Here is a 132,648-nt window from a genome sequence, read left to right as displayed (position 1 = left end):
GCGGCATCGCGTCGTTGGCCGCGACATCGTTGGCCATGGCATTGGCATCGCTTCCCCGCTGCGTCGGCATCGGCATTGCTTCACCCGGCATTGCTTCCCTCGGCACCAGCGTCCCTTCCACGGCACCGGCATCGCTCCCGGCACCGGCATCATTTCCCACGGCACCGGCATCGCTCCCGGCACCGATGTTCCTTTGGCATCGCCTCTCCCGACACCGGCACCGCTCCGGGCACCGGAACCGCTCCCGGCCGCTCCCGCCGTGGGGCAGCCAGGGGGTGCAGGATCCCCAGGGCTGGCTGGGATGGGGGTCCCAGCAGTGCCGGGCCAGCCGGTGACCCCGTGGCAGTGCCAGGCCCTTGGGGGGCCCGGGGATGGATCTGGGTGGCCAAGGGTGGGGGGAGCAATGGGGGGGCTGGGATCCTCTTGTGGGGGGAGAGCGCAGCCCCGTGTGTGTCCTCCAGCCCCACCGGGGACCCCGGACCCACCGCCGGGACCTCCACCGGGGAGGGCTGTGGGGGGCGAGAAACCACGGGAACGGGGTGTCCCGCCGGGCCTGGGGTCCCGCGGGATTTCGCTGCTCCGGCCCCCCGCCCCGGTCCCGCAGCCCGCCGGCCCCGCACCCCCCCGCCGTTTCTCCGGGCTGCAGCCGCTGCCGCACACCGGTCCCGGCCATCGCACGGTTGCCAGGGCTCCACCGGCGGTACCGGAGGGATGATCGGCACCGGGGTGGCACCGGGAGGGGCTCCGGCAGCGGCGGGGACCAGGGAAGGGGCCGCCCCGGTGCCGTTCCCGGTGCCGGTGCCGTTCCCGGTGCCGTACCTGGCCGGCTCCCGGTGCGGCGGCGCTCCCCGGCATCCACCTGCCTTTGTTTACGGCGGCGGCGCGGGGCGGGAGGCGGCCCCGGTACCGGCCCCGGTACCGCCGAGAGCGCCCGGTGACAGCGGCGGCGCCGACGGAAACGCGGCGGGAGGGGCGCCACCCCCCCCGCCCCACGCGTGTCCCCCCGGCACCGGGTGTATGTGTGTGCGGCATCCCCCGTTCCCCCAGTGCCCGCCCCCCCCCGGCACCGGGGACCCCCCAGTGCCCCCCCCGGTACCTCCATGCATCCCACCCGTGTCCTGGTGTCCCCCTGTGCCACTGTGGCCTGTGTCCCCAAGGCGCCGTGTGCCCCCGTTTCCCTCTGTCCCCGTGTCCCTGTGCCACCGTGTCCCTGTGTCCCCAGGGTGCCACATCCCTCCATGTCCCCGTGTCCCTGTGCCACCGTGTCCCCAAGGCACCACGTCCCTCCATGTCCCCGTGTCCATGTGTCCCCATGTCCCTGTGTCCCCACATCCCTCTGTCCCTGTGTCCCTGAGCACCCTGTGTCCCTGTGCCACCGTGTCCCCGTGTCCCCAAGGTGCCACATCCTTCCATGTCCCCGTGTCCATGTGTCCCCATGTCCCTGTGTCCCCACGTCCCTCTGTCCCTGTGTCCCTGAGCACCCCGTGTCCCTGTGCCACCGTGTCCCTGTGTCCCCAAGGTGCCACATCCCTCCATGTCCCTGTGTCCCCGTGTCCCCCTGCCACCATGTCCCCGTGTCCCCATGTCCCTGTGGCCCCATGTCCCTCTGTCCCCAAGGTGCCACATCCCTCCATGTCCCTGTGTCCCTGTGCCCCAAGGTGCCACGTCCCTCCATGGCTCTGTGCCCCATGTCCCTGTCCCCATGGCCCCCAGAGGTGCAGCGCCTGCCTGCTGGCGGGTCCCTGCCCACCCTCCCTGCCCACAGGAGCCGGGCAGACCCTGCCTAACGATGGAGGGGGAGCGCCCCGGTCCCCCCAGGCCTTGGGGCGTCGAGCGAGGGGCCCTGCCTTCACCCCCCCTTTTTTCCGTCGTGTGTGTCTCTTTAAAATCCGCGCCATCTTTGTGCCGGGCGAGGCGGCCGCTCTGGTGCGTCCCCCGCGCGCCCTGCGCATGCGCGGAGGGATGTGGGCGCGACCGGAAGTGCGCATCGACGGCGCGTCCGGAAGTGAGACCTTCGCGGGCGGAAGTAGGCGGGGCGGGCGCTGGAGGGTTCCAGAAGCGGCCGGAGGCGGCGGGCCCCGGGGGCGGCCGCGCCATGGTGGACTACAGCGTGTGGGACCACATCGAGGTCTCGGACGATGAGGACGAGACTCACCCCAACATCGACACGGCCAGCCTCTTCCGATGGCGGCACCAGGTGCGGCCCGGGCGGCCCGCGCCCGCGCTCCCCCCGCCGGGCCCAGCTCCTCCGGGAGGCCCGTTCCCATGGCGACCGGCCGCGAGACCCCGTAGAGAGGGAGAAGGGTGTTGCCATAGCAACCAACTCCAAGGACACCCCCCCCCCCATGGGAGGGGGGAATCCCTCATCCCTATAGTGGCCTGTGACACCCCCCTTCCCCTGGGCCCCCCATTTCCATGGCAGCAGCCCCCCCGCCTGCGTTCCTGCTCCTCATCCCCCCCCCTCCCCGCCCCCCAGTCCTTGCCATGTCTGGGACTCCTCGTTCCCCTGGGGAGTGGGCGTGGGGCTCCCCGGGGGGGGGGCACAGCCCCTCTCTGCCGCCCCAGGTGGTCTCCTTGGGGGCTGCTCTCAGATGTTAGGGGGCTCCTGGGCCCTTTGGGGGGCTGGGGCAGCCGAGGGCCTGGCCCCACACACCCCCTGGGACCCTCTCGGGGTCCCCCATGGGAGGTGACACTTTCAGGGGCTTGATCACCCTGGGGCTGGAAGGAGGGGGCCGGGCTCCGATAACCCCCCCAGCTTCTCGGAGGGTGGGGGGTAAACTGGGGAGGGGGGTGCTGCGCGGCCCCACACCCTCCAGGAGCCAGAGCCGAGCAAATCCTTGGGGAGGCAGAAGTGGCGGTGTTCCGGAGTTGGCCCCGGTTTGGCAGGGGGAAGAAATGAAGCTGCTCCCTGAGCTGTTCCCTCCCAATTCCAACAAAATGCTCCGGAGCTCCATGGAGTAACTTCATTTTTCTTCTAAATTTGAGTGTTTTGGGAGCGTTGGACTCCCCTCATAGCAGCTCCGTGTGCTTCACCCTATTCCACAGGGATAACAGATCTGGGAGAGCGTGTCTGGCTTCCCGGAGCGCGGCTAACGAGGCCAGGAAGGGCCGTGGGAGAGAGTTAACGGTGCGCCCAGCATCTCTCCCGACGTGATTTCCATCCTGTCACCTTCAGGCTCGAGTGGAGAGAATGGAGCAGTTCCAGAAGGAAAAAGAAGAGCTGGATAAAGGATGCAGGGAATGCAAACGGAAACTCGCTGAATGCCAGAAGAAAATGAAGGAGCTGGAGGTGACGGATCCGGAGAGCGGGAAGGGCGAGCTAGAGAAGCTCCAGGCCGAAGCCCAGCAGCTGAGGAACGAAGAGAAGAGCTGGGAAAATAAATTGGAAGAGCTGAAGAAGAAGGAGAAGAACATGCCCTGGAACGTGGACACCCTCAGCAAAGACGGCTTCAGCAAGGTGGGTGTGGGGGAGCGGGGAGCCCCCCGTGTCTGTGTGTCCCCCGTCACTGGGCTGGCGGCTCACGTCCTTCCGCTCCCCAGAGCGTCTTCAACGTCAAACCGGAGGAGAAGGAGGAAACGGAGGAACAGAAAGAGAAGAAACACAAAACCTTTGTGGAGAGATACGAGAAGCAGATCAAACACTTTGGTGAGTGCTGGGGAGGGCTTGGGGGGGCTGAGACCCCCTTTCTGGCAGGGCTCCCTGCGGCCATTGAGGCGGGGAACCCCACCCTGCTGCCAGGAGCAGCGGGGAAGTCGCTCGCTCCACTGAACCATCAACAATTTGATATATTTTTCACAAGATTTTTTGCATGCTTGCCCAGCCGAGGCGAAGCTTCGTGTGCTGCCGTCGTTAATCGCAATTTGGGGGGGGTTAATTTAACCTTGGGATGAGTCATCTCTCCCTCTGCTCCCCCCACCCCTTTTTTTGTTTTGCTGGCGAGGTTTAGAGACTGTTCTTTTTTTAACGAGTGGAAAAACCTAACTGGGGCTGCCCTGATTTGAAGGGATGCTGCGGCGCTGGGACGACAGCCAGAAATATCTCTCCGATAACCCTCACCTCGTTTGCGAGGAGACGGCTAATTACTTAGTCATCTGGTGCATCGATCTGGAGGTGGAAGAGGTGAGAAACCGGGATGAAACCCGCTCCTCCTGCCAGCTTTGTGCCGGGGTCGCGTTGTTCTCGCTTCGCTGGCCTTTCTGCCGTGGGTTGATTTGCTTTTCCTGCCAGGAATCGGGGAATCGTTGGGGTTGGAAAAGACCTTTACGATCGCCGAGTCCAACCCTAAACCTGACTCTGCCAGGCCTGCCAGGGGTCTCGCCGCTGCCATGGGGCAGAATCCCCTCCCTCTTCCCCACACCCACAGCGTTGTTGTGACCCCAGTGCAGGATCCGGAACCGAACCTTGTTGAATCTTATCCCCTTGGCCTCAACCCATCGATCCAGCCTGTCCAGATCGCTCTGTAGGGATCTACTCTCGAGCAGATCCAGGCTCCCACCCAGCTCAGTGTCTTCTACCGCCTTAGGGTGCTCTCCATCCCCTCATCCAGATCGGCCGCCCGCATCTTCTTTTACCCACCAAAAGGGGTGGGGGATGTGCCCCCTGACCTCCCTGACGCGGGGAACACGGAGATGGGTGGATTTGAGGGGTCCTCATGTCCCTTTTTTCCACCCCCCGCCAGAAACACGCCCTGATGGAGCAGGTAGCCCACCAGACCATCGTCATGCAGTTCATCCTGGAGCTGGCCAAGAGCCTGAAGGTTGATCCCCGGGCTTGTTTCAGGCAGTTTTTCACCAAAATTAAGGTGAGAACCGGGCTGGACCCCCACTGCGTGCCCCTGAGTTAGGTGGTTTTCCCTCTCCCTGGCACTGCAGCGTTTCGGCAGCTTGGGGGTGAAGAGATGGAGCCGGGTGGGACCCCAGGATGGGTTTGGGGGGGAAGTGGGGGTCCAGGAGGCCCCGAACGCCCCCTCCTCAGCCCACTCTCCTCGCAGACGGCTGACCAGCAGTACATGGAGGGCTTCAATGACGAGCTGGAAGCCTTCAAAGAACGAGTGCGAGGTCGAGCCAAGGTTCGCATCGAGAAGGCGATGAAGGAATACGAGGAAGAGGAGCGGCAGAAACGGCTGGGCCCCGGCGGGCTTGACCCCGTGGAGGTGTACGAGTCCCTCCCGCCTGTGAGTGGTGCTTTTTTTGGGGTGGGGGGATAAACTGGCAAAGTTTGGTCACATTTGAATGTTGTTTCGTGCCTGGGGGTTTCCTCACGTGTTTGCATTTTTGGCCTCGCAGGAGCTGCAGAAATGCTTTGATGTAAAAGATGTTCAGATGTTGCAGGACACGATCAGCAAAATGGATCCCACCGTGAGTAGCTATTTCCCCGCACCGGGGGCTTGTAGGGGTGCACAGCGGGGGGCCCCCAGTCTGGCAGGGCAGGCAGAAACAGGCAGCAGGGGATTACCCCTGCCTGTGAGCCTTCCCTCCCTGCCTCTGTCTTCCAGGAGGCCAAATACCACATGCAGCGCTGCATCGACTCGGGGCTCTGGGTCCCCAACGCCAAGACGGGCGAGGGAGCCGAGAAACCAGGCAGCGAAGCTCTTTACGAAGAAATTAAGAAGGAAAACGGCGATGAGGAGAAAGGAAAGCTGTGAGCTGGAGGGGAGGGGGGTTAAAAAAAAAAAAAAGAGCATAAAGGCTCCAAAAAAAAGCGTAAAGGCTAAAAAAAGAAGGCGTAAAGCCAAAAAAACCAAGTGTAACGGGGTCTCTCCCTCCCTCGTGCCCCGGTCCCGCTCCCTCTCGCTGCCCCCCTGCGCTTGGCACGCCGTAGAGACTTTGGGTGAGCGTGAGCGAGCTGCCTGCGCGCCCCTCCCGCCCCCCCAGCCCGGCCCTGGGGTGGGGGGAGAGGCGAAATGGCGGCGGTTAGCGCCGGGCCGGCGGCGGCGTGTGCCGGCACGGCTGTGGTGTTGAATAAAGAGATTGAAGAAGCTGGGTGTGGAGTGGGGGGACACACACGGGGGTGGGTGGGGATGGTTTGGGGCGGAGCAGATGCACCAGAGCCCTGGGGGGGGGGTCCTGCCTGTTTTTGGGGGGTTGGAGCATTCAGAGCCCCCTTGGGGGATTCAGGGGTGACACCCCCCGAGTTGGCAGGGCCAGCTGTGCCCAACGTCTCTATCCAGATGTGGCCTCTGCCCTTAGCTGGCTGTGCGCCCTGGTTTGGGGTCAGCTGTACCCCCCCCGTTTGGCTCCAGCTGTGTGCCTGGTTCAAATCCAGCCGTGCTGCCCTCGATCCAGCTGTGCCTCCAGTTTGGGTCTAGCTGTGCCTCTCGATCCAGCCGTGCCCCCCGTTTGGCTCCAGCTGTGCCCCCAACTCTGTCCAGCTGTGCACCCTTACAGCTGTGCCTCCTTACAGCTGTGCCTCCAGTTTGGATCCAGCTGTGCCCACCTCTAATGAGATACACCCTGCCCTCCTCCAGCTGTGCCCCCCTTTAGCTCCAGCTGTGCCTGGGACTGTCCAGCTGTGCCCACATTGGGTGGTGCCCCAATCCAGCCCCGCCTCCCGTTGAGATCCAGCTGTGCCCTCTGGCCCCGCCCCTTGGTTTGGCGCCAGCTGTGACCGCTGGCGCCGCCCCCTGTTTTGCATCCAACTGTAGACCCGCCTACTCGCCCCTCCGCTGAAGCTCCGCCCTCTACCCGCTCCGCCGCCAATAGCCGCTGCCGCAGGCCCTTCCCGGGGCGAGGCTGCGCTCAGCGTCCCGCCCATGGGGTGAAGGCGTGTGGGCGTGGCAGCGTGGAGGCGGCGGACCAATGGCAGCGCGCGTCTCTCGGGGCCAATGGGAGGCGGCGGCTCTGCGGGGCGGAGGGAGCCGGAGCGGCGGCCGGGCTGGTGGGGAGCGGGGCCCGGTACGAACCGGGGGAGCCGGGCCGGGGGGGGGGCTCGTGTGTGTGGGGCTGGGGGACCCGGGAGGGGCAGAGGGACGGGGGTGGCGATGGGGGAGTCGGTGCCTGCGGGGCGGGGGCCTGTGGGGAATGTCAGGGCCTGTGGGGCGAGGGGTGGGGGTGTCAGGGCCTGTGAGGTCAGGGGCGTGGGAGGTGGGCCGGGGGGCCAGGGCGCTCGGGGTTAAGAGGCTCTGGGGTGGGGGGTGTCAGGATCTGTGGGGCTGGGGTTGTCAGAGTGTGTGGGACTAGGAGCTCAGGGTTGGGGGTCAGGGTGTGTGGGGTTAAGAGGCTCTGGGTTGGGGGCCTCGGGGTGTGTGGGGCTGGGAGGCTCAGGGGTGGGGGTCGGGTTTGTGAGCTGGGGGGGCATGTCAGGGCTTGGGCTGGGAGACGTGGGGGCTCAGGGCATGTGGGGCTGGGGGCCGTGGGGGTATGGGGCATGTGGGTGTCAGCGCACACATGGCTGTGAGATGAGGGGGCTCTGGGTGTGTGTGGCTGGAGGGCTTTGGGGTTGGGAGGTGTGGAGCGTGAGGGGTCAGGATATGTGGGGCTGGGGGATGTGGAGGGTCAGGATATGTGGGGCTGCCTGCAGGAAGAGGCATCCTCCCCTCCTGCTGCCCCACGCTGCCGTGGGGCAGGTGGTCCCCGGTGCTTCCACCTTTCCCTTCGCCCTTTCCCAGCTAGTGCTGGACTTTGCCCCTCACTTACACTGCCCCACGACCAAAGCCCGCCGGTCGCTTTTAGCTCTCGGGGCCTCCTCGAGCCACCCGTGCTGGGTGGCGCCGGTGGCCGGGTGGTTTTCTGACCCTGCTGCCCCAGCAACACACCAAAAACACGTGTGTACACCGCTCCCCACTCCGAAATGCGAGGTCAGGGAGAAAACGGGCCAGCGGGCACCGTTAACAGCATGGGCACGTGACCGGCGGCTTGAGGGGCTGCAGCTTGATTGTGTGTGTGTGGAAAAAACCCCTCTGAGAGCCTGAAATGGGGGAAAATCCATCCTAGGTGATGACCCAAGTCCCCAGTGTAGCCGAGCGCTTGTGGATCTGGAGTGGAGTTGGGCAAAATCCTCACTGGCCGCATCTTTCAGGAGCGTAGCCGCGACGAGGTTGCAAAACACGGCTCGTAATCGCTTCCCTCTTCCCCCCGCCAGGCCTGTGCTTGGAGCCCCTGACGCCCGGGTGGAAGAAACCACGACTGCGGAGGCCAAAATTGGGGTGAAATCGGGAAGGTTTGTGCCCTGCGGCGTCAGCGTTTGCCCCTGTTATGAATAACAGCGGGGGGAAGGTTGGATCCTGCTGTGTGAGGATCCCTCCGGGCTTCTCCAAGCAGGAGGGGATGGGGGGGTCTGGTGGGGGTTTATTTTGTTTGCCAACCTGTTGCTTGGGGAAATCCAAATTGGTTTGGATCCTGTTTTTCAATCCCAACCCGAATTTCTGCCCTCTCACTCTATCTACACTGAGCTCGGGTGCCAAAAAAAAAAAAAAAAAAGCCTTTTAAAGGTTATTTCTAACTTTTTTGGGGGTGCTGAGTTCCTGCCGACCCACTTCAGGGTGTTGCGACCAGTTCCGCTGGCTTCCCCTGGTTTTTAGAAATGAGGAAGCCGACGGAGCAGCCGCCTCTTTCAGATTCTGCTCTCCTCCCGAGGAGGGAATTGGGGGAAATCTGCCAAGGTTTGGTTTCGGGATCTTTCCGCGCCTGCGGGCGGAAGCTGAAGTAATGCCGTCACGTGCTTTGCCTTGAGAGGATCTGGAGAGGCGCTTTCCTGAAGGGGGAAGACCCCTACCCCAGCACTAAATTCCTGGAAAAAGGGGCTTCTTTTGGTACTTCTCATTTTTTTGTACCCCAGCCAAACGCCGCCCTGCACCCAAAGCAGCGGCTTTTTGGGGCGAGACCTGCATGTTTCACCTCTCCACTTGCTCCCCTGGGCGTAGTGGGGAGGCAGCTCTCGTGACGAGGCCGTGGGGAGTGGAGCGCGATGCTTGAAAAGGCTTTTGATGCTTCCAAAGTCTTGGGGTTTACTCCGCAGGTTGGTTTCCTTCGCCGTATCGCGGCGTGACGGCTGATCCCACCCCTCGGTGGGAAATAAAGCCGCTGGGTCCTTCTCCCCACGCCATGTTTGGTGTCGATACAGCATGGCAAATCTGTTTGGGGGCGGGGAGCGGCTCAACTTCGGCATGGCTCTCTTGCAGCCGTGGGTTTGTTTCAAAGGCGAAAAGCCTGGCGCGGCGAGCTTGCTGCAAGTTCGCTAAGCCGAGGGAGCGAGGGCACGGGAGAGTCCTGGCCCTGAGCGAGAGCTCTCTGCGGTGTTTATCTCTGCCGGAGGAAGTCGAGCTGCGGCAGTGAGATCTCCTTGACCTTTGTCAAAAAAAAAAGAAGAGAAGACGGGGAATAAGTGCCGGATTTTGCCAGGAGAGACCGGGGAAAAGAGCTTGGGGGGGTGTGAGTGATGCTGGCGCTGCAGAGTGGGGAGACACGCAGGGCTGCGGCTTTCCCGGTCTCACCGATGGATTGCTTCCCTCCTGCTCCAGGTGATAACAGCCCCCCGTGCTGCGTTCGGAGATTGGCACCGAGTTATGCTTCATTTGACGGCGAGGTGCGTAGCCCCAGCGTCGGGGCGGAGGGTGCCCAGTTACCCAACTGGGGGAGACTGGTGGCAGGGCGCTCCGCGCGTTGCTGAACGCTTGTTTTTATTTATTCCTCCATTTCCTCCCAGTCGGGGCGTCGTCGGGGGCCGTCGCCATGTCTCTGTGCCAATGCGCGGTGAAGCACAGCGAGTCGGATGCCGAAGGCTGCTGCTTCTCGGCGAGCAGCGGCTTGAAGGTTTGCCTGCACTGGAGCGGCGAGGAGGAGCGGGAGCGGTGCCAGACCTACGCCCAGGGCACGCTCAGCGCCGAGGAGATCTGCATCGACCTCGCGCGGAGGATCGGTGAGCGCTGGGGAACTCCGTCTGTCTTCTGAGATTGGGATACCCAGCCGGGTTATGTCCCAGGGCTGAGAAATTTCCAGTTTCCCAATCTCTGGGACCATCTAAGCTGCTTTATCCGATAAATCTGAGCTCTTGTGTTGTTTTTAAGAAGCAGCTTCCCAGTAACTGGCTGTGAGCAATCCTTCTGTCAGAATTTGGGCATCCCCGCTTGCTCCGGAGTTCCTGAGAAGCGAGGTGGGATGGCTCTACCCCGAGGCTCAGGCCAACGGGTCTGTGAATTATTGGAGCGTGATGAGTCGAAAAGCAATTACTTCATCTCTGACTCATCAGCATCCCTGTTTAACGAGCGCTCTGCCTTCCCTCGCCGTGGATTTCTCCTGGTGGAGCCGCAAAAATTGTGCCAGGCACCTGCGCCTGGGCTCTTGCTGGTCTGAGGGGCCATTTCACAGCTGTGTTGGTTTGAATTAAGGGCAGCTGATGGTTCTTGTAGCCCTGAGGAGAAGGTTTTAGCTCTTGCCTGGGGTTTAACCAGCAAATCACTCTCGATTCACGTTTCCCCTGCGTTTTGTTAACTTCCCTTCCCTTTGCTGCAGTCTAAGTAGCTCTGCACGGCAGTTTATTTGGAATAAAAACTGCTGAGGCTTCCCCGGCCAGCTGGCTTTCCCCGAGCGCACCAGAAGGATGGTAGACGTGCGGCCTTCTTTTAAATGGCGCTTTTAAAGGCTATCCTGCCTCTGACATTTGAGAGCGGGGATGAGGAGAACGTCTCGCTCCCTGGAGGTGGGGTGTCGGTAGCGTGGATGGGTTTGTGCTGCCAGTAAAATCAAGTGGTTGGGAGAAATGGGGTGAAAAAAGGGGTTTTTCTTTTTCTACTGACTGTGAATTTTTGCGGGCTCGGCAGCGCCTCACAGGAATCGTGTTTTCTTCGCAGGCATCACGCCGCTGTGCTACAGCCTCTTTGCTCTCTATGACACCCAGAGCCGAGTCTGGCTCCCACCCAACCACCTCTTCAAAATCGGCAAAGACACCAACCTCAACCTGCTTTTCCGCATGAGGTGAGGCCAGTTCCCTCCGCTCCATCCCCTGCTGCCGTGTTTTTTGGAGCCGAGCCCTGTGGAGCAGCTGAGCTCCTTTTGCTTGCAGAGCAGAGTCGCTCCAGGCTTTAATAGGGCTGTGCTGGAAATTACGCTGCTTGCTTTCCCCCCTGCCCCGCCGGGTTACCTGTTTCCAGATTTGCCTGGAAAATGCGTGCGGAGGTTGGTGTGGGGTCGGAGGGCTGAGCAAACTCGGCAGTGCTGCTCTAAATCGGACTTGGAAGGATTAAACGAGGAACAGGGTGTGTTTAGAGCCTCTGCCTCTCCTTCAGCATGGAAAAATTCATTTCCCTGTTCCCAATATTCCTCTGCCTTTTGCCCTGCGTCTCCCTGGCCGATCCAGCCCATGCTCCCTGCTCTCAGCTCCGTCCCCGAGCAGGAAGGTGTCCCCTCTGAAGCGTTTTGAACACCCAAGGGTGTCTCTGGGTGAGCCCAGGGCTGTGGCATCGCTGGCTGGATCCCCGGGAGGGCGACGGCTGGTTTTGTAGACGTCTTTGCGAGATACTTGTGTTCCCTGGGGATGATGGGGACGGCGATCTTATTGTTTCCGCTTAAAACATTGCTGCTGGCAATTTTATTAGGAGACCTCTTTCAGGCTGGTTTTGTTGAGGTTTGGTTTGGGTTTTTTTTTTCATGGTGAGTCACAGTGAAGGTAAAAGCGAGGGAGAAACAGAAAACCTGGCTTGGAGATTTATTAACCTGGTTTATATGACTTGCAATACCTCCTCCTTCCTGGGGAACCATGGCGTATAGAGCCGAGGCCTCCCTCTGCAGCCGGCCGTTGCACCGAACACACCCTGTGCAGCAGAAAACGGTCTCCGAGGCGCCGCGCCGGCTCCCGTGCCTCGCCGGGACGTTGTCCCACGCACGGCTCTGCCACGTTGTCCCAGGAAGAGTTGAAACGGTGGCCATGGGAGCCACGCTTCCCGGTGTGCGAGGAGGAAGGCTTCGGGTCCTCGTGACCAGCACCTCCTCAGCCTTGCAGGAGCAGAGCGCTGTGATCCGTAGCTCTCCGACTGTGGATGAGTCACAGAGCTCTGACTTTCTGGGCCAGAAAGTTTTGACTCTGGTTTCGATGCGGGTGCCTCATCTGGCACGGGTGCCTGCAGCACAAGCACCGAAATAACCCCGGCGCGTTAACCGCAGGTGGAGATGCGGCTTTGGGGGTTGAGCGGTGGGAACGGAAACTCGCTCTGCCTGCAGAGCTCCCTTTGTGCTGATGTTTTTTTAGATGTGGCATTTGGGGGAACGCTCCTCGCTCCAGCTGCGCTCTGTTTGGGGTTTTTTTTTGGTGGTGGGGGGAGTACCCGGAGGGGCTGCGAGCCCCCGAGCAGCAGGAAAGCTCGGCTGTGAAACGGCGTTGTGGGGAGCACCGCTGCTAAAGAGGCAGGTCGGGCTTAGTTGCAGCCAGAGTTAATTAGAGTCCCTTTAATGAAGCTCTGCTGATGGGGATGTGTTGTGTGTGCTGTACTGCACAGCTGGTCATAAAATGTAGTGGAAAAAGCCTAAAGGAACCAGTTTTGGTGGCAGAAGGAGGTTGCTTCCCCTTTGCCTCCCGGTGTCAGAATCGTTGCCTTGTGCTCGGGTCACGCTATTTGAGGACGTGGCTGATTCTTGTGTCAGCAATAGGGTTTCAAGAAGTTTGGCTCTTCAAAAAAAAAAAACCAAAACACAGCCCCAAAACCCTCCACTCTGAACCCAGAGTGTGACCCTGGCTGCGCTGGGGTGGGACGGACCTCTCTGCGGGTCCTCTCCCGTCCCCTTGAGACAGCTGGTGACAAAACCTCTGCAAAAACCTCTTTGGGAGCTGACTGCAGTCCCCCAGCAGCCCCGGGGAAGGAGAGGCAGCTGCACCAGGTGGAAGGAGCAGATTTACGGGTGAAATGACCCTCGTGCTTGAGCCTCCGGGGCAGCCTCTGGACCCGGGTTTGGCCTTAGAGGTCCTTTTCGGCTGCTGTCCGGTGCGAGAGAGCGCAGGGACAGACCGCAGCCCTCCCGTGCCCACGGGCGAGCGCCGTGCTCCTCTCCTCCTCCAGGTACTACTTTCGGAATTGGCACGGGATGAACGACAAGGAGCCGGCGGTTTATCGCAACGTGCCTCGGCAGAGCGACTCCCCCGACGAGAAGCTGCAGGGGGGAGCCTTGCTCGACAAATCGTCCTTCGAATATCTCTTTGAGCAGGTAACAAACCGGGCTGACGGGCTGGAGGCTCAGTCGCACCTGGAGTTGTGGAAACATGGGTGATTTTCTCGATCCAGCCGGATTCGGCTCAGCCCTGTTGTCGGCATTTGTTTTGCCATCTGCGAGGCCTTTGTTTAGAGGACTAAACGCAGCTGTAGTTTTGCCCTTGCAAAGCTTTTTGTCCTGCTTGAAGCCTCCGTGGGAGGCGGGGAGCCGCACTGAGGGGGATCCCATTACACCTTTAAAATACAATAAATTAAAAAAAAAAAGCACTCTGGAAGTCAGTGCAGGGGTTCCCCCCACCCCCCGCTTTTATTTAACTTTTTTCCTTTAATAGGGAAAATTTGAATTCATCAATGACGTCGCATCTTTGAAAGACCTCCAGACCGAACAGGAGATCCAGAGGTTCAAGAACGAAAGCTTGGGCATGGCTGTGCTTCACCTCTCTCACATCGCCATCAAAAAAGGCATCTCCCTGGAGGAAGTGGCCAGAAAATACAGGTGTCTGCTTGGCTTCACAGCCTCGGGGCTGGGGACTTTCCTCTCTGCGCTTGTCTGAAGGGTTTCTTCTGGTTTCTCACCCTCTTTCCTCTCCGGGAGTGAGTCTGGGGGTGTTTTAGGCGATGCAGAGATTGTCTGTGGCTCCTCTGGCTGTGCTGTAGGCACCTGCAAGGCCTTGCTGACCGGTTGTTCCTTCCCTCCACAGCTTCAAGGACTGCATCCCGCGTTCCTTCTACCGCCAAATCCAGCAGAACAACTACCTGACCAAATTCCGCATGAAAAACATCTTCAAGAAGTTTGTGCAGCATTTCCAGCGGCACACGGTCAGCACCGGCAAGCTGACGGTGCAGGACATCATGTACAAATACCTGGCTACCTTGGAGCACCTCGCGCCTCGCTTTGGGAGCGAGCTCTTCCCCGTGCTCTCCTTGGAGACCTCTTCCGAGGGCGAGAAGGTGCAGCTGTACGTCAACGGGGGACATTCGCAGCCGGAGCACGGGCACGCGCTGCTCCCCAAGGACCGACCTGTCACCCACGAAGTCCTCATCACCGGCACGAGCGGGATCCAGTGGCGGCCCGTGCCCGTAGAGGTAGATCTGTGCTTGTACTCCCCGCTGCCGGGTGGGAAGAGCCATACCCATCCAAATCCCATCCCACGCTGGCTCCTTTTCCTTAGCTTGTGCTCCTGGGCTTTTGCTCAGGCTCTCTGGGCACCCCAAGTTTCTTTCCAGCTTATCCCAGTTTGGCCAGTAGCCACCGCAAGCAAGTGGTGCCATTTCCCAGCGGCAGGAAGGGCTGGAACTGATGCCTTTGCATCTCCGCCTCTGCAGAGCGTCGAGAACTTCTCCCATCGTGGATATTTTGGGAGAAAGAGCAGAAACAAAGAGCTGGAGCCCAAGGGGCCGGCTCAGCCGGTGGAGCGGAGCGAGCCGAAATGGGCCCATTTCTGCGATTTCCGGGAGATCACGCACATTGTCATCAAGGACTGTAGGGTCAGCATCAACCGGCAAGACAACAAGTGCCTGGTGAGTGGGACCGGTTCTCTCCCAGCTGCCCCGCTGGCCGTCTCGATGCCCGTGGGAGCCCGTAGTTGCGCTTCAGAGACTGGGAGGAGGCAGCGCCAGGAAGAACAAGGATCTTTTCCAGGGTTAATGCCAGCAAGCAAGAGTTTTTTACGCTCTTCTCCTCGGGCTGGCAGAGGGCCAGGTGGAATTTGGGCTGCTCGCCCTCTAGCTCGATGGCTTCTCACGCTGGTTCCCTCTTTCCAGGAGGTGGTTCTCCCATCCTCCGAGAGCGCGCTCTCCTTGGTCTCGCTGGTGGATGGTTATTTCCGACTCACGGCTGACTCCAGCCACTACCTGTGTCACGAAGTGGCACCGCCGCGACTCGTGATGAGCATCCTGAACGGCATCCACGGGCCCATGCAGTAAGTGGCTTCTTCCTGATGGAGGACCTGGGGGTGTTGAGGAGGACGTGCCGTGTCCTCAGGGCTTATCCGACACCATTCCCTTTCCTCCTGCTGCCAGGGAGGAGTTTGTTTTTGCCAAGCTGCGACGGGAGGAGCAGGAGGAAGGGCTCTACGTCATCCGCTGGAGCGTCCTCGATTTCAACAGGATGATTCTCTCCGTGGTGAAAAGGGGCCACCAGCAGGTAAGATGCAGTTCCCGGTGCAGCATTCCCAGGAACAGTGAGCTCCAGGAGGTGCTCGTCTCGTTAGGAACGCACTGGGCTGCGCCTGATCTGAGCTGCCGGCTTTCTGGGTGACGGGGAGCTGCGACGCCTGCCCTGACACTGTCTTTCCCAGGCTCCTGGGGTGCAGGGAGCCCTCAAGTACAGGCAATTCCGAATCCAGAAAAAAGGAAGCTCTTTTGTGCTGGAAGGGTGGGACCGGGAATTTTCCACTTTACGGGAGCTCTTGGATGTGCTCAAGGGCTGCACGCTCAAGTCTGGTGATGAAAGCTTCACGGTGAAGAGGTGCTGTCCGCCCAAACCAGGAGGTATGAGGATGGACGATCTTCCCTCCGTCGGACTCCGGGAGCAAGGGCCTGTGTTAGTTTCTGGGGCTTTAGCGTACATCTGTCCTCTCCTCTTGCAGAGATCTCGGACCTGCTGATCACACGGAAGGTGAAGGATAGCACGAAGCAGATCCTTAACCTGACCCAGCTCAGCTTCCACCAGATCCGCAAGAACGAGATCACTCAGGTTGTGTGCTCTGCCTTCCCGGGCAGCGGGCTTTACGGCAGGCTGCGGGTAAATGTGTTGGCTGGAGGAAGCTGCTCTCCTGATCAGGGGGATGCTACCCCTGGGGCAAAGAGGAGAGAGACGTGGGGCAGTTAGTGGGTTGGGTTTGGCGCTTTATTGCTTCCCCCTTCAAGAAAAGGGGGAAAAGAGCTGAGCAGAGGCAGCGCGGTCCGGGCAGGAGGCAGTTTCTTCCCTGTCATGCGCAGCAGCGAGCGGAGGTGACGCGGAGGGAAGGGGAGAGAATCATCTCGTGTGTGCAAGGCTGAAGATTCCCCCCCACGCCCGCTGCCTGGGGGTCTGACACCCATGTGCCTTCTCCGTCTGCCTGCAGCGAGCCCATCTGGGGCAGGGCACCCGCACAAACATCTACGACGGGGTGCTGAACGTCTGCGGGACTGCTGGGGCCGACGACGAAGCCGAGTATTTCTCCACCGAGCAGAACAACAACAGCCGGGAGATGCACGTGGTCCTCAAAGTCCTGGACCCCAGCCACAGAGACATCGCCCTGGTGAGCCCACCCTGGGCTGGGGAAGGGGAGGTGGGATGGGGGGAGACGATTCCGAGCCGTTCTCTCGGTGCTCTGAGAGACCGGCCGCCTTCGTGACACCCTCTCTCCTCTCCCCGCAGGCGTTTTTCGAGACTGCCAGCTTGATGAGCCAAGTGTCACACGTCCACTTGGCTTTCGTGCACGGAGTCTGTGTGCGAGGCTCCGAGAGTAAGTATGGTGCTCTCCCCCACCCTTTGCCGCAGCCGGCCTCGCCTTCGGTCGGTGCCTCTTCCCTGGCCGCTGCCAGCTCCGTGGCCGGGCCAAATGGCTCCTGTGCTGTGCCGAGTGCCAGGCTGAGGAAAATACCTCCATCTTTCCCAGATATCATGGTGGAGGAGTTTGTGGAACACGGACCTTTGGACGTGCTGCTGAGGAAGGAGAAAGGCCGGGTCACTGTCGGCTGGAAAATCACCGTGGCCAAGCAGTTGGCCAGTGCCTTGAGCTACCTGGTAAAGGGGCTGGGGCTTTCCCAGCAGGGAACGGTGCCGAAGATCACCTCCGAGCACCTTTAGCTCCAGCTGCGCCCCTGGGTCTTGCCAGCAGCGTGGCAGGGCGGATCTGCCACGTTTTCCTCTGCCCTCCAAGCAGACAGATTTTTTAGCATAAAGACCCATCCTGGCTCCCTCTTCCCTGGAGGTGAGCGGCTGGGGTGGCACGTGTGAACTTCAAACGCCGCATCCCGGCTCCGTAGCTTCACTTGGGGGCTGCGCGAGCTGGGAGGAGCCGCTGCCGAGGACGCTGCCTTCCCCGCTCGCTGGGCTTCTGGCCAGCAGCTTGGGAAAGCTCGCTGGCTGCTTGTGAGGGCACGCGCCCCGGCGCTGGGTAATCCTCGTCCTTTTATTCCCCCCGGGTTCGGCTTTGTGCAAAGGGATAATGAGGCAGGGAGGTGACGCAGGTAATTAGAGCCAGGAGTCCTGCGCTTTTATTATCTGGTGTAGGCCGTAGACTTGACCTTGTTCTGAGGCATCTGTGGGAGCTTCTCCAAGATTTCCTCTCCCCTCATTTTCACAGGAGGACAAAAACCTGGTGCACGGCAACGTGTGCGCGAAAAACATCCTGCTGGCCAGGAAGGGGCTGGAAGATGGATCTGTGCCTTTCGTGAAGCTCAGCGACCCCGGAGTCAGCTTTACGGTGCTTTCTCGAGAAGGTATTCGCTCATCCTGCGCTGGAACTGAGCAGGGCTGGAGCTGGGCTTGTTCTGAGCTGAAAATGGAGTGCTTTTTTTTTCCCCTCCTGCAGCCCAGGTAGCTAATAAATAGCGTGAGTTGTGCCTGAGCTGTTTTGGCAAGGTCTTGCCTGCCTTTCAGACCTTAATTTTTGCAATATTTGGCATTTTGAAACGTGTGGGCCCGCAAATTCTGTGGCAGTGGCCGTTCTTGACTTTAAAGCTGCTGTGGGAGACAGTCCCACGGTGGCTCCCCAGTGGCTGGGATCCCGTGGGGAGCTTTTCCTCTCTCCGTTTTCGTGGGCTGTTTGCAGCTGTATCCTCAGCAGCACCTCACTTTGCCTTCCCTCTCCCAAAGAGCGCGTGGACCGGATCCCCTGGATCGCCCCGGAATGCGTCCGGGATGTGGGGAACCTCAGCACGGCAGCTGACAAATGGAGCTTTGGCACCACGTTACTGGAAATCTGCTTCGACGCCGACGTCCCGCTCAAGGAGCGCACTCCTTCGGAGGTGACTTACCTTCCCCTCTCCCTCCATCCCCATCTCCTCCGCTCCGGGATGGATCCAGCCCCGTTTGAGACCCGCTTTTCTGTTTTCTCGCAGAAAGAACGTTTCTATGAGAAAAGGCATCGCCTGCCCGAGCCGTCCTGCAAGGAGCTGGCCACCCTCATCTGCCAGTGCCTGAACTACACCCCCGTGGAGCGGCCGTCCTTCCGGACCATCCTGCGGGATCTCACCCAGCTCCAGCCGCACAGTGAGGCTCCACGGCCGGGGCACCCTGGTTTCTTGGGGCAGGGGGGTTTTACGGTCCCGCTGTTCACCCCCGACCCAAATCGGTCGGGGCCTCGGCAGCGATGGGGTGAGGGTGGCTGTGGAGACCCTTTTGTTCTGGATGGGGAGGGCAGGGAAGGGGAAAAAAAGGTTAAAAAAGGGCAAAAAGGTTAAAAAAAAAAAACTAAAAAGGGGGAAAAGTAAAAAAGGCAAAAATGGGAAAAGAAGAAAAATGGTCAAAAGCAGGGGAAGGAAAGGCCAAAAAAAAGGGAAAGGCCAAAAAAGGGGGAAAAATGTAAAAAGGGGAAATGAAAAGGCACTCCTTGGGGCACAGGGGTTGGGAGCGAATGTGTGAAGCGTCTCTGTGGCGGGGCGACCTCCGCTCTCCCCGCAACCCCCTTCGTTTCCAGACCTCGTAGACGTCACCTCGGTGAACCCCGACTTCCCGGTGTCGGACCCTACCGTCTTTCAGAAGCGTTACCTGAAAAAGATTCGGGAACTGGGGGAGGTGAGTGATGTCTTGAGACCCTGCCTGGAATTCTGCGTCCAGCTCCGGGGTCCTCGGCATGGGAAAGGCCCGGAGCGGCGGGAGCGGGGCCGGAGGCAGCCACGGGGAGGGTCCGAGGGCTGGAACCCCTCTGGGCAGCCTGGTCTGGGGGGAGATGTCCCTGCTGGGGATGAGATGAGCCGCGGAGGCCCCTTCCCGCCGGGGCCCTGCGATCTCGAAGGGCTGCGTGTCCGGAGAAGAGCAGCCAAGCTGGGGAAGGGTCTGGAGAACAAGAGAAGGGGCCGAGGGAACCGGGGGGGTTTAGTCTGGAGAAACTGAGGCCGAGGGGAGACCTTCTCGCTCTCTACAACTGCCTGATGGGAGGCTGTGAGGAGGTGGGGGCCAGGACCCTTCCCCAAGCGAAAGGGCGAGGGGAAACGGCCTCGAGTTGCGCCCAGGGAGGTTTAGATTGGCCGTTGGGGGAGAATTCCATCACCCAAAGGGTTCTCTGGCATCGGATTGGGCTGCGTGGGGAAGGGCTCAAGTCACCATCCCTGGAGGTATTTAAAAGGCGCGTAAACGTGGCGCTCAGGGCCGCGGTTTCGTGGTGGGCTTGGCAACCTCAATGATTCCCCGATTCTAAATCCCCAAAGGAGCCAATACGATAAATCCCCAACGGCCCACGGAGCTGATGGAGATACCGAGGCGGCTTTGGGTGGGACGGGGAGTGCGGAGCGGCTTGGGGCTGGTTGGGAGGACGCTTCCCTTGTAGCGGGTTATCGTGGTGCGTCGCGCTGCTGCGCGATTTGTACGCTCCGGTCGCCTCTGGGTGAACCGGCCGTTTTCCGGACTGATTTCCAAAGAATCTGCGTTTGGACAAGGGTCAAAAGTCTTTATTTTTAATCTGTTTTCACTGAGGATTTCCCCTCTGTCCAAGGAGTTTATTGGCTCCTGTGGAGCGCTTCCAGGGAGGCTGCTCCTGGCGCGGGGAAGCCGGGAAGGCTTTTCCTGGCAGGATCTTAAATTCTGTGCCTGCTCCTTGCCAGGGTCACTTCGGCAAAGTGAGCCTGTATTGCTACGACCCCACGAACGACGGGACAGGGGAAATGGTGGCTGTCAAATCGCTCAAATCCGGCTGCAGCCAGCAGCTGCTGACCAGTTGGAAGAGGGAAATTGAGATCCTCAAGACGCTTTATCACGAAAACATCGTCAAGTACAAGGGTTGCTGCAGTGAGCAGGGTAAGGCGGCGCAGGGGGACACGCGCGGTGGCTTTGATGGCAGCCGTGGGGCGGTCGCTGCCTCTCCCTGTGCGAGTTTTTTCCCTCGGCGTCGTAGTTGAATGCCAGCAGCAGAGCCCAAGCTTGTGTCGTCCACCGCCCAGCACCGGGCAATCCCAATTCCCCATGTTTTTTGGCAGCTGGTAGCGGGGAAATCCCCTTCCTAGCAGAGGGCTGAGGGGGGTTGGGGTGTCCCTGGGTTGTTCCCCTCTCTCCATGAGGGTCACACGCTGCCTTCCTCCTCCTCCAGGAGAGAAGATTGTGCAGCTGATCATGGAGTACGTGCCTCTCGGCAGCCTGCGAGACTACTTGCCCAAGCACAACGTCAGCCTAGCCCACATCCTGCTCTTTGCCCAGCAGATCTGCGAGGTAAAGCGTAAACCTTCCCTGCTTCTCCTGGGGGCTCTGACCCTGCCCGAAATGGCTCCGAACCCCCCACAAATGCTCTGACCCTGCCCAAAATGGCTCCGATCCCCCCGCAAATGGCTCTGACCCTGCCTGAAATGGCTCTGATCCCCCCGCAAATGGCTCTGACCCTGCCCGAAATGGCTCCGATCCCCCCGCAAATGGCTCTGACCCTGCCCAAAATGGCTCTAACAACCCCGAAGTGGCTCTGAAGGTGCCCAAAATGGCTCCAACACCCCCAAAATGGCTCTGACCCCCATCTTTTCCCCCTTCTCCAGGGCATGGCCTATCTGCACTCCCTCCACTACATCCACAGGGACCTCGCTGCCCGCAACGTGCTGCTGGAGAATGAAAATGTGGTGAAAATCGGGGATTTCGGTTTAGCCAAAGCCATCCCCGAGGGCCATGAGTATTACCGCGTCTGCGAGGACGGAGACAGCCCCGTCTTTTGGTGAGCGCGGCTCCCTTCACCGCATGGGGTGGTTTGGGGCGAGCAAAGGATGATGCCAGGGTCGGGTACGGCGAGCAGAGGCATGTGCCGAGCTCTGCCAGCGCTCACCGCCGACCTTAACCGCGCAGGTACGCCATGGAGTGCCTCAAGGAGTGTAAGTTTTACTATGCCTCCGACGTCTGGTCCTTCGGGGTGACGCTTTACGAGCTCCTGACCCGCTGTGACTCTGGCCAGAGCCCTCCCGTGGTGAGTCCTGGGTCGGCGACACCGGCTTTACCGCGACGGTGTTTGCCAAGCCAGTGATTGTGGCTGATTTAATTTTGTCCACCCTTTTTGCCTGCAGAAATTCATCGAGATGATCGGGGCGACGCAGGGGCAGATGACAGTGTTGCGGCTGATTGAGCTGCTGGACAGGGGGAAGAGGCTGCCGAGTCCCAAGGATTGTCCTTGCGAGGTGAGGCTCCGTGTCCCGACGGCTGGCCGGCCGTCTGTCTGTCCCGACAGGCTGCGACGAGCCCTGGGGAAAGGGAAAAAGTGGGGAGGGGAAGGGGAAGAGTGGAGAAAAATGGGGAAGGGGAAAATGGGGGGAAGAGAAAGGAGAAAAATGGGGAGGCAAAATGGGAAAAAGTGGGAAGGAAAAATGGGGGAAGGAAGAAGGAAAAATGTGGGAGAGGAAGGGGAAGAGTGGGGAGGGAAGGAGAAAAGGGGGGAAGGGAAAAATGGGTAAGGAAGGGGGAAAAAGTGGGAAGGGAGGAGAAAAGGGGAGAAGGAGAAAAGTGGGAAGGGAAAAATGGGTAAGGAAGGGGGGAAAAGGTGGGAAGGGAGGAGAAAAGGTGGGAAGGACTTCGTATTGCTGCGGGGAAGAGGAAGGAAAGGTGACGTCGGGGGCCTGAACGCCGTGAGCAGAGTTCCGGGAGCGAGGAGCCCCCCATTCTCCCCGGTGAAGTCCCGGTGGCCACGCTGCCTCCGGCTGTATTTTTCCGGCTCCCATCCCTCTTTTTTTTCCTTTCCCAGATCTACCGGCTGATGAAGAACTGCTGGGAAGCGGAGGCTTCCTTCCGCCCGGCCTTCCACAACCTCGTCCCCATCCTGAAGAACTTCCACGAGAAGTACAGGGCTCAGGCTCCCTCCGTCTTCAGCCTCTGCTGAGCCAGGACGCTGCCGAGACGGCGGCGGGGGGCCGGGACGGACGCACCCACCTCCCCTCTCCGCTCCCCAAAACGAGGGAGACCGCGGTCGGTGGCCACCGCCGCCGCCTTTTGCTTCTTTTTCCGGCGGCGTTTCGGCACGGGTGAAGGAAACGTCGGGTTCTCGAGGTGAGCGTGAGGCAGAGCAGCATGGCGGGGGGGATATGGAATGGCTGCGGCCGTGTCCCCCCCTCCTCACCCGCGCCAGCTCCGCGGCCAGCCCGTGCCCATCCTCGCCACGCGGCACGCCGCAGCACGCCTCTCGCGCCCAACACTGTGAATGAGACTGCGGGCAGGGGGTGGAGGGACCACACGGATTTACGGCCTTGCACCCCCTCCCTTCCCTTCCTCGCTCCTTCCTCTTCCTCGGGGAACTGCCGAAACCCCACTGAGGGGGGTGGGGCTGCCTTATAGGGACCGTGGGCTGCTGGATCTCATCCCCGAGGGGATTTGGGGGTGTGTATGTATGTGTGTCCACCCCCCCACCCAAAATGATGGGAGTTCAGCAACAGAATTTGGCACTTTATGGGGGTTTGGGGTCTCTGTTGTGTTTCTGCCCCCACCCCCCCTCGCCTGGATTGGTTTTGGGGTGCGGGGGGGGTGGCTGGAGGAAGAGGGGGGCTGGGTGCCCCCCCAAACTGCAAGGGGAGGCCGTTTCCCTCCTTCCCCTTATTTATTGCCTTGCTGTCTGCCTCCCCGGGGCATGGGGGGGGGTTGCTGGGGGGGGCCTTACCTCCCTTGCCCCCCCCACGGGGGTCATCTCCCAATAAAGGATGTAATGGCCCCCCCTCCTCTGCGGCCTGGTGGGGGAGCAGGGCCCTGGGGACCCCCCTTGGAACGGGGGGGGGGTTGCTGTTGGGCTGGGGAGGGGCAGGGGTCCCTATAGGCTATGGGGGGAGGGAGTCTCAGGATTCCTATAGGGCCTGGGGCAGGTCATGGTTTCCATAGGGCAGGGAGGGTTGGGATCCCTAGAGGGTGAGGGGAGGGGTGCCTCAGGGTCCGGGGGGAGGGGCAGGGGTCCCTATAGGGTGCGGGGGGTGTCTCAGGTTCCCTGTAGGCTGGGGGAGTGGTGTGGTCAGGGACACCTATAGCATGATGGGGTGTCTGTCTTGGGGTGTCTACAAGGGGTGGGGGTCGGGGCGCCTATAAGGGGAGGTGTCTCCAGCTCCCTGTAGGACTTGGGGGGGTCAGGGGCCCCTATAGGGTGGGAGGGAGGGTCTTGGGGCTCCTGTAGGGCTGGGAGGGGTCAGGGCTCCCTATAGAATGGGATGTCTCAGGGTTTCTATAGGGCTGTGGGGGATCAGGGCCCCCGTACGGTGAGCGGGGGGTGGTGCCAAGGGTCCGGTCGCTCAGGGGCCTGGCTCCTGAGAAGCAGCTAATAAGAGTGCAGCAACCGCAGGGCTCGTCCGGTTCTGTCCAATCAGGCGGCCAAATGCTAATAAGGGGCGTCTCGGCCCAATAGAGAGCAGCGGTGCTGCCGGCTTGTTTTTTTCGCCCTACCCAATGAGCGCTCCGAATGCTCCCGCGTGGGCGCGGCGGTGGGCGGGCCAATGAGGCGGCGGCGTATTGTCGGCGCTCTACCCGCCGTCTGGCCTCTCGATGGTCCCAGGAGGCGGCGGGTGCCCAAGATGGCGGCGGCAGCGGCGCTCTCGTTGGCGGGCGCCGTAACGGCACCGAGCCCAGAGCTACCGGCACCGGGCGCGGGGCTGGGCCGGGCCCCCGAGGAGGAGCTCCCGGTGCTGGACCCGGCCGAGGTGCGGAGCCGCCTGGAGCGCAGCGCCCGCCAGTTCCGGAACCGCCGTAAGGTGCTGATCCGCGGGCTACCGGCTGACGTGAGCAACCAGGTGCGGGCCGGGCCGGGCCGAGAGGAGACCGGGGCCGGGGCCGGGCGTGCGGCGGGGAGGGCGGGGGGCGCTGCGGGGAGGGCTGAGGGTGGGTCTGGGGAGGGTTCTAGCCCCCCGGGGCTGGGAGCGGGGTGTAGCGGGGAAGGGGTCGAGGCTGCGGGGTGGGGACCGGTTTGGGGAGAAGTGGGGTGCGGGGAGGGCGAAGCTGGGCCCGGTACCGGCCGGGAACGGGGATAACGGGCAGCGCTGGGCAGGGGCGGCCAGGGGAGGGTCCCAAATTCCACCGTCTTCTGCCCCCCCCCCCAGCTCCTTCCTGCCCCCCAGCTCCTTATAACTTTACAGCTCCCAGGGGAGGAACGGGAGAGTCACACCTCACCCTCCCATCACCCCTCAAACCGGGCGCCGAGGTGGAGCCGGTGCCGTGTAACAAACCCTGAATCCCTGCCTCAAACGAGCCCCCGAGAGCCCCGGTCACCTCCACGCTCTCTCCACCTGCTTTTTAAATTCCTCTTGCCTTTCCCCTCCCCGTAAATTAGAGCTAATTATCGCCCGGGGGTGTCAGAGAGGCCGAAGGTCTGTAAATTATTTCGGGGAGGGCAAAGTCTTGAGCTGGCGGCAACGCCAGCGCCCTCAGCGACTGGGTTGAAGATCCTTATCTGGGAGGAGCAGCAGCAACACAAATACAGCTCCAGGGGATAAACACCCTCGGGGTGTCAAATCGGGGACAGGCGAGGTGAGGCCGTGAGGAGGGAGGGAGATACCAAGGCCGAAGGGCTAGCTTTAGCCCCTGTTAAGATGCCCAGGGGAGCATCTTCGCTTTGAATCGAGCCCTTTCACTCACTGCCTCCCTCTCTGAAACCTAGGGAGAAGGGGAAATGTTTACGGGTGCCACACGGGGTGACCCGTGGGAATTGGGGGACCCGCTGTAGCGAGGCTAGAGTTTCTCCCTGGAAGCCAACTCCTTTTTGTATTTATTTTTATTTAAAATCCCTTTGTTTATCCAGGAAGTCCACGATCTGCTGAGCGACTACGAGCTGAAATACTGCTTTGTGGACAAATACAAAGGGACTGGTGAGTAAGCTGCTCTCGCAGCGGGCGTCTCCGGCAAATGCTCTCTCTGAACGCCGAATCCATCGCCGCCGCTGGGCTCAGCCTCCCCATGCCGCGTTCGGTGGCTTTTCCGCTGCCGTGTGTTCCGTCGGGGAAAGGCAACACCTTGTTCTGCGTCGATTCTCTGCCTGCCTCTCCCTTCTGACTGCACCCTGTCCACGGTCTCTCCCTCGGCCACACTCGCCACGCCCTCTTTGTGTGGTGGCTAGCGGAAAATTAATGGCTGCAGGGTTTAGAACGCCACAAATAAAATTTGCAGCTCTTTCCCAAGCCCCCCGGGATGTCTTTCTGACCTGAGGGTGTTCAATACAGCCCCTCTTGGGGGACTGCACCCACCAGTGTTATCCTCTCCACCCCAGAAACTGTTCTCAGGGGTGGAAAAAGCTGCGGGAGGGTGTTCTCCAGCCGGGGGGCTGGGACCCAGCGGCACCGTCCCTCTCCCCGGTGTCTCCTCGGAGCTTGAGGATGGGGCCGCCTCGCACTGAGGATGGTGTGATTGTGCCGGCCGGCACTTGCCAAGACCTTCCCTCCGAGTCCTTGCCTCGTTGGGGCTTTGGGCACTAACAGCGGCCAGAGGGGCGAATTTTACCCCTGGGGTTTAACCCCATGCCTCGCCAGCCCCTCCACGGCTTCGCGTTTTGGGGTGAAACGGGCACCGCGCAGCCTCACCCTTCCCTCCCGGCTCTGCTCCCGCAGCGTTTGTCACCTTGCTCAACGGGGAACAGGCGGAATCGGCCATCAAAAAATTCCACTTGAGCAAACTCCGGGAGAAGGAAATTTCGGTGCAGCTGCAGCCCACGGACGCCCTCCTGTGTATCGCCAACCTCCCCCAGCTCTACACCCAACAACAATTCGAGGAGTTAGTCAGACCTTTTGGCAACCTGGAACGGTGTTTCCTGGTCTACAGCGAGAAAACGGGACACTCCAAAGGTTACGGATTTGTGGAATATATGAAAAAGGATTCGGCGGCCAGAGCCAAGTCGGATCTGCTGGGGAAGCAGCTGGGCACGCGGACTCTCTACGTCCACTGGACGGACGTCAACCAGTTGACGTTAGATCTCCTCCATTCCAAGTGCTTGTGCGTCGACAAGCTGCCCCACAGCTACGCCGACCTCGAGGAGCTGCGGCAGGCCTTCTCCGCCGCCTGCCCCCCTACTTTTTGCCAGGTGAGGGGGGGTGGATTTTAGGGGGGTGGCAGTGCTTTTTCCTGGGGTGCAGTCTTTCTCCAGATCCCCCACGCTCTTTGTTGAGCTCACAGGGAGGTTGACCGCCCGCAGAGAGCAGCACCCGGGGTCCCACGGCCTCGCATTGGCACGTGCGGATCTCTTGGGTCTCCGTGGTGCCGGCTCCCTCTCTTCCTGTCGTGCTAACCCTCCTTCTGGCATCCCTCTCTTCTCCTAGCTGGCCTACGGTCAGGACGGGCAGCTGAAAGGCTTTGCCGTCCTGGAATATGAGTCGGCGGAGGTGGCAGAGGTGGTTCAGCAGGCCACGGATGGTTTGCCGCTCGCCGGGAATCACGTCCGAGTCTCCTTCTGCGCTCCCGGCCCTCCAGGCCGCAGCATGTTGGCTGCCCTGATAGCCGCGCAGGCAACGGTGAGGCTTGTGTGAGGCTGCTGCCTCCTCCTCCTCGCTCCCTCTTCTCCTCGCAGCTTGCCGTCACCGTGACAGGTGCCGCTGGCATTCCCAAGGTCGAGCATCCAGCCTGGAGCAGGCTGTCGTGGAGCAGCCAGCACATTTCCCATCGGATCCCCTACGGAGCGGCCGTCTGTTGCCTCTAGCTCCTGCTTCTGGGCGTCTCTGGTGTGCTGGCGCTTCCAGGCTCCGGTCGCACGGCACAAATTCCCCCCGTTGCTCCTGCCTTCCCATGTGCCACCGCAAAATTTGGAGCACGAGCACCGGTTGTTGCCGAAATCCAGCGGCCACCCGGTGTGGAGAGCTTTGCCGGGCAGGTGCCGCACCAGCAGGATTGCGGATGGTGTAGCTGCCGATGCCGACGACAAAGTGTGCGGCTGCTGCTGCGCCTTGGCTTTTGTCGGCTGTTAGGGATGGGTCAGTTGTTTCTTCCCTGCCCTACAGTGAGATATTTGGGAACTGGGATCTTGCGAACTGGGATCTTGCTGCTTTTGGGAGCATTAAGGGCAAATTCAGGGCGGCCAGTCATGGGGGAAGCCTTGAAGCTGGCTGTCTTGCATTTAACAAGCTGCTTTTTGGTTTTTAAGGCGCTGAATCGTGGGAAAGGGCTCCTCCCTGAGCCGAATATCCTCCAAATTCTCAACAGCCTGGGAAATCCCGCTTCCCTCCAGCTACTGCTCAACCCCCTGCTCCACGGGGCCGTCGGAGGAAAACAGGGTAAGGCTGAATGCGGAGTGGAGGCCGGGGGGTTTGTCCTCGCTGCGGCAGGCGATTCCTCCGGCTTCTCTTCCCTCCAGGAATCCTCGGTGCCGCTCCCTCCATGCCGCTGGTGACCAACCCGGCCCTCTCCACGGCTCTCCTCCAGCTCGCGCTGCAGAACCAAACCCAGGCGCAGCAGGTAGGCAGGAATTTCGCTGATGCCGGCTTTCCTTTGCGCCGATGCTGCCATTGTGCCGGAGCCCTTGTGCTCCTGCCCACCTTGCTTCTGCGAGAAACAAATCTGCTCGGGGTCCTGCCGGGGCTGCCGCGGATGGGCAGGGATCTCCCAAATCTGACGGCGGGCTCGTGCCGCTGCCTTTTTACGCAGCCACGTTGCCTCTGGTCTCCGTTCCGGCTCACGCACCTCTGTGGCCTCTCCCGAAACTCTTTTTGCCGCTTGAGGAGTAAAGAGAGAGGATTAAAGCTCCCCGCCACACTTCTCGCTCTCTCCATGCCGCTCAAACCGCCCCGTGCTTGGTTTTCTCCTCTTTTTTGAGTGATTTTTCTGTCTCTTTCTGGTCTCTCGCTGTGCTTTCTGCCCCAGAAGGCATTGCTTGGGAACTCCCTGTTACTGCAGAACCAGGTCTGGACACAGCTGCTGCAGAACAAGGGGAGCCAAATCCTCCTCCATGTGAGCGGTAGGAGGCAGCCGGCGTGTGAACGTGCTGTGTGTGCGGTGGTGCCGAGCCGTAGCGCCGGGACCCCCTCAGCGCCTTCCCCGCGTCCTTAAGACCAGGCAGTGACTGCGGCGAGGGGTCTGACGGCGACACCAGTCACCCCAGTGACTCCAGTAATGCCAGAGCCGATCTCCTCGCGGGGAGAAGCGAGTCGCTGCTCCAACTCGGAGCCTGGAGGGTTCAGCCTCTGTGAGCGGCTCCTCTCCAGCGGGTCCGGAGCCTTGTCGGCTCTCTGCCTTCCCTGTGCTTGTTGAGCCAGTCCCCACGCCGAGCTCAGGCTCGCCGAGGCGGGGTGAGAAAAGGGGAGCCCCCATCCCCAGTGCGCTCCCCTTCAACTCACCGGCTCGGCAAATGATTTCTGCGCACGGCTGGGTGGCTTGGCTCCTTTGTTCCAGCGCAAACGGGCCGGTTTGAACAAAAATTGGTGCTGAACCATGGCGGGGAGTGTCTCCCCGGTGTTATTTCTGGTATGCGGTGCTTAAGGAGCTGTGAAACTGCAGCCGGGGTTGCTCTCGGTGCCTGCGGCGTGTTTCTCTCCGTACCTGTGCCGAGCTTTTCGCCGACAGCCACGACCCGGGGGCCCTCGCGCCGCCTCCGCTCCCCGCCGTCCCGTGAATGCCGGGGTTTCCGGAGCCACGCATCTGTCGCGGATGAGTCGGCTTTGCGCCGTTAACCTTCCTCTGTCCTTCGCAGAAGCCAGGGATCCTGGGCGACTCGCCGCTGAGCTCCCTGCCCCACGGCGCCCTGGGTTTGGCCAACGCGCCGGCGCAGCCCCCCAGCCAGCTCTTGGGAGAGCTCTCCTCAGGTAACAGCCGCCGGTGGAGACCCCACCGTGCTTTGAGGCATGGGGCTGGGCTGAGGGCACAGCCCCCCTGCTGTGTTGTTTTTGTGGTGGTGGTGGGGGGGAGCCACGCAGGGGACCCCCCCAGGCGGGTTGGGAGGAGCGGAGGGTGCCGGGGTTGGGTTTCCCTGGTGGGGGGCGCGGATGCCGGGGCGAGGCAGGGACCTGCCTGGGGGAAGAAGGACCGAAACTGAGCCGGGGTGGGGGCTGGACGCCGGTGCCATCCTCCTCCTTCTGCCTCCCCAGGTGACATGACACAGGGACATGTAAAATCACCGATTTTGCCTTCTGGAAACGTACCCCTGGCTTCTTTCCTGGGCCCGGTGGGAGTAGATCGGGAAAACTCGGTACTGGGGACGCAGGTGCCTCAGCTCACGCCTCCCACCGTCACCCCCCCGGCCCTGCAGGGTCTCACCACCTCCATTTTGGGATCCGTCATCAGTGGCCTCCAAAAACCAAAGCAGAGCGAGAGTGGCCCCCCCGCCTCCGGGGTAAGCTCCCCTCGCTCTGGGACGAGCCTGTCCCCCCTCAGGCGGCTCCGTGCCCTCACCAAAAACCCTCCAGCGTGCTTTTGGGGCTGGTTTCTGCACCCCAGCCCCCCGCCCAAGAAGCCATCTGAGCCCCTCGAGTGTTTCTCCCGCAGGTCTCGCTCCTGGGGGAGCCCCCCAAAGATTTCAAGATTCCTCTCAACCCCTACCTGAACCTGCACAGCCTTCTGCCGGCCAACAGCCTGGGAGGTGAGCGCCCTCGCTCCCCTTTTCTCCCCACCCCGCTTGGGGACGGAGAAGGGAAATCCCCCCGGGATGAAGCATGTGGAGAAACAGATCGTTTCGGGTGGATTTCTTCCCCCTCCAACAACTCTCTGGTTTGTTGTTTGGTTGGGTTTTTTTTTTTCAGGCGCCGCCAACAAAGGATTTAATCTGAAAGCCGGCGTTTTGGGGAGCGTCTCCAACCCCCGAATCTCCCAGCCCTCCCTGGCCGACCCGCTCCTGCCCTCGCCCGGGCTGGCCGGGGACGGCTACGCCTTCGATTACCAGCCGGTGGGTACACAGTGGGGGAGAGTAGATTTTTTTTTTTTTGGGGGGGTGTAGTGGAGCTGGGGCAGCCCCTCTAACCCCTCTCCTCTCCGGGGAAGGATTTGGGCTCCCGGATTTACCCCCAGACGCGAGACCACGCTGGACCCCTCCTGGGGGGCTTCGGGCACAGCAGACACAAGGTAAAAAGCACCCCCACCGGCATTTTGTGGGGAGGGGGGTTACAGGAAAGCGGGGGGGCCCCCACACCGTGTTTTGGGGGTCCCCGATTGTCACTTGGGCTTCCCCTTCCAGCTCTCCTCGTCGCCGGGGTTCGAGCGAGGGGGTTTGGGGCCGCCCCTGCCCCCTTTTTACTCAGGATCCCCCAGTTCCTACTTCACCAGTGGCCTTCAAGCTGGGCTCAAGCAGAGTCACCTCAACAAGGTGAGACCCCCGCCCCAGGGCTTGGGGAGACCCCCTCTCCCTCGCCCAGACCCCCCCCCAAATTTCTCCTCTCTTCCCACCACCCCAAGGCTGTCGGGATGCCTCCGTCGGGCTCCGCAGACGCCATCCTCTCCTTGGGACCCCCCAGCCACTCGCACAGCACCCACTCAAAGGTAAGAAACCCCCCCGAACCACCCCCAAACTGACACCAACCCCTCCCTTTTTATTTTTTATTCTCTTTCAGACCCCCGTGGGGGGCCAGAAACGAGCCTTCTCCCACCTCCTGCCCTCCCCGGAGCCCAGCCCCGAAGGCTGCTACGTGGGGCAGCACTCCCAGGGCCTGGGGGGCCATTACGCCGACTCCTACCTGAAGCGGAAGAGGATATTTTAGCCCCCCCCCCCCCCCCAATCCCCCCCCCCTGTAAATCTTGTACAAATGTGGGTTGTTTTGGGGTTGCTTATTTTTTTTTAAATGTTAGACCCTTTTTGCATTGTTTTTAGAGGGTTTTAAAGCGAGAAGAGAGATTTGACCTGCTTGCCCGAGGACAGAGGAGGGGGTGGGGGGTTCTTATCATAGAGGCCCCCCCTCCGGCGCCGTAAGGGGGTCCCTGAGAGCGGCCCCCCCCTCCCAGAGCAGTAACTGGGAGCCGCGTGTGTGTGTCGCTGTGTTCCGCTCCCCCCCCCCTCCCCAAAACCCCCCACGCGCTCCCTGCCTTAACCCGCTGCTTGGGGGGTGAAATGGGGAGGGGAGGATCCCCCCAGCCCCACGCTCTCCTCCTGGGGGTCTGGGCAAAGCTGGGCACCTCGGGGACCCCCTTCCTCTTCCTCGCCATTTCACGTGGGGGGGTGGGTTGTGGGGTTTGGGTTTTGTTTTTTTTTTTTTAAGACCGGAGCTGCCGCCATTTTACACTGTTTTGGGGGTAAAAGTTGCCTTTTTACTTTAAAGCTCGTTTTTATTACTTTTTTTTAAAAAAAAGAAAAAAGGTTCCTTCCCAGCTGGGGGGAGGGCTTCACCTCCCCCCCCGGTTGGGGGGGGCTGTGCCCCCCCACAGGCCCTTTTAGGGGGGCAGTCCCTGCTCTTCATTTTTCTACCCCCCCCTCTTTTTTGGGGGGGTTTCCTGGTTTTTGAGTTGTTGCCCTGTTTCTACTGTCGATGCTGTCTGGTTTGCTGTACTGGGGGGGTCTGTGTGTCGTTCCCCCCCCCGCCAAACCCTCCCCCTTCCCAAAGTAAAGCTATATTTATATCGCTTCTCCCCTCCCCTTTTTTTGTCATGTTCGCTCTGATGTGGTTGTTGCTAACGAGGTTGCCCCCAATCCCGAATTAGGGGACCCCCCCCCAAATTGTCTCTATGCTCTCCCCCCCGACTATGACCAAGCAGGGGGTGGGGGGTTTGGGTGTTGGGTCCCCTCCGTCTGGGGTGCTGTGCCCTTCTTCCATGCGTGGGGTCCTCCCTCCATGGCGGGGTGTTCCCTGTGCCCCCTCCCCTTGCAAAAAGCCCCCCACATTACAGAGGTCCCCTCAGTCTCCCCTCCTCATCCAAGTGCCCCCCCCCCCCTCCCGCCCCGCGCCGAGGTTTAACGAGGAGGTTTAATTACCAGCGCTGGGGCGGGCACTGGGACCAGCGCGGTTCCCCCTTGGCCCCGCCCGCCCGCGGCGTTGGTCACGTGGCATTGGTCACGTGCCGCCCGTCATGGCGGCCTCCATGGCGGCGGCCGGCGGCGGCTCCGTGACGTCCGTGACGCGGCGGCTGTTGCGGGGAGCGGCGCGGGGCTTGAGCGGCGCCGCCGGCGGCGGGGCCGCGGCGGAGGAGCCGGAGGCCGCCGTGTGGGTACCGGGAAGGCGGCACCGGCACCGGGACGGGCGGTTCCGGTGCTGACTCCCGGTGTCGTGTCCCGTCTTCCCCCAGGGTAAACGTCGTTTTCGTGGACCGGGCGGGGCGTCACGTCCCGGTGCGAGGCCGCGTCGGGGACAACGTGCTGCACCTGGCGCAGCGGCACGGGCTGGAGCTGGAGGGTCGGTACTGGCACCGGGGCGGGGACCGGGACACGGGGGCGGGTCCCGGTGCCGGGGGGGTCCCGGTGCTGAGCGCGCGGTCCCGCAGGCGCCTGCGAGGCCTCGCTGGCCTGTTCCACCTGCCACGTCTACGTCAGCGCTCCCCACCTCGACCGGCTCCCGGCCCCCGACGAGCGGTAACGGCCCCCCCGCCGTGACCTCGCGTGGGCCCCCCCGCGGATCCCCGCTGTCCTCCGGGCGCCCACCCCAGCCCCTCCCCACGAGACTCCTGATCCCCCCCCCCCCGGGGACCCCGACCCCCTCCCAGGACCCAGCACACCACGGGGGACCCCTAATTCCCCCCCCGGCCCCCCCAGGGAACCCTGACACCTCCCGGACCCCCCCCAGCACCCCCGCTATGAGCTCCTGACACACCCCTTGGACCCCAACAAAACCCTTTGAGGCCCGCCCCAGGGACCCCTTTGACCCCCCCCAAGACACCACAGCCCCCCTAGGGACCCCCTCACCGCACCACCCCAAGACCCCTGACCCCCCCCCGTACCCCCCAAATCCCCCCCCAGCCTCCCAACCACCCCCCCCATGACCATGACCACCCCCACAAGCCTCTTGAGCCTCCCACTCTCCTCACCACGGCCCCCCCGCACCCCTCCCCACCTCCACCACGGCCTCGGGGGGGCCCCCCACAGCCCCCCCCGTACCCCCCCCCAGGGAAGAGGACCTGCTGGACCAGGCGCCGCTGCTGCAGGAGAACTCGCGCCTGGGCTGCCAGATCCTGCTGACGCCGGCGCTGGAGGGGGCCCGATTCTACCTCCCCAGGGTCACCCGCAACTTCTACGTGGACGGGCACGTCCCCAAACCCCACTGACGGCGGGGGGGGGACACCCCCCCCCCCAGGCGTGATACACACCCCCCCCAGTGGGAAAAATGCCCCCCAAAGCAGGATGTGGCCCCTCGGGGCGGCAGGGACCTCCTCCCCGAGCAGGAAGGAGACGCCGGAGCTGGTGATGGCAGCGCCGGGGGGGCCGATCCTGGGGTGGGGGCCCGATCCCGGGGTGGGGGGGTCCGACACTGGGCTCTGCCTGCCCCCCTCCCCACCCCAGAGACTCTGGATTTGGGATAACGAGTGTTGCGGTTCGTTAATAATAAATCTCATCTGAGCGGTGCTTGGGGTCCCTCGGAGGGGGGTTCGGGGCCCCACACACCCACCCCACGTGGGGAGGGGTCAAGCTGTGGAGTTTGGGGAGGGGATTTGGGGGCACCCTTTGGGATCAGCCCCTCAGCCGGGTCCTTGGTGGGGGTGGGGCTCGGAGAGCATGTGGGGCACGACCCCCCAGTGCTGCCCCTCCTGGGAGGGTCTGTACCCCATAAACGGGCCCTGCCCCAGCCTGGGGGTCCCTTGCCCCATATGGGGTCTTGCCTCACCGTGCGGGGGGGTCCTGCCCCCGTATAGGGTCCTGCTGCACTCTGGGGGGTCCCTGCCCCGCCCTGGGGGTCCCGTCCGCGGGGTCGCTGCCCCCGCCCCCGCGCAGCTGTGGCCGGTTTAGGGCCGGGCCGGGCGGGGGCCGGGGCCGGTGATGGCGGAGCAGCTCTTCCTGGAGGGGCAGCCCCCCGACTTCTCGCTGCTCCAGCGGCTGCTCTGCCTCGAGCCCGAGCCCTGCCGGCCCCTCCTGCCGCCCCCCAGCCCCGGGGGGGGCGCGACCGGCGGCCCCCGCGCCCGCAGGTGGGAACCGGGGGCACCGGGACCCCGCTCCTGCCCGGGGGGAGCCGGGGGTGGGCCGGCCGGGGGGGCACCGGGGCCGGGATGGTCCCACCGCGGGGGGCACCGGGGCTGGGATGGTCCCACTGGCGTGGGGGCCGGGGCCGGGATGGTCCCACCGGGGGGGCACCGGGGCCGGGATGGTCCCACCGCGGGGGGTACCGGGGCCAGGGATGGCTCAGCCCGGGGGGAGCAGGGTGGCCCCGTGCAGCTCCTTTGGGGAGGAGGGGGGGGGTCCCCATCCCAACCCCCCCGTGCTCTAACGGCAGCCCCCGGGCAGGAACGGGGGCCCAGAGCCCCCCCCGGGACCCTGGAGCCCCCCGGCGCCTCCCGGGGAGGGTCTTACCTTCCTGCAGGAGACCGCGCGGCTGCTGGCCCCCCCCGAGCCCCCCCCGGCGCCTCCCGCTGCCCCCCCAGAGCACCCCGGGCCCCCCCCGGCTCCCACCAGCGGCCCGGATGCCCTCAGCCTGATCAGCCTCCAGTGCCGGCACCTGGCCGGTGGTACCGGTACCGGCACCGGGCGGCGGCGCAAGCAGGCAGCCCCCCAGCGCGGCGCCGAGCCCTGGGACCCCACTTTCCGTGGGGTGACCCTTCGCATGCGCCTGGGCCTCCCCACCGGCAGCACCGAGAGCTGCCGCCTCCTCATCACCGCCCATGGCAGCAGGTACCGGCACCGCCACGGCTGCCTCGTCCATCTGTCCGGGTGCACCCCTGGGCACCCCAGGCCGCGCTGTCCGTCTGTCTGGATGCGTCCCCCAACCACGGGCTGCACCGTCCGTCTGTCTGGATGTACATTTGGGCACCCCCAGACCTTGGCTCGCACCGTCCGTCTGTCCAGACACATCCCTGGGCTGCTCCGTCCGTCTGTCTGCACCTCCAGGCACGCCTGGAACTTGGGGAACTCGGGCTGTATTGTCCGTCTGTCCGGCTGCACTGTCTGCGCCTCCGCGCATCCCTGGACCACGAGCTGCCCCGTCCGTCTGTCCGGCAGCACCTTCCCTCCCTGCAGCCCCTTCCCCACCCGATGAGGCCCCCCTGCTTCTCCCCTCCCCGGCGGCGGCCCCTGGGGACCCGGCAGCCCCTGGGGGGGGGATCCCCATGCCGGGGGGGCCCCGGGGCTCCCCCTGACTCCCCTTTCCCGCAGGGATCCCAGCCGGGGCAGCAGCCCCCCGGCCAGGCCCCCTGGGGTGGGCAGCAGCTCGGAGGACGACGCTCCCCTCACCCAGGGTAAGACAGAGGGGGGGGGGGGGGTGTCTGGGGGTGTCATGTGTGCCCGCCCCCCCCCCCCAACACCGCTGGGGTTTGGGGTGCAGCCGCGTGTCCCTCGCAGGCAGCAAGCGCTGTGCCTCCTGCAAGACGCGCCGGACCCCGCTTTGGCGGGCGGCCGAGAACGGGACCCCCCTCTGCAACGCCTGCGGCATCAGGTAGGGGACAGGGACCCCCCCCCGGGGACACCCCGCCGGGGACCCCCCCGTCGCCCGCTTCACCCCAGGTTTTCCCCCAGGTACAAGAAATACCGGGTGCGGTGCCGGCGGTGCTGGAACATCCCCGGCAAGAGTGGGACCCCCCACCCCCGGTGTCCCCACTGTGGGGCACGGCGTCACCTGGTTGGCGGTGGCAGGCGGTGACGGCGAGGACCGCGGCAGCGGCGAGGGGACGGTGGTGGCAGCGGTGACGGTGGCGGGGGGTGGCAGGGGCCTGGCTGGTCCCTTGGGAGCGATTAAACGTCCCGGCGCTGATGGCAGGTTGGCGTGTCCCGGTGTCACCTGCGCCGGGAGGGCACGGGGTGACGGTTGTGGCGCTGGGGGGGACTCTGGGGGAGCGGGTGCTTGGCCGGGTCTTGGTGCCGACACCGGCGGCTTGGCGGCCCCGGCAGGGAGCTGTGGGGGTGAGGATGGGGTCCTGGCTGCGGGCTGGGGACGTGGGATAGGGTTTGGGGACAACGAGACCGGGCGGGGGGTCCCCCCGTCCCAGCCGTGGGTCGGGGCCGGCAGGCGCGAGCCGGCACGAGCGCGGGCAGGAAGGGCGGCCGCGCAGGCAGGAAAGCGGGCAGGAAGGCGAGGGATTCCCAGGGTGGGCGGCGGATTTTCCAGAGGGATCCAGAGCCAAGACACCAGGGACCCTTAGTGCCGGGGGGGGGACACCCCAAGGGACCCCGGGCGCCTGGGTCGTCCCCCCCCGGAGCCAGCAGCGGGGCGCTCGGCGCAGGGCTCACCGTGGGGTCCCCCTCCCGCCGCAGCCGGAGTCATCATCTTCCTCCCTCCCACTAAAATGGAATTATTTATTGGGTGTCGCTTTATCCCCTGGGAAGAGCCGGGCTGGCGGCCGCGGCCCCCCCGAGCATCCCCCCCCTGAGTTATGGCTGTGCCGCCCTCGGCACGGCACTACAATTGTTAAAAAACACCAAAAAACCCCCCAAATTCCCCCAAAGCCCCGCTGTGGCCGGGGCGGGGAGTACCCGGGGACCCCCAAACCTCCACCCCCCTCGGGACATTCCCGGTTACGGCTGGGTGAGCTGGATGCCGTAAACCTCCCCGCGGTCGCGCCGTTGCCGGTGCAGGCAGGCGGCTTCGGAGGAGCCCTCGGCGTCCCGCACGTTGTATTCCCCCTTCTTGCACGCCGTCGACTTCAGGTAATACCCGCCAGCGGCCGCCAAACCCACCGCGGTGACAGCACCCAAGGAGCCCAGCGCGGCCAGCAGCGCCAGCCAACTCTCTGCGGGGTGGGAAGGTGCCGGTGATGCCGCGGCGGTGATGAAGACCCCCCCCCTTAACCGGTGCACCCCATCTCACCGTCCACCCGGACCATCACGCTGCCAGCCTGGCGGCCGTGCCTGTTGGTTGCGGTGCAGGTATAAAGCCCTCGGTTGGCGGCGGCGGCACCGGCTACGGCTACCGAGCGGTTATCGGCGGCGAAGCGGAGGTTGGGGGCTGGCGGCAGCGCCCAGCCGTAGGTGGGGGTGGGCAGCCCCTCGGCGCGGCACTCCACGCTGAAGCTGGCGCCTCGCGAGACGTTGGCGGAGGGCAGCACGCGCAGGCTGACCGCGGCGGGGCTGTCTGCACCGGGACGGCACCGTCCGTCAGCCAAAGGGGCCACCCGGCCTTGGAAAAAAATAACCAAAACCCCCTTTTCCACCCCCAAAAGCCACTCGCCGCACTCACACTCGACGGCGACGGTGACGTTGCGGAGGGCAGAGCCGTGGGTGTTGGTGGCCCGGCACTGGTAGGTGCCGGCGTGGGCGCGGGTGACGTTGGGGCTCGCCGGAGGGGGGTCCTGGCCGTCCCCCAGCTTGGCGCAGGCGACACGGGGTGGGGGGTTCCCGCTGGCAGCACAGGCCAGCTCCGCCGGCGTCCCCTCCACCCAGAGCCGCCGCGCCGGGCAGCCCGTCTCGCCGATGCTCGGCTCGTCTGCAAGCCGGGAGGGACACGGTGAGGGGGGCTGGGTGCCCCCCGCTCCCCGCCCTGCGCCGATGGGACCGGCCCAAAGGCAGCCGGGCGGGCACGGGCACGGCATCCCCAGCACAGCCGTGGCGTCCCTGGCGTGGCTCTGGCATCCCCGGTACAGTCATGGCATCCCCAGTACGGTCATGGCATCCCTGGCACGGCTCTGCCATGCCCGGCACAGATACGGCATCACAGCCATGGCAGCCCTGGCACAGCTACAGGCTCCCCGGCGCAGCCATGGCATCCCCGGCACCGCCAGAACCCTGTCCCGTCCCTGGCACCCCCGGCACTCACACTCGACGGTGACGACGACGCTGCGGACGGCCGAGCCGTGCTTGTTGGTGGCCCGGCAGACGTAGCGGCCGGCATCAGCCCGGCTGACGGCCCGGCTCCCCCGGGCGCGGGGGGGACCCCCATCGCGGGCGCAGCGGGTGCTGGGTGGGGGGTCCCCGTCAGCGCGGCACACGAGCTCCCGCCGCTCCCCCTCCACCCAGGTGCGGTGCGCGGGGCAGCCCCTTTCCGTCAGGGTGGGCTCGTCTTGGGGGAGAAAAGAGGGGTCCTGGTTCACCTGGTTGCCACCGGCACGGCCGCGGCGGGAGGTGCCGGCACCACTCACACTCCACGCGGACGGTGACAAGCCGGTTCCGCGTCCCCAGGCTGTTGGTGGCGTTGCAGAGGTAGGTGCCGGCTCGGGAACGGGTGACCAGCTCTGGCTCCCCGGTGCTGACGGTGACGCCGTTCCTGCCGCAGACGACGGTGGGTGCGGGGTTGCCGGCGGCACGGCAGGACAGCGCTTCTTGTGTCCCCCGCAGCCACGTGCGGTTGCTGGGGCAGTCGCTCGCCGCCATTTCGGGCATATCTGGAAAAGACGGAGGGACGCAGCGGGAATGCCGGGACCAGCCCGTGCCGGCTGCCACGGGCACGGCCAGGCCCCTCCGGCGTGGCACTCACAGAGCACGGTGAGCTGGGTGTCCACGTCCTTCGCCACCGTGCCGTCACCAATGGCCAGGCTGGCCCGGCACCCGAATTGCCGCCCATCATCCTCCCGCCGGGCCACCAACCGCAGCTCCAGCCGGGCCTGCGGCCCCTCGGCCAGGACCCCCCCGTCGGCATCGCGGAGCTGCAGCCGGACGCTGGGGGGTTCGGCGACACCGGCGCGGCATGCCACCATCACCTCACTGCCCGCCGGCACCGACGCCGGGCTCAGCTCCAGGATGGGTGCCGGGAAGCCTGCGGGAAGGTGCCGTGGGTCCACTGGGATTTGGGGATGGGCTCCGGTTATCACCCTGCTGCGCCTCGTGCCTTACGGTAGACGTGGAGCTGCCTCCGTGCTGTCCGTGCCACCGTCGCTATCGCCGCGGTGCAGGTCAGCTCCTGGTGCCCCGGGCTGCTGGGTGAGAGCGCGGCGATGGCGGTCAGCACGTCCCCGGCTGCCGTCACGGTGAAGTTTAGGCTCTGCTCTGCCAGGGTGACGGCAAAGCGGACGTCCCCAGCAGGGAAGGCACCGGCGATCCGGCAGCTGGCGTTGGCGGTGTTGCCGGCTTCGAGGTGGGCAGGAGCCTGGAGCTGGGGCGGCTCGGGGAGAGCTGCAGGGATGCGGCGTCACCGGGGCTGTGCCTTGTCCCTGGCTGCGCCCCAGCGCCGGGGAGAGGACCCCAGAGGCCGGACCCTCGCCGGGCTCCGGTGAGGATGCGGAGCTGCCCCGGCTCCTTCCCTCCGGACAGGAGCATGCGCCACGCGGCGAGGACTCACCGAAAACTGACAGCTTGACGGGGACGGCGGCGCGGGCGAAGAGGGGCCCGTGGGGCCGCAGGGACAGCTCGGCATGGCAGGTGATGTCCTGCCCGTGGTCCCCGGGGCCGGCGGTCAGAAGGTGACTGACGGCCACGCTGGCGCTGCCCTCGGCGGCACCGAAACTCTCCGTCCGCAGCGTTTCGGCGCCTCGGCGCAACGTCACCGTCAGATTCCCCACCGGAGCCACCTCCACCACCCGGCACGTCAGGTTCCGGCTCTCGCCCACCGCCACGGCCGGCACCGGCTCCAGCACCACCCGCTCCGGCAACCCTGGGAAGGGGCGACCACCAAGCCGTCAACCGCGGCCCCCCGCGCCGCCCGGCCGCCCCCGACCCCCGGCACTCACGGTAGACAAGGATGCCGGCACTGGCGTTGGCTCGGGCGTCACCGCAGCGCCCGTAGCACGTGGCGGTGCCGGGGCTCCACTGAGAGACGTTGAGGAGCCGGAAGCTTTGCCAGCGGCGCCCGCCGGCCTCCGCACCCACGGCCAGGGGGGTCTCCAGCCCCAGCGCGGCGTCGCCCCCCGGGCAGGCGCTGCGGCTGCAGTTGATGGCCACCGAGCCCCCGAAAGGCACCACGGCCACGCGCGGCCAGGCCCCCACCGTGAACGCGCCGCGGGCGGCCCCTGCGAGAGCCCCCACCGCGGGCAGCCCCCGCCGGCTCAGCCCCGGCACCCCCCTGGCTGGGACCCCCGGGGCCCACCCTGGCGCGCTGAGACCCCCCGCTCCCGGGTGGGGACCCGGGCGTCCGGCTCCCGGGGGTCCCCCTGTCCTCCCCCCAGCGGTGAGGGTCCTTGGGGTCCGCACCCCCCGAAAACAAGGGCCCGGGCATCGGGGGTCCAGGGGGTGCCCCCACCCTGGCATTGAGGGTCCCTGGGGGTCGCCCCCCGTCCCGCTCCCCATAATTAAGGGTCCCTGGGGTCTGGGCTCCCCAGGGTCCGTCCGTCCCCCTAGTTAGGGGTCCCTGGCGTCTGGGGGTCCCCAGGGGCACCCCCACCCCCTGTAACTAAGGGTGTCTGGGGTCTCCCCGGAGACCACCCCCCCGCTTCCCAGCACGATGGGGCCCAGGGGCCCACCCCCCCCGCCATGCCGGAGGGACCCACCCCCCCCGCCCCCCGGGTGCCCCCCGGCCCCCCCGGCCCCCCCCACCTGCGAGCGCCAGGATGAGCGGGGGCAGCAGCCGCGCGGCCGGGCCGGGGGGTCCCATCGGGTCCCGGCTCCGCTGCCGGGGGGGGGGGACGGGGAGGAAGAGGAGGATGGCGAGGAAGAGGAGGATGGGGAGGAAGAGGAGGATGGCGAGGAAGAGGAGGATGGGGAGGAAGAGGAGGATGGCGAGGAAGAGGAGGGTGAGCAGGATGGGAAGAGGAGGAGGGAGGATGAAGAGGAGGATGGGGAGGAAGAGGAGGATGGGGAGGAAGAGGAGGATGGGGAGGAAGGCAGCTCCTCCGCTGCCGCGCACGGAGGCGAGGACGGCGCCGGTACCGCGGGGCTGCTCCTCCCCCCGCCCCCGGCCGAGCCCTCCCGAGGCTCCGTCCTCCCCCGCCCGGTGCTCGGCGCTGCACGGGAGCCCCCCCCCCGCCCCCCGTGCCCGGATCGGGCCCCCCGTGCTCCGTTGCAGCCCGGAGCCAGCAGCAGCTGTGCCGCGGGGGACGCTCCGGTCCTGCGTGGGTGCAGCGACAGACCGGCACCAGCTGTCCCCCGCCCCCCGTGTCCCCCTCCCCGCCCGCGGGGGCGGCCCACGCACCCACGGGGGGACAGGGCAGGGGACGGTCACGGCCCCGGCTGCAGCGGGGCTGGGGGGGGGGGCCGTGGGGGCAAGCTGTAGCCACGCGTGGGGGGCGCGGCGTGTGCGCGGCGTGTGCTGCGTGTGCGCGCAGGCATGCGTTGCGTGTGCGTTGCGTGTGCGTTGCGTGTGCGTTGCGTGTGCGCGCAGGTGCGTCTATCGTGCGCGCAGGCGTGGGGCGCGCACGCGTGCACCACGTGCACGCAGGCGTGCATCGCATGTGCGGGTAGTTACATGTATTACGTGGGCATCGTGCACGCAAGCACGCGTCGTGCCACAGGTGCCGCCGCCGTGGCGTTGGCGTGGCGTTGGCGTGGCGTTGGCGTGGCGTGGCGTTGGTGTGGCGTGGCGTGGCGCGGCGTGGCGCAGGCCCGTGACGTGGCGCGGCGTGAGCGACGGTGCCGGCGAGCGCCAGGCGCTGCCACGCTCCCGCTGGCTCCGGCCGCTCGGTGCCGGGGTGGGGGGCGGCAGCCCCTGGCCCCGCTGCGGCCCCCCCAAGGCCTCCCCCACCCTGGCCTTGTCCCTAGAGCCCCTCCCCCATCTGGCACCCCCCCAGCCCCCCCCGTCCCCCCGATCCCCGCTCCAGCCCCTGCGCCAATCCCCTGCCTGCACCCCCATCCCCTGCCTGTACCCCCATCCCCTGCCCGCACCCCCATCCTCTGCCGCACCCCCATCCCCTGCCTGTACCCCCATCCCCTGCGCACACCCCCATCCCCTGCCTGCACCCCCATCCCCTGCCTGTACCCCCATCCCCTGCCTGTACCCCCATCCCCTGCGCACACCCCCATCCCCTGCCTGCACCCCCATCCCCTGCCTGCATCCCCTATCCCCTGCCTGCACCCCCATCCCCTGCCCGTACTCCCATCCCCTGCCCGTACTCCCATCCCCTGCCTGTACCCCCATCCCCTGCCTGTACCCCCATGCCCTGCCCACACCCCCATCCCCTGCCTGTACCCCCATCCCCTGCCTGTACCCCCCATCCCCTGCCCACACCGCCATCCCCTGCCTGTACCCCCATCCCCTGCCCACAAAGCCATCCCCTGCCCGCACCTCCATCCCCTGCCTGTACCCCCATCCCCTGCCTGTACCCCCATCCCCTGCCCACAAAGCCATCCCCTGCCCGCACCTCCATCCCCTGCCTGTACCCCCATCCCCTGCCTGTACCCCCATCCCCTGCCCACACCCCCATCCCCTGCCTGTACCCCCATCCCCTGCCTGTACCCCCATCCCCTGCCCACACCTCCATCCCCTGCCTGTACCCCCATCCCCTGCCCACACCTCCATCCCCTGCCCGCACCTCCATCCCCTGCCTGTACCCCCATCCCCTGCCTGTACCCCCATCCCCTGCCCGTTCCCCCCTGCCCTGCCCATCCCTGCTCCCCTGGACCCCCAGAGGGGCCGGCAGCCCCAGGGGTCACCAAGGAGGTGGGGGGGACGGCACCCGCGGCATCCCCCCAGCAGCAGCGCGGGCGTCAGCAGCCAGCGGCACCGGGAGGACGTTGAATTACACCAAAGGGGCTGGCCGGGGCCCCAGTACCCCCCAGTACAGCCCAGTATAGACCACTACGGCCTAGTGTAGACCAGTACAGCCCAGTATAGTTTTATATAGTCCAGTAGAGTCCCGAACAGCCCAGTACAGCCCTGTACAGCCCAATGTAGCCCAGTACAGCACCGTACAGCCCAGTGCAGCCCAGTATAACCCAGTGCAGCCCAGTATGCTCGCACAGCTCATGGATGAGCTGGGACAATCCCACAAGGACGATTTTCACCCCCCCGAGGGGAGCCCGAGGCCGGGGTGATGGGCACGGTGGGGTTGGGGGGTCAGATCTCCATCCCTGGGACCCCTGAACCCCTTCCCAGCACCCCCAAACCCAGCGGTGGGCACAGCCTGGGCCTGCAACACCCCCCACCCCCCCACCCCGCACCCTTGGGGTCTGGATACATCCCTCAGCCCCAGGGCGGGGGTCCGCTCCGTGCAGGGGGGACACGGCTTTTGGGGGGGCTACGGTGGAGCCCCCACAGCACTGAGGGCGGCATCCTCCCGCCCCGGGCACGGCGACTGCATCCCCGGCTGCCGCTGCCGCAGCCGGTACTGCCGGATTTTCTTCTTGCGGTAGTAGATGCGGTAGCCCACCGCGCCGGCGAGCAGGGCGGCCGCCGCCGCCGCCAGCCCCACCAGCACCCCGAGCCCCACGGCGGGGTCGCGGTCTGCCGGAGAGCGGGGATGGGTGGTCAGTGGGACCCAGACTGCACCATCCCCCCGGGACCCCCAGGACCCCGAGAACTGCCGAGACCACCAGGATCCCCACCCAACACCCTTGAGACCCCCCGGGACCCCCCTGAGACCGCCCGGGACCCCCCTGAGACCCCCACTCACAGTGCACCCACACGGTGACGGTCCGGACGACTGTACCCAGCGGGTTGGTGGCCCGGCAGCGGTAGGTGCCGGCGTGGGCGCGGGTGACGGGGCGCGGCACCCCGGCGGGGAAGGGCTTGCCGTCCTTGGCGCACTCCAGGTGGGGCGGGGGGTTGCCCCGTGCCCGGCAGCGCAGGGTCTCATCCTGCCCCTCCGTCCAGTTCTGGCTGGGGGGGCAGCTCCCGGCGTCCATGCGCGGCTGGTCTGGAGGTGAGAGCGGGGGGAACCTCATTTCTCCCCGGCACCAGCGCCGGCGGAACCACCACACCGCGCCGGGGCCAACGGGGTCCCCGCTGCAGCCCCGGGGTCCCGCAGCGCGAGCCGGGGCCGAGGGGCTTCGCGCGGGGGCGGAGGGGTTTGCACCGGCACCGAGGGGTCTTTGCGCCGGCACCGCGGTCGCACCCACCGCCCCACTCACAGGCGACGCGCAGCGTGGCCGTGGCCGAGCGCTTCCGCAGCGTCTGGTTGCCCAGGCGGAGCTGCGCTTCGCAGGCGAACTCAGCCCCGTCGTCTTCCTCCCCGGCCGTCAGCTCCAGGCGCACGGGACCCTCCGCCCAGGGCTGCGGGCGCCGGCGGCTGCGGCCGAGCCGCAGCTTCAGCCCCGGGGGCTGGCTGGGCGCCGAGGAGCACTCGATGGCCACCGTCTCGTTGCAGGAGGCGTTGGGGCTGCTGATGGCCAGGCGAGGCTCGGGGAGGTCTGCGGCGCGGGGGAAGATGGCACCCAGCCTCCTGGGTCGTCCCGAAGGGGATCCCACCCGGGCGCTGCCGGGTCCGGCACCCGGCTCGTCCCGAAGTGGTTCCTACCTGAGTTCTGCCGGATCCGGCACATCCCAAGCTCTGCCAGCGCTGGGACCCTTTGCCGGATCCGGCACCCGGCTCACCCCAAGGTCTGCTGGATCCAGCACCCGGCTCAACCGGAGCTCTGCCAGATCCAGCACCCGGCTCACCCGGAGCTCTACCGGATCCGGCACCCGGCTCAACCCGAGCTCTGCCAGATCCAGCACCCGGCTCACCCGGAGCTCTACCGGATCCGGCACTCGGCTCAACCCGAGCTCTGCCAGATCCAGCACCCGGCTCAACCGGGGCTCTGCCGGATCCAGCACCCAGCTCACCCGGAGCTCTGCCGGATCCAGCACCTGAGCTCTGCCAGATCCGGCACCCGGCTGACCCCAATCTCTGCCGGATCCGGCACCCGGCTGACCCCGAGCTCTGCCAGATCCAGCACCTGGCTGACCCTGAGCTCTGCCGGATCCGGCACCCGGCTGACCCCGAGCTCTGCCGGATCCGGCACCCGGCTCACCCCAAGCTCTGCCAGATCCAGCACCTGGCTGACCCCAAGCTCTGCTGGATCCGGCACCCGGCTCAACCCGAGCTCTGCCGGATCGGGTCCCCCCCTCCCCCCAACACCTCCCCGCCAGGACCAGGCGCAGCCCCGGCTCCAGCCCCGTTTGCCCCATCCCGTCGCTCCCCAAGGAGCGGGGGTTCCCCGGCTCCGGCGCATCCCTGCCCGCGTCCCCCATCCCCGGTCCCCAGGCACCGGCAAAGCCCCGCGGGGGGACCCGAGCAGCCCTTACCGTAAGCCAGCACCCTGAAAGCCACCACCTTCCTCTCCCCGGCGCAGGAGAAGTAGCAGAAGACGTCGGAGAGGGGCTCGGTGATGTTGCGGAGCCGGACGCTCAACCAGCCCGGCCCCCGGCCCACCCACTCCTTGCTGAGGGAGGTCTCCAGCCCCCCGCGCGCCCCGGCCTCGGGGCAGCTGCTGGAGCAGTTCAGCAGCAGCGTCCCGCCGTAGCCCACCGCCGCGGCGGAGCCTTCCAGCCTCACCTCGAAGGCGCTGCCGGGTGCTCCTGGAGTGGGACGGCCGGGGGGCGGTGGGGTGAACTGGGAGCAGGGGATGCGCTGGGGAGGTGGGTTGGGGTGAACTGGGACACACGGGATGAACTGGGAGGTGGGTCGGGGTGAACTGGGAGGCAGGGGACGCACTGGGGAGGTGGGTTGGGGTGAACTGGGACACACGGGATGAACTGGGAGGTGGGTCGGGGTGAACTGGGACGCACGGGATGAGCTGGGGAGGTGGGTCGGGGTGAACTGGGACACACGGGATGAACTGGGAGGTGGGTCGGGGTGAACTGGGACGCACGGGACAAGCTGGGGAGGTGGGTCGGGGTGAACTGGGAGCAGGGGACAAGCTGGGGCAGTGGGTCGGGGTGAACTGGGACACACGGGATGAACTGGGAGGTGGGTCGGGGTGAACTGGGACACACGGGACAAGCTGGGGAGGTGGGTCGGGGTGAACTGGGAGCAGGGGACGAGCTGGGGCGGTGGGTCGGGATGTGGGGGGGACGAGCTGAGCCACGCGGGACGTCCCCGGCCGGCTCGGGGCGCAGGGGGACGAGCCAGGACCCCGGCACTCACCGCACAGAGCCAGGAGCAGCGCGGCGAGGGACCGGGCTGGGAGGCTGCGCCGGGGCGTCGGGGAGCCGCGGGGACGGGAGCGGGAGCCCATCACCCCGGCACGGGGCACTGGGTGCTGGCGGAGGGCACCCGGCTCAGGGGCACCGTCCCTTGCCGCGACGGCCGCTCTCCACCCTTCCTCTCCGCCCCAGCAGCCCCCCAGCTCCATCCCGGCCCCACCGTCCCCGGCTGCACCACCGGTGCCAGCAGCCGGTGGGCAAATGGCGGCACGAGGAAGGAAGTGGGGTTTGGGTCCCGCGGCGCATGCTCGGCGCGACCGCGGCCACCAAGGGCTCGGGGTACCGGAAACCCCCCGGGGTTCAGTTATCCCCATCCCCAACCAAAACCCCGGCGGGTCGCGGCGCTGCTGCCGACAGCCTTTATTGGTGCAACACGTCGCAACGGCATCTTCCAGCCTCTCCAGCAGCTGCATCGCCCTCTGCTCCGGCTCCTCGCCCTCCCGCCACCGCCCAAATCCCGGGATTCAGCCCGGATGCTCCCCCCGGGACATCAAGACCCCCACCCCGGTGTCACGGCGGGAGGAGACTGTGGCCGCCCCAAAGCCTTCGGGTCTCCCAAGGGATAAAGTTCGGAGAGAAAAGGAGCATCTCCACGACGGGGGAGAGGTCGGCGCCTCACCCCCTCCGGCATCCCACACGGCGTGCCGGCCCGGCGTGTCCCCGTCTGGGAGCTGTCACCTCCCTGCGGCAACAGCAGCCGCCGGCGCCATCTCACCGTGGCGTCCACCATCCCGCCGCGGCTCCCGCCCGGTCCCCAGTGTCACCGGCACATCGGCAGGAGGGAGCCAGCGGCCGCGGCGCTCAGCCCTTGCCAGGACGCTTGCCCGTGGGCAGGGGAGCAGGAGTGGGCAGGGGGCTGCCGACCTCTCCGCCGCCTCTGCCCGGCTATGGTTGAGGCTCCCGCGCCGAACCGTTGAGAGCGGCCGCCTCCTCTGAGCCTGCCGGCGGCCGCGGCCGCTCCATCTCCAGCTGCTTCTGCCGCTGCCGCAGCCGGTACTGCCGGATTTTCTTCTTGCGGTAGTAAATGCCGTAGCCCACCGCGCCGGCGAGCAGGGCGGCCGCCAGCAGCGCCGGCAGCAGCGCCAGGAGCACCACGTCGGGGTCGTGGTCTGCCGGAGAGCGGGGACGGGTGGTCAGTGGTGCTGAGCCTGCACCTTCCCCCTGAGACCCCCCAGGACCCCCCTGAGACCCCCACTCACAGTGCACCCACACGGTGACGGTCCGGACGGCTGTACCCAGCGGGTTGGTGGCCCGGCAGCGGTAGGTGCCGGCGTGGGCGCGGGTGACGGGGTGCGGCACCCCGGCGGGGAAGGGCTTGCCGTCCTTGGCGCACTCCAGGTGGGGCGGGGGGTTGCCCCGTGCCCAGCAGCGCAGGGTCTCATCCTGCCCCTCCGTCCAGTTCTGGCTGGGGGGGCAGCTCCCGGCGTCCATGCGGGGTTCGGCTGTGGGAAGAGCCGGGACAGGGACAAGAAATTCATTCCCGTCTGGAAATCCCCCCTTCAGCATCCCGGGACGGAGCCCGGCTGCGCGGCTCTCACCGGTGACGGTGAGCCAGACGGGCGCGCTCCTCTTCGGGGCTTTGCCGCTGGCGGGTAGCTCGGCATCACAGCTCAGCTCCAGCCCGTCGTCTTCCTCGCGTGCCGTCATGACGAAGGGCAGCGGGGACAGTCCCCACCCCACCAGGACACGGTGGCCGGCGCGGATCTGCAACCGGAGCTCGGTGGAGTGGCCGGGTGGCAAAGCGCAGAACCCGGTCACCACCGTGCCGGCTGCCGGGATGGCGGTGCTGACGTTCAGCCACGGCGAGGGGAAACCTGCAGGTGACGGAGACAACGCCGGGGTGGGCCGGTGCTGCCGTGACGTGAAACCGCTCGCCCCTTCCCGGCGCAGCACGGCGGGGCCGCGCTACTGGCGGGTCTTTGCCGGCACCACCGCCGTCAGCACTCACGGTAGACGTGCACGGTCGACTCCTTCCGCCGCTCCACGGGTCCCACCCTCACGGTGCAAACCAGCCCGAAGTCCCCCGGCCAGCTGTGGGCCACCTCGGCGGTGGCCCGGCGCCCGTCCTGGCTGACGGAGAGGGGCAGGGTCTGGTTGGTGAGTGCCAGCTCAAACCGCGCCACCGGGAAGACGTCACCGACGGTGCAGCTGGCATTCACCGCCTCACCGATCTCCAGGTAGATGTGAGGCTCCAGCTCGGGATCCTCCGGGAATTCTGCCAGCGGAGAGAAACACCCCGGGATGAGCCGGTTGCCGCAACCATGGCAGAGCAAACGGCAGGAAGATGCCGGCACTGGCTTACCGTAGACGGTCAGCGCCTGTGGGTCGGAGGTGGTGTTGAACCGGGGGCCGAAGGGCACGAGGTCGAGCAGCGCCTGGCAGGTGACGCGCTGCCCGTCGTCCCGGCGCCGTGCCGTCAGCCGGTGGGTCACCCGCACCGCCGCCGGCTCGTCCTGGCCGTGCTGCTCGAAGGTTTCGGTGTGCAGCATCTCGCCGCCCAGCCGCAGGATCACCGTCAGGTTCCGGATCGGTGCGACGCCGGCCACGTGGCACGCCAGCTCGTGGCTCTCACCCACTGCCAGCGGCGGTACCGGCTCCAGCACCGCCGGCTCCGGCACACCTGGGGGAGAGACGCAGCGTGACGGGGATGACCCCGGTTTGCCGGGATGGGCAGGGACCCCCTCGCCCCACGGTGCCTTACGGTAGACGACGAGTTTGGTGGTCACCAGCTTCCTCTCCTGGCCGCAGCTGTAGAAGCAGAGGACGCTGGAGTTCCACTCGGTGACGTTGAGCAGCTCCACCACCGTCTCCCCCGGCGCCTCTGTCACCAGCTCCTTCCGAATCGGCGTCTCCACGTTGCCAGATGCTTTGGGATGCCGGCACGTTGTCTTCAACTTCAACCGGACCGACCCGCCGTGTTCCACCACCGGCACCGCCGGCTCCACCAACAACTCGAAGGAGGCTCCCAGCCGCCCTGCCAGGAGAACCCAGGGGTTTGGGGGGCGGTTTCGGTGGTCGAGGGGACCCCCGGGCTCGTCCCCATCCCCGGCATGGCAGGGGGGGAAACCGGCCAGCCACGGCAAGCGGGGAGAAGCCGCAGCGCTGCCGAGCTTCCCCTTCGGCTGCAGGAAGTGGCCGGCTTCGCTGGTGGGCAGGATCCGTCCCCCCCATCCAGCTGGAAGCCTTCAGCCAGAAATCCAGTGACGAGGCGGGGGGGATGCCAAGACCCAAATCTGCCCCTCGGGGACGGCAGCAGCTGTGCCCAGCCGGTGCCCGCTGCATCCCACGCTCCCTGCCAGCCCCACGTGCCGGTGCTTTCCCGGCAAAGCAGCCGCTGCCGAGCCCACCGGGCTGCGGAGGAAGCCCCCTGCGGTGAATCAGCACCGGCACCCTTGGGTGGGGGATTCCCCGGGAGCGGCTGCGAGGTTTCTTTCCTTCTGGTGCGGGGAAAAGTCCTTCACTTTCCCGGAATAACCGCCGGCAGGAAGAGAACAACAAAAAATTCCCGCTGCGATCCAGGGATTTCGCAAGGACAAACACGACCGCGCTCCCTGCTCGCTCCCCGCTCGCTTCCCGGGCTCTCCCACGCGATCCGCCGCAGAGGCAACGGCTTTGGGAAGAGGGGATGGATCCCGGACCCCCATCCCGGGCGCCCCACCAGCTGACGCCGACACCGCAGCGGCACGCCTGCGCTCACACGGTGCCTCGATGGGGACACACGTCCCCCCCGCCGTGACACGCTCGTGTGACACACTCATAGTGACAAGGTCACACTGACATGCTCGCGCTCACATCAGCAGGCTCGCACCGGCACGCTCGCCACGACGCCGGGGACACGCTTGCCATGACACGCTCGCACCCGCGCGCTTGTGCCGACACGCTCACGCCAGCCTTGCCCCTCTGTGCCGGGGACAGACCCAGGGGGGTCCCTGGGTCCCCGCCACCCCCAGCCCGGTGTCCCCCGTGTCCGCTCACCTGTGATGACACCCAGGGCGCACAGGGCCAGCGGCAGCACCGTGGGGTGCATGGTGCGGCTGGGTGCTGGGGTGGGCACTGGCACCGGTGGGCTCAGTTCGCTGGGAGCACTGGGATGTGTCCGGTCGGGCTCTCCGGGACCAGTCGGTTTGGGGTCTCTCTGGGATGGGTCCGGTCAGGTGCTCGGTGCGCACAGGGAAGGGTCAGTTCAGGGTCTCTGGGAGCACTGGGAAGGGTCCGGTCGGGCTCTCCGGGATGGATCAGTGCAGCCTCTCTGGGAACACCGGGATCAGTCGATTCAGGGTCTCCGGGATGGATCCGGTTGGGCTCCCCGGGATCAGTCGGTTCAGGGTCTCTGGGAACAGCGGGATCAGTCGGTTCAGGGTCTCCAGGATCGGGCCAGTCGGGGTCTCCGGGAACACCAGGATCGGTGGGTTCAGGGTCTCCGGAATGGGTCCAGTTGGGCTTCCCGGGAGCACCGGGTCGCGCCGGGGTCCCCGGGTCGGGGTCTCGGTGTGCACCGCACTGTCCCTCGGTCCGCCGGTCGGTCGGTCGGTCCCGCCCGGGGCGGCGCTTTATGAGCGCGGCGCCAGCCCGGCCCCTCCCGGTCCCCGGGGAATTCCGCCGCGGCGCAGCGGGGACTTCGGCGGCGGGTTTCCCCCGGGCAGCGGCGACCCCGGGGGCTGGGGCTGCAGGGGCTGCCCGGGGGGCTCCTGCCCCACTGCGCTCCTGCCCCGGGAGGAGGCAGTTCTCCTGCCCCACTGCTGTCCTGCCCCACTGCCCTCCTGCCCCGGGATGGGGCAGTTCTCCTGCCCCACTGCTGTCCTGCCCCACTGCCCTCCTGCCCCGGGATGGGGCAGTTCTCCTGCCCCACTGCTGTCCTGCCCCACTGCCCTCCTGCCCCGGGATGGGGCAGTTCTCCTGCCCCACTGCTGTCCTGCCCCACTGCCCTCCTGCCCCGGGATGGGGCAGTTCTCCTGCCCCACTGCCGTCCTGCCCCACTGCCCTCCTGCCCCGGGATGGGGCAGTTCTCCTGCCCCACTGCCCTCCTGCCCCACTGCCCTCCTGCCCCGGGATGGGGCAGTTCTCCTGCCCCACTGCTGTCCTGCCCCACTGCCCTCCTGCCCCGGGATGGGGCAGTTCTCCTGCCCCACTGCTGTCCTGCCCCACTGCCCTCCTGCCCCGGGATGGGGCAGTTCTCCTGCCCCACTGCCCTCCTGCCCCACTGCCCTCCTGCCCCGGGATGGGGCAGTTCTCCTGCCCCACTGCCCTCCTGCCCCACTGCCCTCCTGCCCCAGAGCCGCAGCCACTTGGCCCCACAGGGGTCCCTCCAGCCCGTGGTGCCACAAGGGTCCCCACGGCCGAGCCCCCAAGCCACGGTGGCTGCCGCGGGGTCAGGGTGCCACCAGCCCGGAGAGAAGGGGACCGGGGGTCCCATCCCGCACCCCCAGACCGGGGGGTGCTCAGCATTACGCACCCAAGCCGCGATTTCCCACCACCCCCGGCACATGACCCGGGGCGGGTTAAGGCCGGGGCTGCGGTGTCAGCCGGGTGACTTCATCCCGAACGCGCGGGGAGGATGAGCCGAGCGCGCCGAAACGCCCGGCTTCCTCTTTTCTTTTTTTTTTTTGACACGAGGGAATTTTTTGGCTGGGGGGGGCAGTGGACGGACCCCGGGGGTGCCCACGCGGCCCCGTGGTCTCTGCCAACCGACAGGCAGAGCCGGGGCGCCGGCGGTTTGGCTTGGCAACCCTCCACCCCAACCCCTTGGCACGGCGTGGGCCCCTGGCTTCCGGTGTTTTCTTTTCCCGACGCAGCCAGACAATAGTCCGGAGGGTGCTGGAAGCTCTGGTTGTGCCACCGAGCCCCGGCGCCCTCCTTCTCGCCGCCGGCACGCCGCCGCCCCGGCTCCAGCGCTGCAGGGGGGAGGAAAGTCCGGCACAGCTTCTCATGGCCACCAGGTTTCACTTCTGCAGCCGGCAGCAAACCCACACGCCTCGATGGGAACCGTGCCGGGGCGGTGAACTTCCTCCCCCGGAGCCGTCACCAGAACGCCACAACCTGGAGTCCACGTCCCCACCGTGGCCGGTGATGGCTCCCACGGTGTCCCCCAGCCATGCCCCCCTCCCAACAGCCGCGCCGCCACCACTCCCCGTCCTGGGCTGGTTTAGGAGCCAGCGTGCCGGCAGTGCCGGGAACGCCGGGCGGCCTTGGTCTGGCTGCCAGCAGGAACCCCTTATCTCGCCGCTGACCTTCCCCAGCCCCGGTACTCGCCGGGGGTTGGAGGCCACGGCGCTCGCCGGGGTGGGCAAAGGGCATTTCCCACCCCCCAGCTCAGCGCGGGGGGGCTGTGGGGTGGGGGTCAGGACACGGGGGGGTGTGGGATGGATGGGGGGCCGGGGGGCAGAGTGGCAGGGACCTGGGGGTCGGTGGGACGCCGGCGGTGGGAGCGGCGTGGCTACGTGGCATGGGGACGGTTCCTGCCGCAGCTGCCAGCGCCGAGCCGGAGGGACACAGCCCTGGGGCAGGATACGGCCCCTGGGTGGGGCGTGACCCCCCCCCCCCGGGCAGGATACGGCCCCCGGTGCCGGCCACGGCCACGCGCCAGCGTCCCCTCTCGGCATGGAGGCAGCTCCTGGCAGGAATGGGCACTTGAGCCTTTTCCTCGCGCATCCGGCTGCCGCGGGGCCCGGCCAGGGGCTGCCCCGGCCTCCCCCCACCCTGTCGGCACGTGGCGCGGCCACGCGCGCCCTCGGTCCCGGCCGCGGCGCGCGCCGCCGTTTCCTCACGGCCTCGCTGCGGCTCTGCCCAGCCCCGGTTCCCCGTGCCCAGGGACGGATCCTGCCCCTGCTCCGGTGGCCAGCCGCCCGGCCCCGGCATACCAGCAGTGCCAGCCAGCGTTGGCACGCTCGCCGCGTGCTGTAGGCTCCATGGCACGCTCGCCGCAAGCTCCGAGCGCCGTTGCACGCTTGCTGCGCGCTCGAAGCCCCATCGCACACTCGCCGTGGGCCCAAAGCTCCACCGCACGCTCACTGCAGGCCACGGCCCCACGGCACGCTCGCCGCCGTCTCTAGGTTCCATCGCACGCTCGCCGCGAGCTCCAGGCCCCGGCGCAGGCACCGGCGAGGGGCCCGAGCCCGAAGGGGACGCAGGGGCTGGCAGGAGCCCAGCGGCAGCCCCAGCGTGGCCTCACGCCCTCCCCGTGTCCCTCAGCCCCGCCGCTAACGAAGGCGGCTCGTTAACGCTCAGCCACGTGAGTGCCAGGAAACGGCCGCGCTCCGGCCGTGCCCAGACCTGCGCAAGATTTTCCCTGCGGAGCCAACACGGTGCCAGGAGCCGGGACCGATGCCCGGAGCCGGTGCCTCGCCCTCCCTTCCCACGCACCACCCTCGCGTCTGCGCCGTGCCGGAGCCGGCAAAGCGGGAAAAGGTGGGAAAAATACACAGAGACACGGAGGAAAAATGGCTCTTCGCTCCCACGTACAGCCCGGCCAGGCAGGACTAGCTGGGCTGGGGACCCGTCCGACATCGGCTTCCAGCCTCGGGCGCGGTAAAACCACCAGGAGACGGCAAGAACAGCCAGTACGGTGACCACGGCCAAGGTCACGGCCACGGGGATCAGGGGGCTGCGGGAGGATCCTGCGGGGAGAGGACGGGGTGGAGCTGGGCACCGGGATGGGCACCGCCGGGAGATGCCGTCTCCGTCCCCTCCATCGCTTTACACGCGCTCCGGTGCCAAGCCCTCGCCGTGGCACCCCACCCTGGCGTGGGGCTGGGCGCCAGCGGGTGCCCCCGCGGGCACTGCTCACCTTGGAAGAGGAGGTCGACGCTGGCGGCGCCGGTGCCGTAGCGGTTCTCGGCCAGGCAGCGGTAGGCGCCGGCGTGCGCCCGTTGGGCGGCCGGGATGGCGACGGTGGTGCCGCCGTCCTGCAGCTCCAGGCTGGCGTTGGTGGGCAGCTCCCAGCGGAGCTGCGGCACGGGGTTCCCCTCCGCCCGGCACATCACCGTGAGGTTGTCGCCAGTGGCGAAGACGGTGCGCGGTGCCCACACCCGGACGTGGTGGGGGGCAGCTGCAGGCGGGGGGTGGCACCTAGAGCCTGGCTGGGTGCCCCCTCTCCTCCTCACCCCGATTCTGGAGACCCCCCCGACTGTGGGGCACCGAGGGCTCTCACTGTGCCACCGGTGCCGCCGGCATTTCCAGCCGCAAGGGGGTTTTTGACCCGGCCCCCCAGCTCAGCCCCGCCGTGTCCCCGACCCCAAACTCACCCCAGACCCACAGCACGGCCACGGTGCTGGCGTTGACCGTACGGCGCCCGAGCCGTAACGCGGCCTCGCACGTCACCTCCTGGCCGTGCTGCTCCGGCTGCGCCGTGAAACCCAACGCCACGGAGGGGCCTCGGCGGGCGCTGGCGGGGAGCCCCCCGCCCCGCAGCGTCAGGCGGAGGTTCGGGGGGTCGGGGGGGGGCACCCGGGCGGACGCATTGCAGGTGATGTGCGTCTCCTTGCCCGCCACTGTGTCACCCTCCAGGTAAATTTGGGGGGGCGAGAACCCTGCGGGGAAGGAGAAGGGGGGGGCAGAGGTGACCGGGAGGGTGCCGGCACCCCCCACGCCGCCACCCCCCGCTCCATGCCGCGGTCCTTACGGTAAGCACGGAGGGTGGTGGCGGCGATATCCCGCTGCTCCCCGAAAACGCCGAAGCACTGGAGCTCCAGGCTCCAGTCGGTGATGTTGGGGACGCTGAGGGACACCCAGCCGGGTCCCTGCGCCTCCCGCTTGGTGACGGAGACCTCCCAGCTCAGCCGGCTGTAGTTACGGCAAGAGCTGGTGCAATTGAGGAGGAGGGAGGTGCCGAACTCCACCGTCGGTTCCTCGGGGGAGATGGACACCCGGCAGGGAACAGGGTGCCCTGGGAGAGGGCACCCAGTTATGGCAGGACCTGGTTGGGGTCCCGGCCCTGGGTGTGACCCCCCAAAAAAGGCGCAGGCAGGGGATCCGGCGCCGTTAACCAAGTCCTGCCCAGGATGTGGGCAAACAAACAGCCACTTCTACGCCGGCAACCCCTGCTGGCAGCTGCGGGGTTGGGCCTGGCCCCACTGTACCCCCAAACCAGCACCGCAGTGGGGAGCTGGCACCGGCAACCCCCCTTGGGATCCCCCAACCCACCCTCTGCCCCTTCCACCACCTCACCGGCAGGGCCCACCACATGCCAGGACGCAACCGCAACGCCGGCGGGGCTCCGGTGTCACGGCCAAGCCTGGCAAAGCGGCCGGGGGGAACGCGTGCCCCCCACCCCGACTCACCCCCCGGCACGAGGAGGCAGAGCAAGGCCATCGCCCCCCAGCTGCGGCAGAGATCCATCGTCCGGCCCCGGCGAGCGCGGCGCTGCCGGCGGGCAGTGAGGGAAGCGTTGGCTCTTACCGCATTTCCTCCCTTTCCTCTGCAAGCGGCCCCCGCCTTCCCGCACCGGAGCCCTGGATGCCGGGGGGTGCCGAGGGGGGGCAGCAGCCAGGCCCACCCCCCTCCTGCCTCACCAGTGACACCCAGACACCCCGCCGTCCCCAGCCAAGGCCCGGTGAGAAAAGCTCCCACCGAAACGCTCACCGGCGAGGGCGGCTGGACCCCGGCGCGGTGCGGGGGGGCTGCAACTCTGCCCCTGGCAGGAGGGGGGGGTGGCCAGGCTTGTTGGGCCGGGGGGGTGGGCACAAACACCTCTGCCACGGTGGCCCCAAAAATCCCGGCCACCCACAGGCACCGAAACTCACCGGCAAATATGGGGGGGGCCACAAAGGGACTGCAAAGGGGGGGGGCCTGCAAAGGGACTGCTAACGTGGGGGGGCCGCAAAGGGACTGCTAACGTGGGGGGGCTGCAAAGGGACACGTAATATGGGGGGCACAAAGGGGAGTGGGAGCAGCACCACGCCCCCCCTGCACAAACAGCAGCAACAGCCGCGAGAAACCTCACTTTAATGGCCGCGGCAGAAATCCCCGCCCGAAGGGCTGGGGCCGAACCCTGCTGGGGGGGTCTCCCCGGCCCAGGGGGTCTCCCCCGGCCCGGGGGGGCTATGGGAAGTCGCTGTAGGGCATGGAGAAGGGGTAGAGTGCCGAGTAACGCGTGTCGTGCCACAGCAGCTTCTTCTCCAGGAAGGTGACGGTGTCCAGCGTGAGCACCAGCGTCTCGTGCTTCAGCATGCTGTGCACGTTGAGGCCTGCGGCAGCACGAGGAGGGGGGTTTAGTGGGGTCCCTGCCGGGGTTGGGGGGGTCCCTGCCGGGGTTGGGGGGGTCCCTGGGGACAGCAGCCACGGTCACCACGCAGCTCTCACCTAACGCCGGGATCAGATTGATGGTTTTCAAGCCGGCTGCCGCGGTGCCGATGTTCTCCGGCATCTCATTGCTGAAGTGGGTTGAAACGAGGGCTGGGGTGGGGGGCACACGGCACCCCCGGCAGCGTGCAGGCAGCCCTGCCCGTCCCTCGGGCTCCCCAGGTGCGCGCGCTGCCTGCACTCACACGTCGACGATGAGGACGGAGCGGCCCCAACGCCGGTACCGCGCCAGGTCCAGCAGATACTGGGGGTCGGCCGTGGGTATCTCCAGGCTGTCGACGATGTGGAGGTCATCCTGCGAGGTGGGGGGGGACACGCACATCACTGATGGGGGGGTGTCACCGCGTCCCCGATCCCCCTGGGACCCCCCCGAAACGTCGAGGACCTCGTACCTGCATCAGCTTCACCGTCAGTGCCACCTTCAGCCCCAGCACCCGCACCTTCATGGGCAGCATGTAGTAGTAGCTGGTGGGACCCCGCGGCCCGTGGGCGATGCCTCCTGCGAGGGGTCCCGGCTCAGTGACCCCCCTCAAGCCTGGTCGTAGCCCCCCCACCGCATCTGGGGGTCCCCCCAGGCCCGCAGCCACTCACCCCCGCGCCACAGGGGCGAGCGGATGCTGCCGTGCCGGGCCCGGCCCGACCCTTTCTGCCGCCACGGTTTCCTGCCGCCTCCCCGCACCTCCGCCCGCGTCTTCACCTTGGCGTAGCTCTGGGGGGGGCGTGACAGGGGGGCAGGCGGGGACGGGCCCCTCGTGAGCCCCCCGTCCCCTTCCCCGCGCCTGGTCCCGGCCGCCTCCTCTGCGGCAACAGGCTGCTGCCCTGCGACCCCCCTGCCCCTCTCTGCCCCCCCAGCCCCTCCTCTGCTGCCCCCGACTTGCTCTTCCCCTCCTCAGTCCTCCCCTTCCCCTCCCCAGACCCCCCTCTGCCCCTCCCCAGACCTCCCTTTCCCTTCTCCAGATCCCCCTTCTCCCCTCCCCAGACCCTCCCTCAGCCCCCCAGGACCTCCCCTTCCCATCCTCAGACCTCCTTTTCCTCCCTAAAACCTCCCCTCCATCCCCAAACCTCCCCTTCCCCCCCATACCCTCCTTCTCCTCCTGACCCCCCTTTCCCTTCCCCAGGCCCTCCCTCACCCCCCCATCTCCTCTCTCCCCGCTAGACCTTCCTTTCCCCTCTCCAGACCACCTTCCCCTCCCCTAAACCTCCATCTCCAGACCCCTCTTCCAGACCTCCCCTTCCCCTCCCCAAGTCCCCTCTCCTCCCCCAGCCCTCCTTCTGCCCCCCCAAATCCCTCCCTGCCCCCCCCCAACCCTCTCCCCACACTCACGATCCTCTTGAAATTCTTCTGCCACATCGCCACCATGTGCAGGATGTCGAGCCTGCGGGAGATGGGGGACGCTCAGCGAGGGGTCCCCCACGTGGGGAGCCCCACGCCCCCGCGGGCTCCCCCCCCACGCCCCAGCAGCCCCCCCAGCCAGCCCCACCTGGGCCTGACAGCAAAGACGTCGGGGTGGAGGTCGGTCAGGCCCCAGCGCTCGTCATCGTGGTGCCGCAGCGACTCCACCCAGGCCTGCACGGGGGAGCGGTGCGGGGGGACGGGGACGCTGCAGGCTCGCAGGACCGGGGACCGCGGCAGCGCCGGCAGCAGCAGCTTCTCTGGGGGATGGACAGACGGACATAAGGACAGCGGGGACCCTGACAGCTCCACCGAGCCACGGGGAATCTCCAGCCAGGGACAAGGAGGGGCCCGGACACCCCAACACCAGGGAGGTCGGTCCCCACGTTGTCCCCACACCCCTGATCCCATGGCCACCCGGTCCCTGATGTCCCCAGTCCCACAGCCACCCGGTCCCTGATGTCCCCACAGCTCTGACCTCATAGAAACCTGTCCCCATTGGCCTGACCGTGCTCATCTCCACCCCAGGGTGTCCCCAGCCCCACGGACACCCGGCCCCGATGTCCCCAGGGTGTCCCCAGCCCCACGGACACCCTGCCCCCATGTCCCCAGGGTGTCCCCAGCCCCACGGCCACCCGGCCCCGATGTCCCCAGGGTGTCCCCAGCCCCACGGACACCCTGCCCCCATGTCCCCAGGGTGTCCCCGCTGCCCTGACCCAGCCCATCCCCGTCCCTGATGTCCCCAGCGTCCCCAAGATGGCCCCAGCCTCACAGAGACCCCCGTCCCCGCTGTCCCCACCCCGGTCGCCCCAGCCGTTGCCCTCCGCCAGACCCCCCCCTCCCCGACATCCCCGTGGACCCACCGCTGCGGGGCTCAGGGGCCGCGGGGGGCCCGGTGGGGGCGGACGAGACCTGCGGGAGGGAGGCGGTGAGCGGGGCGGGGGGCGGCCTCCAGCCTCCACCCGCCCCCGACGCGGCCGCAGCCCCGGCCCGGTCCTCACCCCCGCGGCCCCGGCCCAGGCCCTGAGGGCGGCGGCGGCGGTAGCGCGGGCCCCCCCCGCACGGATCATGGCAGCAGCGCGCGGCCGGCCGGCGCGCGGCGATGACGTCTTCAGGGAGCGCGGCGCGACTTCCGGCGGAAGCGGAAGCGGGAGGGCGGGAGAGGAGGAGGCAGAAGGGGAAGGGGAGGAGGAAGAGGAGAGTGGGAAAGGAGCGGGAGGACGGGGCAGGCGGCGAGGGAGTGGGGCCTGGGCCGGGGCCTGGGCCTCCCCCAGTGCCCCCCGCTCCCCCCCCGTTACCCTCCGGTACAGCTCACCCAGAGCCCCCCGCCCAGTCACCCCCCCCACCCCCTACACCCCCCCCAGGGCCCTCCCGTGCCCCCCACCCCATCACCCCTCCCGCGGCGTGCGACCTGGCGCGGCCCCGCCGCGATGGGGACGTCCCACCGGGCAGAGCCCCCGTCGGGTGCCCGGCCGCGGGGGCTGGGGGCTCGGGGCCTGACCGAGGCGGTGCTGGTGCTGCCCCACACAGCACCGTGTTCTCTGGGGACGGGGCCAGGCTGCGCGGGCAGCACCCACCGACCCCTCCCCAGAGAGCGGCAGTGAGTGCTGGCACCGCTGCCCCTTCCCAGCGCCGGTGCCTCTTCCCAGTGCCCCTTCCCAACACGACTGTCCCTTCCTGGGCCCACTTCTGAGTGCCTTTTCCTGGCACCGGTGCCACTTCCCAGTGCCCCTTGCCAGCGCTGCCACCACTTCCCAGTGCCACTACCCAGTGCCACTTCCCAGTGACCCTTCCAGGCAATGGTGCCCCTTCCCGGTGCCCCTTCCCAACACCGCTGCCCCTTCCTGGGCCCACTTCTGAGTGCCTTTTCCTGGCACCGCTCCCCAGTGCCCCTTCCCGGTGCCCCTTCCTGGCACCGGTGCCACTTCCCAGTGCCCCTTCCCAGCACAGCTGCCCCTTCCTGGCACCGCGGCCCCTTCCCGGTGCCCCTTCCCAGTGCCCTTTCCCAGCACCAACGTCCCTTCCCAGTGCTTCTTCCCAGTGCCCCTTCCCGGCACCACTGCCCCTTCCCGATGCGCCTTCCCCTTCCCGGTGCCGCTTCCCAGCACACGCCGTCTGCATCGCGGCATTCCCCTGGGCCACGTGGCACCGGGGCGGCACCGAAGACGCCGGGCGGGCCGTCTGCCTCGACGCCCATCGGGGTGTAACCACGCCGGGGGCCAGAGCCAGCCATGAGATGGGGGGTCACCTGGCAGCCCCCTGCCATGCCGGGCTGGGGGTGTTCCGGGGGGGCTCCCCGCTTCCCCGACGGGATGCGGGGTGTTCATCCCTGTCAGATCCCAGGCTCCGAATAACCAGCGGTGAACTCAGCGCTCGGCCCACGGTACAGAGCCGGGATGGGGGCTGGGATGGGGGCTGGGATGCGGCGGGGGGGCCCCCCCATGACATCTGGGAACGCTTCTCCTCCTGGCCCCTTTCGGTGAGCCAGGATCCGGCCCCGGCCTGCAGGCGGGTGGGCTCTGCCGGCCAAGTCACGGGGGCCGAGCCGCACGCAGCCATCCCAGGGGTCCGGGGGCGGGAGGGCTGGGGGGGGCTGGGGGGCCCCTCACACTGCCCGCCCATCCCATTTCCCCCCCCCCGCTCCCACCGCCTGTATCTAATTAAATCCCTTCCCCGGCCCCTCGCCGCTGCCGGCCCCTCGATGCTGGTGGGGCCAGGGGGACCCCCCACCCCTCTCCCAGTGCCCGGGGGCTGCTAAGGGGCATGAATTGCTCAATATTTAGGGGGACTGCTGGGGAGGGGGGGTTCCTCCCCTTCCCAGCCCCCTCAGCCCTTGCCCCTGTTCCTCACTGGCCCCCGGCCGAGCCGTGGAAAGTCCTGGAAGCGTTTCCAGGCGTGAAAATCCCTTTGCCGAAGTGTTGGCGTTGGGAAGGGCTGGGGGGGGGGGGGGGAGAGACACAGCCCCCCAAGATCCTTCCCAAAAATAGGGTGTGGGACCCAGCACCATGCTCCGGTTGGGATTCAGGGCCCGATCCTGCACCCCAATCCCCAGCGCTTTGGCTTTGGTGGGATCTGCTCCCCCCCGGCTCCGGCACTTTCTTAGGTGGATGTCCCCCTTTTTTGTTGGGGGGGGAGCAGGGGACCCCCTCCCCTTCTTGACGTGTCCCTTCCCGTCACCAATGACACACGGCTCCGTGACGAAAAGCCACCGACCCACTTCCCCATGGGGCACCCCCGGTAATGGGGCACGGGGGTGGGGGGCGTGGAATCCCCTCCACGGGGGCGGGGGGAGGGCCGGGAGCCCCCCGAGGCCCCCGTCTTGGGGAACGGGGGCCTCCCGGCCCTCCCCCCGCCCCATTTTTGGGGTCTCACTACCCCCTCAGGGCACGGGGGACCCAGGCGTCCGGGGGGGGAACGGGGGGACGGGACACGAGTGGCCTCGCCCCTCCACGGGGCGGGGGAATGGCCCGGGGCCGCCCCGCCCCCCCATGCCCCCCCCCCTCGCTCCCGCTCCCCCGCACATGTTGCAACCGGTCGGCGGGCAGCAGAACTGCGCTGCCGGTACCGGCAGCGGCACCGGCAGCGGCACCGGGACCGGGAAAACAGCCGGTAAGACACTGATTCCCCCTCGCAAGCACCGCGGCTTCCTCTCCACGCGTGGGACCCACGCGTGTCCCGCTCCCACCACCCCTTCTCCACCCCAGCACCCCCCCGCGGCGGGGGTGGCGGCCACAGAGGGACCCCACTCGCGGCGGTGGGTGGGTGGGGACCCCGATGCGTCCCCAAGGCTGGCCGCACCCTCATCCACCCCACAGTGACGAGTGGGGCGGCCCCACGGTGACAAAGTGGGGCGACCCCACAGAAGACAAGCTCAGGGGACCGGGCCCTCCGTGCCTGGGGGTCTTCGGTGATGGTCCCGCCACGGTGCCGGTGCCGCGGCCATTGTCCCGCTCGCCGGCAGCCAGGCCACCCCGCCGCGCCGGGGCGGGAAGCGGGTGCCCGGATCCGGCCCAGCTGTTTTGGCCTTGCCAACATCTGGCCCACAGCTGGCGGGGGCCCCGGGGGAGCCGCGCTGTTGGTACCCCGCGGCCCCCCCCTTGTGCAACGCCTAACGGCTGCGGTGAGCACCCGCCAGCCCGTGGGTGGCATCGCCGGCGCTGCCCTGGGCACCCTCCCTGGGTGCCGCAGGGTGCCGGTGAGCCTGTGCCCTCGGGTGCGCAGCTGTGGGCCCTCGCTAGCACCCACCCAGGTGCGCCGCAGGGTGCCGGCACCCGCGTGCCATCGCTGGCACCCACCTGGGTGCCCTGGTGCGCTGGTGCCCGGGTCCACACACTGCGGCACCACCGTGCCCTCACAGGCGCCCTGTTGCACCCCGGTGCATCCCCGTGGTGCCCCCTTGGTGTTGGGGTGCTGCCGGCTGCGCCCCAGCCCCTGCCACACCTCCCACCCCCCCGAGCCGGGACCCCCACAGCTACGGAGGAATTTGGAGCATTTGGCGCTGCCAGGGCTCCAGCAGACGGGTGGCCGCCGGCCACGGCTCGGTAAACACTCCATGCCCGGCGTGGCGCCGAGCGGCCGCCTTGGCTGGGATGGGTCTGGCACCGCACAGCTCGGGGGGTCCCTGAGATCTCGGGGGTCCCTGTGCCGGCGCAATTTGGCGGCCGTGACCAGCCAAGAGGTCACGCCGCGCTGTGCCATACCACGCTGTGCCATGCCACGCCGTGCCGTGCCGTGCATCTTTTTCCCCTATGTCTGAGCACCAATGTCCACACGCGTGTGCGTGTGTCCACATGCGTGTGCCGGAGCAGGGGGCGCGGCGGGTCCCCCACCCCGCGGGGCCGGATCCTGCCCCGGCACCATCTGGCTGCTGCCTCCACGGCGATTTAAACCCGGCGCTAAGCCTGGGCCTGATCCAATTTGCTCCGCGGTGGCCAAGTGGCTCCGGGGCCAGAGTGGGGGCTATTTCGGGAACAAGGGGCCTTGTGTGTGCCCCCACGGCCCCTCCCCCTGTGCCCATGGCCGGGGGGCTCCCAGCCTCCCCCCGCAGCCCACCCCGTCCTGGTGGGTGAGGGGGACGAGTCTGAGCTGGGCCCCCCCAGATCCTGCTCCTGCCTGGGAACCCCCCCAGATATTTTGGGGTCCTGGGAGGGGGGATTCAGGGGATCCCAGTGTGGGGGTCCTGGGGGGTCCCGCTGCGGGGTCCTAGGTCAGTATCCCGGTGCTGGTTCCCCAGGGAGGATCCCGGGGCAAGATCCCAGGGGAGGGTCCCAGTACAGAATCCCAGTATGGGTTCCTGGGGCAGGATCCTGGTGTGGGATCCCAGTACAGGATGCCAGGGCAGGATCCCAGTTCATGATCCCAGTGTGGGTTCCCAGGGCAGGATCCTGGTGCAGGATCCCAGTATAGGATCCAAGGGCAGAATCCCTGTTCAGGATCCCACTGTGGTTCCCAGGGCAGGATCCTGGTGTGGGATCCCAGTACAGGATCCCAGTATGGGTTCCTGGGACAGGATCCTGGGGCGGGATCCCAGTACAGGATCCCAGTATGGGTTCCTGGGACAGGATCCTGGGGCAGGATCCCAGGGCAGAATCCCTGTTCAGGATCCCACTGTGGTTCCCAGGGCAGGATCCTGGTGTGGGATCCCAGTACAGGATCCCAGTATGGGTTCCTGGGGCAGGATCCTGCAGCAGGATCCTGCGGCAGGATCCAGTACGGGTTCCCAGGGCAGGATCCTGGTGCAGGATCCCAGTGTGGGTCCCCGGTACAGGATCCCGGTGCAGTTCCCGGTGTGGGAGCCTGGTGCGGGATCCCGGTGTGGTTCTCGGTGTGGGTTCCCGGGGCAGGATCCTGCTGCGGTTCCCAGTATAGGATCCCGGTGCAGTTCCTGGGGTGGGATCCTGGGGCGGGATCCTGGGGCAGGATCCCAGGGCAGGATCCCACTGTGGTCCCCAGGGCAGGATCCCAGTGCTGGTCCCTGGGGCAGGATCCTGGTGCGGGTCCCCGGGGCAGGATCCCGGGGCGCATTCCCGGTACAGGGTCCCGGGGCAGGATTCCGCTGCGGCTCCCGGGGCGGGATCCCGGGGGTCCCCTCGCCCCCCCGCCCGCTCCCAGTGTCCGCGGGCCCCGCCCGGGGCCGGGGGCGGCCGGTGACGGGGCGGGCGCGGGGAAAGGGAAGGGGAAGCGGCGGATGCTCCGCGCCGGCGGCCGTGCCTCTGCGCGGGGCGGCGGCTCCTCCCGGCGCCGGGGACCGGGTGAAGCGTGGGGAGGGGGGGGGTCCCGGGGCGGTGGGAGCGGGGGGCGGTGCCCCGGCACCGGGCGCGGCTGCGCAAGAGCCCGGGCGGCGGCGGGGGCGGCACCGGCACGGCACCGGCACGGCACCGGCACGGAGCGGGAGGCGGCTGGAGGTGCGGCGGGCTCATTCCCCCCCCGCCCCTCGGGGGGTCCCGGGACTGCGGGGGCGGCGGTGGGGACCGAGAGGGGGGCCTTAAGCGAGGGTCCCTACCGGGGGTCCCGTCCCTAACTTTGGGGCGGGGGGGCGACACACGGTACCGGGTGCCCCAGCCCTAACCGGGGGGGGGCACGCAATACCGGGTGTCCTGCCCCTAAACTGGGGGGGGGACACACACGGTACCGGTTGTCCCATCCCTAACTGGGGGGACACCCGCTGGTACAGGGGCCCCGTCCTAACTGGGCAGATGCAGGGACCCCCTCCCTAACCGAGGGGGGACAGTACCAGGTGTGTCGTCCCCCCCCCCCCGGCGGGGGACAGTGCCGGCTGTCCCCCCGGCCCAGGGGACGGGGGACATTACTGTGTTCCCAGTCCTGAACTGGGGGGTGCACGGTCCCCTCACCCTAACTGGAGGGGGAGGCAGTACCAGCCGCACCCCCGCAACCAGGGGGATCAGTGCCGGGTCCCCGTCCCTCACCGGGGCGGATCTGGGGGTGTCCTGCCCACCCCAGCTGCGGCTCTTCTGTCCCCCTGGGGAAGACATCCGGGCCTTCACCCCACAGCAGCCCCCCCACCCCCACAGAGGGTCCCCCCGTGTGTCACCCCTGGCCGCTTTGCACTGCGGTTGTGCTCACCCTGGGGTGTCACCTCCGGCCACCCCCGTGTCCCCGCGGTGGTGGCAGGACGGTCCCACCAGCCGCACTCTGCCCGCCGCGCAGCTCGAAGGTGCATCTCTTACCGCCTGCCATCAGGATTTCCTTTTTGAGTCATTTCTGCCGTGCCGGCGCGAACGCTGCGCCGTAGGATCTCGCGCCTCTCTCCTCGACAAACCACACGTGCGCCCAGATGCGCACACCCCCCTGGCTCGCCGCGGTCGGGGGAGCCCGGCGCCCTTCCCATGCCGTCTCTTCTGTCCTGCAGGTCTCCGCAGCCCGGGATCACCGGCACCATGTCCTGGCAGCGCTGAAGTCGGCGGGACGGGCGGCGAGCGGAGCCGCGGCCAGCGAGGAATCATGGGGAGCATCTACAAGGAGTACTTCAACACGGCGAAGATCCGGGAGCACTACAACTACACCAAGGAAGGCTCAGAGAGCTCTCCCACCACCTCCCGTTGGGTGGTCTCCATCCTCATCGTCGTGTTGTGCTGCTTCATCGTGCTGGAGAACCTGTTGGTCCTCATCTCCGTTTGCCGCAACAAGAAATTTCACTCGGCCATGTACATCTTCATCGGGAACTTGGCTTTCTCCGATCTCCTGGCTGGGTTGGCCTTCATGGCCAACATCTTGCTCTCCGGAGCCACCACCTTCAACCTGACGCCGGTGCAGTGGTTCGTACGGGAAGGCACGGCCTTCGCCACCTTGGCCGCCTCCGTCTTCAGCTTGTTGGCCATCGCCATCGAGCGCCACGTGGCCATCACCAAGGTCAAGGTCTACAGCAGCGACAAGAACTGTCGGATGGTGCTGCTCATCGGGGCTTGCTGGGTGATCGCCGCCGCCATCGGCAGCCTCCCCATCATGGGTTGGAACTGCATGAGCGACCTGCAGGACTGCTCCACCGTCCTCCCCCTCTACTCCAAACGTTACATCCTCTTCGTCATCACCATCTTCACCCTCATTCTCCTCACCATCGTGGGGCTCTACAGCCGCATCTACTGCATCGTGCGCTCCAGCCATGCCGAGATCGCCACCGCCCAGACCCTGGCCTTGCTCAAGACGGTCACCATCGTCCTGGGAGCCTTCATCGTCTGCTGGCTGCCGGCCTTCATCATCCTCCTCATGGACGCCTCCTGTCCCGTCCGGGCGTGCCGGATCCTCTATAAGGCGAACTATTTTTTTGCCTTCGCCACGCTCAACTCGGCCGCCAATCCCATCATCTACACGCTACGGAGCAAGGACATGCGCCGGGAGTTCCTGCGGGTGCTGTGCTGCTGCGGGGCCGGGCGCCGGGACCAGCCCCCCGGCCGCTGCGGGCTCCCGCTCCGCACCTCCAGCTCGCTGGACCGCTGCTCCCCGAAATACGAGTTACCCACCTCGCCCATCACCCGCGAGTGTACCACCTCTGTCTAGGGGGTCCTGGCCACCCCACGGCCGCCCCACGGCTGCCCCATGGCCGGGGCAGCGGTACGAAGGGAACGGGGTCAGGGTGGGCATTTTTCCAGGTACGGATGGACAACTGCACCTTCACCCCGGGCATCCCCCCCTCCCCTCCCGGGGCATCCCACCCCCTGCCCGGGTCCCGCGGGCATCCCCGGTTACTGGTGGCGATGCCGACGCGCCGGTCGGGATTGCCGCGACCGGTGCGCGCGCCGGCGCGTACGCGGGCACGCGTGTTGCTCTTCCCACGCCCTGCCCGAGCCCCGGGGCCGCCGCGGGACCTGTCGGACGGGTCCTGGGCCCCTCCCCGCGCCCGGCTCCCCGCAGCACCCCTGGCGCCAGTGGCAAATCCTCTGCCCCCGGCTGCTCCCCGGCACCGTGGGTGGCTCCGACCGCTGCTCCGGCCTGGGGGTGGGCTGGGCGGGGCGGGTTGCGCTTTGCCAGGAAAACCGGGCCTGGGGCGCACGCCGCCGGGGGACACACACCTACGGGGACCCCCGTAACCTCAAAGCTCAGCTCCACGGTCCCGCCGCGTGCTGGCGCGCGGAGCGGGGGGGCCCCGACATGGCCGGCTCCGCCGGGGCCTCACCCCATCCCTGTGACCCCCCCCCAGGAGCCCCTCATCCCCAGTGACCCCCCCCTCTCCCCAGGGGCGACGGTTGTATTAAAACGGCGTTTCTCCACCTGCCTCCACCTCCTTCCTGGCCCGGGACGGGGACCACCGAGCCCCCCACCGCTCCCCGGTGCGCCTTCGGGGAGGGGCGGAGGGGACGGGGCTGGGGGGACACACGGGGGCGGCCCCGGATTTGGCTGGACGGGGACATCCAACACTTGGCGGCTTTTACCACCAGGAGCCTTAGGAGCATCCCCCTCCCCGCTCCGGGAACGGGGTCGGGTGCTTTGCCCCATGGCCCGGGGTGCCAGCACCCGGGGGGGCGTCGGGGTCGCGGACCTTCGCCCTCGCCCTGGCTTTCGCCGCCTGCCCGCGTGCTGGCGGGCGATGCCGCAGCGTCGGGCCGGGCCGGCGCTTCCTCGCCTTCGTCTCGCACGGCTCCGGCCTCAACCGCAGCTGTTTCCCCGCCGCCGCGGCAGCGGCATTTCGGGGAAGCCCTGGGCCGTGCTGGGGGGAAGCGAGGGGACACGTGTCCCCCCCATGGCCCTGCAGACCCCCTCCCTGCTCTTGCGGCCGCCCCGACCCGGTGCTTTGTGCTCCCCGGTGCCGGCTCAGGCTCGGCACACCGGTGCCGGTGCCAAAACCTTTGATGCCCCAATTTGGCCCCCGTTTCCTCCTTTGGAGCATGCGGAGGAAACGGGGAGGGGGTTTCGTTTCCTTTTCGCCACCGCCGCTGTCGAGACGAGTCCCCATCTCGGCACCCTGCGGGCGCCCCGGCATTGACCCGCGGCGTTTTGGCCGCCCCCGCAGCGCCGGGGTCCCACGCCGGTCCCCGGCCGTCTCTGCATGCGGCGGGGAGGGGAAACTCCACCGTTTCGCCATCGCCGTGGCTGCGTGCCACCGAGCGTGGGGACCCCCACTCGCCTGGCGGAGCCCCCCGGGTGCCAAGGGCAGCTCTGGGCGGGAACGGTGATGGATGGGGAATCCTGCGGGAGCGGGAAGGGCCGCGGCTGCCGTGATTCATGAGGTCCAGGCGGGAGCCGGCAGGGCCGCCGGCTGTTTTGGGGCCGGGGAAAGGGGAGCTCGCGTTCGCCGGCGAGGGGCTGATCCGGCCCTGGTGGTCTCTGCGCCGCCTCGCCGAGGCCTGGGGGCCCGGCACGGGGCTGTGCCGGCGCTTTGCGCCGCGTCGCATACGTGTGTGTGGGGGTCCCGTATGGCCCTCGTGGGGCTCTGCTGCCCCACGGCCGGGTCCCACCCTGGGGGGTGCTGGGTGCTGTAGAGCAGCCCTGAGGCTGCACCCAGCTGGGTGACCCCGGCCTGTCCCCCCCATCTCTGCCCTGGTACAGCCTGTCCTGTCCCCCCCGCCATCTCCAGTGTGCTATGGCGTGTGTCCCCCCGTGGTACAGCCCACACCCCCATCCCCACAGTGGTACAGCTCATTCACCCCCCTTTCCCCACAGTGGTACAGCCCATCCCCGCTATGTTAAGGTCTCTGTCCCCCCACGCCCGCAATGCTATGGCCTGTGTCACCCCTCCGTCCCCCAGTGGTACGTCCCGCCTCTCCCTGCCCCTCAGTGGTACGGTCCCCCATATCGTTCCCTCCCCCCGCCCCGCAGTGGTACGGTCCCCCCCGTGTCCCCCCTCCCGCCCCGCAGTGGTACGGTCCCCCCTGAGGCGGCCCCTCCCGCCCGGCCCGGCCCCTCCGGGCCGCGTCTCCCCGGGCCGCCCCGCTCCGGCCGCCCCCGCACAGGTACCGCCCCGCCGGCCCGGGCCCGCGGGCCCCCACCCCGGCCTGGGGTGGGGGGGGCGGGAGTGTCCCCCCGCCCCCGGGAGGGGCCTCTCTCCCCCCCACGCCCCGGTCGGGAATGGTCTGTCGTCGTCGCCGCCCCCCCCCCCGCGGAATGGTCTCTCCCGCCCTGCCCCTTGTCCCCGTCCTGCCCCCCCCGCCGCCGCCGCTGCCATGGTCTCGCCCGGCGCCGCCCCGCCCCCGCCGCTGGTTTCCGCGCGAATCCGCCGCCCGGCCCCGCCGCTCCCGCTCCCGCCGCCGCCCCGATGCCGGCCCGGGCCGCTCCGCTGCCCCCGGCCCCGCTGCCCGCCGAGCTGCGTCGACGGTGAGTCCCCGGCCCCGGCGGTGTCCCCCAGCCGCCCCCGCCCCCGCCTGGGCCCGGCGGTGCCCAGCGCCGAGCTGCGCTGAGCCGAGCCCCGGCGCTGCTCTGACAGCCCCCGGCGCTGCCCTGGGTCCCCCCCGGCGCTGCCCTGACAACCTCCCGGTACTGCCCTGACAGTCACCCAGCGTTGCAGTGCACGACACTGCCCTGACACCCCCCTGGGACCGCCCTGTCCTGCTCTGAGACCCCCAGGACTGCCCCGACACCCCTAGGACCGCCCTGTCCTGCCCTGAGACCCCCAGGACTGCCCTGAGACCCCCAGGACCGCCCTGTCCTGCCCTGAGACCCCCAGGACTGCCCTGAGACCCCCAGGACTGCCCTGTCCTGCCCTGAGACCCCCAGGACTGCCTTGACACCCCCAGGACAGCACTGCTCTGCCCTGAGACCCCCAGGACTGCCTCGACACTCCCAGGACTGCACTGTTCTGCCCCGAGACTCCCAGGACTGCCCTGAGACCCCCTGGGCTGGACTGTCCTGCCCTGAGACTCCCAGGACTGCCCTGAGACCCCCGGCACTGCCCTGCCCCTGACACCCCCCGACACTGCCCTGCATTGGCCTGGGCTTCCCCCGCAGCACCGCACTGCCCTGACACCCCCCGGGACTGCCCTGACACCCCCCGGCATGGCAGTGCGTTGCCCTGACCCCCCAGCACCCCATTGCCCTGGCACCCCCCGCAGTGGGGAGCCCAGTGCTGCGGTGCCAGCCCGCTCCCCCCGCCCATTGCCCCGACACCCCCTCCCTGCATTACACTGTAGTGACCCCCCTCCAGTTTTTGCATCCCCGGCGGTGTGGGGAGCCCAGCGCTGCACCCCACTTTTTGCACAGCCCCCCCTGCGTCGCGTCGTGCCCCGCCACGCCGCATCGGTGCCCAGCTGTGCGCTGCAACCCCCTGCGCATCGGTGCCCAGCTGTGCGCTGCAACCCCCTGCATGGCACTGGCACCCCGGGTTGCCCCTCGGGTCTGCGCTGACGCCCCCTCCCACGCCCCCCGTGCAGGGCACTGAGCCCCCCAGACCTGCACCGCCCGGACCCATGCCTTGCGCTGACCCCCCCAGCACTGCGCTGACCCCCCCGTGCAGTGTCCTGGTCCCCCATCCTTTGCACGGCCCCCCCCCGGCAGTGTACTGACCCCCCCAGCGCTGCCCTGACACCCCAGGCATCGCACAGACCCCCCCAGCACTGCCCTGACCCCCCCCAAGCTCACCACGCTCCGTGGCCCCCCACGCCCCCCAGCACCCTGCCGAGCTGCACCACGGCGCAGCAGTGCACCACACCAGGGGTCCCCCCGGCCCGCTCCGCCCCACGGGGTGGCCCTGCCTGCCGGCTGTGTGGGGGGGGCTCCCTGGGCTGGGGGGGGGGGCATCAGGGTGCTCCTGCCCCACAGCCGGGCCCCACGTGGCGGTGGGGACAGCCGGCCTTGCCCCTGCGTGGCTTTGTCCCCAGGCTGCCGCTCGGGGCAGGGAGCGAAGGTGCACCCGCCCGGGGTGGGGGGGACCCTGGGTGACCCCCCACCTTTTTCTGGGGTGGGGGGCATGGAAATCCCTTCCAGGGGGGGCAGAAGCGGGGTGCAGCGGGGACCTTTCCTTCCCCTGTGACGGGGGGGGGTTTTGAGCCATCCCCCTCCTCGCTCTGGAGGGATCCGGCACCGTCCCCGTGTCCCCCCCCGGGCTCTCGCCCTGCCGCCGCCAGCGGGGAGGGCACATGGAGGGGTTGGCGTTTCCTGCGCTGTATTCCCCGCCGGCTATTGTCCCTTCCGCTCGCCTCCCGGCATCCCCTGGCTGGCGGGAAGGGGGGGGCCCACGCTCACCGGCCGCCGCCGAGCCGTTCTCCAGTTCGGCTACCCCTCTTCCGGTGCGGCGGCCGCGCGGCACAGCCTTGGCGCGCCCCGACCTTTCCCTGTCTGCCGTTGGTCTCCGCTGGAGCTGCGGCTGCATGGCCGTCCTCAAACCCAGGTGCCGATGACGGGACGGGATTTATCGCCCTCCTGGTTTTTTTTGGGGGGTGGCGGTGGGGACCCCTCTCCCTCCCCGCCGGCCCCGACTCGAAGGAAGCGGCAGTGGCGGCGGCATGGGGGCAGGAAGCCAAAACGGCGAGCAGCCGGAGGTGAGACGGGAGCGAGCGGAGCCGGTGCCGGACATGCCGGCAGCACCGGAGAGGTCCTGTCCTGCGTCTCGGCAGGCGGAAGCGTTCCCGGGGGGCGGCTGCATGGCCCTGGTCCAGCGGACGGGCTCCCCGTTTCGGCGGGAGAGCCGCAGAGAACCGGGGGGAGGAGCGCCAGGGTCGTGCCAAACCCCCAGCAGCGGGGACGGGGTTTCCTCCTCGCCATCCCCTCGCCGTGGGGCTGGGGGCTGTCCCCGCTGTGCAGGGGCAGCGCCGACCGCTTTCCCCCACCCTCCATCGCCGCTTTGTGCCGCCAGCGCCATGGGAAGACAACACGTGGCTTCTCCCCCGTGTTTTTTTTTTTGCCAGCTTCACGCCAGGGCAGGGCACGGGTGGGCAGCGAGCCCCCACCGCTCCCTCGGGGTGTCCCTTGGGTGCCGGCATCCTGTTACCGGCTCCCCCTTACTCCTCGCCCGGGAGCCGAGCATCCCTCTCCCTCTGAGGCAGTTTGGCCCCTCTTTGCGGTCACAGCCAGCGCCGCTCCTGTGCCGGGTGCTGTTTCTGGAGCCGTCAAGGCGATTTTGGGGTCTGTCCTGGTTGCCCTGACCGTCGGTCTCAACCCCGTAACCTTGTCGCCGGTCGGCAAAGCGTGTTCTGACCCCCAACGCTCTTCTCTCGCAGGCTGCAGGACTTGGAGAGGGATGAAGACAGCCTGAGCGAGAAGGTGAGTGTCCCTGGACACGGGAGCTGTGTTTCCACCTGCCCTTGGTTCCGATTTGGGTGCCGCCATTCCGTGCCGTCACCGCTGGTCCCGCATCCACTGCTGCCATCGGGCTCGGGATGCTCCGCTTGCGGCGGTGGGAGTCGGCAGGGCTCTGGAGCCGGCTCCTGGTTGCTTGGCGCGGATGTGGCTGGCGCCGAGCGGGGGACTGTGGTTCACTGGTGCTTAGAGCCTCTTGTTTCTGGGTTGCTGTGGTGTTGCAAGCATGGGGGGAGTCCAGAGCCCCCCCGGCACAGGATGGGGAGGGACAGGGCGGTGCGGCGGGCTGGCTGGCTGAGACCCCCGTGTCTCCCTTGCTGGCCCAGCTCCCTGGACCCAGTGAGGTCGTAGTCCCAGTGTCGGCGCTGTCCGTTGTCATATGGAAACCGCTGCCACCTCATATCAGGAGGGTCCCCGCGAGCTGGGTGAGCGGCACCCGGATTCGGAGCGACGGGCGGTTCGGCTCAGCCCGACCGCCTACGGAGACGCCGCTCCGCCAAGCCCCGCGGGGAGTGCCGCTGCCGCCCGCCCCATGCCGTCCCCTCCGTGCCTGCAGGAGTGCGTCAAGGAGAAGCTGAGCCTCATCCATGGCTTCCTCCAAGCCGACGTCCAGAACCAGTTGAGTGAGCTAGAAGCCAAACTCCGCTGCGAGGAGCTGTCGGAGGTGAGAGCCTGGTTTTTGGCGAGCCGGCGGGTTGGGTTGTGCCGGCTCCTTGGTAGCACGGTTCACCGGAGCCGGGCGGTTTAACCGATGCTCATCGCTCCCAGGAGAGGTACCTGGCCAAGGTGAAAGCCCTGCTGCACCAAGAGCTCTCGGCGGAGAATGGGGACGCGGCGGTGCCGCTGCTGCAGGCATCTAACGGGTGCTCCAAAAACGGCGCCTACGGGAGTGACGAGGACTTGGAGCGAGCAGGACCCGATGGGGAGGAAGACAGTGCGATGGAGATGGAGGAAGCAGCCGCCTCTTCTTCCTCCTCTTCGTTAGTCCCCACGCCGCGGTCACGCAAGGCCAGGAGGAGCCGATCCAACGGGGAGAGCAAAAGTATAGTGGCTTGGTTTTCCATCCTCTTTCCCAACGCACACATTAAATGCCGAGTGGGAGCACGACGATTCCTGGAGGGATTGAGAGTGGTGATCCACCCCCCCGGGGAGGATTTTGGGGTCTCCTTGCCTTGCTCTGGGATGATGGGGTGTAGAGAGAGGGGTGCTGTCACCCACGGTGGTCCCGGCCCCGTGGGGTGTTGCAGGAGGGGAAGGGCGGTGGGTCCCCATCGTTAACGCAATCCTTTGTTGTCTTTCCGACAGAGTCTCCCGCCAGTTCCCGGGTCACTCGGAGCTCCGGCCGGCAGCTGACCATCCTGAGCATGTTCTCCAAAGGGTCAGTACGGTGGCAGGGCTGGAATCAGCACCTCCTTTACCGCATCCCCCAGGACCCTTCACCCTCCTCTTTCTCTCCCTGCCGTCCGGGGCTGATGGGTTTGATCCCAAAACTTGTGGTTCCCAAGAGAAGTGGCCTTGGGGACCCGCCGGGCGCTTTCCTGGGGAGCCCCGCTGCTGCCGGTGCCGGGGGAGCCCCTCGTCCCCTCCCAGACCCTCTTGGCGCTGGACCCCCGGGTTGATCCGGTGCGTTTGAAAACCGGCAGGTCCAACAAGCGGAAATCGGAGGAGGTGAACGGGGAAGTGAAGCAGGAGGTGATGAGCGTGGAGAAGGAGGAAGAGGAGCTGGAGGAGAAGGTGTGTGCTGGTGCCGCTGGCAACCGAGGTCTTGGCCAGCTGCTTTGCCAGGCTGCCGCCACGCTGGGGTGGAGCGTGTTATCCTGGAGCATGTCGTGCTGCCTGCCCTCCCCTTACACCCCTTTGTTTCTCCCTCAAGGAACAAGATGAGAAAAGGATTAAAATCGAAACCAAAGAAGGGTAAGGAGGAAGGAGAGCGTTCCCCGCTTTGGGCCGGTGCCTGCTGGTGCCCGTTTCCCTCCGCTGTGGCCCCATTAGCACGGGGAGGATGATGACATTACGCTGCTCGGTGTATTCATCCCTTTGTATTTTTTTTTTTAACACCCAGGTTGGAGATAAAAGATGAAATTACTCAGGTTAAAACTCCACCACCTGCTAAAGTAAGTTCCTTTTCCTCCATCTCAGCATTTTTTATTTATTTTTTCAAATTCTTTTAACTCTTCCAAAGAGCGGCCGGACTTCCCTAAGGGAAAGATAAAGCCATTTCCAGCCCACGCAGCTTCCAAAAATCACCCCCCCCAGCAAGGTGGGGAGCAGCACAGCCTGTATGAGCTTTCGAAGCGAGGGTAGCGGCCGCTGCTTTGCCATCTGGATGCTTTAAAAGCGAGGGTTGCGCTAACGAACGAGACTGTTTGGGGAAGGAGCTTTGAGCCTGATCGTGGGCTGGAGCTCATGGGGAGAGAAAAACGCCGACGCCGTCTCCCCTGTCTTGCAGACCACCCCTCCCAAGTGCGTCGACTGCAGACAGTACCTCGACGATCCCGACCTCAAATTCTTCCAAGGGGATCCCGATGATGCCGTAAGGGATTTAATGCTCCTTTTCTGGGTCCGGGGAGAGCTGTCGCGCTAACGGGAACGCTCGTTAAACGTTCTCCTCTCTCCGTTGTTCAGCTGGAAGAGCCAGAAATGCTGACGGATGAGCGCTTGTCCCTCTTCGACGCCAACGAAGACGGCTTTGAGAGCTACGAGGACCTGCCGCAGCACAAAGTCACCTCTTTTAGGTGAGCCATAGGAAATCAGGCTAGAAAAACCCGCTGGAGTTGCAAATCCCGCAGGACAACACATCAAACTACAACCTCTGTCCCTTGCCAGCGTCTACGACAAGCGAGGTCACTTGTGCCCCTTCGACACCGGCCTGATCGAGAGGAACATCGAGCTGTATTTCAGCGGTGCCGTGAAGCCCATCTACGATGATAACCCTTGTCTGGACGGTGAGCCTGACACGGAGGAGCCTCGAGGGCCGTGGGGACGGTGGTTTGTCACCTTAAATTTCAGCTCGATGCCACGTGCAGAATGACAAATTGCCACCTGGATCCACCTTCATCTGCAGCTGCTTGGTTTTTTTAGGTACCGAAGACTGAAATTTGTATTTTCTTGCTTTCAGGCGGGGTGAGAGCCAAAAAGTTGGGACCCATAAACGCCTGGTGGATCACGGGGTTCGATGGAGGGGAGAAGGCTTTGATCGGCTTCACCACAGGTGGGTGGGTGAGGACGGGGGAGGTTGGGCTCGGGCAGCGCGCCTGGCTTGGGAGTTAAGTCTCTGCCGCACGTCCGGCTGATGAAGGAGCTTTGTCTGGGTTCGTGGATTTTGCCGCCGCCGGGAACTCGCACCATCAAGCACGTGGCGAGGTGGAGGACCGTGCCGAAGCTCGGGTCCGGGTTTATTTAGCTCAGCAGCACCCAGGTTGATGTTAAATGCATACAAACCTCCTGCTGAGCTCGCAGCTGCCAGCAGTGCCCTGCGCGGAGCTGGGACAAGCGAGGGGCTGGAGGGGGGTGTCTCCCTGCTGGCCCTTCCCAGGCGGGATCCGTCTGCCGGTCCATCCTCCGCAGGAAGCTGCCGGTGCAACGTGGGGATGGGTCAGGGTCGCTCTCGGAGGGAGTTTTCTGTTTGCTCGTGACCCCTTGGCCCCTGTTGCAGGGCTCTGTTGCTTTCTTGCTCTGCTCCCCGGGCTTTTTGGACAGGTTTGTGTTGAGAAAGGTCTTGGAGGAACGCCCAGTCCCAGCCAGCCCTTGGCTCTGTGTCCCAGCTGGCTTTTTCAGTCTCTAGCCGAATTGGGGGAAGAACCTGGTATTTGGGGGTTTAAAAGCTTTTTCCCTTCACCGTTTCTGCAAGGAACCTTTCCAATAACCTGATGATATCAGAGGAGGACTTAACTCTCCTGTGCATCAGCAAATGGAGTTTGTAGTGACAGAAAAAAACCCTGGATTGTCTTTGCTTTCTAATTAGGTAACAGCAAAAATAAAAGGCTAGTGCGTGGATAGTGTGCCCCACCTCACGTCCCCACTCCCCCCTCGCTTTGGTGGTGATAGCTGAGTGACCGTGGGTCCTGGCTCGTGGTAGAGCTTCCCTGCACGCTTAGGTCTTGGTGCCATAGCAGTGTGGATGGGCTGGTCTTCCCCTCCCCGGGACCTACTTGCCGCAGTCCTAGCTCATCCTTAACTACCGCTAACTTCCCCGGTATTTGACCGCACGCCGCCATCTCTCCGCCGCAGCCTTCGCGGATTACATCCTGATGGAGCCCAGTGAGGAGTACGCTCCTATCTTCGCCCTCATGCAAGAGAAAATCTACATGAGTAAAATCGTCGTCGAGTTCCTGCAGAACAACCGCGACGTCAGCTACGAGGATCTGCTCAACAAAATCGAGGTGAAAATCCAACGGCAGCGGTATCCGGGGGTGGCTGTCGCTCTGCCACCCCTTCCCTAACCAACCCCTCCTCGCAGACCACCGTACCTCCCGCGGGGCTGAACTTCAACCGCTTCACAGAGGACTCGCTCCTGCGACATGCCCAGTTCGTGGTGGAGCAGGTGGAAAGCTACGATGAAGCTGGGGACAGCGACGAACCCCCCGTCCTCATCACGCCCTGCATGAGGGACTTGATCAAGCTGGCTGGAGTCACCCTGGGGAAGAGGTGAGCCCCGTGGCCCCGCACAGACCCTCTCTTCGGGGGCACTTGGCTTTGCAGCACCCCAGGAGGAGGCCGGCAGGCTGGATTCCTGTTGGCTTTGCACAGGGGATCCTTCCAGAAAAAACCCTTTTGCTCGTTCCCAGCTGGGGTGACCTGAGGATCTAGGCTCAGTGGCATAGGCAGGAGATTGGGAGGATTTCTACTCCAAAACTGGGAAAACCCTCTGCCTAGTGCTGCCCCGAGGGAGGAAGGGTGCTGGGTTGGGTCCCCAGAGCCTGGCTTTGCTCTTTGTCCTGCTGAAGCATCCCTTCAGGACCCTGTGCCAGCCAGCGCACATGCCTGGGTGCCTGTTAGGGAATCCCACCGTGGTTCTTGGCTGTTGGGTGCCCCGGGGAGAGCTCTGTTCCCTGGGGATCCTCCTTGGGGGTCGGGTTGTTGGTTGTGGCTGTAGCTGTCGGCGATACGAGGCACGGAGTCCCCTCTCATTGCTCTCACCTTGGTCTCAGGCGCGCTGTCAGGCGGCAAGCCATCCGGCACCCCACCAAAATAGACAAGGACAAGGGTCCCACCAAAGCCACCACCACCAAGTTGGTGTACCTCATCTTCGACACCTTCTTCTCGGAGCAGATCGAGAAGGATGAGAAAGAGGATGACAAGGAGAATGCCATGAAGCGCCGGCGCTGTGGCGTCTGCGAGGTAACGGGGGCCCTTGGTCCCTGTCCCTCCTGCCTGGGGCATCTCCGCTGCGTCTGCCCGTACTCAGCCCGTTCCCTCTCCCTGCTGCAGGTCTGCCAGCAGCCCGAGTGCGGGAAGTGCAAGGCTTGCCAGAACATGGTGAAGTTTGGGGGCAGCGGGCGGAGTAAGCAGGCTTGTTTGCAGAGGAGGTGCGTCCCCCGCCGGCAGCAATGCCTCCTGCCAAAGTCCTCCTCACCTCCGGAGAGAGGGGATGTGCTCCCTGCACCGTGCGCTGCGGCAGCGACTCTCCCTGTGTCCCCAGGTGTCCGAACTTGGCCGTCCGGGAAGCTGATGAGGACGAGGAGGTGGATGACAACATCCCTGAGATGCCGTCGCCCAAGAAGATGCTGCAGGGCCGGAAGAAGAAGCAGAACAAGAGCCGTATCTCCTGGGTGGGGGAGCCCATCAAGGTGAGGCTGGGCAGGACCCCGCTCCCCTCCCGCCGCCAGGCCTGGGGTGGGTGCTTGGGCTGCGAAGGGTGCTGCGTCGCCTGCTGGCGTGGGGATTTAACAGTGTTCTCTGACCGCTTCTGCAGAGCGACGGGAAGAAGGACTACTACCAGAGGGTCTGCATTGACTCGGAGACCCTGGAGGTGGGAGACTGCGTCTCTGTCAGCCCCGACGATCCCACCAAGCCCCTCTACCTTGCCAGGTTGGTGCTGTGCTGCTGAAGGGGACGAGTCTGCTCCTGCTGGGGGGGACGAGCATGGGGGGAACCCTAATTGCTGTCCCCGCTCAGCCGTGCTGCTGTCTGGGGACTCTCCAGCTCTGGCAAGGCTCAGAACAGCTCAGCCCTTTCCTGGTGCCCCATAATCCTGGTTCCTTCCCCCTCAGGGTGACGGCCATGTGGGAGGACAGCAGTGGCCAGATGTTCCACGCACACTGGTTCTGCCCCGGCTCGGACACTGTCCTGGGGGCCACCTCTGACCCCCTGGAGCTCTTCTTGGTGGACGAGTGCGAGGACATGCAGCTCTCCTATATTCATGGCAAGGTCAAAGTGATCTACAAGGCGCCCTCGGAGAACTGGTCCATGGAGGTGGGTGACAGCCCTGCAAACCCCAGCTGGCCCGGGCCAGGCGTCGCGCAGGCAGCAGCACCCGATCCCTGCGAACACCTCTCTCCTAGCAGGGTGGGCTGGACACGGAGATCAAGATGGTGGAAGACGACGGGAGAACTTACTTTTATCAGATGTGGTACGACCAGGAGTACGCTCGGTTTGAGTCCCCACCGAAAACTCAGCCCACGGAAGACAACAAATACAAGTGAGCGTGCAGAGGGCAGCGGCTCCCGGGATCCGCTCTGCCCGAAACGGGCAGCATGAGGCTCTGGGCTCACAGCAGCACTGCAGCCGGCCTTGGCACGGTCCCGGTCACCACGCTGTGCTGTCCCCCTTCCCGCAGGTTCTGCATGAGCTGCACGCGCCTGGACGAGGTAAGGCACAAGGAGATACCCAAAGTGGCTGAGCCCTTGGAAGAAGGGGATGGGAAGATGTTCTACGCCATGGCCACCAAGAATGGAGTGCAGTACAGGGTGGGAGATGGCGTCTACCTCTTGCCAGAAGCCTTTTCCTTCAGGTTGGTGCTTGCAGGGGGCTGTAAGCACTTCTCAGGATGCTCTTTGGTCAAGCTTTTGGTAGCAGAGGACATAGTCTCCGGGTAGTGAATCCCACCTGTAAACGAAGCACCTATCCTAATCTCCAGAAACTTAGCTTGAAGGTGTCTCTAACCCAAATTTCACCTCCCGTCCTTGAACGGAGCGACTTTTCTCTGATCAGGGAGCCCTGCCCGCTGAGCTGCCATGTTTTGGCAGATGAATCAGAATCCTTTTGTGCGTTGCTTTTTTCTCAAAAGAGCGCGGCTGGGTAGATGAAAGGTGGAACAAGAGCCTGCCTGCTGCCTGTAATTACGGGAGGAGAAATGGCAAACCTCTGTGGCAAGAGGGCTGGGGCAGCAACGTGTAGGCACCTCAGCTGGCAGCCGTGCACCCCTCTGGCTGCATGGCTGTGTGATGGTCTGGCTCCAAAATGCCTGTGCCGCGGAGCAGGAGGCTTGGTGCTGGTGCTGCCACGATGCCTCGGGGCCCACCTTGCCACCCCACAGCAAGGAGAGAGGAAGAGGAGGAATCAGGCAGGCTAGGCAGTGATGGAGGAGGATGTTCTGTGCCATTAGGTTTTTTTTGGGGGGGGGAGAGGGAAGGATACCCCAGCCTCCTTCTCTTCTCTTCTTCCCAGCATGAAACCCGCCAGCCCAGCCAAGCGGCCCAAAAAGGAGGCGGTGGATGAGGAGCTGCACCCGGAGCACTACCGCAAGTATTCGGAGTACATCAAGGGCAGCAACCTGGATGCCCCCGACCCTTACCGTGTGGGCCGCATCAAGGAGATCTTCTGCAACATCCGCAGCAACGGCAAACCTAACGAAGCCGACATCAAGCTGCGCATCTGCAAGTTTTATAGGTGGGCAGTGCTGCCGGGGTCTGCGTTATGGGGGTGCAGAGCCCCCAGGTGGGCTGCAGGGCTCGTGCGAGGTCTCTGGTGCTGGGAAAAGCTCTGCACCATCAGCTCGAGGTCGCTTTGGAGTCAGGTGCCTCGAGCACCGTGGCATGGTCGGTCGGTGCAGCGTGGGTGCTGCTTGAAGGGTCTTACTGCTGCGGCGGTCTGGGCTCAGACCCATGCTGAACTGCACGGCCAGCGCCGTCCCAGGGCGTGGGTGTTTACCCAAACATTTGCAGGCTCTTAGTCATCTCCCCCACACCATGGAGGGATGCGTGTGAAGAGCCTTGGCAGCGGGAGGAACGTGCTGACGCTCAGACGCTGCGCGTTTCGAGCCTAACGGCTCTCCTCGCTTCAGATCTCTTTGCTTTCCAATCCGCTTACCAGCTCCAAGTGCCAATTCCCCCTCCCTCCTCCTAAGAGAACCCCCCAAAAAACCTCCCTTTGGTATGAAACAAATCATCCCTTTGGTGCTGTGCCCAGGCCATGCCAGTGAACATGTGCAGCCGGAGGAAATAAACCCTCCTCTCTCTGGGGAGATGGAACGGTGCGGGCACCAGAGGCTGGACCGGGGCGAGGACATTGCTGAAAGCATTTCCCCGGTCTAGGTGTCTTTTCCCCTGCAGACCCGAGAACACGCACAAGTCCATGAAAGCCAGCTACCATGCGGACATCAACCTCCTGTACTGGAGCGATGAGGAGACGACGGTCGACTTCCGCGCTGTGCAGGGCCGTTGCACGGTGGTGTATGGGGAGGATCTGACGGAGAGCATCCAGGACTACTCCACCGGTGGGCTCGACCGCTTCTACTTCTTGGAGGTGAGGGGGCCGGGGTTCGAGGGGTCTGGCCGTGTCCCTTGGCGTGTTGAGCCCCCCGGACCGAGTGGAGCAGGCACATGGACCTCTGCCTATTGGCGCAGGCTGTCCTGCCTCTCCGGGTGCGTTTTGCAACAGAGGAGCTGTCGTGCAGAGCGAGGATTTGTAGCTTGTTGCAATCTCCTGGGGACTAAGTCTCAGATGCAAAGGAAGCTTTAATCCAAGTGTCACCAGGAGCTAGCTGGAGCAATTGCTCCCTATGGAGCTGATGGAACAAATTCGGCCGCTTGGGCCGCCGCCCCAGCTCCCTGAGGCAATGGAGAGGGTAGTGATGGACCCTCTGCAGCCCCCAGGGCTGCGCCTGTGTCTGCCCTTGGGTTTTGCAGCTCTCATGGGCTGTTGGCAACGCTTCGCCTGTTCCTAAGCTAGAAAAGCCCTGTGTTCAAGCGTCCCAAACCCTTTCTCTTCCTCAGGCTTACAATGCAAAAACCAAGAGCTTTGAAGATCCTCCCAACCACGCTCGGAGCTCTGGCAATAAAGGGAAGGGGAAGGGGAAAGGGAAAGGTAGGTCTGCTTGCGGGGAGAGGTCTCGGGTGGTTGAACCGGTTCGCATCTGCCGTTACGTGCTGCCGAGCAGAGATAAGACGTGCCACCGAACAGATGTTTCTGTGCTCTCCTCCTTGCTCTGATGCTCTAGCAGGATGCAGCGATGTGGTCTGCAGCTCTGTTTTAAAGGCACCTAATCTTTTCAAAATAAGCTTTGCAGCGAGAGCACCTGGTCCCTGAGAGATCTCAAAGCCTTTCACTTGCCAACCCTCTGCCAGGGGCTGGCCGCTCCGTAGCGTAGGGCTTTGTACCCTGTTCCCAACACGGGGAGCTGCCCTGTGAGTTACCACTGTGCCCGTCTGACCCTCAGAAACTCTCTGCCTGCGCCCACGAGCTGTTGGATGGAAAGGGATCGCATGGGGGAAAGACGAGAGGCTTCCCTTCCAAATGCAAGGGCGTATTCTGGCAGCGGCGGTGAAACGATTAAGGGGCAGAAAGGTGCTTGAAGCTGATGTTTTAACTGCTGCGGAGGAGGGGGAGAAGAATTTGCCTTGTAAGCACTAAGAGGAGGAAATGACTTTGCCTTTTGATGTGAGCGGGGCTCTGTTCGCAGGCAAAGGCAAAGGGAAGTCGTCGGTGAGCTGCGAGCAGAGCGAGCAGGAGCCGGCTGAGCTGAAGCTCCCCAAGCTGCGAACCTTGGATGTCTTCTCTGGTTGTGGAGGGCTGTCCGAGGGCTTCCACCAAGCAGGTGAGCGGCAGAACGGGGACAGCGGTGGGTGACGAGCAGAGCCCCTGGGGAGATGGACATCGGTGCTGGCCGCTTGGATCCTCCAAGCTGGTGGCTGCGTTCGGCATGTGCCGGATCAGGAGGTGCGAGCCAGCGCTCTGCTCCTCCGCACAGGCTCAAGATCCTCCGCTTTGTCTCCCCAGGCGTGTCGGAGACGCTCTGGGCCATCGAGATGTGGGAACCGGCCGCCCAGGCTTTCCGGCTGAACAATCCCGGCACTACCGTCTTCACGGAGGATTGCAACGTCCTGCTGAAGCTGGTCATGTCCGGTGAGAAGACCAACTCGTTGGGGCAGAAGCTGCCGCAGAAGGGGGACGTGGAGATGCTGTGTGGTGGTCCCCCGTGCCAGGGCTTCAGCGGCATGAACCGTTTCAACTCCCGCACCTACTCCAAGTTCAAGAACTCCCTGGTGGTCTCCTTCCTCAGGTGAGCAGGGGGGGTAGCAAGGAGCTGTCGAGCTGTTGGTAGCCCCCCACCTCAAACGTTGTTCTGTCCTTGCTTGCGTGTCCCTCTCCCTCCTCGCAGCTACTGCGACTACTACAGACCGCGGTTCTTCCTTCTGGAGAACGTCAGGAACTTTGTGTCCTTCAAGCGTTCCATGGTGCTGAAGCTCACCTTGCGCTGCCTTGTCCGCATGGGTTACCAGTGCACCTTCGGGGTCCTACAGGTAGGGTTCTTGGGTGACCCTGGGACAGTTAACTGGGGTGAAAACCCTTGTCCTCTCACCTGGCTCTGCCATGGACCGTCCCCTCCAAAGGAGCAGTTGGCTGCGTTGCTCCTTGACTTCCCTTGGTGGCTTGGGGCATGTTCCCAGCTCTTCGAGGGCTCAGGCTGGATGGGGGTGCTCCCATGCCTTCAGGAGATGTCCCTTCCTTCCCAGGCTGGCCAGTACGGCGTGGCCCAGACGCGGCGGAGAGCCATTGTGCTCGCCGCAGCTCCCGGCGAGAAGCTGCCTATGTTCCCTGAGCCTTTACACGTGTTTGCGCCCCGTGCCTGTCAGCTGAGCGTCGTGGTGGACGACAAGAAGTTTGTTAGCAATATCACCCGGTGAGCCTTTGGAGCCGCGCCAGCGCTGATGAGGGCGAGGTTTTGGCCGCTCACGGCTCCCTCCTTCCTCCCAGGACGTATTCCGGCCCCTTCCGCACCATCACAGTGCGGGACACCATGTCCGACCTGCCGGAGATCAGGAACGGTGCCTCTGCTTTGGAGATCTCCTACAATGGGGAGCCCCAGTCCTGGTTCCAGCGGCAGATTCGGGGCTCCCAGTATCAGCCCATCCTCAGGGACCATATCTGCAAGGTGCGGATCCCGGGGTCTCGACGAGGGGCCAGGCTGCACGCAGACCCCCCAGACCCAAACCGAGATGGGGGGCAAGGGCAGGTTGGATGGGAGGTGAGGTGAGAGGGACCATCCCCAAGCTTCCCCTGGTTAATGTTCCTAAAGATGAGGCTGGCGGAGCTGCTGGGACCTTGTCTCTCTCCCTCGGTCCTCTCCAGAGAGAGGACTCGGGCTCCTGGGGTGGCCGGTGTCTCTCTGCATCCCCTGCCTTGCCAACGGTGACAGCGGGCTTGTCGTTGGCAGGACATGAGTGCCCTGGTCGCAGCCCGGATGAGACACATCCCCCTGGCCCCTGGTTCCGATTGGCGCGACCTGCCCAACATCGAGGTGCGGCTGTCAGATGGCACGACCACGCGTAAGCTGCGGTACACGCACCACGAGAAGAAAAACGGCCGCAGCAGCTCCGGGGCACTGCGGGGGGTCTGCTCTTGTGCCGAAGGTAGGTGCTGGCTCCCCAAAAATGGCTGTGGCTGCCCATCCGCCCCCCTCCTCACCCTCTCCATCTTCCCAGGCAAGCCCTGCGACCCTGCAGACCGGCAATTCAACACCCTCATCCCCTGGTGCCTGCCCCATACCGGCAACCGGCACAACCACTGGGCCGGGCTCTATGGGCGACTGGAGTGGGATGGCTTCTTCAGCACCACCGTCACCAACCCCGAGCCCATGGGCAAGCAGGTGGGTGCCACCGGATCCGTCCCCTCTGCTGGGAAGGGCAGGCATTGCCGAATGGCCGCCGCGGTCCCGACCGTTGGCTTTATTTGCACCTGTAGGGTCGGGTGCTGCACCCAGAGCAGCACCGGGTGGTGAGTGTGAGGGAGTGCGCCCGCTCCCAGGGCTTCCCCGATACCTACCGCCTCTTCGGGAACATCCTCGACAAGCACAGACAGGTGAGTGCCGGCCGCTTACCGGCGGCAAACCCAGTGCCGGCGGCACCCGCCTCTCGGCGTGGCGGAGCCAGTGCCCAGCGTAACCTTCCCTCTGTCGCAGGTCGGTAACGCAGTGCCTCCTCCTCTAGCCAAAGCCATCGGGCTGGAGATCAAGTCGTGTGTGTTGGCGAAGCTGAAGGAAGACATGGCGGGTAGGTGCTGCGCTGGGAGCCGCTGCCGTCCCCTTCCTTGCGCCCCGGGCAGAGGGCTCTGAAACACCGTCCCTGGCCTCAGCCCTCTCCTGTGAGGGTCCCGGTTTTGGGCTGGGGCTATGGGGCCCATCATGCCCCTCCTGGGTTGGGGTACGCTGGCGTCACCCCCTCCTCTCTCCCCAGACACCAGTGCCCCAGAGAAGATGGAGACCATGGAAACCGCCAACTGACGCGTGGCCTCGGCTCCAGCACCAGGACTCCCAAACATGCACTGATTTATTTTAACACCTTTTTTTTTTTGTTGTTGTTTTTTGGGTTTTGTTTTTGTTTTGGTTTTGTTTTTTGGTTTTTTTTTTTTTGTTAATTCCTGGCCCATGGGGCCCTGCCGTGGCCCGGCCCCCCTGGCCCTGCTCGTGTCTGTCTCCCAGCTACCCTCCGCCTCTGTCTGTGATGGTCGAACTCCACTACAGCCCTGGGACCCCCCACTGCTGGCAGAGCCCTGTGGGACCCCCAGTCCCAACCCTGCCCTGGGGCCCTGCCCCCTGTTTTTATGCCGCATTGTATTGAAAATAATCGGCCGCTTTGTACCAGTGGGAATTGATACTTTATGTAGTTTTTATATGTTGTAATATTTCTTCAAATAAATCTCTCCTATAAATTATAACCCCTTCGCAGCCGCCCGCTTCCTTTCTGCGGGCCGAGCTTAGGCCTCAGCACCGCAGGGGCCACTGAGGTGTTGCTTAGCAACCGCCTCCCGGCATGCAGCGCGGCCCAGCCTGCCCCGCCCCTTCCCTTTCGCCGATGCCGGAAGTGGCGCAGCGCCGCCGGAAGTGTGGCGCCTCCTTCCGGTCGCTGTGCGTGAGGGCCGTGGGAGCGCGATGCCGACGGGCGATTACGAGTGAGAGGACGGGGCTGGGCCCGGCCTGGGGACCGAGCGTCGGGCCGAGGATTAGCCCAGGCAGCGCAGCCGTCTGTGGCATCGCCGGGGAAGGAGAGCCTCGGGGGAAGCGGGGCTGGGCCCGGGATGTGGGGCCTGGCGGGCCCCGGGTGGGGCTTCAGGCAGGGCTGTGGCTGTGATGAGTGAGGGGAAGGGGGTGTCGGCGGTGCTGGGGCCCGGGAGCGGCGAGGGGGAGCGTTGGGGCGGCCAGGGCCAGTGGCTGGCCGGGGCCCGGAGGGAAGGGGCAGGCGGCTCGGCGGGGGACAGCGGGTCTAGCTAGGAGTCTGCTCTCTCTACAGCTCGAAGCCCAGCTGGGCCGACCAGGTGGAAGAGGAGGGTGGAGAGGACGGTGAGTGACTCCTGTGGCAGGCCGGTTCCGTCCCCCTTTTTCCCTTGTTGCTCCTCCTGCTGGTAACCAGAGAATTTTTGTCGGGAAAAAGAGCAGTTGCTATTCCTGAAACAGCCCAGAGCTGTGCCCGCTCCTTGTCCAGGGCTCAAAACAGGATCTGAGGCCGGTCCTTGTGAGCAGAGTGTGCCTGACTCAGAGCAGGGAGTAGAATCTCTCTCACCATCCTTATTCCACCCATTTCAGGGACTGAGGAAACCATGGGAGTTGGAATAGCTGAGACTTCTTGGCTCTTTGGCCTTTTCCTTGCTTGGGGGAGAGAACAGGGCACCTCCTCCCTGCCTATGGCAGGGCACGGGGCTCTTTCCCCCTCTCCTGGGCTCGCCCCAAGCGAGGGGGTGACACTCCCTCTTTTTTTCTCACAGATAAATGCATCACCAGCGAGCTGCTGAAGGACATCCCCCTGCCAGGGGTGCTGGGGGGCAGCCTGAGTGCCGAGGCCGAGCTGCTGAAGGGAGGTGAGAGCTGGGCAAGAGGCCGGGAGGCTGTTTTCCTGCTGCCTCCCCCACATCAGACATTATCCCACTGTCCCCCCTCCCCACAGGCCCGCTCCCCTCCCCAAAAGAGCTCATCAACGGGAACATCAAAACCATCACGGAGTATCGTGAGGAGGAGGATGGGCGCAAGGTGAAGGTGAGCACTGTCTCCTGGGCTGCCATTTTAGCTTTTCCCTGCTGCTGAGCTCCCCTTCTCCCCTTCCAGAACCCTCGGCTCTGCTCTGGTGTGGGGGCTCATCCCTGCCTGCACAGTCAGGCAGCACCAGGCAGCCACGTGTCAGCAGGGACGTCCCATCACAGCCCCATTTTGACTCTGCTGCTTCTGGCAGCCCCAGACTTGGCACGTGTGGGGTGGAGGCACGTCTGCCGTCCTTCCTCCTGCGTTGATCGATTCTTCTGCACCTTTACAGATCATCCGCACCTTCCGCATTGAAACCAGGAAGGCCTCCAAAGCGGTGGCCCGTCGGAAGGTGAGCACCTTCTCTGGTAATGGAGAGGGAGGGAAATCTGTGCTCCGGCAGGAACCGCTTCATTTCCCAGTCCTCTGCTTCTGCCCGTTCCTTCTCAATGTCCCAACAACCCCTCGGTGGAGAGCATTTCCCTTCCTGCTGACTGCTCCTGCTCTGTGTTTGGCAGCTGCTTAGGGACATGCTGTGAGAGTGAGCCCCCTTTCCTCCCCCCGTTTTCTCCCCAGAACTGGAAAAAATTTGGCAACTCGGAGTTTGATGCCCCTGGCCCTAATGTGGCCACGACCACTGTGAGCGACGACGTCTTCATGACCTTCATCACCAGCAAGGAGGTGGGTTGGGTATGGTGGGAGCTCGCGGGCCGGTGGGGAGCCCCTGGTGAGGCCGTGCCAGGGTGCATGGTGGGTCCCACGGGACTCAGGGGTCTCCCTGTCCCCCAGGACCTGAACTGCCAGGAGGAGGAGGATCCCATGAACAAACTGAAGGGGCAGAAGATCGTCTCATGCCGTATTTGCAAGGGCGACCACTGGACTACCCGCTGTCCCTACAAGGACACCCTGGGGCCGATGCAGAAGGAATTGGCTGAGCAGTTGGGGCTGTCCACAGGCGAGAAGGAGAAGCTGCCCGGAGGTACGGCACCCTTTTATCCTGAGACAGGGGGCAAGAGGGGGCCGCTATCTGCCTGCGGCTGTGGGCAGCCTCACCTCCTGCCTGTTGCCTTTCCTGCCCTCAGAGCCGGAGCCGGTGCAGGCTCAGCAGAGCAAGACGGGCAAGTACGTCCCCCCCAGCCTGAGAGACGGAGCCAGCCGCCGCGGGGAGTCCATGCAGCCCAACCGCAGGGGTAAGTCAAGGCCTCTGCTCGGCGTGGGGGCAGCCTCTCCGGGGCTGCTGTGTACGGCTCGTGCCGGCTCTGGCCATGGTCCCGCCAGCAGCCCTGACCTTCCTTGGCCTTCCCCCCACCCCAGCCGACGACAATGCCACCATCCGTGTCACCAACCTGTCCGAGGACACACGTGAGACTGATCTCCAGGAGCTGTTCCGGCCTTTTGGCTCCATCTCTAGGATCTATTTAGCCAAGGACAAGACCACCGGGCAGTCTAAGGTGGGCATGGAGGTATTTTTCTCTTTCAGGGGGCCTGGGGAAAGACCCCCCTGCTTTCTCTCACCCTCTCACTTTCTTCCCACCCCAGGGTTTCGCCTTCATCAGCTTCCACCGCCGGGAGGATGCGGCCCGGGCTATTGCCGGTGTCTCCGGATTTGGCTACGACCACCTGATCCTCAATGTGGAATGGGCCAAGTAAGTGCCGGGGGTTGGCTTGGAGGATTGGGGGTGGCACATGCTCCGTCTGTGCCGGGGGGCCGCACACCCTCTCCCCTCTCCTTACTGTGCTCTCTTCCTTGTCCACAGACCCTCCACCAACTGAATCCGGTGCCACGCCAGCTCCCGGTGAGAGCAGTCGGCGCTTCTAAATAAAGACGCACGGTCTGGTATGCACCAAGGTGTCGATCTGAGCTGGGGTGGGGTTCACTGGGCAGGGAGCCCCCCCAGTCCCTGTCCCCACAGTGTCCCTGTCACTGCCCCATCCCGTGGCAGAGCTGGGGCTGCCCCCGAGGCACGTGGTGGGGCTGGCAGCACCTGAGTCAGCAACACAGGGAATGGCACGGCATTGCAATTCTATGTTTTTTAGGTTCATCCCTAGCTTTTAAGCTAAAAAAAAAAGGGGGAATCTCTGCCAAAAGAAGGCATGATACGAGGCCATGCTTGTGATTTTGGCTTTAATCCTGCTTCTCACGCGTTGCTGGGAAGGAAACGCGTGCCCAAGGGCTATGCCAAGCACTGCACAGGCTGCGCTAGCCGCTTTGGGCCACCCTGGGTGGGCTCCTAGGGTACTGGCTGCAGCTCCACGTGCTCAGCCCGCTCCCTGCTGCCATCGCTGGCACCACTGCCGCAGCTGGCGCCACAGCAGCTCTGCATGCTGTCGGCCAGGGCGGCGTAGAGCAGCGGGTGCAGGCAGATGTTGAGGTTAACGAGGATTTTGCAGACCTGAGCGGTAGCGTGGATGGCTCTGGAGACGGCGCAGTCCTCTGTGCCCGGTCGCAGCAGGCGACGCCACAAATTGAGGTTACGGAAAATGTGGTAGGGCAGGTAGGAAAAGGCGTAGAGAGCCACTCCTGCCCCTACCAGCATTCCCACCTTCCGCTTTTCCGGCGGGCTGAGGTGAGGATTACGGAAAACAGTGCGGATAATGGCGGCGTAGGAGGAGGCGGTGAGCAGGAAGGGCAGCCCGCAGCCCAGCCCAGCCAGCAGCAGGCTGTAGGGATAAAATTCCCACAGCCGCTGCGGAGCCGCGCTCCCCAAACACTCGATCGCACCCTCTGCTTCTTGCAGCTCCGAAAAATAAAAGGTGGGTGCTGAGAGCACCCCAGCCAGCATCCAAACGACTGCGCTCAGCGCCTTGGCGTGGCGTGGCTGCAGCCGTCCGTGGACCCGCAGCGGGTAAACGATGCCGAGGTAGCGGTTGAGGCTGATGCAGGTGACGAAGAAGATGCCGCCATAGAGGTTGCAGTTGAAAAGGAAACGTTCCAGCTTGCACAGCGCTGGTCCGTAGCGCCAGTCCTTGGGCGGGTAATAATATGCTGCCAGAAACGGCAGCGAGAGGGAGTAGAGCATCCCGCTGACGGCCAGGTGGAAGGAGTAGACGATGCCGCTGTGCCAGGAGCGCTCGCGGGCGGCAAAACGGTAAACGGCCATACCGTTACCCACCAGCGCCAGCGGGAATTGCGCTGCCAGCACCGGCCACAGCGACTCTTGGAAGCTGCTGAAGTTACCGCAGTGACGGAGATGGGCGGCCATCTCGGGGAGGGGGTTCCTCCCGGTGCGTGTCCCCTCTCTTTTTGGTGGCTGCAGTCAGGGAAGTGGCGAGGGCTGGTGAACCCCGGCTGCCTGGTGCTGGGGCCGAGGAGGCCTTGTGGTCCCACGCTGGGGATAGTGTGTGTCCCCTTGTCTGTCCGGCTCCCCGGGTGCAGGCAGGGGTCCGTGCTTCTGCCTACAGCCCCGCCGCTCGCCTCACTCGCGCCGTCCTCCTCAGGGTCCGCGCCGGCCTCTCTCGCCTCCTGTCCCTCCCTCAGTGGCAGTCACAGGGCCACCGCAGTGTCACATCCTGCTCTGTTTTGGGGACAGTGGTGGCAAGAGGCTGGCGGGGGTTTGCAGGCAGGGAAGGGCACTTCCTCTTCTGAAGGGCAGTGCCCAGACAGAGCCTGGCAGCTGCCTTCAGCCCTGGCCACGAAGGGGAAGGAGCTGTGTGTGCCTCACTGCATTGAGGTGGCACAGAAGAGGCCACCCTGGGTGGGGGGACGCCGTTACAGCCCGGGGGACCCCACTTTTGAGCCCCACAAACCCAGCACAGCCACAGACGGTTGTTCCAAGCAATGTATTGCACTGGAGCAGGAACGGGGAGGGGGACCCATTTCCCCCCACAGTCTCGGCACATGGCTGGTGGCTGATGCCTCAGCGCTTCCCCTTCTTGGCACGTCCGGGCCGCTGGAAAATAGTCTTCCCCTTTGTCAGCAGCTTCCCTCGCCCCTTTGGCCTCGAGGCAGCACAACCGGAGCCGGGACCGGCCCCTTCCCGGGCTGGGCGCTTGGTTCCTCGGTGCAGTTTTCGGCCAGCCAGCCCCTGCCTGGGCCCACCGCGGTGCCGTGAGTCCCTTGGTGCCGGGTCTCCCTTCCGCCGCTTCCCCGGCGCTGTGGCGCGAGGGCTGGGGGCAGTGGGATGCTCTGGCTGGGTTTGCCGTCGTCGCTTCCATAGCAGGACAGGACCCGAGGAGCTTCGTTTCCTCTTGGTGCGGTCGGGGAAGAGATCTTGGGGGAGGATAGCCACAGAGAAAAGGGGGTTCAGCAAAAATGGAGGGGAAGGGGGGCACAGTGGTGGGGCTGATGGACGTGTCAGTGCGTTTACTTTGAACCGAGATCACGGGGAGCTCAAGGTTTTTGCATCATCAGCCACTGTCAGCGGGAGGGGACGGGGCGGGGGGACTCAGTCTCACCTTTGTCCGGCTCCTCGCCCACCTCCTGCCGGTAATACTCTGCATCGCTCTCCTCCGACTGCTCAGCCGCATCCTGCTGCTCTGGCACGCCGGGATCCTCGGCGTCACTGTCGCCATCCTGTTGCCGTTTCCGCCGCATCCCTGCCAGGCTCTTCTCCCTGCAGTGCCACTGTCGCATCAGCCTCTGCCGGGCCGCTGCCAGACACCGCTGCTGCCGCGCTGCCCTCACCTGTGAGCCTCGCGCTGCTGTCGCTTGCGCTCCACGTCTGCCTCCTGCTTCTGCCGCCGCTCCGCCTTCAGCTGCAGCTTTGCCTCCTTCCGTGCCAGGATCTCCTTCACCTCCGATTCCGCCTTGTGGACTTAAACACACGGGGAGAGGGGGGTGAGGTGCCCTGGCCCGAGCCCCCGCACCGGCCAGTTACCAGAGACGGCATTTTTGTGGCACTTACTGAAGCTGTGGTAGAGCACGTTGCCCTGCGCCAGGCCCTCCTCTACCTTGATGAGCTGCAGAGTCATGCGGGGTCCGATCTATGGGAGGGGGGGATGCGGAGAGCCCCGATCAGGCTTGGTAACATCCCTGGGGCGATGGCAACCGCGGCATCACCGCTGTCACAGACCTCGGTGAGGCGTATGGCGCTTTGCTGCGCTTTCATGTTGCCTCGGCCGGCGTATGCCTGCGGCAGCTCCAGGACGTTGTGGGTCCCATCCTGCTCGGCCTCACTCTCCGACAGGTTTATGTCTCTGCCGGGGGAGAGGAATGCGTTTGGGGACAGGCTGGAAGGCGCCTCCAGGACCGTTGCCCCCCACCCCGTTCCCTCCACCACGCACTTCACCAGCAGCTCGCTGATGTCCTCCAGGCGGCTCATGTTGGGGAACTTCTCCTGCAGCAGCTTCTTCAGGCCTTTGCTCATGCCCACGGGCACGACCTTCACGCTGCTGTGAGGAGGAGGAGGAAGAGGTCAGTGCTGGGACACGGGGTGCAGGGCGTCCCCTAAAATCAGAGACACGACACTCACTAATGCCTGAAATTGAGCAGCTGCGTCTCCGTGTCGTAGCTGATGAGCAAACACCTCTTGATGCTGTTGAGGTTGACCTGTGGAAGGAGATGTCAGTTGGAAGGGACCTACAACGATCATCTCCTCCAACTGCCTGAGCAATTCAGGGCTGACCAAAAGTTAAAAGCATGGTGTTAAGGGCATGGTCCAAATGCCTCTTAAACCCTGACAGGCTTGGGGCATCAACAGCCTCTCCAGGAAGCCTGTTCCCGGGTTTGACCACCCTCTTGGTAAAGGCTTCCTAATGTCCCATCCAACCCTCCCCTGGTGCAGCTTTGAACCATTCCCACACGTCCTATTGCTGGATCCTAGGGAGAAGAGCTCAGCACCTCCCCCTCTACATCCCCTCCTGAGGGAGCTGAGCAATGTCGCTCCTCAGCCTCCTTTTCTCCAAACTAGACAAACCCAGAGTCCTCAGCTACTCCTTGGAGAACATTCCTTCCACCCCGTCACCAGCTTTGCCCTCCTCTGGATGCACTCAAGGACCTTCCCTTCCTTTCTTAAACTGCGGGGCCCAGAGCTGCACATCGTACTCGAGCTGAGGCCGCAGCCGCGCTGAACACAGCGGGATAATCCCCTCTTTTCACCGGCCCCAGGATGCGGTTTGCCCTCGCTGACTCTACCAGATCTCTTTCTGCAGGGCTGCTCTCCAGCCCTTCCTCTCCCAATTTATTCTTGTGCCTGGTGTTACTTCATCCTAAGTGCAGAATCCAGTATTTGGACTTTATAAATTTCATCCCATTAATCACAGCCCACTGCACCGATCTATGTCGATCCCTCTGCAAGGCCTCTCGTTCCTCAAGACAGTCAACACCACCTCTCACTTTGGGATCATCAACTCCAGATGGTTGATAAAATATATTGAACAGAACCGGTCAGAATTGAACCCCGAGTACAGGAGGAGGTGGGATGGGTGCTGAGCCGCCCCCCAGCAGCATGGGGAGACCCCTCAACCTTGCTTACCCGGTGGACGTTGATGGAGGGGAACATATTTTGGAACATGCTGGCCATCAACTTGACCTGGATCTGCTGGAGACCGAAATTGCTGAGGACCAGCAGTGGGTGGTGGGTGAACTGCTGCTCGTGCATGCGGTGTCGCTTGAGGGACGAGACCACGTCCTTGATCAGCGAGTACTGGAGATGGGGACACAGACACGAGGATGAGGAGGGGGTGAGATGTTGCCCTTTGCGCCGGCGGGGAAGTAAGCACCCACCTGCATCACCTTGAACGTCAGCGTTGGGCCACCAGGCAACCGGAAAAGCTTCTGCGGGGAGAGAAGCAGCGTTCAGCGCCAGGGGAAGTCGCCGGGGCTGACCCCCCTCACCTCGGCGCAGACGCATCAGTGCGTTTACTTTGGATAGAATCACAGTATGAACTCAGTGGCGTTTTGTCATCACCTGCATCTGCAAGGAGGGGGGAAACCTCCCCGAAAAGGCAAGGTGGCAAGGGGAGCACAGCCGCTGCGGAGGGGCACCCCTGCCCCATTCCCTGCCGGAGGGAGCAGACCCGGAGGCAGTGGGGGATCGTGCTACTCACAAAATTGATGCTGGAGGATGATTTGCTGAAGACCAAGAAATGCGTCACCCCCAGGGGCCCGGCCACGGCCACGAAATCCTTCAGGGAGTTGTTCTTCCGCACCTGCGGCACAGAGTGGCCCAATCCTTAATCCCCCCGGCGCCAAACCGCTCCCCCCTTGTGCCAAACCGCCCCGAGCTCACCTTGAGGGCCCGGGCAGTGTAGGGCTCCATCACCTTCCTCACATCGGCCATGAGCTGCCGCACGTTCTTGCCGATGCGGCCGCGGTGGAAGACGAAGGAGTGGGGGACAGTGCCGAATTCCTGCTGGGCGTTTTGCAGCGCTGCCGCCCGCTCCTTCTTCTGGTTCTTGCTCTACGGGAGGCAGAGGACGGTCAGGGCCGGGGACTAGGTGGTCCACGGCGGGAAGAGGGGAGCACCCCTTTCTCCTGCCCCCGCGAGAGGGCCCGATCCCTGGAACAAACGGGCCCCCCATTCCCCTCCTGCTCTCCCCGGGAGGGCCCGATTCCCGGGACAGCCCGTTCCCCCTCCTTCCCCTCAGGAAGGCCCAAGCCCCCGATCTCCGGGGCAGCCGAGCTCCCCGTCCCCTCTTGCCCCCCCGGGGAGGGCCCGATCCCCGAGAGGACCAGGCCGCTGCCACGCTCTAGGGCCGCCCCGACTCCCGCTCGCCCCCGGCCGAGGCACGTGCCCCCGCCCCGCGTCCCCGGCGCCCCGCAGACGAGGCCCGGCCCGCTCCCGCGCCCCCCGGCCCGTACTTTGCTCGGCCGCCCCATCTCGCCGCCGCCTCCACCATGCGGCCACGGGCATTTCCGGTGCGCCCCCTCCCGCGCCCTCCGGCTACTTCAGCTCGTCACTTCCGGCCGGTCCCTGCCCGGCGTGCCCCATACCGCTACCACGCGTTCCGCCCGCCGTTGCCATGGTTACGCGGCCTCTCCCCCGGCCCGGTCCCGCAGCACCGCGGGGACCCCCCCCCGGCCCGGCCGTCCCTGCTCCCGCTATGGCCTGGAGCGGGGCCTGAGGGGCCCGGGGCCGCCCCGCCCGCCCGCCCGGCCCGGTCCGGAGCACCCCCCGGCCCCGCCGGCCCGTACCGCCACCGGCGCGAAGGTCAGTGCGAGGGGGCGGCGGTGGGGGGTGAAGTCACAGACTTTACTGGTAACCCCCAGAGCCCCCCTCGCATCTTCAACACCCTCAGAGCCCCCGGATCCCCCAGAGCTCCCCTAGAGCCCCACCCCCAGAGCAGCCCCAGGCTCCCCAACAGCCCCAAATCCCCCAGAGCACCCCTAGAGTCTCCTCCAACACCCCCAGAGCACCCCCAGGCTCCCCACCCCTCCAGATTCCCCAAAGCCCCTCAGGCTCCCCAGCCCTTAATGTTCCCCAAAGCCCCCCAAGGCTCCTCCTACCCCACCTCCTCACCCCATAGCTTCCCCCAACTCCCCCCAGGGCTCTTCAACCCCCTCCAGAGTCCCCCTCCCCTGGCTCCCCTCAGCTCTCCCAAGGCTCCCCACCCTCCTCCCCATCCAACGGAGGGCTCAGCTCCACCGGGACCCCATCCTGCCGGGAGAGCCCCCCGGGAGAGCTCTGACACCCTGGGGGACGCATTCAGCCACCAGTGCCGTCCGTATGTCCTGCTGTGAGCGATGCTGGGGGGCACAGGGCTGCAGCTGTGGCCCCCTCCCCACCATCGAGGGACTGAGCCACCCCCCTCCCTGGGTTACCCCACTCAGAGCGGGGTGACCCGACGTCGGAAGCAGCCACAGGTGAGGCACCGCAGGGCGGCCATGCTGAGGTGGAAGAGGGTGCCGTAGTCGAAGAGGAGGTGGTAGTAGGTCCTCACGGACAGGTCCCCCGAGGGATCCGCGTACTTGAGGGCCACCAACGGTGTATAGAGGCAGTTGGTTTGCGTGCGGAAAGCCGGACGTCTGGATCCAATCACATTCACGATCGCCTGCAAGCGGAGGGTTGGGGCTCAGGGTCAGTGTGGGGCTAGGAATGGCCCCTAGAACCTCCTCCAACTCCTCCCAGCCCCACACCTCAGCTACGGCGGTGGGGCTCTGCCCCAGCGTGGTGAAGATCTCGTGGGAAGCCGGCAGGTACACCTCCTTGAAGTACCGCACGGTAGCTGGGTCGGTGCCGGGGAACTCGGAGCGTGAAACCTCCTCCATCAGCTTCAGCTCGAAATCCGTGTTCACAGGGCCCGGCTCCACCATGGAGACGCTGTAGGGCCGGAGCGGGTGGACGAGGTGGGGGTCCAGAGCCACCCTTGGGCCTCTGGGGTCCCTCCCACCCCCTCACACTCACAAGACGTTGAACTGCAGCAGCTGCACGGCCAGGCTCTCGCAGAATCCCTCCACGGCAAATTTGGAGGCGGCATAGACGTCGTTGAAGACGATCCCTGTGGGCAGAGAGGGGCTGAGCTCGGTGAGACCTCCCTGGAGTGAGACCCCCCCCCGGCATCCTGCCTCACCCTGCAGCCCCATGACGCTGCTGATGACCACGATGTGACCGCTCTGTCGCCGCTTCATGTCGGGAAGGACGGCCTTGATCATCCTCACAACCCCAAAGAAGTTGGTCTCGAAGACGCGTTTCATCTCCTCCACGCTGATACTCTCCACAGGACCGACATGCCCCACGCCGGCGTTATTCACTGCGGCACGGCGTGGAGGGCTCAGAGACCCCCTCTGGCTGCCCCGTGTGGCCCCCCACCCACCACCCCGCTCACCCAGCACGTCCACCCGTCCCCCGGGGATGCTGCCCATGCACTCTGCCACTGAGCTATCGCTGCAGACATCCAGGCGTTGGATACTCAACGTCTTTCCCAGCGCTGGTCCTGCCGCCTCCTCCAATTTCTCCTTCTTCCGCAGGTCCCGCATGGTGGCGATGACTGCGGGGAGCCCCAGTCCCGGTCAGGGGGACCCCAGATGCCAGGCGGGGTCGGAGGCTCAAGCTGGGACGACGTTCCCTAAGCTGCTTTGGTAACACGGCCTTTAATCCGCCCCCCGGGACTAATCCCCAGCGCTGGCATGGGGTTGGTGGTGGGGCAGCGGGGTTGTGGGGACGGACGGGGGGGGGGTGTGACAGCGGGTGGCATGGGAACCGGGATGGCGTGCAGGGACCACGCGCGTGTGTGTCCAGCCGGGCGGGAGCGTGCTGTCGGCCTGGTTACGTCCGTGTGTGTTCACAACCACGCGCTGCTCGTGCTCTCCGTGTCCCCGTGGGGCTGCCCCATGTCCCCCGCTCTGCCCCGCCTGGCAGGAAGGTGAGGGGTGGCACAGGGATGCCTTGGCTCGCTCAGGGGGTGTCTGCGAGCTTGGTGTCACAGGGCTTCCAGTCTTGGGGGCTGTGGGGAGAAAGGCTCCGGGGCTGGGTGGATGGGGACCCCAAACCCTGCACCCTCCCCGCCCTGGAGTGCTCTGTCCCCTCCTTGCTGGGGCAGACGTGGGGCTGTGGGACCCCTCCCGGGACAGCATGGAAGGGTCCCCTCCCCACTCCTCACCCTGGAAGCGCTGCTGCGGGTCCTGCGCCAACCTCACGGCGACGGCGAGGCCGATGCCAGAGGAGCAGCCGGTGACGAGGACAGTGCGGGGCGCGGGGGTGGCCATGGCTGCGTTGGCCTCCGGTCCAAAGGCTCTTATGAGATCAGGATCCGGCATCACGTGGGAGCAGGATCAGCCTCCCCAGGGGCAGCCATGGGGAGGGCACGGGGGTCCGCCGGGCCGCAGCCCCCTCCCCTGCCCACCAACACGGGACACGGCACCCCTCAGGGACCCCCCCGCGGGGCACGTGGGATGGGCACAGGCGATGGCACGTGTGGCTGCGGCCCCATAGCAAGGTGCCCACCCTGGGCCCGGCGGGGACCCCACAGCCCCCCAGCCTCTCATGGGGGCCTGTGGGGAGCTGAGGGTTGGGGAGGGGGCTGCGTCGCCCTCAGAGCCTGGGGCATGGGGGGGGCAGGGGCTCGGTTTGGGGGGCCGGGGGCATCCGTGGGGGCTTGTTACTGCAGAGACAACGGTAAATATTTGCCAGGAAATGGAAAACCGGGGGAGCGGAGCCGAGCCGAGCGGCCGTGACTCAGGCGATGAGGCAATGGGGTGACGCCGGCCAGCCAGGCCCCGGGGGCCAGCCCGGCCGAACGGCAGCTGCGCCATGGGGTGGGGGGCTCCCCAAAGCCCCCCGGCCTTGCTGTGGGGCTGGTGCTCTGAAATCCCCAGCCTTGGGGTAGGGATGGGAGTGGGGTGGGGAGCTTTGTGCCCCAAAATGCGCTGTTCTTGCTGTGGGGCTGGGAGTGGGGTTTGGGGCCCTGTACCCCAAAATCTGCCATCCTTGCTGTGGGGCTGGGAGTGGGGTGTGGGGCTGTGCACCCCCAAACCTGCCATCCTTGCTTGGGGCTGTGAGCAGCGTAGGGGGCTCTGCACCCCTAAAGCTCTCTGCAGGACTGGGAGCAGGATGGGGGGCTCTGCACCCCAAAACCTGCTGTCCTTGCTGTGGGGCTGGGCACAGGGTGGGAGGCTGTGCACCCCAAAACCTCACTGTGGGTCTGTGAATGGGGTGGGGGGGTCGTGCACCCCAAAACTTCGCTGTGGGGCTGGGAACAGTGGGGGGGGGCCGTGCACCCCAAAACCTCACTGTGGGGCTGTGAATGGGGTGAGGGGGCCGTGCACCCCAAAACTTCGCTGTGGGGCTGGGAACAGTGGGGGGGGGCCGTGCACCCCAAAACCTCGCTGTGGGGCTGGGGGCGCCCATCGCCCCTCGGCCTCGTTCAAAGAGATGGGAGCTCGCAGCCGGGCCCCCCCGCGGCCCGGGGCGGCCGTGGGTGCCGGGTCCCGCCCGTGGGCCGGGCCGGGCCGGGCGGGAGGCGGGGGCTGCCGGGGTGCCGCCCCTCCCCTCCCCTGCCCCCCCGCCGCCCCACGGAGCCTGGAGCGGGGCAGGGCGGGCTGCGAGCTCCGGTATCGGGCACCGGCCACCCGCCGGGCCGGGCATGGAGGGTCCCCCGCTCCCCGCCGCGCTCCTCGCCGCTCTCCTCGTCGTGCTGCCGGGGCTGCCCCCGAGCAGGGCAGGTAACACGCACCGGGTGAGGGGGACACGCGTGGCCCCGCTTGTCTACCTCACCCCCCCCCCCCCCACACTTCTCCGGCTCCGCGGTAAGGTGGGGGGGAACCGGCAGGCTGAGCCGACGTGGGGACCGAGGGGACGCGGGAGTCTCCGGGGGATCCCCGGTGCTGTCACGCGTGGGGGCCCCCAGGGACCCCGCAGCCGCCTTCAGCACCACGGACAGGGCCCGGAGGGGGGGCCACGGCATCCCGGCGGGGGGGGGAGTGTGTCGGGGAGCCCCTCTGGGGGACCCGCGGGTCGGGGCCCTGGGGTTCCTCCGTGTCTCCGGCTGTGGGGTGGTGCAGCTGGCGACAGGGAGTCCCCCCCGGGTTGTGGGTGTTCTCCGTGGGTGCCTTGGGGGGTGCTCCCCCTCGGAACAGGCGGGCTCCTCCGGGGGAGGGGGTGCTTCCTGTGGGGCAGGGGTGCTCCCCCCAGGGTGAGAAAGCACCCCACAGGTCCCTTGGTGGGGGTGCTCCCTGTGGGGAAGGGGTGCTCCCCCCAGGGCAAGGATGTACCCCACAGGTCCCTTGATGGGGGTGCTCCCCATGGGGCAGGGGTGCACCCCACGGGTCCCCAGATAGGGGTGCTCCCCCCGAGTCCCTTGGTGGGGGTACTCCCCGTGGGGCAGGGGGGCTCCCCATGGGGCAGGGGGGCTCCCCATGGGGCTGGGGGGCTCCCCACAGGTCCCTTGATGGGGGTGCTGTCCCCAGGGTGGGGAGCCCGGGCACCTGGGGGCTGGCCAGGGGGCAGCAGGGGGTCTGGGGGAGCACCTGAAGCATGAATAACAGGGATTAGCGCCGTGGGGGGCTGCCCTTGCCCCGCTCCCGCCAGCTTCGCCGCACCCTACCCCTTGGCTTTACCGAGAGCGGTGCCGAGCCGCCAGCACCCCTGTCTGCCCCCCAGCTCCCTGAGCCCCCCAACACTGCACACGCCCGGCTCTGGCATCCGGGGGGGCTTGGCCTGTACAGCCACTCCAAGGCCACCCACCAGCCCTGTACCGGGGGTGGGGGGTTCTCCCAGCGCCGGCACGCCACGGCCGGGTGACGGCTCTCCCCGGGGAGCGCCGGCAGGAAGCCGGACCCATGTGCTGGGGTCAGGAGGGCCTGAGAGACGGCTCGTCCGGAGCAGGGTCAGCCCATTCCCAGCCTGGCCCTGCCCTGCCATGCCCCCTCTCCTGCTTGGGGTGCCCCAGCCGGGCTGGGGGCCTCCCCAGGAGGAATTGCCCACCCGCCCCACTCCCGATCCCCCTGCCTGGCCTGCCTGGACAGGCCTCTCTGGCAGGGAGGGTGGGTGCTGCCCCCGTGGGTGGGGGGCCCCGGTGCTCTCTGATGTCCCCATGCACACCTGGCCGCGCCGGATTAACTCTCCAGGCACCTGGGCGCTGCCGATGATCGGGGTCCGGCTCCCTGTGGAAAAAGGGCAGCACCCCCAACCCTCTCTCCACGCCTCCAGTTGGGTGTAGCCAGGCTGGGCTTAGGGGTGACGGGGATCTCCCAGGGGTGACGGAACCCTCCCGCCCCACTGGGTGCACCCGTGCTGTGGGGTGCAGAGAAGGGCCGGGGGCGGAGGAATGCGCTGAAGGAATCTGGCGGCCGCGGGACCGGACCTTGGGCCCACACAGCTGCCTGGCACCGGGCCGGCCCGGCTTGGCAGGAGGCAGGCAGGGGGATGGGGATGCGGCCGCGGTCCTCGACTGCAAGCACCGAGAACAGCCGGGGCGTTTCCAGTGGGCCCCCACCCACTGAAGGGTCCCCGCTCACCCCGCAGCGGCGCCTGTGGACGTGCTGCAGACGCTGGGCATGCAGGATGGTCGGGACGGCGTCTCCGTTACTGCCGGGATCTGCCCGCAGCGCCCGGGGACCGAAGACCCCGATTTCGCTTTCCGCGTGGACAACCGCACCCAGCTCAGCGCACCCACCCGGCAGCTCTTCCCCGGTACGGCACCGGGCGGCCCTGGGGCCGCCAAGCCCATCGCGGGGTGCAAACCGAGCCGCTCCAAGGCCGAGCATCCCCTTTCGGGGTGCAGAGCCGCCTCTCGGGGTGCACTGGGGAGACACTTAGCCTGATGGCTTCCCCCCTCGTCCCTGTTGCAGATGGCCCCTTCCCTGAGGACTTCTCCATCCTGGCCACGGTGCGCGCCCGGCGCGGAGGACAAGCCTTCCTGCTCTCCATCTACGACGAGCGAGGCGTGCAGCAGCTGGGCGTGGAGATCGGACTCTCGCCCGTCTTCCTCTATGAGGACCAGGAGGGGCGGCCGGCCCCCGAGCGCTACCCCGTCTTCCGCAGGGTCAACCTGGCCGATGGCAGGTGAGTGCTGGGGGGGGGAGCAGGGGGGTCTCTCCGGCCCCCCTCGCTGTGACCGAGTCCCGTCTCCGCAGGTGGCACCGCGTGGCGTTGGCCGTGGAGGGCACCAACGTCTCCTTGCTGGTGGATTGCCACCTCCTCGCCACGCTGCCGCTGGAGCGGGGCCCTCAGCCCCTCGTTAGCACCGAGGGGGTGACGATTTTTGGGGCGCGCCTCCTGGATGAGGAGGTGTTCGAGGTGGGTCCCTCCCCAAATCCTTGTGCCAGAGCCCCTGACTGTCCCGCAGCGCCCTTGCCCTGGTAGTGAGGGGTCTGGGGAAGGGGGGGACCCGGTTGCCGCGGTTGGTAGAGGCCCCAGTTGCGCTGGGGGCAGCTCTCTGTCCTCGTGGGGTGTCCCCGTCCTCCGTGGGGTGACCTGGGTCCCCTCCCTGCATTCCTGCCCGCTGCAAATGTCAGGGGCCACAGGCAAAGAGGCGGCATTGAGGCAGCGAAGCGAGAGGGGCTGGCCCCCCCGCCCGTGTTGTCCCCAGCAGGCAGACAAGGGTCTCTCTGTTCGCTCGCCACCCCCTGCACCCTCCTCCCGGCTGAGGGGGTGTCCATGCCGCCTGCCCTGAGCCACCCACGGACCGGCCGGCTGCCGCCGGGATAGGCCATGAGTGCCGGCTCTTGCACACACCTCTGGGGTGTGCGTGGGCACCTGACCGGCCTGGGGTGTGGATATGGGGGGCAGAAAACCCACTCCCCTCGTCCTCTGCCCTTCTCCTTTGCCACAGGGTGATGTTCAGCAGCTGCTGATCGTGGCCGACCCCGAGGCCGCCCGCTCCTACTGCCAGCTCTACATGCCAGGCTGTGACCAGCCCCTGCTCTACCCCCTCCTAGCCCCCTTCCCAGAGGAGGTAAGCACCCAAGCTGGGAAGGGGAAGGGCTGGGGGGACCCTTGGGAGCCCCCAGCCTGCCGGGCAGCCCGCAGGGATGCTGCCAGCCTTGGTGTCACCGTGGAGGGAGCTGCCAGGGCCCCTGACGCTCGTGTTTCTCTCCCCGCTGTCATCTGCGCTGCCCCTTGCAGAGCGGCCTGGAGCCAACCGCCGCCCCACGCAGGAAGGGCAAGAAGGGGAAGGGGAAAGGCAAGCGCAAGGGCAAGGGCAAGAAGAAGAGGAACAAAGAGCTGCTGGAGAAGCACGAGGCCTCCGTGCCCTCCGTCGCAGCCAGCCAGGTAGAGAGCGTGACTAACCCACCTCTGCGGCTGCTTAATCCACCCCGGTTAACCCAGCTCTGCTAACCTGCTGCTTGTGCTTGGCTGTGGCGTGCGCGCTCCGCAGCTCGCCGGTGCCCGCTGGCCAGTACTGTGCTTGGCTTTGGCTCCTTGTGCTGAGACGGGACAGCCAGGACCCAAATCCGGCTTAAATACAGAGCGGCTCCGGGTGTGCATGGCCTGAGGTGGACCCAGATGCACCCCAGAACTGGAGGTGCCTGTGCATGGAGCTTGTGCCGTGCCACGCATGACCTCTTGCATCCAGAGCGACTTCCAGCCTCCTCTTTGCGTGGGCTGGGACAAAGCAGGCTGGCTCCAGCCGCTCCGGCTCCCACGGAGCCGGACCTTTGGGTCTGTTGGACGTGACTGCAGGGCTCTGGCTGGAACGGCTCTTCCCCAGGATTTGGGGGAGCCCGGGTGGCCAGTGCACCCCCACAAGGATGCTGATTCCGCCGGCACCTGGGGCTGAGCCATCCCCACGGCTCCTGGCCTTGCGGAGCGCATCTCAGGAGCCGCTGGGGATCCCCCGGGTGGAGACGCCGGGGCAGGGCAGGAGGCAACCCCCCGCCTCTGCCTTTGGCCCCTTTGGCTCTGGAAATGGGTCACGGCTGCAGCTGGGGACGCAGTGCTGGCCAAGGGCGGCCTGGGGACGGTGGCCCCTCCTGCCGATGAGTCAGCCTTGGCCGAGCCGGCTGGGAGAGACCCGGCGAGGGGTGGCCGTGCTCCAGGTGCTACTCAGAGCCAGGGCCGGCGCGGCCCCGGCGTGGGGGGGAGCGGCCGCCCCCGAGCCTGGGAGCAGCAACTGCCGAGCCCTGGCTCTCCTTCCCCTCTGTCCCGGCGTCACTGCCAGCTGGTGGTCCCCGAGGAGCGGGAGTCCCGGTGCCTTGTCCCAAAAATGGAATGGCTCTGGCATCTCAAAGCCAGGCGGGGGCTGTGGTGGGGTGCGGACGCCCCAAGTCTGGCCGTGGCTCCCCCAAAAGCAGGGCATCACCCTGCGGGACCCCGCAAGGGTCATGGGCCAGCACCTCCCTCTGCCGCAGCGCTCCCTTCCTCACCCTGCACCCTTTCCGCATCGCCCAAGGCCAGCACGCCCACGCCGACGCCATCCGTGGAGGAGAGCTCCCTGCCGCCGGTCCCCTCCAGCCTTGCCACCACCGTGAGCGTCACCCTGAACGGCACCGACCTCTTCGAGGTAGCGCCAGAGCTCGGGGCTGGGGCAGGCGGGGGTGGTCCCCCCGCTTCGTACCCCCAGCATCTCCCCATCCCTTAGGACACTGGTGAGGAGCTTGTGCTTGAATTTGAGGAGGATGGAGTGGCTGGGGCTGACAGCGCGGAGCTGCCGGGCTATGAGGACTACTACGATGGGGACTCTGTGAGCCGGGAGCGGTTCGGCCCTGCCGAGCGGGAGGAGACAGTGATCCAGGCTCCCCAGGTAGCGCTGGGGACGAGAATCAGGACCCCCCAGCTACAGCTGGCCGAGCTGGGGCCACGGTGCGGGGGCCAGGGGCCACGTAGGCAGGCTGGAGCCCTTCACCCCAGCCCAGCTCTCGGCTTTCTCCTCACCCCGGTGTCTTGTAGGAGCCCAGCTTGAAGGGGGAGAAAGGCGAGCCAGCCATCGTGGAGCCGGTGAGTAGTGCGCGGCCCCTCTGGGGACGTGTGGCCCCCAGCCCTCTGCAGCACCCCGGGGTCACGCATTGGAGACGGTTCACAGAATGGGGCTCACTCTCTTCTTTAGGGTCGGCGATTCGAGGGGCTGCCGGGACCCCCAGGCCCTGCGGTGAGGAGCAAGGGGCCGCTGTGGGGAGGGGTTGGAGATGCCAAAGCCTTAACATGCCTCTGTGTTCTCTGCAGGGGGAAACAGGTCCCCTGGGACCACCGGGGCTCCCAGGGCTGCCTGGGGACCCCGGAGATCAGGTACGGAGCAGACGGGAAGGGCTGTGACGGGGCCAGCGCTGCCCTGCGGCAGGGCTGGGGCTGCGGGCGTCCCGGCGTTCCTGCCATTGCATGCCGGCGCGTGCGCAGGGCGATGGAGCTGCAAGCCCTGACCTGACAGCCTGGCTTCTGCCAGCGTGATGACGGCTTATCCCCCCTTTCCCCTACGCCAGGGTCCCGCAGGACGGCCGGGGCTGCCGGGAGCTGACGGGATCCGTGGCCCAGCGGGGACCATGATCATGTTGCCGGTAAGTGCTGGGGCAGGACGCAGCCCTTGGGGACCCTCCTGCCTGGCGGCTCTCTGGGTGACATGGAGCTGGCTGTCCCCAGGACTGGGGTCCCGTGGCTCCCCCCGTGTCTCACCCTGCTCCTTCCCCCCCAGTTCCAGTTCGGTGGAGACTCCCTCAAGGGTCCCACCGTCTCTTTCCAAGAAGCCCAAGCCCAAGCAATCCTGCAGCAGGCGAAGGTACGGACCCCTGCAACCAGCCCCCCTGCCCAGCCTCCCCGGTCCCCCTCACCCCTCTCCTCCCTTCTCTCCCCAGCTTGCCATGAAGGGTCCCCCGGGTCCCATGGGGCTGACCGGCCGCCCGGGACCGCTGGTGAGTACAGCTGGTGTGGGGGCCGCTGTGGGGTGCCCCCCCACACGGTGCACGCTGTTGGGCACACCTTTGCATCGCAGTTGAACCCTCGTGGTGGGGTCTCCACGCTCTCTTGTTTTTGTAGGGTCTACCTGGACACGCGGGCCTGAAAGGAGAGGCGGGAGACATGGGGCCGCGGGTCAGTCTTCCTCGGCTGGGCTGTGCGAGGAGAGGGCGTGCGGGGTTATGCCCTGGCAGGGGTCTGGCAGGCTGCAGGCAAGCCCAGCCCTGACTCCTTCCCCTCTTCTCCATCAGGGTCCCCGGGGAATGCAGGGACCACCGGGGCCGCCGGGGAAGCTGGGCAGACGGGTAAGCGCTGGGGGTTCGAGTTTTGCCTCCCCAAAATGTCCTGGTCCGCTGTCATGTGCCAGGGTGCCCCTTCCCCTCCCTGTCGCGAGGGGCTCCGAGCCTCCGGCCCCTTCCCACCCCCTCGGCTTGTCTTGCAGGGTCGCGCTGGAGCGGATGGTGCCAGGGGTCTCCCAGGGGAAACCGGACCCAAGGTCTCGTGCGTGGGGTGGTACCAGTGCTGGCAGCAGGGCGGGGGGCCAGGAGACCCGGGTCCTTGTGCGGCAGGGGGGTGACAGGGGCTCAGCCTGGCGCCTTTCCTACCCCACAGGGTGACAGGGGCTTTGATGGGCTGCCGGGGCTGCCGGGCGAGAAGGGCCACAGGGTAAGTGGACCGCGCCGTGGGCCCTCCTGCCACCGTCATCCCCCCGCCGCCTTACCCTCTCTCTTCTGCAGGGTGACGTGGGGAAGCCAGGACCAGCGGGCCCTCCGGGGGAGAAAGGTGCCAAGGTGAGGAACGTGGGGAGGGACGGGGAAGGATCAGGCCCTGCTAGTGTTGGTGGGACGTGCTCAGCTCCGCTCTGTCCTCTCTAGGGCTCGGACGGCCTCCCCGGACCGCGGGGGCAGCCTGGGGAACCCGTAAGTACCTGCTGCCGGCACCGGGAGCCTGGCCTGGCCCCAGGAGCGGTGCGGGGCGAGCCTGGCCTCTGGCTTTCTCCTTGCGGCTTTTTGGAGCACAGATTTGGGCACTGGACTCCCCCACTGCGGGGAATATGGGGTGCTGGGGTCAGTGCTGCTGTCTGAGCCCCCGCTGACCCCTCTGTCCTTGGCCCTAGGGTATGCGAGGCCTGATCGGCTCACGCGGCTCCCCCGGGCCCCCTGGACCACCGGTATGAGACACTGCTGCTGCCTGCCTGTCTGTCTGTCTGTCCCCACCTCTGGCCAAGGGGATTTTTCTCTGTCGCCTGTCAGCCTGGGCATGGCATCGTCCTTGGTGTGGCATCATCTTGGGGCGCAGCATGGCCCTGACCCTCCTTCCTTCTTCCGCAGGGTGCCAGCGGCATCGACGGAGCACCAGGGCCCAAAGGCAACGTGGTGGGTGTCAGTGGGGACCCCCCTGGGAGCACCCAGCCCGAATTAGCCAGTGAGAGACTGGGATGCTCCAGGGAGGGCTCGGGAGAGACCTGCCATGTGCCCTCGTGGGGCGCGTGGGCCGGGAGGGTGCCTGGGGCTGCAGCGAGGGTCGGAGTGGCATATCCTGGGGTCTGAGGAGGTTTTTTGCTGCACTAATGGACTTTCTCTGCCCCCCTGCAGGGAATCCATGGGGAGCCGGGACCCCCGGGACAGCAAGGGAACCCCGGTCCGCAGGTACGTGGAGGTGATGGGGGGCCAACGGGGTGTCCCTATGGGGCTGGGGGCTCAAGTACTCCCTCAGTCCCTTCCCAGCACCCCAGTCTGTTCTCTCGCAGGGTCTGCCGGGCCCCCAGGGCCCCGTCGGGCTGCCAGGAGAGAAGGTGAGTCAGGACCCAGCACGGATGGGAGCAGTGCTGCCCCAGCTCTGAGCGGGTGGTGGGGAGCTGCAGGGGTGACTCCAGTCCCTCTGCATCCCCACAAGTCCTCCTCTCGCCCAGGGCCCACCGGGGAAGCCGGGAATACAGGGTGTGGCTGGGGCTGACGGGCCCCCGGTGAGTACCAGCAAGGGGCTGTGGGGTCACTCTGGTCCCTGGCAGAGCGGGGACCCCAGGGCAGCGTCAGCATCCCGGCTCGGGGCTCACGTCTTGTGTGTCCCTGCAGGGTCACCCCGGCCGAGAAGGGCCAGCTGGCGAGAAGGGTCTCCAGGTAAGGGGCTGATCCCATCGCATGCCCTGGGTGGGGGGATACGGTCCTTTTTCCAAAGGAAGGGTCCTGGTTTTGCTGACTCTCTGTCCCCAGGGCCCTGTGGGTGCCCCTGGTCCCATCGGCTATCCAGGACCCCGTGGGGTGAAGGTAAGTGCAGCCTCCCCCTCTGCCGGGCTCTGCCGAGGCACGGTGTGGGGGTTCAGGCGGTGTGCCCCAGGCTGGGGTCTCCCCTCTGTGTCTCTGCAGGGGGCTTTCGGCGTGCGGGGCCTGAAGGGCAGCAAAGGGGAGAAGGTAAGAGGTGTAGGGGAGCGGGGACAGCAGGGGATGGGGGTCCTTGTCCTGTGGTATCTGTGGGTCCCTGGTGTTGGGGGCACTTGTCCTTGCTCTGAGATAGCTGCAGGTGGGGGGACCCCTGAGCTGCAGCTGGGGCCAGCCCCTCTGTGTTGAGATTTGGGGCTCAGCCCCAGACTGTGACCCCATCTGGGGGCTTGCACCAGAGCTAACACAGTCTCAGCCCCCCAAAATGTGCCTCTTGTTCAGGGAGAAGATGGATTCCCTGGCTTTAAGGGGGACATGGGCCCCAAGGGTGACAGGGTAAGTGGGATCTCAGGGTGAGGGTCTCCTTGTCGGGGCTGTGTAGGGTGGCTGCAGGTGCCACGAAACCCCGTGGGGTTTTGATGGTTGGCTGCAGGACTCGGGGTGCTGTGGAGGGGATGGAACTGGGGGGGACACACAGCTCTGTCTGTGGGGACAGCTGGGGACCCGAGGGAGCAACCCCGTCCCCCCGGCAGCATGCTCCCCGCACCTCTGCGTTACCGTTCCAGGGTGACCAGGGCCTGCTGGGCCCCCGCGGTGAGGACGGCCCCGAGGGGCTGAAGGGGCAGACGGGTCCCATGGGGGAACCGGGTGCTCCTGGCCCCGCAGGCGAGAAGGTGAGGGGAGCCCTGTGGCCCCGCGTCCCCGCATCCCCGTCCCTCCTCGCCTGCGGCTCAGCTCTGCTCTCTCCCTTGCAGGGCAAGCTGGGAGTGCCGGGTCTCCCAGGCTATCCCGGGCGCCAGGGCCCCAAGGTGAGCACGGGGGAGCCTTTGGGGTGTCCCCGGGACCACGGGTGCCTCATCGGCACTTGTCCTCTCCTGCTTAGGGCTCCACTGGCTTCCAGGGTCCCATGGGACTGGCGGGAGAGAAAGGCAAGAGGGTGAGTCAGCCCTGTCCCATCATTCCGGACCGTTCCCTGTCCCCTCGGGGGGCACATGGGGGGAGCGTGGGTGGGAGGGGGGCTGCCCTGTGCGCTGCTCTCCCCACGGCCTCCTCTTTCCCCGCAGGGCAAGGCCGGCCAGGCTGGGCAGACGGGACAGCGAGGGCCCCCAGTGAGTAACCCCTGCCCTGGCCCCCAGCTGGGGGTGACAGAAATCGCCCTGTGTGCCATGCCTGGTGACTACCGCCAGGCCGGCTGTATCCCACCCTGACCATCCCGGGGTCCAGATGCGTCCCACCACAACCATTCCCGGGTGAATTGTATCGCACGGCAACCATCCTAGGGCTGGCAGTAACCCATGGCAACAGAGCTTGGGGTCCCACGGCAGCCTGCCGGTATCCCATGGCAATTAGGCTGGAACCGGTTGTTTCCCACAGCAACCGGACCCTGGGGACCACTGTAACCCATGGCAGCCAGACCCCAAACTTCCGCCTGTATCTCCTGGGAAGCACCCTGGGGCCAGCCGTGTCCCTCCCAGCTCCCTGCCCCACTGCTGTCCTGGTCCCCCAGCTCCCCACTCCGCTCCCAGCCCCAATCCCTGCCCCATATCCCCCACTTCCAGCCCCGTCTCCACTCTGCTCAGCCCACTCCCAGCCCCACTTCCTGCCCCACACCTCACCCCACCCTTTGCCTCCTGCCTGCACAGGGCCTCCCAGGAGAGCGAGGTCTGCCCGGTCCCACAGGGAAACCTGGCCCAAAGGTAGGTGGGAGCCTGGCTACGGGGTCCCTGCTGTCCCCCACCTCCCTGCTGTCCCCCACCTCCCCATCTCCCCGCTGTGCTCAGGGCTCCTTGGCTGTGGGTGCTGGCAGTGGGTCTGACATGGGTCAGTGGGGAGGGTGGGGGTCTTCGCTGCAACCCTCAGCCTGTTTCTGTCTCCCCAGGGAGATCCTGGCCACGACGGGGCCCCTGGCGCGGTGGGAGAGAAGGTAAGTGGGTGGTGGTTGCACAGCGGAGGGGTGTCCTCCTGCAAAGGCACCCTGGGAAGGGACCAAGCACAAGGAAAATGGGATGCTGGGCATGGGAAGAGGGTCTGGGTGCTGTGGGGAAAGCCCCTCTGCCGCTGACCGTGGGTTTTCTCTCCCTCCCACAGGGTCCCCAAGGTCCGCAGGGTCCCAACGGCTTCCCGGGCACGAAAGGTCCCCCTGTAAGTGGCGATGTCTGTGTGTGGTCCTGTCTACGTTTGGGACGATGTAGGGCACAGAGTCGGGCTGGCACACCCTCCTCCTCCCACTGCGCCCCGTGGGGTGCAGGCAGCGGAGCGGGGAGCCCAGCTATGCAGCCTGTATCCCCTACCCTGTTACCTCTGCTCCTTCCCAGGGTCCCGCCGGGAAGGACGGCTTGCCAGGACACCCGGGACAGCGTGGCGAGCCGGTGGGTCCCCTGCCTCCCTTGTCTGGGGTGGGGGACGCCTGGCAATACCCGGCATCAACCCCTCTCTCCTCCGCAGGGGTTTCATGGTAAAACCGGCCCCCCTGGCCCCACAGGGGTGGTGGGACCCCAGGTGAGTGCCGGGGATGGAGGCAGGAAGTGTTTGTGTTGAAGTGAGCCCAGTGGGATGGATGGACCCCCAGATGCTCACCCTGCTCTCTGCCCGCAGGGTAAATCAGGCGAGACGGGACCTGTGGGAGAAAGGGGGCACCCAGGCCCCCCCGGCCCCCCCGGGGAACAGGGCCTGCCTGGAGCTGCTGGCCGAGAAGGAGCCAAGGTAGGAGCCACGCTGGGGGTCCGACCGCTCACCCGGACCACCACAAGCCTGAGCCAAGCCGGGCTGGGTCCCCTCAGCTCTGCAAGGCACGAGGGCTTTCCCTGGCTTCGTGGGGACGGAGCAAAGCTCTCTGCTACTCCTCTCCACCTTGCAGGGTGACCCTGGCCCTGCTGGCATCCCCGGTAAGAGTGGCCCCCCAGGCATCCACGGCTTTCCCGGCACACGGGGGGCACCCGGAGAGACGGTCAGTGCTGTCCCAGGCTTGGACACAGCCTGTTAACGGTCCTCGGGAAAGGGGAAGTAGGGCCCTTTCTGACCATCTACCCTGCCGTCCTACAGGGTCCTCCTGGCTTGAAGGGTGGGGAAGGTCCCCCTGGTCCCCCTGGACCCACGGTGAGTACAAAGCATTGTGACATTTGGGGGGTTATTGGGAGTTTCGGGGTTTCCCTTGGAACATATATACTCCTTGGGGAGCAATTTTGCCACCCTGCTTAAAATTCTAGTTGATAAAGAGAAAGGTTTCTTGGGAGAGGAGGAAGACTGCTGGGGCCTTCTGCCCTCCACCCCACCTCTCTCTTCTCCCCAGGGCTCCCCCGGAGAGCGGGGCCCCACAGGGGCTGCTGGAGGCATCGGACTGCCGGGCCGGGGGGGTGCACAGGGCCCCCCTGGTCCCATTGGCGAGAAGGGGTCCCCGGTAGGTGCGAGAGGGTGTTGTGGGGTGAAGCAGAGGGTGTGGGGCAGCGCTGGGACAAGCTGTGTCTCCCGTGGGTCCCGGCCAGCCCTGCTCTCAGCCCTTCCCCTTCCTGCCCACAGGGTGAGCGAGGTCCCATGGGTCCGGCTGGGCATGATGGGATCCAGGGCCCCATGGGGCTGCCGGGCCCCGGCGGACCTCCCGGCCCCGCCGGAGAAGATGGGGACAAGGTAAGTCAAGGGGGACACAGGTCAGCACCTCCAGCAATGGCTCCTTGTCATTTCACTACCGACAGCACAGGGAACGTACCCCGGGCCGGGCACTGGGGACAGGTCCCCTCCCAAAGGACGCGTCCCAGGGCTGAGGGACCTTTGGGATGGGGCAGGTTTCCCCTATGGCTTCCTGGGACCGGGGATTCCCTGGGCAGCAGCGGGCTGTCAGTCCTGGCAGGCTTCCTTGGCACCGCTTCCCAGGTGGTGGCAGGTTTCCCCAGTGCTGGGATTTCCTTGGCCGTGGCTCCCCAGACATGGCAGCTTTCCCTGGCTGCCAGCACTCCCTCCTCGCCGTCTCTCGCCAGCCGCGGGCTCTCACCATCTTCCCTTTGCGGCAGGGCGAGATGGGGCTTCCCGGCCAGAAGGGCAGCAAAGGCGACAAGGGTGAGGCGGTGAGTGCCAAGGGGCTGCTCTGCCCAGGGAGCGGTTCTCCGAGGGGCAGAGTGGCTCCGGGAGCGGGGAGAGATGGTGGCAGCGAGGCCAGAGAAGTTTGGGAGCTGCCCTAACCCTGCGTGGGTGCTCCTGTCCCACAGGGTCCCCCGGGACCGACAGGAATCCAGGGACCCATTGGGCACCCTGGCCCCACGGTGAGTAGCTGCCGAGCACGCTTCCCACCCCCTTTATTCCCTTTACTGAACCCCACCTCCCCTCTTGGCTCCCTCCCTGCCCTTCCACCCCACACACTGGGGTCTCAGGCGGCGCTGACCCCAACCTCTTCTTTCGCAGGGAGCGGACGGGGAGCCGGGGCGCCGCGGGCAGCAGGGGATGTTTGGGCAGAAAGGAGATGAGGGATCACGGGGTCACCTTGGCCTGAGCGGCCCCCCTGGCCTGCAGGTAAGGAGCGGAGAGGGGTGGGCCTGGGTCTGCCGGCACCCTCTGCCCTGCCCAAAGCAGCTTCCAGACCCCCGTGCTAACCCGCGCTCCCCACAGGGCATGCCGGGCCCACCGGGCGAGAAGGGCGAGAACGGAGATGTCGGCCCCATGGTAAGGAAAGCCCGCGGCCGTCCCATTCTGCGCGCCCACCGCTCCCTCTTCGCCTCCTTCTGCCCCATCTCAAGCTCCCCACGTCCCCCCTCCCCTGGGAGCCACACGGCTCAGCCACCCTTTGCAGTCTGACTCCTCTCTGTGCTCCCCGCAGGGCCCCCCCGGCGCGCCGGGACCCCGTGGGCCGCAGGGACCCAGCGGTGCTGAGGTGTGTACAGCCCTGGGGTGCTCAGTGGGGGCTGCGGGGTGCAGGGCTTGCCCCGAATGTGGATACCCCTCATCCTCTTGCCTTTAGGGTCCCCAGGGAATGCCGGGTGGCGTGGGACAGCCGGGTGCCGTGGGAGAAAAGGTAAGCCCATGTTTGGGAGGGTGGCGTGGGTCCCAGGCTGGGTGCTGGGGCCGGAAAGAGCTGCCCGCACCACCCAGCACCCAGCAGCGTCTGCCCCATTGCTTTTTTCTCACGCAGGGTGAGCCGGGTGAAGCGGGAGATCCCGGAGCCCCAGGGGAGCCCGGACCGCCTGTGAGTATCGCAGAGGGGAGCACGGTGTCTTTTAGGGACCAGAGAAGGAGTGGGGGCCAGATCCTGCTCTCACTGGCCACAGAAAGCACAGGCAGAGCTCCTGGTGGACAGTTTGCTGCCTCAACTTCCCGTTCCCCGCTCTAACGTGACCCCCCGGCCCCCCGCAGGGTGTGAAAGGAGATGTGGGGGAGAAGGGAGACGCGGGGCAGTCGGGAGCAGCTGGACCCCCCGGCAAGAAGGGCCCACCGGGAGAGGATGGAGCCAAAGGCAACCTGGTAAGGGGAGGGGTGAGCATGGAGAGGCAGGGGGACGCTGCCCCGAGCCCCCGCATCCCCGCCCCGGTAAGCCCTGCAGGCTCTAATGCCCTTCCCTGCCTCTGCCTTCCCAGCGCGCGGAAAGCCTGCGGCTGCCTCCCGATCCCACGCTTGTCTCCCATTCTCTCTCCAGGGTCCCATCGGCTTCCCTGGTGACCCCGGCCCCGCTGGAGACCCCGGCGTGCCGGTGAGTAGCCCCAGTTCACCCCTTAGAGGGGTCGCAGAGCAGAAGCAGCCCCACTCCTGGGGCTTCCTCAGGGCTGGAGCCAGCCCCCACGTCCCCCGCGGCGCTCCGGTGTCACCCACTGCTGTCATCCTGCGGGGGTGATGACGTTGGGAGGTGCCAGGACACTGCGCTTCTCTCCCCTCTTTGCCTTGCCGGTGCTTCCCAGTGTCCCGACAGCCCGGGGTGGGCCTGGGGGGTCTCGGCTGGGTGGGTGCTCACCCTTCCCTGTGTGACAGGGTCTGGACGGAGCTGCTGGAGAGAAGGGTGACAGCGGGGACCCTGGTCTGCCGGTGAGTGGGGCAGGTGGGGGTGTCACGGCTGCAAAAGGGGGGTTGCGTTCCCCCCAGGCTGGGGAGCTCTAGCTGAGCCATGCTGCTTCCCGGGGCTCCCACGCATCCCTCACCTTCCATGCTTCCCCCAACCCCGGCTGTGGGACTCTTCCCTCGCCCCAAACTCCCACTGGGTTTGTTTCAGGGTCCGCCAGGCGCGTCCGGGGAGCCAGGTCCCCCGGGTCCCCCCGGACGGAGGGTGAGTAGGGGAAGGGCGAGGGTGAGCTGGGGAGGGACAACGCGGGGTGAAGTGGGACTGCGAGCGGGGCTGGCCCGGGCCAGCATGCAGCTCCCCGTGTCCCTGTCCACTCATCCAGGGACCCGTGGGACCGATGGGGCGTGAGGGCCGTCAGGGCGAGAAGGGTGCCAAGGTGAGCGGTGGCCGGTACGCCCCGGGGCTCCCCAAACCCACTCCCCTCCAAAAGCCTCCGCCAGCCTGGAGCAGGACCAGACCCGCACCCCTGGAGAGGTGGGGCTGGGCGCCCAGGGGTGCCAGCCTCAGCTCTGTCTGTTCTCCTGACCCCAGGGACAGCCCGGCACAGAGGGGCCGCCCGGGAAGACAGGCCCCGTGGGGGCACAGGGGCCGCCGGGACGGCCGGGCTCGGAAGGACTGCGTGGGATCCCAGGCCCTGCCGTGAGTCGGGGGGCTGCGGGGAGGGCACTCCTGGGCCGATGCGGGGGCAGCCCTTGTCCTCGAAGCCCTGGCCAGCTGGGGCGGGGGGAGCGTCCCCTCGGGCGCGATGGCTGCAGCCTGGGGGGGCCACAGCTTGGAGGGGTGTTTTGGGGGTATTCAGCCTCGGTCCCCTCTCCCACACTGAGTCTCTTCCAGGGTGAACAAGGTCTGCTGGGGGCTCCGGGCCAAGCGGGACCACCCGGCCCCCTGGTAAGTCAGGGTGAGCGAGCCCTGGGCACGGGTGATCGGGGCCAGGCACAGGGCATGTGCCACCCTCTTGGCCTCTTGCAGGGTCCCGTGGGTTTGCCTGGCCTCAAGGGAGACCCCGGCCACAAGGGAGACAAGGTGAGACGAGGTGACAGTCGTGCTGGAGCTGGGGTCTCTCACCCCGGGCTCATCCCCAAGCCCCCCTCATTGTGGGGAGGGGGCTGCCTGACGCTGCCCTTCGCCCCCAGGGCCACGCTGGACTGATTGGGCTCATTGGACCACCAGGAGAGATGGGGGAGAAAGGAGACCAGGGGCTCCCAGGCATCCAGGGTCCCCCGGGGCCCAAAGGAGACCCTGTGAGTGTTTGGGGTCTCAGGGGCTGGGTGCAGGCGGGGGGAGACAAGGTACAGGGGCTGATGGGGCACAGCCCCCTCAAACACAGGGCTGATGGCCTCTCTACCCACAGGGTCTGGCTGGACCCACCGGCCCCACTGGGCCCCCCGGCCCCCCTGGGCTCTCGGTGAGTAGGTGCCTGCGCAGTGTGGGTTCACTAAGGGTCTCCGGCCTGCCCTTAACTCCCCCGCAAAACCCTGGGGGCTTCGTCCCCAGGAGGGTGAGAGGGACAGGGGGGAGCCCGAGCCCCAGGGAGGGGTCTGGGGTAGCCACCATGGGATTGCCACGTGCCTGACCAGTGCCCCTCTCCTCTCTCCTCTTCCCCACAGGGACCCTTGGGCCAGAAGGGCTCCAAAGGCTCGCCGGTGAGTGCTGGGGAGGGGCTGGGGTTGGGGAGCAGCTTCTCACGTGCTCCCAGGGGAGAACCCGGGGCCCGTCGCAGGGAACAAGTGCCGCGGTGCTGAGTCCTCTTCTTTTGCAGGGTGCTCTGGGTCCCCGAGGTGACACAGGCCCCCCCGGTCCCCCGGGACCACCGGTGAGTAAGGGGTGCTCTGGAAAGACACCACTTCAGGTCTGTCCCCTCCCGGGAGGGCTCCGGTGACCCCAGGCCCCCCTCGTCCTGCCGCCTGGCCCCCCACGTCTGCCATTCTCACCCCTTCACCCCTCTCTGTCCCAGGGACGCCCCGCTGAGCTGCTCGAGCCGCTGCCCTCGAGCCGGAGCAGGAGGCACCGGCGGGCAACCGAAGGGGCTTTGGGGGAGCAGGGAGCCCCCCTGGATTACGAGGGGCTGGAGGAGGTGTACGCGTCGCTCAGCTCCCTGCGCACCGAGGTGGAGCAGCTGAGACGGCCCCTGGGCACCCCCGAGAGCCCCGCGCGGGTCTGCAGGGAGCTGCAGCTTTGCCACCCGCACCTCCAGGACGGTGAGGTTTTGGGGGACCCAGGGTACAGGAGGGAGAGGGGACACCAAAGCCCCCTCCGAGGCGGGGGGTGCTCTTTACCTGGTGCCAGGCAGCGTCCGTGGGGAGGGGCCCAAGGCTTGCATGGGGCCAGCAGGGAGCCGGACCGTCTATCCATCTGTCTGTCCTTCCTGCCCTCCTTCCCAGGCGAGTACTGGATTGACCCCAACCAGGGCTGCTCCCGAGACGCCTTCCGCGTTTTCTGTAACTTCACAGCCGGCGGCGAGACCTGCCTCTTCCCCGATAAGAAGTTTGAAGCTGTGAGTTTGAGCGAGGGCAGAGAGGACCTGGGTGTCTGAAAACACCCTCCCAGCGGGGGCGTGATGGGGGCAGCTGGGGGCTCGCTTTGCCCCGTGCTCTGTGGGGCCAAGGGTTGGAGAGGCTTCGCCCCCGACACCGTTTTTGTCACCCCCAGGTCCGACTGGCCGCCTGGAACAGGGAAAAGCCGGGGACGTGGTATAGCACCTTCAAAAGGGGCAAGAAGGTGGGAGCGCGGGAGCTCCTCGTGCTCCGGCCTGGGGTCGGGGGGAAGGCAGACCCCCTGTGTGGCGTCACCCCGGCCTCTGGGCAGGTGGGTGGCTGTGTCTCAGCCCCGTCTCGTCCTCTCCCCCCAGTTCTCCTACGTGGACGCGGACGGGAACGCCGTACCCGTGACCCAGCTCACCTTCCTGCGTCTCCTGAGCGCCAGCGCCCGCCAGAACTTCACGCTGAACTGCCAGCACGCTGCCGCCTGGTACGATGCCGGCGCCGGCACCTTTGCCCGTGCCCTGCGCTTCCGCGGCGCCAACGAGGAGGAGCTGGGACACAACCACCCGGCCGCCCCTGTCCGTGCCCTCCGCGACGGCTGCCAGGCGAGTCCCCAGTCCGCGAAGGACCCCGCATCTCCTTCCCCCCCGCCTGCGTTCCCCCGTCTCGCATCCCAGCCTGCGTACGGGGAGCCCGGGCACGCCGTAACACCGCGTTTGCCGCCTTCCCCCAGGGACGCCGTGGCCAGGAGCGGACGGTGCTGGAGGTGACCTCATCCCGCGTCGAGCGGCTGCCCCTGACCGACGTGGCCGTCGTTGACTTCGGAGACGCCAACCAGAAATTTGGCTTCGAGCTGGGCCCCGTCTGCTTCACGGGCTGAGCGCGGCCCCGGATCGCGCGTGGGGAGGGACGGCCTGGGGGGGTCTCCGCTCCCTCTGCCGCCCCCCGCGCCAGGGACAGTGGCCCAGGGCCTGCTCTGGCATACTCAGGACGCGGAGCCACCGCAGTGCCACCCCCTCCTGCCCGCCCGGCCCCCCCTTATTTATACTGCCGGCTCCCTGGGGGTGGGGGGAGAGCTGGGGCAGGGCACCCCAGACTGTAGGGAGGGGGTTCGAGCCAGCCCCCTCCCCGTGGTGCTACAACGCTCCCCGAGAGCCCCCTTAGTGAAGCACTGGACGTGCCCTCGGCACGGCAACACCGCGAGCCCCGTCCCAATGCCTGCGGGGCCAGATCCGGCCCCCTCTCTGGCCGCCGCGGAGCCGGTGTCCCCGTGCCAGGCCAGGATACGAGCCGGGGGGGACGCGGTGGCGCGGTGGCGGGTGTTAAACCTCCTCCTTCGCCCCCCTGACGCTCTCCCCCTCCTTGGGGGGAGCGGGTGGGGGGAGCCCCGCTGCCCCTTGGCGAGGGGTCGCCCCGGCTCGCGGCAGAGGGCATGTGGGGAGGTCAGGGCAGGGCCGGGGCCGTGCGCGAGGCTCAGCCCCGGTCCCAGCGCCGTTGCAGTTACTGTACGATAAACCGACTGTATCGAAGCCGTCTCCCCCCCGAATCCTTGCCGATTTCCATGGAAACGGGCAGCGGGGGGGGCTGCGCACCCCAAACCGGGGCTGCCGGCCTCGTGTACCCACTCGCACGAGGGCGTGCGAGGCCGTCGTGCACGGGCATTTGGCTTGGGCACGTGCCCGCCGCCGGCCCCTCCTGCTCCCCCCGAGTCCCAGAGAGCTGCCCCCACCCCGGGGGCCCACGGCTGTGTCCCCACGGGGGAGACAGGCGGGGGGGGGACACCAGGAAAGCGTTGTCCCCCTGTGCGGGGGGCTGCGAGGGCAGGTTGGGACCCCGGAATGGAGCACCGGGGGCACTCGGCTGCCCCCCAAGTCCTCCATCCCCATGGACCCCCGAGAGGATCCGGGGCTGCCTCCCAATCCTCCATCCCCAGGGACCCCCGAGAGGGGACCCGGGGCTGCCCCCCCCAGCCTCCCCCCAAACCTCCGTCCCCAGGGACCACCGGGGCAGGAGAGGGGTGGGGGTACCCCGGCGCGGGCGGGGGATGCTCGGTCACCTCCCTCCCGGTTCGGCTCGGTCCATCCCGGTTCGGTTCTGCCCAGGCCGGCCCGGTCCCACACCCGGCGCCTCCAGCCCCCTGCGTACCGGGCGCGCCGCCCCCCCCTCCCCGCAACCGGGCCGGTGCCGCCCGGTAGCGCGGCGGGGCCCGGCCGGGGCGGGGGCGCGGCGCGGACAAAGGCGGCGGCGGCGGCGGCGGGGCCCGGCCGGGGGATGCGGCTTGCGGCGGCGTTGAGCGGCGGCGGCTCCCGGTACCGGCTCTGGTAACGGTGCGGAACGACCCGGCACGGTGAGGCTCCGGTACCGGCAGCGGGAGGGTGGACCCGGCGGGGCTGATGCCTGCAAGGATGCGCTTCTTCCCCGGCCTCCTCCTCCTCCTCCTCTCTGCCGGTTCCCCCGCGATGCAGGTGAGGGCAGGCGGGGGCGCCGCGGAGCGGGGGGGGGGCCGGTTCGGGGCGGGGGGGGTCCCCAGCTTCTCCCGGGGATGCCCGTTCGGCCCCGGGGCCGGGGAGGGGGGGCCGGAACCTGCCCTGGTGGGGGACACCAGGGGACCCCGCGGTACCCCACGGAGGGATGCACTGGGGGGGGGGAGGGTCTGGGTGTTTGTGGGTGGCACTCGGGCGCTGGGGGGTCCTTCCCAAGGCCAAGGTGGGTGCTGGGCTTTGCCCCAGTGTCCCACCACCCTCCCGGTCTTGGGGATCCAGGGTGGCCCATGGCCACTTGGGTACAGGGACGGTGTCATGGCCCCTCCCCAGGCACCCCTGGGGGGCACCTGGGCTGAACCCCGAACGCTGGGGCGCCCAAACTGCGCCCCCAGCACTGGGGCACCCATCCTGTGCCAGCGCGGCAGTGGGGACATGCGGGTGACGGATGGTTTTGGCGGGGCCGGCGCGGGAACGCCTTCACACGTGGCCGCCGAGGACGAGGGAAGGCACCAGCCTGGGTCCGTCCCGCCTCACCGGTGCCGCGGCGCACGTCCTGGGCTGGCCCCATGGCGCTGGCGTGGACGTGGGGTCCCAGCTTGTCCCCAGCGTGGGGCTGTGAGTGGGTTCAAGCCAGCCTGGGGGGAGCAGGCACCCATGGGTGCACCCCAAGAGGGTGTGAGGGGAGCGCTGGCTCTGTGCTGGGGTGAGCTGCCCGTGGGTGGGTGGGGGGACAGACGGGTGACTCGGGTCCCCCGTGAGCAGCCACCGCAGCAGCGCCAGGAGCGATCCACCTCCTCGGAGCCAGCTGTGCTCCAGTTGTGTCCCCGGCACCGCGGTGGCAGCTGCGCGGGCGCCCACCGAGGCGGCTGTCGCGGGGCTGTGCTCCGCGTCCCAGCGGGGCCGGGGTCAGCGCAGCTTTGCCACCCACCTCCCACAGCCCAGCGCCACTGGGGACGGCAATGGGCCCAAGCGCCCGCGTGCCGGCGGCGTCCCTGTGCCGGAGTGGAGGTGGCGAGGCGGGAAGGACCCGAGGGGCCACACCACGAGGACGTGGCCACGTGTCCCTGTGTGTGTCCCGCCCCCGTACCCCAAAGCTGCCACCATCCTCCAAACCTCCCCGACCCCCAGGAGGTCAACCCGCAACCCGCCGTGGGGACAGGGCCGGTTTGGGGGCTCCCGTGGTGGCCCTGACCCCTCCCCACACCCCCACGCCCCGGATTCGGCGCCGCTCGGGGCCTGTGGGCCAGTGACCGGATTTATTTTATTTGCAATTAAGCGGTTCGTTATTAGCAGCTGGCCCTGCTGAATGTTCAGCGGCGGTTGTGCAGCCTGTTGAATATGCATGAGCTGGGGCTGCGGGTGGGGGGCTGCGCCGGCCTGGCCGAGTCTTCCCCACGGCCGCATCTTCCCCACAGCCGCTTCCCGGGGGTGCTTTTCGTGGGGTGCCGGGGCGATGCTGGCGTTGAACTGGGAATTCCGGGCAGGAATTACATCCCCAGCCTGCCCAGAGTGTGGCCCTGCCACCCCCCTGCTCCTGTCCCCAAGCTGCGGGTGATGGGGCTGGTGCGGGACCCCAAACCAGCCTCCTCTTGTGGGTGCTACCCACGCGGGGGGGTGATGGGGCAGGGATGGGATGTGGGGACCCGGCCGGGGACGGCTGGGGCGCGGGGAGCGCCGGGGGGGCCTTGGTGTTGGCAGCCGCATGCGGGTCTCCCCCTTTCCCCCCTAAATGTCTCTGCTCCCACTGCCCCAGTGGGTTTGGGGGTGGCAGCGTGGGCCCACGGAGGCCCCACTGCGTCTGCACCTCGTTCCCCACCGAACGAGACAGAGTTAATGAGCTACCTGCAGGCAGAGTCCTGGGCTGGGCTGGAAAGGAACGCTGCAGTGGAGCGCCGAAGAGGTGGGGAGGGGCTTGGGGGTCTCAAGAGGGGTCTCCCCCATCCTCCCACGCTGTCCTGGCTCTGCAAAGCCCCTCGGAGGAAGCCGCCTGCCGGGGGTGTCCCCGTGGGTGTCCCTGTGGGTGTCCCTGTGGGTGTCCCTGTGGCACGCAGGGCTCGCAGCGGGCGAGAGACTGGGGTGGATTTGGAAGCCCTGCCCCGTGGCTGTGGGGGTCGACTCCCCCTCCCCCCAAAATGGGTCCTTCACGTGGCAGCTGCACCGCCGGGGGCCAGAGCGTGGGGACACCCATGTCTCGGGCGGTGGCTGCACCCGGCATGGTTCCCCCGTGGAGCCAGATCCCCACTTTTGGGGATCCCTGGGCACTTGAGGAGGGGTCTCAGGCCCCGCTGGGGGCTGCTGGCCGTCCCCACCTCCCAGGGCCTTGTTCCCTGGGGCCACGGGGACAGTTGTCCCTGTGAGTGCTGCCCTGTCCCCTCCACGGCGGTGGCCGAGCCGTTGTCTGAGGCGCAGAGCCCCGGAGCACCCCGAAACCCGCGGCGTGGGGGCAGCGTGGGGAGGGAGAAGGTGGGTGTGGGCTTTCTCCCCGCGTGGGAGCCTGTGTTGTGCGTGTCTGTCCCCACGCGGTGGCACTCTGTGACCGTGGCACGGGAGATGGAGGCAAAAAGAGGGTGAGGATGTTTAAAGCCTCGGGGGTCTCGCTGCACCCAGTGGGTCGGGTCCCGTGGGGACGGCTCAGGGTGGGCACCCACCGCCGCAGCTGTTGAGAGGGTTTGGGGTGTCCGGGGGGACCCCCAGGGAGCTCGTTGCCGTGGGGATGGGGTGCGCTGGGGGAGGTGGGGAGGGGTCGTAGGGGGGAGTCGCACCCTCCCCGGTCCCCGCAGCCGTGGGGCTGTAGCGGGGACGAAGATGAGGATTTGGGGTGGCTGGGGGGGGGGAGGGACACCTCAGTGGGGACTGGGGGGGCCGGGCCGGGGGTGGTGGGTGCTCGGGGGTGGCTGCAGCCTCCAAAGCAGGCTGGGGGTGCGGAGGTCCCCCATACTGGTACCAGGCTAAGGGAGAGCGGGGGTCTCCGCGGTCCTGCTCCCCCAAACCGCGGGTCTCTAGGGTCCTGCTCCCCAAACCGGGGGTCTCTGGGGGTCCTGCTCCCCCAGCCCAGGCCGTGCCGGGCTGCTTCAAAGGGTGCTGGGCTGGACGGTGCTGTGCCGTGCCGGGTGGGACCACCCCGAACCGGGGACCGGGCAGGATCAACCCCAAAACGAAACCACCCCCGGAACGGGGCTGTACCGAGCCGCGCCGGGCAGGATCGCCCCGAATCGGGACCACCCCGATCCGGGGACCGCCCTAAACCGGGGCCGTTACCGGGCTGGCCCGGGGCCAGCGACGCCGACGTCACTCCGGAGCGGCCGCGGCCCCGTTATAAGGGCGAGCGCGGCTGCTGGGGGCTCCGCAAGCGGCGGGGGCGGCGCCGGCCGGTGCGCCGTTCGCCCCGGTGGGCACCGGCGCCGGGAAGGGGGTGGTGGGGGGGCGCGGGGGGGTGTGTGATGGGTATGCGGCGGCGACGACGGCGACATGACGGTGCCGTTGCTGAAGATCGGGGCCGTGCTGAGCACCATGGCCATGGTCACCAACTGGATGTCCCAGACGTTGCCCTCGCTGGTGGGGCTCAACGGCACCGCCGTGTCGCGGGCCGGCACCTCCGAGAAGATCGTGAGTCGCCCCGGTACTGGGGAGGGGAAGCGCCGGGGGGAGGCTGCGGGGACGCCGGGAGAGGGGTTGGGGCGAGGGGCGGAGGGGGGGGGTGGACCGGGTTGCGGCGCCGAGCTGCGCCATCGGCACCGGCACCCGGGATGCGGCGCACCGGGACCCACCCCCTCCCCCGCTCCCGGGCATGGGGACCCCCCTCCGCCTTCCCCTGGGCACCCCCCCATCCTTCCTTCCTCCCGGGCAAGGTGCACCGGGGACCCCCCCTCCCCGGACACGACCACCCCCCGGGGATTCCCCGCGCATGGGGACCCCCTCCCCGGGCAGGGCACATGGGACCCCCCTGGGGCATGGGGATCCCCCCTCCCTGCCCACCCCCCAGGTGGTGTGGGGGTGCACCGGGGACCCCCGGCAGGGGCTGGGCTCAGCGGGGACCCTGGGGCTGGTGTCATCCAATGGAGGACACCCCTGCAGGGGGGTTGGGGGGCTCCTGACCCCCTTCTTTCCCCTGGTAGACCCGAGCTGGGCAGTTCCTGGGGGCTGGACCCCCGCAGGGCCCTGCTGCTCCCCCCAACCAAGGGGGCTCTTGGCCAGGGGAGGGGGATGAGCCCCCAGGTTCGCAGGACCCTGGGGAGCTGGTGGCTGCCCCCAGGCTGGGCGTTTGTGTCCCCCCCGGGTGGGGTCACCCCATATTTTCCCTGGGTGTCACCCCAAAACCCTGTGAGAGCGGGGCTGGGTGTGCGGCGTGACAAGGTGGGAGCTGGGGGGGATGCTTGGGGGGGCTTGGGGGGCTGCAATGGCAGCAACAGGGCTGGGCTGGGCTGGGCTTTGGGTGATGCTGCAGGCACGAGCGAGCCCCTGCGGAGGGCTGGGCAGCGCGGTCGGTGCCATGGGGCCTGGCTGGCACCCAGCCACAGCCGGTGATGGCGGAGGGTGGGCCACGATGGGGGGCCACGTCCTTCGTCGTGAGAAAACCCCTCCGGTAGCCGGAGTCTTTCCGTGCGGGACTGGGCACCCCGTCTGGGGGGGGGGGCCGTGGTGGGGGATCCTGCCAACGCGGGCGCTTTGTGCTATCGCCAGCGTCGAGCTCGGTTACGGGGCAGGGGGGGATCCGGCTTGGGGGTGTTGGAGGGAGAAGCTGGCACAGCCCATCTGGAGCCTGCCGCTGGCTTCGCGTGCCCCCCAGCCCCCCAGAGCTGCCGGCGGAGCCGTTGGGGGCTCACCGGGCTGCTCCCCCCACCTTGTCTCTGCTCTGGGCTGATGCCAGTCCGAGCTGCTTTCCCTGCAGCCCTTGACCCATTCCACAGGGATCCCTGGGATCCCTAGGGATCCTTTTTGGGGTACCATGCCCACCTGGGTTTCTGTGGAGGATGAGCAGGGTGGCCTTCGCCGCCGCAGCCCTGCGCGTGGCGGTGGGGTCTCGCCGGGCACCGCCAAACAGGCGATCGTGTTGCAGGGCAATTAGCAGCGCTCGGGGTAAAGCAGGCGCTGCTCTGCGATAATTGGCTAATCATTAGTCGCTCTTCGGTCTTCGTTGTAAAATCATTAATCACAGGGAAGGAGCGCTGCTGATGCGGCTGGCGCGCGCGCCCACGGGAGCCGCCGGGGCGGCGTGCCGGATCGTGGGGCGCGAGGGGCCACCGGCGCGGCGGGGTGGCTGGCACGCCGGCGGCGGAGCTGATCTCCCGCCTACGTTTAGCAAGGCAGGAGATTTGGCTTTTTAGCTGGGTTTAGCTTTTCCCCTGGATGCTGAAATGAGCTGGGCTTACCCAAAAGCCGGTGCTCCGGCTCCAGGGACGCCCGGCACGGCCCTTAGCCGTTGTGGGGGACTCTTGAAGCCCCTTTCTAGAAAACAGTGGTTCCTTTCTGGCTCTGGGGCTCAGAGCTGGGTTCACCCCCGTCACCTTTGTGCGCCCATCAGCTCGGCCCCGGGGGACGCTGGCTCTTGGGGACACCGGCGCCGCGCACCGCAGCAGGCAACGGTTCGTGCCATGCCGTGGAGGAGCAGCCGCCGTGCTCCAGCCAGCGACAGGGAGAGGCCGGAGCATCCTCTGCAGCGGCTCCGTCGCTTTGCCCCGGAGCCAGGGGCTCTCGCCTTTCCCGCCCCTGCTGACTCGGGGTCTCCCGGCTTCGCGGGGCGCTTGGTCGGACCTCCGCGCCGCGACCGCTTTGCCAAGGCTGGGGGCTGAGCAGGGATTCGCGGGTGCCTGGGGACCCCCCGTGTCCCCCGTGCAGGGGCTGGGGTGCTCTGACAAGCCCCCCACCACCGCCGGGCTGCGGCTCCCCCGCAGCTGGCCGCACCGCGGCCGAGGGCGTCAGCAATTTCTCCTCTCCCGAGCTGCAAGCCGGCAGCTTTTCCCGGGGAGCTCTAATTAATAACCCGGCAACAGATTGTACAGGCTGCGTTTAACCTAATAACACCGGCGGCGGCCGTCGCCGCCGGGCCCCCGCGCCGCAGCGGGCAGGCGCGGGCAGGGCTGCCCTCCGCCTCCGTCCCTGGGGGGGTGTCTGCAGCGTGGGGGCTGGAGGCGGCCACGGAGCTGCAGCGGGAGAGCATCTTCCCGGGATCCGGCTCTCGCCCACAGACGCTCGCCCGCGTGCCGGGGCCGCTCGGGGTGCACCGCGGGGCTGCTGCGCCGCGTGAAGCCGGATCGGGCGGGCGGAGGAGCTCTGCCAGCCCCTGCCTGCCCCAGGCAGCTGCCTGGCATTAATTATGCATTAGTCCTCTATGAAGTATTTATATCTGCCTGCCGCGCGGCCGCGGCCAGGAGGGCCCCGGGTGCAGCGAAATGGTTCCTCGGTGACTGCGGATGCTCTGCCCGGCTTGCTCCCGGCTTCGCTTCGGGCTCTTTCATTTCAGTAGCATTTTTGGGGGAAGAAATGAAGCTTTCGGCGCACGGGATGCTCCCAGGATCCCGGGGGCGGGAGGTCAGGCGGCACCTGGGCCGGCTGTGGGCGCCTGTGCCGCGGGTGCCGGCCCCGTGCCGCGCCCGGGGGGCGGCCGGGGGGACCCCCTCTGCCACGGGGACCCCGGTTTCCACGGGTAGCCGCGCACAGCACCGCGCCTTAAGCCTTTCCCGATGCGCGTAGCCGGTAATTGCCCATCGCGTTGATCCACCTGCCGTAGCCGCCAGCAGCCGGCACGGTGCCGTCCGCCGGCACCTTCCTAAGGGCTGGTCAGCCCCCGATGCGGCTCGTCACCAGCCGGGGCTGCCGGGAGCTCCACCAGCTCGGCCGCGTTGGAGCTGGGCTGAATAAATCCCCTATTTACCTCCCCCTGCGATAACTCACCCATTTACTCGGTTAAGGGCGAGTTTTACGCCGCCGACAGTTAATTTATTCTCGTCGCGCCGGAGGTTGGAGAACGGTGTTTAGCCACCGCCGTGGCCAATAAATCGCTTCCGATGTGAAACACGAAGTTAAAACCGCTGCGTGTAAAGTAAAGTATCGTCCCCGGCTTGTTACAGGGAACGGGCCATTTATCTCCGCCCGGCTTGGTGCAGGCGGCGCTCGGAGAGCAATGAGCTTGCTCTCGATTTTCATAATTAATAATTATGAATTACCCATGAAATGCTAAATGGCCCGGCGCAAAAACGCCGGCTTACGGCACGAATAAATCGGGCGAAGGGGAGGAAGGGGGGGGGGGGGCGGGCGTGGATGTTTCTCCGCTCGGTGTTCGGGGCGAGCACGGTGGGACCCAGCCAAAAATGGGGGGGCAGCAGGAGGCTGCAGGGGTCACCCCCCCCTCGGCTGCGTTGGGAGACCAAACGCAGAAAACCCCGAGTCTGGGGCCGCTCGGAAAAGCCGCGGCTGGACGCAAAAATGGGCTTCCCAAGGGCGGCGGGGCCGGCGGGAGGCTCGGCCAGCTGGGGGTGCCTGGGCACCCGCCCGGGCAGGGGGATGCGCCGGCGCGTCCCCGCTGCCGGCAAGGGGACCTGAGTTCACCGGGCAGGAATTCACGCTCCCCTCCAGGGCCGAGACGGCCGCGGCAGAGGAGATTCCTGCCTTGCCGACCCCGTTAGTGGGAACTAACAGCGGGCTGGGTCTGCGGGAGGAAGAGGAGGGACACGGCGCTGGCCGGCGGGCGGTGAAGAGCGTTTTCTCATCGTTCCCTCTCATCCCGCTGTTTTTTCGCGGCCGGCCCGGGAGCGCGGGGAAGCCGAAATCTTCGGGGGTTTTTTGTGGAGCAGATCGCTGTGGTGACGTGAGTCTCGGAAAGGGGAAAAAACCCCTAAATGACCCGGATAACAGCCTGGAAGGAGGGAAGAGCGCAAAGCGGCTCAGCCCCGAAGGGGTGGGAGCGGGACTCGGGGGAGGCGGCGGCGGCAGGGCAGGACCGCGGGGCTGCGCCGCGGTGGGATGCGCTCGGCACCGCGCGGCTCCGGCGGCGGTTTGGGAAGGGTCTGGCGGGCTCGTCCTGGCGCCGGGACGTCGCTCCCCCGCGGGCTTGTCCCCGGCCGGGTGACGGCGGGGGGAAGGACGCCCCGGCGCCTTGGCAAGGCGCTGCCGGCCCGGCGGCTCTGGGGAAGCCCGGGCATGCGTGGAGAGCCTGGCGCGGGCGGGCGAGCGGCTCCGGCGCCCTTCGGGCCCCTGACGTCTGCCCTCCTCTCTCCCGCAGACCCTCTTCCAGAGCCCCGACGAGGGCTGGCAGGTTTACACCTCGGCGCAAGCCCCCGACGGCAAATGCCTCTGCACGGCCGTCATCCCCGTCCAGGGCAGCTGCTCCCGCGACCTGCGCAGCCACCAGCTCCGCCAGCTGATGGAGAAGGTGAGCGTCGCCGGCCCGGCGCTCATCGGCGCTACCGGCCGAGCCCGCTAACGAAGCGCTTAATTTGTGGGTGGGAGGGTTCACGCGCCCAGCAGCGTGGAGCTCCGCGGTGGGGTGCGCCGGGCTCGTCCCTTCCCCTGGGACGCGTGGCGGCCGTGTCCCGGCGAGGACACCGGCGGCTCCCTCCCTCCCTCCCCGCGTAGCGCCGAGAGCCGCTGTTCGCCGGCGCGCGCAGCCTCGACGCTCCCGCGTCGCCGGCAGCAGCGCTGGACCCTCCTGCCCGGCCGTCAGGCTGGCCGGAGGGGCGTCCCGCGCCGCCGACGCGCATCCGTGGCGCCACCAGCGACGTGGCGACGCCCCGGCGACCGGGACCGAGCTGCCGCGTGGCCGCGGGGCTGAGTTCGGCCGGGAGGTAAATCCAGCCAAATGCCGTTCAGGGGAGCCCGGGGGCTCTCCCGGCGCGCAAGGAAGGTGGTTCCCGCGGGGGGCTCCACACTCCCGGCCCCTTCCCCGCGGGCTCCGCAGCAAAGCCGTTGGAAGCCGTCGGCCTTCCCCTCGCCGCGGCGCGCAGCCGCGTGCCCGAGCAGAGCTCGCCGAATTTCCCCCCGGTTTTCACACGTCCGCACGGGCGGGCGCGCCACAAACCCGATTAAACTTTTATTGCAGTGTGCCGCAAAAACACTTCTTAAGCAGCTCCCTCCCGAGGCGGCGGCGGCACCGTAAGTGCCGGCGGGGCCGGCGCTAATAAATAAATAAATAACCGCTTGAGGAACGTGGCCACGTTCGGAAGCACGGAAACGAAATCGCTTTGCCGGCTGCGGCAGATGACATTACAGAATGAAAGCTCACGGGCCGAGCCAGGGAGCGCGCTCGGGCGGTTTGAAAACCCCCAAATCACGGCGGAAGCGGGACGCGTCAAACGCCTTTTCCCGCGAGCGTTTACGTAAACGCTGGAGCGGGGGGCAGCGCGTCCGGCGGCTCCCGGGGGACGGGGACACCGGGACGGGGTCTCCCGGGGCCGCGTCCCCGCCCGCCCCCGGTGACCCCCGGCGGGTCCTGGGGGCTGCTCTCCCCTCCTCATCCCCTCCCTGCCTCCGCACCCACGTTTCCCGCAGCGGGGGGCTGTGCTCGCTAGACCGAGGGCTTTCGCGCCCGCCTCGCCCCCGCGCAGGTGCAGAACATCTCCCAGTCCATGGAGGTGCTGGACCTCCGGACCTACCGCGACCTGCAGTACGTGCGCAACACCGAATCGCTGATGAGGGGCTTGGACTCCCGGCTGAAGGTGGCCGCTGAGAGCCAGAAGACCCTCAACGCCAAGAGCTTCCAGGTGAGCGCGCGGCCCGCGCCGCCTCGCGCGCGCCGCGGGACCGACCGCGCCGCGCCGCGGGTGGGAGCCCCGGGGAGGGTCCCGCCGCCGGCGGCCCGGGCGGCCGAGCATCCCTGCGGCGGTGCCGGGGCCGAGCGTCCCCGCGGCACCGGAGCGTGCGGGGTGGGCGCGGTGCCCGGCCGTGGCGAGCGCGGGACGGCAGAGTTGGCCGGTTCCCGGCTCGTCCGGCTGCCGGTCGACACCTTTAACCAAACAAAACGCGTCTCTTCCCCGGCAAACCCGCGATTTCCACCGGAGGGGCGGCAGCCGCCGCCGCCGTGCGCTGGTCGAGCTCACGTTGCGCGGGCTGCGGCAGCTCCGCGCCCCTCCGAAATCCCGTTACCCGCCCCCGCGTCGGGGCGCTGGGTTATTTTGGGAGCCTGGAGGCTTCGTGCCGGCAGCGAAGAGCGTTTCCGTCTGGCGAGGGGCTGGTCCTTGGCGCCGAAAGGGGCCGGGGGACGCTGGGGCGGACGCTGGACGCCGACAGCCGCGCAGGCAGGGACCGATCGAACGATCGAGACATTTAATGGCAGCGGGAGGGGCTGAGCCCCGCGACCGCGACGCGATCCCGCCCGGACAAGCCAGGAGGGAGGAAAGGGGCCGGCGAGCCGGGCGTGCTCCCGGGAACCCCACGGAGCCGTGGGGTGGCGAGTGGGGCCGGGGGGCGTGGGGCGGGATGGGATTCACCGGCTGCGGATTCACGGCGTCCTTGGGCGAAGGAGACGCGGCGGAGCGGCTTGTGGCCGGGGCTGGCCGGCCGCCGCGCGTCCCCCGCCGCTTCCCCGCCGCGGCGGCTGGCTCCCACGGTGACGGCGGAGCCGAGCGGCCCTCCGGCACGGGTGGGAGCCGTCGCGCCGCGCTGGCACCCCCTCCCCGCCCCAGACGCGCACCCCGCTGCCGTGTCGGCTGTCGGGGGCCGCGCGGCCCCTGCCTGCCCGGGTGAGCCGAGATTTCTAAACCCCGGGCCTGGTTAAACCGGAGCCATAGCTCTGCCGGTCGCTCTCCTTCCCCCCGCGCCGCCGCCGGCCCTTCCCGCGTCCCTCCCGCGTAGAGCGTCGCTCCGCGCCCGGCCGCGCCGCGCAGCCCGCCCCGCGCCCCGCCGGCGGCGCCGCACCCTGCCCGGCGGGTCGTTAGCGGGCGCTCGGGCGGCGCAGAGCCCCGTCACCGTTCCGAGTCACCGAGCCGGGGAACGGGGCTCGTCTCCGGCGTGTTGGCGAGACCGCGCGCTGCGATCGGCGCCGCCGCGCCGGAAGGCTCCTCGCTAACGCCCGGGGGGACGGACAGACGGACGGCAGGCGCGGGAGGCAAACACCGCCAGCCTCCAGGCGGGGGCGTAATTAAGGGGGCGTGGGGTGTTCCCTTCCCCCCTCGCGCCCCCGAAACAGGAGCTGAAGGACAAGATGACGGAGCTGCTGCCGCTGGTGCCCGTCCTGGACCAGTACAAGTCGGACACGAGGCTGATCGTGCACCTGAAGGAGGAGGTGAGGAACCTCTCCGGGAGCCTGCTGGCCATCCAGGAGGAGATGGGTGCCTACGACTACGAGGAGCTGCAGCAGCGGGTGCTGCTGCTGGAGGCGCGGCTGCACGCCTGCGTGCAAAAACTGGGTACGGTCCCCCCCCGCCACCGCCGCGCTGCGGGGTGGGCTCCCGCGGCGCCTTTCCCCCGAGCATCCCCCGCCCCGCCGGCCTGTCCCCCGTCCCCCGGGGTCCTCCCCGCCCGGCGCGCGGTGCTGGCGGCACCGGGGGGGGGGCCGGGCGACGCCGCGGTCTCGGACGCCCACCCCTAACCCCCGGCTCTTTCCCCCCCCGCCCCGGCCAGGCTGCGGGAAGCTGACGGGCGTCAGCAACCCCATCACCATCCGAGCGTCGGGCTCGCGCTTCGGGTCGTGGATGACCGACACGATGACGCCCAGCGCCGACAGCCGGGTGAGTGGCGCGGCGGCGGGGGGACGGGGACGGTCTCGAACGAGCCGAGCGTTCGGTCCGCGGAGAGCGCCGGAAAGGCGTCGGAGCCGGGAAAACGGCGCGTCCCGGCGCGCGGCGGCAGCGTCAATGGCTGCACGTGCTGGGGGGGGGGCTGGGAGGGACACGGGTCGCGTCCGTCCGTCCGTCCCGGGAGCCCATCCTGACGAGGGCGGGGGCCCCGTTTCGGCCGGGCGTCCCTAACCTGAGCCCGCCGCAGGTGTGGTACATGGACGGTTACTACAAGGGCCGCCGCGTCTTGGAGTTTCGGACCCTGAACGACTTCGTGACGGGGCAGAACTTCGTGCAGCATCTCCTGCCGCATCCCTGGGCCGGCACCGGCCACGTGGTCTTCAACGGGTCCCTCTACTACAACAAATACCAGAGCAACATCGCGGTGAAGTACCACTTCCGCTCCCGCAGCGTGCTGGTGCAGCGCAGCCTCGCCGGCGCCGGCTACAACAACACCTTCCCGTACTCTTGGGGTGGTTTCTCCGACATCGACTTCATGGTGGACGAGAACGGGCTGTGGGCCGTCTACACCACCAACCAAAACGCCGGCAACATCGTGGTGAGCCGGGTGGACCCCCAGACGCTGGAGGTCCTGCGTAGCTGGGACACGGGTTACCCCAAACGCAGCGCCGGGGAGTCCTTCATGATCTGCGGCACGCTCTACGTCACCAACTCCCACCTGGCCGGTGCCAAGATCTACTTTGCCTACTACACAAACACTTCCAGCTACGAGTACACGGATATCCCCTTCCACAACCAGTATTCCCACATATCCATGCTGGACTACAACCCGCGGGAGAGGGTGCTCTACACCTGGAACAACGGCCACCAGGTCATCTACAACGTCACGCTCTTCCACGTCATAAAGACGTCGGGCGAGCCCTGACCCCGCGCCGGACTCCTCCGCTCTCCCGCCCGAGCTCTTTGTTTTTCTACACTTCAGCCTCAGCCATTCTCTCTAGGGGATGGAGCCTTCCTCCTCCTCCTCCTCCTCTTCCTCCTCCTCCTCCTCTTCCTCCTCCTCCTCCTCCTCCTCCTCTTTGATTTTCATTTTTTCCTATTCCTTTGGTTTCTTCCCGCGGGTCACGGCGCACGGATCTCTTCCGCCTTCGTTCGAGCTGACCTCGGTTTGGGGTTTGGTTTTTTTTGTTGCGTTGCTTTTTTTCTCCAGTTTACATCTTTATTTTGACAGCAAATAAAACCAGTCTCTGACCTTTGATGGGGTTTGTGCCGATATATTTTTTTCCTCTCCAATTTAGGAAAAAAAAAGAATTATTATGATGATTATTTGTCACGCAGTGGCTTGTTTTGCCCCCTTTTCCTGCACCCCCTCCGCTGGGGGATGCCAGGAGCCGGCTGCGAGCTACAGGCGGGTGCGGCACTGGGGGAGCAGAGCCCGGGGCGGGGGAGCAGAGCCCGGGGGTGGGGGGCAGAACCCGGGGGCGGGGACAGAGCCCGGGGGGGGGAGCACAGAGCCTGGGGAGGGGGGCAGAGCCTGGGGAGGGGGGCAGAGCCTGGGGGGGGGGAGCAGAGCCGGGTGGGGGGAGCAGAGCCCAGGAGGGGTCAGAGCCCGGGGGGGGGGGAGCAGAACCCGAGGGGGGACAGAGCCCCGGGGGGGGAGCAGAGCCTGGGGGGGGGCAGAGCCTGGGGGGGGTGGAGGAGCCGTGGAGGAAGGGGCCAGAAGAATGGAGGGACACAGGGCTGGGGGAGGCAGAGGGGCCGGTGCTGCCCGGGGCTCAGGCAAACCCCCCGTGGGCATGATCAGGCGTAATAAAGCTTAAAATAGTCCCGTGAAACCAAGCCGCAGAGCTGCGCTTCCCAGGCCAGCCCGGACCCTGCCAGGTGCTTCATAAACTGGGTGGGGGGAGCCCTGCGAGCACAGACACCCCTTGCCCCCACACCTGGGCAGAGAGCTGCGTGGGGACGCTGGCAGCGTGGGGACAAGGACGGGGACAGGGTGCCTTAAAGCCCGCCGAGGTCACATCATCCCTGCAGATTCCCCATCGCGGCTCCGGGACCGCCGGCGGCTTTGGGGAGGGGACGGTCCAGCCCTGGAGCCCGTCCCTGCCCCGGGGACGGCGTCACGGTGCCGAAGTCCGCAGCGTAAAAGCGAAGCTGGACGCACCTTGTGATGTTTATTCTCCTCCAGAAAGAGGAGTGGGGAACAAGAGGATAATCCCCACTAATCCCGTCAGCGGCTTGTGTGCGAGAGGAACGGGCTCAGGGGGCTGCGGTGACGCTGGATCTTGGCAGCCACCCCCCTCCCACCCGCCGGTGGCGTGTTTTGGGGTGCTGGGAAGCTCGGCTCGCCCCCGGCCATGCTGACGGGCTCACGGGGGGGCCATCAATAGGTCCTGGGGGAGGAGAAGACCCTCGCGTGCCCCTTCTGCAGACCCTCATCCAGGCACTTGGGGAAGCGCCCTGGCCCCGGCGCCAGGCGGGTGCCGGGGACGTGCCGGGGTGCCGCTGGGTTTGGGTGCTGGGCTCCCACCCTGCGCAGGCTGACGCGCATCCCTGGTTTCCCAGCTCTGCTCCTGCATCCCGGCCGGGCCGGGAGCGCGGGAAGGGGATTAACCCCACGCCGCGGCCGCCCCAGCCCCTGCGAGCGGGACCAGCCGCGCCTCGAGGCTGGCGCGGGCGGGGAGTTTAATTTGCTGTGGGGAACACGTGCAGGGCAGCAGCCAGGAGCGGGCACGGCTCCGGCGCCCGGCGAGGACGGTTATTGAGCAAAGCCAGGCGAGGAGGAGGAGGATGAAGGGCTTTGCACCGTGCAAGGGGCACGCAACGCGCAGCCGCACGCCTGCCAGCTCCGGGCAGCGGCTGCAAACGCCCTGCAGCGATTATTTAGCAATTAGTGCCCGAGCGAGGCTCCCCGTCTCCGCAGAGGCCGTATCCAAGCGACCCGGGGACCGAGACGTTAATCCGGGCTCAGCCGGCGAG

The 132,648-nt window shown here is 66.7% G+C and overlaps 14 protein-coding genes across 14 annotated transcripts; 9 read left to right on the top strand and 5 right to left on the bottom strand.

Annotated features, from left to right (window-relative positions):
- Nucleotides 1–2,095: 2,095 nt before the first annotated feature.
- Nucleotides 2,096–6,164, top strand: CDC37 (cell division cycle 37, HSP90 cochaperone; the record flags this gene model as incomplete). Its single annotated transcript, XM_082012179.1, has 8 exons — nt 2,096–2,197; nt 3,176–3,457; nt 3,541–3,646; nt 4,005–4,120; nt 4,680–4,802; nt 4,992–5,174; nt 5,287–5,358; nt 5,496–6,164. 8 exons carry the CDS (start codon nt 2,096–2,098, stop codon nt 5,643–5,645), a joined length of 1,134 nt encoding a protein of 377 aa, XP_081868305.1. The 3' UTR covers nt 5,646–6,164.
- A 3,505-nt stretch (nt 6,165–9,669) lies between these two features.
- Nucleotides 9,670–22,126, top strand: TYK2 (tyrosine kinase 2; the record flags this gene model as incomplete). Its single annotated transcript, XM_082012141.1, has 23 exons — nt 9,670–9,856; nt 10,788–10,911; nt 12,987–13,131; nt 13,469–13,632; nt 13,838–14,222; nt 14,463–14,657; nt 14,901–15,058; nt 15,159–15,282; nt 15,437–15,629; nt 15,728–15,834; nt 16,205–16,381; nt 16,501–16,588; nt 16,742–16,869; nt 17,432–17,567; nt 17,944–18,095; nt 18,189–18,339; nt 18,767–18,864; nt 19,890–20,082; nt 20,372–20,490; nt 20,805–20,977; nt 21,106–21,223; nt 21,321–21,431; nt 21,992–22,126. The coding sequence occupies 23 exons, from the start codon at nt 9,670–9,672 to the stop codon at nt 22,124–22,126; spliced, it is 3,561 nt and encodes a 1,186-aa protein (XP_081868267.1).
- Nucleotides 22,127–23,792: 1,666 nt separating this feature from the next.
- Nucleotides 23,793–30,875, top strand: RAVER1 (ribonucleoprotein, PTB binding 1; the record flags this gene model as incomplete). The annotated part of the gene is made up of 15 exons (XM_082012133.1): nt 23,793–24,008; nt 25,013–25,079; nt 25,815–26,284; nt 26,520–26,711; nt 27,338–27,467; nt 27,548–27,648; nt 28,054–28,140; nt 28,880–29,018; nt 29,274–29,518; nt 29,671–29,764; nt 29,925–30,067; nt 30,163–30,243; nt 30,356–30,484; nt 30,574–30,657; nt 30,729–30,875. 15 exons carry the CDS (start codon nt 23,793–23,795, stop codon nt 30,873–30,875), a joined length of 2,325 nt encoding a protein of 774 aa, XP_081868259.1.
- Nucleotides 30,876–32,175: 1,300 nt separating this feature from the next.
- FDX2 (ferredoxin 2) lies at nt 32,176–33,363 on the top strand (the record flags this gene model as incomplete). The annotated part of the gene is made up of 4 exons (XM_082012129.1): nt 32,176–32,309; nt 32,392–32,498; nt 32,587–32,674; nt 33,207–33,363. The coding sequence occupies 4 exons, from the start codon at nt 32,176–32,178 to the stop codon at nt 33,361–33,363; spliced, it is 486 nt and encodes a 161-aa protein (XP_081868255.1).
- Nucleotides 33,364–36,754: 3,391 nt separating this feature from the next.
- On the bottom strand, nt 36,755–40,697 carry LOC309414793 (intercellular adhesion molecule 5-like; the record flags this gene model as incomplete). Its single annotated transcript, XM_082012167.1, has 10 exons — nt 36,755–36,969; nt 37,047–37,310; nt 37,416–37,661; nt 37,992–38,234; nt 38,314–38,556; nt 38,649–38,927; nt 39,005–39,283; nt 39,450–39,761; nt 39,838–40,116; nt 40,640–40,697. 10 exons carry the CDS (start codon nt 40,695–40,697, stop codon nt 36,755–36,757), a joined length of 2,418 nt encoding a protein of 805 aa, XP_081868293.1.
- A 6,351-nt stretch (nt 40,698–47,048) lies between these two features.
- On the bottom strand, nt 47,049–50,190 carry ICAM1 (intercellular adhesion molecule 1; the record flags this gene model as incomplete). Its single annotated transcript, XM_082012166.1, has 7 exons — nt 47,049–47,272; nt 47,363–47,605; nt 47,702–47,977; nt 48,112–48,378; nt 48,466–48,783; nt 48,865–49,137; nt 50,139–50,190. The coding sequence occupies 7 exons, from the start codon at nt 50,188–50,190 to the stop codon at nt 47,049–47,051; spliced, it is 1,653 nt and encodes a 550-aa protein (XP_081868292.1).
- Nucleotides 50,191–56,165: 5,975 nt separating this feature from the next.
- Nucleotides 56,166–58,922, bottom strand: MRPL4 (mitochondrial ribosomal protein L4; the record flags this gene model as incomplete). The annotated part of the gene is made up of 9 exons (XM_082012175.1): nt 56,166–56,344; nt 56,460–56,530; nt 56,645–56,754; nt 56,852–56,958; nt 57,051–57,168; nt 57,784–57,835; nt 57,941–58,112; nt 58,716–58,764; nt 58,854–58,922. 9 exons carry the CDS (start codon nt 58,920–58,922, stop codon nt 56,199–56,201), a joined length of 894 nt encoding a protein of 297 aa, XP_081868301.1. The 3' UTR covers nt 56,166–56,198.
- Nucleotides 58,923–65,298: 6,376 nt separating this feature from the next.
- On the top strand, nt 65,299–66,366 carry S1PR2 (sphingosine-1-phosphate receptor 2; the record flags this gene model as incomplete). The annotated part of the gene is made up of 1 exon (XM_082012137.1): nt 65,299–66,366. The coding sequence occupies exon 1, from the start codon at nt 65,314–65,316 to the stop codon at nt 66,364–66,366; it is 1,053 nt and encodes a 350-aa protein (XP_081868263.1). The 5' UTR covers nt 65,299–65,313.
- A 2,692-nt stretch (nt 66,367–69,058) lies between these two features.
- On the top strand, nt 69,059–85,198 carry DNMT1 (DNA methyltransferase 1; the record flags this gene model as incomplete). Its single annotated transcript, XM_082012197.1, has 34 exons — nt 69,059–69,117; nt 71,955–71,997; nt 72,360–72,458; nt 72,590–72,697; nt 72,802–73,075; nt 73,339–73,411; nt 73,677–73,767; nt 73,907–73,947; nt 74,096–74,147; nt 74,483–74,566; nt 74,659–74,768; nt 74,860–74,978; nt 75,152–75,244; nt 76,264–76,415; nt 76,493–76,680; nt 77,184–77,373; nt 77,464–77,561; nt 77,675–77,822; nt 77,948–78,063; nt 78,246–78,447; nt 78,537–78,673; nt 78,812–78,985; nt 79,642–79,863; nt 80,526–80,718; nt 81,189–81,279; nt 81,875–82,009; nt 82,192–82,474; nt 82,574–82,715; nt 82,929–83,095; nt 83,170–83,347; nt 83,630–84,061; nt 84,157–84,273; nt 84,374–84,464; nt 84,648–85,198. 34 exons carry the CDS (start codon nt 69,059–69,061, stop codon nt 84,692–84,694), a joined length of 4,749 nt encoding a protein of 1,582 aa, XP_081868323.1. The 3' UTR covers nt 84,695–85,198.
- A 144-nt stretch (nt 85,199–85,342) lies between these two features.
- EIF3G (eukaryotic translation initiation factor 3 subunit G) lies at nt 85,343–88,072 on the top strand (the record flags this gene model as incomplete). The annotated part of the gene is made up of 10 exons (XM_082012183.1): nt 85,343–85,362; nt 85,701–85,750; nt 86,173–86,265; nt 86,352–86,440; nt 86,715–86,774; nt 86,999–87,103; nt 87,212–87,401; nt 87,505–87,612; nt 87,737–87,873; nt 87,962–88,072. The coding sequence occupies 10 exons, from the start codon at nt 85,343–85,345 to the stop codon at nt 88,070–88,072; spliced, it is 963 nt and encodes a 320-aa protein (XP_081868309.1).
- Nucleotides 88,073–88,490: 418 nt separating this feature from the next.
- Nucleotides 88,491–94,181, bottom strand: LOC309414791 (suppressor of SWI4 1 homolog; the record flags this gene model as incomplete). The annotated part of the gene is made up of 13 exons (XM_082012165.1): nt 88,491–89,673; nt 90,586–90,632; nt 90,818–90,975; nt 91,047–91,176; nt 91,267–91,345; nt 91,435–91,558; nt 91,646–91,753; nt 91,834–91,910; nt 92,836–93,006; nt 93,087–93,137; nt 93,410–93,511; nt 93,592–93,762; nt 94,164–94,181. 13 exons carry the CDS (start codon nt 94,179–94,181, stop codon nt 88,654–88,656), a joined length of 2,256 nt encoding a protein of 751 aa, XP_081868291.1. The 3' UTR covers nt 88,491–88,653.
- A 947-nt stretch (nt 94,182–95,128) lies between these two features.
- RDH8 (retinol dehydrogenase 8) lies at nt 95,129–97,007 on the bottom strand (the record flags this gene model as incomplete). The annotated part of the gene is made up of 5 exons (XM_082012164.1): nt 95,129–95,353; nt 95,439–95,622; nt 95,707–96,052; nt 96,128–96,289; nt 96,902–97,007. 5 exons carry the CDS (start codon nt 97,005–97,007, stop codon nt 95,129–95,131), a joined length of 1,023 nt encoding a protein of 340 aa, XP_081868290.1.
- Nucleotides 97,008–98,383: 1,376 nt separating this feature from the next.
- Nucleotides 98,384–116,656, top strand: COL5A3 (collagen type V alpha 3 chain; the record flags this gene model as incomplete). Its single annotated transcript, XM_082012132.1, has 67 exons — nt 98,384–98,462; nt 100,264–100,431; nt 100,590–100,803; nt 100,875–101,037; nt 101,573–101,695; nt 101,866–102,012; nt 103,133–103,243; nt 103,322–103,483; nt 103,630–103,677; nt 103,787–103,828; nt 103,903–103,965; nt 104,157–104,231; nt 104,366–104,449; nt 104,526–104,582; nt 104,707–104,760; nt 104,877–104,930; nt 105,068–105,121; nt 105,238–105,291; nt 105,363–105,416; nt 105,501–105,545; nt 105,743–105,796; nt 105,957–106,001; nt 106,221–106,274; nt 106,376–106,420; nt 106,538–106,591; nt 106,701–106,745; nt 106,839–106,892; nt 106,992–107,036; nt 107,286–107,339; nt 107,570–107,677; nt 107,759–107,812; nt 107,887–107,940; nt 108,068–108,112; nt 108,647–108,700; nt 108,883–108,927; nt 109,092–109,145; nt 109,319–109,372; nt 109,449–109,502; nt 109,599–109,706; nt 109,861–109,950; nt 110,046–110,099; nt 110,293–110,400; nt 110,520–110,627; nt 111,008–111,061; nt 111,203–111,256; nt 111,396–111,503; nt 111,600–111,653; nt 111,808–111,861; nt 111,949–112,002; nt 112,120–112,173; nt 112,341–112,448; nt 112,621–112,674; nt 112,950–113,003; nt 113,188–113,241; nt 113,360–113,413; nt 113,569–113,676; nt 113,872–113,925; nt 114,007–114,060; nt 114,171–114,278; nt 114,389–114,442; nt 114,645–114,680; nt 114,797–114,850; nt 114,992–115,235; nt 115,419–115,531; nt 115,687–115,755; nt 115,886–116,122; nt 116,251–116,656. The coding sequence occupies 67 exons, from the start codon at nt 98,384–98,386 to the stop codon at nt 116,395–116,397; spliced, it is 5,325 nt and encodes a 1,774-aa protein (XP_081868258.1). The 3' UTR covers nt 116,398–116,656.
- A 4,812-nt stretch (nt 116,657–121,468) lies between these two features.
- OLFM2 (olfactomedin 2) lies at nt 121,469–131,192 on the top strand (the record flags this gene model as incomplete). The annotated part of the gene is made up of 6 exons (XM_082012196.1): nt 121,469–121,606; nt 126,219–126,368; nt 127,540–127,695; nt 129,120–129,339; nt 129,554–129,660; nt 129,917–131,192. 6 exons carry the CDS (start codon nt 121,469–121,471, stop codon nt 130,592–130,594), a joined length of 1,449 nt encoding a protein of 482 aa, XP_081868322.1. The 3' UTR covers nt 130,595–131,192.
- Between the last annotated feature and the right edge of the window lie 1,456 nt (nt 131,193–132,648).

Source organism: Phaethon aethereus, assembly GCF_964289735.1.
Source record: "Phaethon aethereus genome assembly, chromosome: 32".
In the NCBI taxonomy this organism is placed as follows: Eukaryota; Metazoa; Chordata; class Aves; order Phaethontiformes; family Phaethontidae; genus Phaethon; species Phaethon aethereus.
This window is presented reverse-complemented; position numbering and strand designations above follow the sequence as displayed.